This window comes from Adiantum capillus-veneris, chromosome 8 (genome assembly GCF_014529385.1).
Source record: "Adiantum capillus-veneris isolate H3 chromosome 8, ASM1452938v2, whole genome shotgun sequence".
Taxonomy (NCBI): Eukaryota; Viridiplantae; Streptophyta; class Polypodiopsida; order Polypodiales; family Pteridaceae; genus Adiantum; species Adiantum capillus-veneris.
In genome coordinates this window covers 146,027,994-146,172,172 of record NC_140938.1, presented here as the reverse complement: position 1 = coordinate 146,172,172, position 144,179 = coordinate 146,027,994, and the positions used below count along the sequence as shown (strand labels likewise).

Here is a 144,179-nt window from a genome sequence, read left to right as displayed (position 1 = left end):
CTTTTTGGCCTCTCCGCACTCTCAAGCTCTCCTCTCACCGCTTCTACCACTCCAACTCCTACTCTAGGAATCGACTACTACCTAAAACTACCTAAGTCAACCTCGTCTACCTAAGTCGAAGGATCTAGGCCAGACACACGCTTCCTAGACTCCCTCTAAGACCTAGAGAGTCCTCCACCCTCTGATCCTATCTAAATGTAAAGCGAGACTCTTGGCAAGCCAAAAATCCCAATCCTCAAGGATTAGTCTCCGTCACCTACCTAAGGTTTTCGTCCCTGGCAGCGGCGCCAATGTTGGATGGATACGCCGCGACAGACGTCAGCACAGCGAGAACTCACCTAACATGTAATGTCAGCTAAGGACAAAGCTCGACCCGCAGGCATGTGGAAGCAAGCATAAGGTGTTAACCTACACTCGACCGACTCCTAACCAATTCCTATAGAGGTCTCTACCAATTGTCTAAGTCACAGCCTTCAAGAGGCAAGAGAGGAAACTTCCTATAACGCTTTCTAGAGCCGAACACCCATCAAACAATCTCGAAACACCATAGAACTTGAAGGAGACCCTACTAATACCAATAGGTCACTCTCCCTAAGGTCTATGAACCAAAATCCCGACCCAAAACACCCGGTGTAGAAACACGTAGGATGTCTGGCCGAAATCTGCAGGTCTTCGTTTCCGAAATCTAAAGTGCCTAATGTGTAGTTCTACTCAATGTGAGCGCATGGATATGATGCAATGCAAAATCAGACAACGTATGCTCACCCAAACAACCGATGAAGCTCGTAGAAGGAGCTCACAAAGCCGGACCGTACGCGCGCAATGTTGGTATCGGCACGTAGCTCTAGTTGGGGGCAACACGTTGCACTTCTCCACACTCGATTTCGACCACCGGAGCACACATAGCGTCAAGATGAAGCTAACACTCTCTCTCTCGTACACAGTACGCTCACTCACAGACTTCAAACCCGTTTTTAAAATGACAAAAGGTTTTTCATTAGGTCAAAAAGTGGTATATATACCTATCAATGTCTCAAACCCTAAAGTTCCAAAATCAACCATCTACTCAATCTAACTATCAAAACTGGGATACAATTTGGAAACTTCTGTAAGTCCCAATAATTACAAGGTGAAAAATCGGGGATTCCTTAATGAATGAATAATTACAAAAATAATAGTCCTCCGAGTAGTTAGATGCCGTGGGGTGTGTCCAGCTTCTAACAACCACCACCACCAACCCACCCAGGGCTAATGTACTTCAAGAAATTGGAGAATTTCCCAAGTTCAATAGTCTTAACACATTTGTGCTGGATGGTTTTTTGGATAGAATGTACTTTATCTTGCATGCCATGTGATATTTCCTAAGTTAGAGAAGCAGGATGAGAGGTAGTGGGAGAACTTTTTGAACAAGGATAGTGCTGAATTTTTGTGCTGGTTGGTAGAGTTTGTTGATAGAGCCAAAAATGTAGAAGACTTTTGATTTGATGCCAAAATAGACCTACTTGCAAAATGGAACTGCGATATATTGGACAATAGTATGAAGCAAAGAAAAATATTGAATCTCCCAACTTACCGAAGGTGCCCACTTAAGCATGATCCTAAAGGTTGCCAACACAAGAAGCCAAGGGTGAGCAGATGGCTAGATTAGAAATAACAAAGCTAGCCTTGATTGAATCTCTTTACTAACAATGTATAGATCTGTGAAACAAAGAAGTAGGTGACTCCCTTCACTCCACATTTATATAGCTGTAGCTCACAATTCTTGACTCCTTCGACTCTTAACTCCCTTATATACAAAACTAGGTTGATAATTGCGACAATGACTCCTTCAACTCTAATTCCCTTGACTTCCTTATATACAAAATTGGTTTGATAACTGCCATAATGTATTGATTTTGATTTTGGTATCTTCTTGAAGTTGTGTATGGTATTATTGGGTCCATGGAATTTTGGTATCTTCTTGAAGGTGTGATACTATTATTGGGTCCATGGAATTCCTTTAGAATCGCGTACTCAGTGTAAGGATGTGCTAGAAACTACTTTGATAGTGCTAGGATGTGCTTTGACAATACCTTGAAAGTGCTTCAAAAGTGATAGTCATTGCTTCAACACTACTTAGAAAGTGCTGCCCAAGTGTATTGTAAGTGCTAGTTTGTGCTTTGACACTGATTTGAAAGGGATGTCTAAGTGGGCTTAAAATGCTAGAAAGTGATTCAAACTGCTTTGAAGTGCTATCAAAGTGGCTCGAAAATCCTGGTTTTTGTGCTTGACATTTCTTATAGTGTTAGAGTCAGTGCTTCAATACTACTGGCTATTGATTTCCAAGTGCTATGAAGGTGCTTATCACTGATTAGATACTAATTTGAAAGTGCTAAAAACTATTGTTCAAGTGTATTTAAAGTGTTGGAAAGTGAGTGACACCACTCTAAAAGTGCTACTCAATTTAGACATTGCTTTTAAAGTGTTGTCCAAGTGCTTCAACACTGCTGGCTATTGATATCCAAGCGTTGTGAAGGAACTGGTCACTACTTAGATACTAATTTGAAAGTACTAGAAAGTGTTTTTCATTTGTAATGAAAGTTCGTGACATTGCAATGAAAGTGCTAGGCAGTTTAGACACTGCTTTGAAATTGCTATCCAAGTGCTATGAAGAGTTTTGCAATAGGATTTAGATGGAAGTACAATCTAAGGTGGCCACAAACTGTAATCCACCTATGGATGGATCACATTTGACAATTGATATACATTAGGCTCACCTTCCACTGGGCAGGCACATTGGATATCTGATGCATCACACTAGGTGGGAGTGGATGAGAGCAGTGGGCTTGCTGTTCAAAAGAACATAGGTATTGTCTTGCCCATTCACCTTGTCATAGAAGTGTCTCTCAACAAGAAATTAACATCTTTGAATACAATGGTTTCACTCATCCCTTTCAAATTTTATGGTCAAGTGCTTTGTGTTTGTATACTTGAAATGTAGAAGTTCGTGCCTAGATCATCTACATTCACTGCAAAGTTTTGGCCAATCATCAAGGCATCGCTCATGTTGTCATGGTGGCCAGGATACATGGGGCTCCTTGTATCTTGTCATCATTGTGGATAATGCACCATCACTTTCATCGCTAGCTGTGGGTTGTATTTGCAAGTACTCCCACCCCTTCATGTGGTCTTTGCCTGCACATCTCTTCCAATGACCTTTGATGCATGCATGGGAAAATCAAGACAATCATTTTCATCTTCGCGTATACATACCTATTCACTGTATCCATTGACACAATGGAAGTATCAAAACCCTTGATGGGCATGCAATCCCACTCTGTTTCTCTCTTTACATCACCAAGCTTGATGTCCCAGAATATACGATCAACCCTCTTGATTGTTAGTGTGGACACTGTTTCTCTACGGTTGTATTGAGAAATGCGACTACACACAAATATTTATGTAGCAATGTAGTGCTCAAAAGCTTGACATTTAGCCTAGAGATGTTATCACTCTTTTTACCAGGGCAAAATAGAAGCCTTTCAATGCCACAATGTTGGCATTCTTGCTAGGAGACTGTTAAGCTCATTGGAGCTTCAAAAGCTGCTAGGAGGTTGTCCCGTGAATGAAAAGCCACCCACTAATAGACCATTTTAGAGATTGATACCCTTTTGATAGTTTCCTTTTATGATCCTATTTTTTGACACTCTCCCATGTTCTCCATTCACTTCTAAGACCCCCCTAAAAAAGTTGAAACTACATTTGCTAAGGAAGCTTTTGAATGATATGAAAGGTCCTTGCTGGTCAAAGACATAGCTTAGTAAAAAGTTGATAATCATACTTAGGCCTATGTTTCCATGGTATGGGATATTTTCATAGCATCTCTTTACATCAACTCAGAAGACTGAGGTGACTTGTTTAGGTATGTTGAGGATAACCTCATATAGGGAATTGACCACCCACCAAGATTGTAACTTTATATTGAAATATAGGAGAGCTTTTTGATTTAGTAGATGAGCTCTATGCTTTAGATAAGGGATACATGTTTTAAGTATGCATGCCAATAGAAGTGATGCTATAGTAAAACAACAAGTAGACACACATGTAATCCATCTAAAGGCTTTTTTGTGAGCTTTGTATACAGCCATGATAGGGGAGAGGGACAAAGTTTTGTGTTGAATATTTAATCAAGAAAGAGTGAGTGTCCTGTAGAGTGGTGGTTGGATGGAGAATTATCACTAGGTAAGAAATCATTCCTTCTAGCCTCTTCCATGCCTCTTAAATCATAAAGGATGGGCAGATGAATGATGGGCTATTAGCTACTTGAAATCCAACTCCTCCAAAGAAGATTTTTGGTGTGGCCCAAGATCCAAAGGTCAAGGAAGCAAATCGATGACTAGTGCTACCCCCCTTCTATAGTTAGCTCATGTGGAATTGACTATCAACACACTTTTGCCATTGTAGATTTTGAAAAGAAATTGAATTATGAGATAGATTTGGGATGAGCTTCCATGAGGCAAATATAAATGATTTAAGATTGGGAAAAAGACTATGTATATCTAAAACAAAATTTAGGATAATTTACAAGAGTAAACCTGAAGGATCATTCTTACAAGGACGTCTTGAAAAAACTTATCCTAGAGTTTCATTTTGAAACATCAGGTGAAATTAAATTACCTTCATGGTTGAACCAAAATACTCCTATTTGGATATGAGGATGTTACGAGTTTGGGCACCCTCCTGTTGTATGTGGTTAGCATTACAATTTGGATAGCTAGCATATAATGGTTAGTTATGGTTCTATCTTTTTATTTTTACTAATAGTGAGATTGATACTGTGTGGAGTTTTGGGAATTAAGAAGAAGGTGCCAAATAATATGTGTCCACCATTCTTATTTTCACAATGTTTTAGTCTTTTTTGCCAATTAGGTTTCATTGTATATTTCTAGTGAGAACTCACCTTATAAAGGGTCATGCAAGAGTCACCACTCGTGGACTAAAGTGTAAAAGAGGGTCCCCAAATACTTGGAACCTAAAATAGATTTCATAATAAAATTAAATACTCAACTCCACAAGAGGTGTTGTGGAGTTTGGGACCTAGGATTTTAGGCCATTCTTGTGCAAGATTCTTCTCTCTCACTCTTATGCTAAGTGTATTTGCAGAAATCATGTCTACATGTCCTTCTCTTACATGATTTCATTATCAGGTCTAATTTGTGTGTGTGTGTGTGTGTGTGTGTGTGTGTGTGTGTGTGTGTGTGTGTGTGTGTGAGTGTGTGTGGGTGGTGTCCTTGTCTAATTATGTGTACTTGGGTTTTGGGAGAGATGGTGAGAGGTTGATGGTTATGTGTGTGAGAAAAGATTGCATAGTTCTAGCTTCTATTATCCTGATCTCTGAACATGATGCCTGATAATGTGAATACTTTTACTACCAAGTTTCATGACATTTATGAAAGTATTCACTCTACTATTAGGCATTCACAAAAAGAACTTTACACTAAGCATGCTAATAAGCACCACAAAGCACATAAATTTAAGGAAGAGGATTATGTTATTCTTTGAATTGAAAAGAAAAGAATTAAAAATGTTGATATAAATATTGTTGTAAATCTTGGTCCATGTTTTTATGGTCCATTCAAGATTTATGCTGTAATAAATGATGTTTCATTTGAATTAGAATTACCATCACACTAGAGTTTGGCATATTCATAATCCATTCCACATGATCTTTTTAAGATCTTTCGAGGACCCCTACCTACACATCACACATATAAGGATCCATTTATGCTTGTAGATTAAGAAGAGAAACTCATCCCTGAACAAATAATCGATCATGAGACCACCACCACATGCACTAGCACAGTTTACACCCGTTATCTCTTGACTTTTAAAGGCCACCCTAGAGAAGATACTAAATGGATGCTTGGTTTTTTTTCCAAAACATTTTAGATCTTCTCCATACATTTCATCACTCACAGTCCAATTGATTCTCCATTGAGTAACCGAGAACAATTGCTATCCCTGATGGGAGGGATGTTACAAGTTTGTGCACTTTCTTGTTGTATGTGGTTATTGGGATAACTGGCATGTAATGGTTAATTACGGTGTTGTATTTTTATTTTTACTAATAGTGTGATTAATGTTGTGTACAAGAATTGAGGAGAATATGCCAAATAATCTCTCTTGGCCATTTTTATTTGCACAATGTTTTAGCAATTTTTTCCAATAAGGTTTCATTGTATATATCTAGTGAGAAATCACCCTATAAAGCGTCATGCAAGAAGTGATAGCCACCACTCATGGACTAAAGTGTAGAGAGGGGTCTCAAATACTTGGAACCTAAATTAGATTTCATAATAAAATCAAATACTCAATTGCACAAGAGGTGCCGTGGAGCTTGGGGGCTAGGATATTAGACCATTCTTGTGCAAGATTCTCCTCTTTAACTCTTATGCTAAGTATATTTGCAAAAATCATGTCTACATCTCCTTCTCTTACATGCTTTCAATATCAAGTCTATTCTACATGTGTGTGTGTGTGTGTGTGTATGGTGTCCTTGTCTAATTATGTGTAGTTTAATTTTGGAAGAGATGGTGAGAGGTTGATGGTTATCTATGTGAGGAAAGATTGCAGAGTTCTAGCTTTCGTTATCCCAATCTCCCAACAATGAAGCTTCAAAAAAATGGTAGTTTAAGCAAGAGAATTGTACCTTGGATTAGAAAGTGAATGATGGTGATTATATACTAAAACCTTTTCTTGAACACTTGTTCAAGCCATTTGAGTAGATGCAAATACTGGCTACCATGGATATTTGTGTTAACAAGTCCACCACACCCACCTTCGGCATTGTTCCTATCCAAATGGTAACTATTATGCCATTGGAAAATCAACAAGTTTCATCTGGACATTAGTATGATGCTAATGATGAATTAGAGGAGGAAAATCTTGTGAAAACTCATTTTGAGTCTCTCTCCTCAATCTTTGGTCAACATTTTCTCTCCCTTGCCTCTTTTGCATAAAAAAATAGCTCTATTTCTAACTATCATGACCTTGGGGGACTTATGTGGATCTCTCTAGGGTCTAAAAATGCATTGATTCACTTTCAAATAGCCCATCTTTACTTTTCTCTATTTCACATCTTCCATCTTTACACATGCACTCTTTCCATCACACACACACACACACACACACACACACACACACACACACACACACACACACACACACACACACACACACACACACACACACACACACACACACACACACACACACACACACGCACACACACAATCCACTTCTATTAGCCCATATTTGCTTTTCTCTATTTCACACACACACACACACACACACACACACACACACACACACACACACACACACACACAATCCACTTCTATTAGCCCATATTTACTTTTCTCTATTTCACATCTTCCATCTTTACACATGCACTCTTTCCATTACACACACGCATGCACTCTCACACACACACACACGTACGCACACGCGCGCGCGCACACACACACACACACACACACACACACACACACACACACACACACACACACACACACACACACACACACACACACACACACACACACACACACACACACACACACACTTCACTTCTACTAGCATGAAGAAGAAGCTCCACAACTTGGTTATGGCTACTATGTGTACACCTCTATATTCCATACTTCCAACCATAATTCACCTATTTTCTTCTTTTATCTCCCTCATGCCTTAACACCAATGCTCTTATAAATTTTATTATAAAAAGAAAAAAAAGGAGGATAAATCTAGCAAAGAATCAACCCCATCTTATGGAATGGACACATGACATGTAGGAAATGGTGGTGACAATTTATCATTTTGTCAACACCGATACAAAGAAGAGGGTGAATCTTCCAAATTTGGCTAATTTTTTAACCTTATCCATTTTACCAGTTGTAAACTTTCCTTTATTTTTTTGAATGTATAAATCAATACTAACAAGAATTATAACTCTTACTAAGCTACTTACGCCAAACTTGTTAGGCCTATGGTACGACCAGGGAGGGCAGGGCCCTAAAATACTCATGCATGTCAAATGGTCTCTTGTAGGAGAACCAAGGCTCTATAAAAGGAGTATGGATGGGTGGATATGAACATGCAGTAGCACCCTAGACCTTTCATTTGTATTAGAAAACAATTACAAATGAAGTTTGAGTCCACGCGAGCAATCATAATTTTCAGGCTCTTTTTCATAGAACTCATTGTGGAGGCATACTCGTGATCTCAAGAGCTTTTCCAGCAGGTGCCTTGTAACTTAACCCCGCTTTCAAAGCTTTCTTTGCCCTCAAAAACGGGTTCTAAATTGCATAAAGGAAAATACTCTAGGACTCCTCAAGATCTACCAGTTATAATTTTTCTCGTTTTTGCTTATGGTAAAAGCTTCTTTTATAGATTTACATGTTTGACATCCTTTGGAGCTTTCATGTAAAGTGTGTTGCACTTTATTGAGGAAAAAAAACCTCTATGTGTTGAATTCTGCACTCTTGCTCTTGCATGTAAGAAAATACGTTGTGAATTCAAGAACTTTCAAGTTGAGACTTTTGCTTATGCGCATGTAGTTTCTTCACACTCTTGTGGTTTGTTAAATACACATGCCCTCCAAGTGTGTATGCTTATAGCATATCTCAAACTTTGGAATCTACTATGGAATATGCATGAATTGAAGCCTTGCTTCACATAATGACATCTTAAGAATAAGTTTTTATCAAGCTTTCATGTTCATAGACATCTAATGCTTCTACAGACTTTCACATGCCATGCATGATACACAATTACAAAGATAAATCATTTTTATCAAGCTTTCATGTTCATAGACATCTAATGCTTCTACAGACTTTCACATGCCATGCATGATACACAATTACAAAGATAAATCAACCTTTTCAATAAGTAAGAAATAATCAACCTTGTCGAGTTGTATGTTGGAGTGGAAGCATAAAAAGTACCCACAATAAATGCATGTTATAATTGCATTGAAAAAGCATACCTGAGATTGGCCAATGCTAAGAGCAGATGCATAGGATATTCATTATAGAACTTGGATGACATACTGGCATAAGAGGAATCATGCTTGCTTGGAAAGCTTGCTTCAATTAGGAAATATTGTGGTCAAGCCTTGGAAAGGCTTCCCCTTCAAAATCGTTGGGTGACTACCTTATGACCATTTTGAGTGGTTTGCATAAGAATTAAACAAATGCTTTGATAGGCCATTAGCATCATAAGCTAAATGTACTTACCTTTAGCATCACAAATCTTGATCAATGTAGCATGGAAGCTTTAATTGCTTCAACTTTTCCTGGATTCATCATACAAATGGAGATGATGTGTAGAAAGAATTGTTTCTATGCACACAAAGAGCATGCCATGCGTACATAAAAAGATGAAAATGAAAACTCATGTGCTTTGATACACAAATCTACCCGGTACCTCTTCCAAGTTTCAAGAAACTTAGAAAATCGTAAACAAATTGTGTGTATGCAATGCATGAGCATGCACCTTTACAAAATCTCTGCATGAGAGAATAACATATACAAGCACGTCTCATGAAAACAAAAATGCATTCTTATGCTAACAACTTTTCCCGGTTATCTAAGGGGTGTCGGCATGAACCAAGCCACAAGGTTTATATGGTACATATGATTGCTTTAAGTATATTAGAATCCACGCGTATGAGCCATATTCAAAGAAGATTGAAAGATTATATTGAAAGTCACTCTCAAGCAAACATTTACTTCCAAATTTTGAGACAATTGGCCACAAATGGGCAGCAAGGTTATAAAATTTCAAGTTTTTCTTATTTTTTGGTGTTTTTAACCTTTAATTTGGAAGGATCTCCTGTTTTGCAAAGCAAAGTGATTTGAAGGACATAACAAGAAGCAAGGTTTATACCCCATGGTAAGGCATTGCTCGTTGACTTAGGACCAAAAGAAATGGCATGTAAGTTTGGGGAATTGGAATTCTTGTATGACAAGGTCAACTTGTGCTTAAATGTCTCAACTTTAGTTTTGGATAGTGCAAGACACTTAAACATATTGGCTTAAACCATTGAGACCATCATTGTTGCCAAGGGATTATCACTCAATTTTTTTTGAGTTGCATACATGGCATGCCATTAAGGTGTAATTATTTCCACTCAATCAATGTTCATGCTTCCTCTGTAATGCCAAATACTCTATCAAGGACATCATTGTCCACCTAATGCTCAATGTTGATTCAACTTGACTTGGTCTCCACATGCACTAGAATTGTATGCTTCTTTAAGATCTTGTTTGTCTCTAGTGATTTTTATTGATAATTCTTCTACTCAAATTGTTGTAGTAACCTTGTACTCAAAACAAATTGAAGCTATCATTGTGTTTGCTGCATATGATTGCATTGGTGGGCACTCTATATCATTGGCAATATGCACAAGGTGCATGCGCACTACATGTGTTTGCATAAGGTACATGTCCTAAAGGTGCTAATTTGTTTTATAGCAAATAGGCATGGATTTTGGCTATCAAGGGACTAGTTCATTTTCTACATAACTCTTCTACAAGAGTGTCAAGGTAGGAAATTTCTTGTTCAAATTACACTATGCAAGACATATCTTCAGCAAAACCAAAGAATACTGAGTATGACTACTTTCTTTGGGTTTTGCAAATCTTTCTTGTCTTTCAATGGAAGATATGATTGTTTCAAAGATCTAGTTTTAAATATGATTCCAACTTGAGAGGATTTCTTGCTTCTTCTACAATACTAGGTGTGTCTATAGAAGCACATCTTTTGGGTATGTCCTAACTTGTGAATGACATAATCATTTAATTAGTGTTAATGGTCACTTTTTGGCCTCTTTACACTTGGGATTTCAAGGAAAGACTTTCTCAACTACCAAAGGGTAGTAACTAAGTGCATCACAAAAACACTTTGAATTTGGGTATGGTCATGTGACCAATCATGCTAACATAGTCCCATGAACAAACATGTTTTTTAACAACTACTACTACACTGATGGTCTTGGGACCATGCAAACCCTTTGAATTTGGGTATGGTCATGTGACCAATCATGCTAACATAGTCCCACGACCAAGCTTAGTTCCATGTATTTAGATATATTATGGACACTCAACACTTACACATTAAATGTGGTATTGAAGCCACGATCTCTCCCTGGAAACCATGTAATGAGGGCATAGGCCACAAAAACCACTTTGGTATTTATTACTTGATGGTAGCATGCTCTTGGAACTATGCATCATGACATTTATTTGCAATCATTTACCCTTGCAAGGTCTAGAGAGCTAGCTTTATATCTTGATTTTAATTCCCTAATTAGTCCTTAATTAGTTTATGCATTGAAGCATGCTCTTAGGGATATTTATGGTGTTGTAATACCATGTATGGTTTATGGTTTGATGAAAAGAGCCCTATGACCATGATCACTTCATGGATTCAAGCATGGTCATGCGACCAAGTATCATGGCATTGTCTTGCAACTTATGAAGCATGCTAACATAACCCCATGACCAAGCATCCATTTGAAAAATTTGGGCATGATCATGTGACCAAGTATGCTACAATAGTGCCATGAACAACCACCACTACAAGGATGGTCTTGGGACCATGCTCACTTTGTGAATGTAGGCATGCTCATGGACCAAGCATGCATTGAACAACTACTACTACAAGGAAGATCTTGGTACAATGCTCACTTCATGAATTTGGGCATGATCATGTGACCACCCATGCTAATATGGTCCCATGACCAAGGATTTCATAGACAACTATGACTCCAAGGATGGTCTTTGAACCATATTCACTATGTGACTTTGGGCATGCTTGTGTGACCAAGCATGCTAACATAGTCCCATGACCAAGCTCACTTCCATATATTTAGATATAGTATGAACACGCAACACTTAAGCATTTAGGAATGGTATTCATCCATAATCTCTCCTTGAAAACCAAATATTGGTCTTGGAATAAGTATTTGGGACCAAGAATCCACCTTGATATTGACTATGAGTCATGGTAGCATCGTCTTAGATTATGTTCACCACCTAGATCATATGGTATATAAATCAAGCGCCTGAGAACGTGCAGATATACATCTCCTCCTAGATCAAATGGAATATAGAAACATTGGCAAAAATTATAAGCATTACAATATCCTCCCATATCAAAAGATAGCACTAAATTATCTATAGCATCGGTCACATCAATTCCCATACATTTTTGGGCAACATAAAAACCTTTACAACATTAGGTAGCATTGGATACTGTCATATCTCTTGTGCACCCTGCTCAACTAATTTCTAATCATCCATCACGGGTAGGAATATTTGTAATGCAGATTCATCCCCTCTTGCATTATAATTATAGTCATTCATATTTGGATACATCATCCTTTGGAAAAACCCTCTTCATTTGGCTCCCAAGAAACATCATTAACTTTTTTCCTATTTTGCATATACTCAAAATCTAGTAAAGACTCATCAAGAAATTGCATAAGGTTAACATCAGTTACATTTGAATAAGCTATCTCATGCACAAAATTAGATTTCTTGGTACTCTTAGCACCCGTAATAAATAATCCTTCCAAAGCTTCATCCAATCAACACATAAGCTCTGGGTCAACCACTTTAGAGGAATCTTTTACCTTGCACAACTCAAGCTGCAAACTAGGCTTTCAACATGTAACATGCATACTAGCCACATCTATTGTAGATTGCTCTCCAATTTTCTCACCCTCATAATATCTTTGAACTTGCATAGCACAAATTTGAGCATGCATATTGAAAGTAGCATCTACTTACCTATCCATATCATGGATATAATGAATCCAATCATATGTGACACCAAAATATTGTAGTTCATCTTGCACCCCCTTTGAATAGGCATCATCAAGTTCAAGATCAGTCTGCCACATTGTGATCTCTACATCACAAAATCCTGCTAAAGGAGTCTGCACCTCCTCTAAATCATCACCTTGTAGATCTTCAAACACACACTCTTGCACATCCAAGCCCTATAAATCCTCACGTATATCCACACCCTGTAAATTCTTGTACGTATCTAGACCTTAAAAGAACTCGTGTATACAAACCCTGAAATTCCTCATGTGTGCCCAAAATCTTTGAATCTTCATGCATTTTTGGACCTTGTAAGTTTTTAGATTCAACCATTGTTATCAAGCAATCTGCAATTCCAAGATTTGTATAGACAACTCTGACAGCTTCTTCATCATCTTTAACCTGTCATAACTTGTCATTTGCAAGTAATCACTCATCTACAATAGTTTCAAGCTTAACTTGAATTTTCTTGCAAGCCTTTGCATAGGTAGGACACAATCTAGTTCATCTTCATATATACTTGAATCCCAACGTTCTCGGATAACTACAGCTTTAAACTTACTCCAACTATGGATGTTTTGATGCTGAAGCTCATGTACTTGCTCAATAAAATTTGGAATCACAAGCCTATCTAACTTCAGAATCTTGTTTTTCTTTGGTACGAAACTCTAGCTCCTCTTCATAGCACTCCAAATATCCTGGTGGATGGTAGGTATAAAAAATACTCCGCTTATAAAAATCTGAGTGTTTGGCATTTTCAAGAGCCAACTTCTGCAACATCTCTTGCTTCTAGCTTTTTGAATCTTCAAATTCCCTCTTTTCCATTGATAACAATGATACTTTAAATACAATTTTGTGTTATCCTTCTCTTCAAATCCACCTTTTGGAGACCGCTGTAATTCTGAATTCTCGATTTTCAAACTAGTATCCAATTACCTACACTTGGTTTGTATATTGCTACTACAAAATAGTAGCCATTAGCCCTATCATCTATTGCATCTCATTATCTTGGAATGACAAAATGGATAATTCTTTCTACACTAGTCAATTTTGCGTTGTGTTCACCAAAAATGTTGGAGTGCGTGGTTCCTTAGGGTACCGAGAAAGCATTGAGCTTTTGACTATAGATAAGAAATCAATTTAGGCTCAAAACAATTGAAACGAGTGCAAATAGGGATATGTAAAGAATTAATAAGAGTATATAGCACACTTTTCCTTCACTTTGTCTTTCTTCCAATCTTCGCAGATCTCCTTTCTTCCTCTTCCAAAAATCCCTTTTTGATGATAGCTCAAGAGAAAGAGAGAGAGAGAGAGAGAGAGAGAGAGAGAGAGAGAGAGAGAGAGAGAGAGAGAGAGAGAGAGAGAGAGAGAGAGAGATGTAGGGAGGAAAAGATAGAGCGAGAGAGAAAGGGAGAGGGAGAGAGAGATATATAGAGAGAGAGGTGAGAGAAACAAGGAGAGTGAGGAGAGAGATATAGAGGGAGAGAGAGAAGGAGTGTGAGGATATATATATATATATATATGTGTGTGTGTGTGTGTGTGTGTGTGTGTGTGGAGAGAGAGAGAGAGAGAGAGAGAGAGAGTAGGCTTGGAGGTGGAGAGGGAGAGGTGGATAAAGATATATGTTTCTAGTAAATTATCTCTAATGGAAATGGCCTATGAATTTTGAGAATAACGGAATTAAGAGAATTAGAGCGAGCATTTTTGTGAGACTACTTTGAGAACATAGAGGGTGAACTTAATTAGCGGTAGCAACATAACCGTAGTACTTAATTAACTTGGCATGAACAATAATTTTTCAAGAGGGAGACTTTAGAGGATTTGACAACAGTTGAGGACCGGATTTATGTAGAGCCAGGCCCCCCTCCAATAGGCTTTTGTATTATAGATTCTCCCATCAAGAGAGACTTGGTACAATACAATCTTTGTGTTCCTTGTGACCCAGGTAATGCAATGAAGATGGAATCTTCATGCATCATGAGCATAACATAGACTTTGTAAAAAGCATTAACCATCCCTAGCCTTAGTCCCAAGGCCTCAAACACCTTTAGAGGTGGAGAGAGCTAGCAGGGAATGAGGGTAGGGAAGAGGAAGAAGAAACATTCATAGGATAAAGAATTAGTTCCTCACTTATTATCACTCTTCTTGCTTAGCATACATAATAGCATAGTAATGAAGATGGAGAAGATGGCAAGATTAAGCATTGGAGCATGGCTCTTGGTTGGATTTGCATTCCATAGCGAAGAGTGTTGGTGTAGGCTCTCAACTTCTCTACAAGCTAAGAGAAGGATACGTAGCTCTTGAACTTTGTAACTCACACAATATGAGTGAGAGAGAGAGAGAGAGAGAGAGAGAGAGAGAGAGAGAGAGAGAGAGTGGGTGGTAGAGTATACCTCCCAAGCTAGCCCTCTCCTTGCTTTGGTCAACCCTCTCTTCTAGCACTACCTTGCACTTGATTGGACCTCCTCAAGACTGGCTAATCACATGCTTAGTGCATATCAAACAACAAGGGCAGCCTTGGGACAATGTCCCCCTTTCCCATTTGAGAGAGAGGACTTGATAAACGCATAAGCAATTAATTAATTTAACTAAATTATCATTGGACCCATTGGGAGGCCAACCAATAGGATTTAGGCACACTATGAGGGCAACATGAAGAGGAGCTTGACAAGATTCCTATATGCTTTCTTTGTACCAAGCTTTCCTTGAGTGAGGTTGTGTGTGTTGTCTCTCTAGTTCCTACAAAGAGGGCTCACCCCCTCATGAGTAGGGATCTGTTTTGACTTTTGAACACCTTAACCCCTCAAGCACCTTAGTGATGGATCACCTTAGCACCTTAGTCATTAAGCACCTCAAGCACGTGAGTCAGCAAACACGACAAGCAGCTCAAGCACCTTAGTCATGGAGCACCTTAGCAGCATAGTCAACAAGCACGACAAGCACCTCAAGCTTGGGCCGGGTTCCCACCTCAAGATCCCTAGCTTGCCTAAGGTCAAAGTACTTTTAACACTAACCTTTGGAGGTCTTTAATGAAGCTAACCCTAAGGTCTTTATGCTCCATTAACTAGACTTTATCTTTGATAGACCATCTCTCATTTGAACCCCTTTTCCATTGGCCCCGTGTTGAGATAGATCTGTTAGCACATGTCTATATTCTGACCCTTGTTCCCATTTATTCTCCCATATTAAATGATCAGTTTAATATGAGAAAATCATTTGAGTAGGTTAGATATTAGACTTTATGACATTACTTCTCTCTTGAAATCATAGTTGTCCTCGACTATGAGGTAGAAGAGATAAAGCCTTAGTCATTAGTCAATGTTTCTTAGCGGGTAGAGGATCCCTTTTTACCCTATGACATCCTTTCAAGATGGATGACTAATGAGGTAGAAGACATAAATCCTTAGTCATTGTGTCAATGTTTCTTAGCGGTAGAGGATCCCTTTTTACCGTACAACATCACTTCAAGATGGATGACTAATCCATTTGGTGCTTGGGAGGTGTAGTTATCGCAAGCATGTCTGTTCTTTAGTCCATTTTATTCTCCCAAGTAGAGTGACAAATTTTAGTTGGTGTTTGATAGATGTTCTCATCACAAACATTATTCTAAGCACGCATACTACAATTTGTGCACAATAAAAAGAGAATTAGTCTTATAAGACAAAAACATTGATCATTTAAAAGAAACATGTACATTTGCTTACTCTAATGTAGCATTGTAAGCATTGAAAAGGTTCATAATATCCTTAAACTGTGTTCCTTGCATCCATCTAGCATCTTCAAAAGAATAATTTTTGAGCTTAATAAGATACCATTGGATAATCTTACCATGTCGTAGTAACTTGTCTTCATGCCAAAGGATAGCTTCGGGTTGTAGCACCTCTTCTTGGTCTTTGATTTCAGGAGGGTCTTCAATAATTGGTTCACTTGGTGGCTCTCATTTGTATGGCTTAAGTAGTCTCACATGAAAAGAATTGTGTATGAGCCAATGGATGGGCAACTTGGGTTGATAATCCATCTCATTGATTGGGTTCAAGATTTGAAAAGGACCATAGTATCTTTTTACTAGTTTAGCATATTACTTTTGATGGCCGTAGGATTTTTGCCCGTTGTTTGCCTCAATCGAGCCTTGGGAAACTTAAGTAAGACCCAATCATTTTATTTGAATGTTAAGGCCCTTCTGTGCTTGTTAGCAACAACTTTTTAACTTTGTTGAGAGATGGATATAGACTCCTTAATCTTTTGGAAAGATTCTTGTAGGTCACGGCTATACTCATCGGTAGAGAAGATCTTCCCATGTCCTTTAAGTAGCAAGGGACTTTTAGGTCTTCCCTCTATGATTTCAAAAGGTGCTTTTCCCGTAGAAGTATGGCAATATTATTGTACACATACTCTACAAGAGGTAAGTAATTTTTTCATTGTGAGCATTGATCTACTTCTGTAACATAAGACTTTAGTAGATAAAAAATTGTAGGATTGGCTATCTCACTTTGGCCATCCATTTGTGGGTGATAGGTCGAAGAGAAAATCAATCTTGTACCTAAATTTTCAAAGAGACCTTTCCAAAAATACCGGTCATTCTAGGATCTCTATCTGACATGATGGATGTTGGCAATCCATGGTGTTTGATAATCTGGGATATGAAGAGACTTTCCATTTGGTGTCCCTTAATAGTCTTTTTGACAGGAATAAAGTGTGCTTGCTTGCTAAACTTGTCAACTGTTATCCATATTCTCGTATTCCATGGATAGACTTGGATAATCTAAAGATAAAATCCATGGATATACTCTCCCATGGTGAATTAGGAATTGGAAGTTAGAGTAAACTAGGTTGCTTCCCTTGATCATACTTAGTCTTTTGGCATACCACACATCTTAAAACATACTCTTGTATGTCCACTTTCATGGTGGGCCAATAGAAGTACGTCTCTACTCCTCAAAGAGTAGGTTGAATGCCTCTATGCCCCGCATATGGAGGAGCATGGGATTCATACATGACTTTCTCACGAAGGGAGTGGGTAACACATAGCCTATTGCCATGGAGAAGATAACCATCATGCAAGGTGAATGGTTCTTCTTTCTTTCCCAAAGCAAGGGATGACATTAGGTCTTTAAGGTCAGGGTCAATAGCATACTCATCTATCATAGAAGATAGATCATTGTGAGTTGCTATAGACATCACATTAAATTTTGGTCGTCGTGAAAGTGCATCGGCTACTTGATTGTGCTTACCAAAGCAATGTGAGAAATAATGAAAATCCCACTAGATAATTCTTCCATGTGTCTAGGGCATGTAGAACAGCTAAAATCTATTTTTTGTATATGCCAAGACTTGTTCATTGGCATTGAGCCTTCGGATCTCATATGCTATGGCATGCCCTTCTTGAAGCAAGACTGCTCCAAGGCAATCACCACAAGCATCACATTGGACCTCGAATGGATTTGAGAGATTTGGAAGCATAAGGACTGGTTGGGAGGTAAGATTCTCTTTGAGCTTGTCAAAAGAATTTTGCTCCTTAGTAGTCCATAAGTACTTAACGTTGTCGTGCAGCTCTGCTCCCATGCTAAGAAAGATGCCAAAAAAATGTACATCAAGCTTATTTGAAGCTTACTTGATTAATGGTCATTGATCAGGGCTTGTTAACAGGCCAAGTTTAATGATTAATGTATGCCAGATGCGGCTTAAAAGGGCAAATTGATGCCTTAATGATGCTAAAAGGACTATGCTTGAAGTGAGCACATATGGGTACTATGATTTAGAATTACAGTGCTTGAAGTGCTCTACCAGCTTGTCTTTACGGCTTGTCGATTGGAGCTACGGTGAAGAAGTTATGGCAGTATGAAGTTTAAGTCGATTGCAAATCCGTACAGGATTGGGCAAATGTAGCTGAGGGGACATAAATAAAATGAATGCATGGGCCTGAAGTGCTCACTTTGTGGAGCGCGTCAGTCTTTTCAAATCAGTGATTGGATTTACGGTTGCCAAGATATCGGCCGTTAAAGATTCATCGGGGGCCGGTTCCGTACCAGTCTGGTCTGCTCGATCGGTGTGCCATCTGGGAATTTTACAGTCTCAACAGGGTTTGTATGCATTTTATGAAGTCTAAAGGGATTTATAGCTTGGCAGACAGAGTCCGACGTCAGTTGTCGGCACTGCTGAGCTGGGTAATTTTGGCATTTATAGAGTTGTTTGCCAAGGACTGCCGAAGGAAGCTGTGATGCTTGGCAATGCCCTTGTTAGTATGTATTCCAAATGGGGTGTACCGAAGTTGTATTGCTTGGCATTTCGTGGCCGACATGTATGCCCAAATGTGGTGCTCTTACAAAGGCAAGGCCGCCCACTAGTGCCCACCCAATTGAATAACTATGGCCTCCCATGAACTTAAGGACTATGGCCGCCCAAGGTGAGCAGTGGCCGCCCATGAGCTCAAGCGGAGGGGCCACCCAATTAAAGAAAATGCTTTTTCTTAGTGTGTAAAGTAGGGAGAAAAAGAGAGAGAGGGCAACGATGGCGCCGTCGTTGCCCGTCTTCAAAAGCATGAGAATTTTTTTTAATGAGGAAAACAAAAGTAAAAAGAAAGAAGTCATGCAAGATTAGGGAAAAAGAAGAAGAAAAAGGAGAGTGCACCGTGGAGAGAAAAAAAGAAGAAGAAGAAGAAGAAAGAAGCTCGAAGAGAAGAAGGAAAGAAAGAAGAAGAAGAAAGAAAAAAAAAAGAAAGAGAAGAGAAGAAGGAAAGAAAGAAGAAGAAGAAAACAAGAAAAGAAGGAGAAGAGAAAGAAAAGAAGAAGCAGGGGCTTCGAAGGGCAAGCCCGCTCTCTTGCTCTCGTCTTCGGCTACAAACATCACGAAGCAAGGACTCTCTCCCGCTCTCTCTTGTGCTCATGTCAAAGAAACGAAGCAAAGGCTCTCTCGTGTTGAAGAAGCCGGCAAGGGAGAGTTTGATACAGGCTACCTCGCTCTCATGCCTTAGAACCAAGGCAAAGAAAAAATCAAGGATCTCTCGCTCTCGGATTGAAGCAAAAGGGAGGAGGAGTTGCTTGAACAAGGAAGAAGGATACAACTTGAGTAGTCAGTGAATGGAGTCAGGGAGGAGGAAAAACGACTTTCTCTCTCGATCTTGGATCTAAGCAAGCATGAAGTCTCTCTCTCGGTGAGCATAAGATGAGCGGCCATGATTAAGAAGGCAAGGGAAAAATGAGGTTAAGCAAGGAACAGGAGCAGTGCAGAATCTTCAAGGTATTTGAAGCAGTCAGAGCGGCAGAGGAAAATTTCCATCGCCGTCATCAGCTAGAGATTGATTAAACATTTTGTTAAGTCCGGTCTCGTTAACGGCCCGGTTAATCCTGTAAACGGGAGCTTAAACTCCTAGTTAGCAGATGATTCAAGTGATGGTGCTGTTAACAGCTCGCCTTGGCTAAGTATTAAGTTGTACTCAAAGTATTAATCAATTAATTGATGATTACGGCGATTGCTAGAGCTTCCAGTGTCTCTTGTTCTGTCTCTTTCACACCTCTCATAGCCAAAGGCTCGGCGCCTGCTCGGATCACGTTTCGAACACATATCCCTCGACAACGTTCTTCTTTATTAAGTCATGTAATGGTCCTGCTATTTGAGAGAATTTTGCTATGAAGCGTCTATAGTATACACACATATCAATAAAGCTTTTTAGCTCATGTAAATTCCTTGGATTAGGCCATGCTTTTATTACCTCCAACTTTGATGGATCCATACGGGTACCAATAATATGACCTAAGTATTGAACTTCTTGAAGGAAAAATTTTCTTTTCTTTTGATTGATAAAAAGCTTGTTCTTCCTCAATGCTTGAAAAATCACCTGGAGATGTTTCTTGTGTTCTTCCAAGGACTTGGAGTAGATGATGATATCATCAAAGAACACTCCAGTGAATTTGCGGTAGGGTCTAAATATTTTCTCCATTAAACGAATGAACGTGGCTGGTGCATTAGTCAAGCCAAAAGGCATGACTAGATATTCATAAAGACCAACGTTGTACGAAAGGTGGTCTTTAGGATATCTTTCTTCGCTATCCTTATTTGATGATAGCCATGTTTAAGGTCAATCCTACTTAAGTAGGTAGAGCCTTGTAGCTAATTAAAAATATCTTCTACTCAAGGTACAATTTTTTTTTTTTTGAGAGAGATATGGTCTATTGCTCGATACTCCACACACATGCGGTATGTACCATCTTTCTTTTGCACTAAAAGGACTAGAGAACAAAAGGGAGATCAGCTAGGCCTCACCATCGCTTTGTCTACCAATTCTTGTACTTGCTTCATGATCTCCTCTTGTTGATCTTGGGAAACTCAATAAGGGGGCTTGCTAGGTGGTGAGCTTCCTGGTAGGAGTTCAATTTGATGGTCATCATCCCCTCGTTCTGGAGGTAAGTCCATAAGGATATCATCAATGAACACATCTTGGAATCCATTTAGAAAATTAGACAAGTCTAACTCTTCTTGATTCCTACCATTTACATTTGATGAAACATTAGGACCTTTTAGGGACTCTTTGACAAAAAAATATTGTACGCAAAAATTGAGCTTTTTGTTGATTTGTCAAAAGCAAGAGATATTACAAGTGGTATACTACGACTGGACTCACTAGCATCTATATACATGCTCTTTTCCCTGTAGGTGAAGTAGATTCTCCTTTCAAGGAACTTCATGTTGTCAGCCATGTGGTGGAACCATGGTGCCCCTAGGATAACATCCTCATGTTGGAGAGGAGAGGTGAAAAATCTTCTTTGTCGATGTAGCTTTGAACATGAAGCCTCAACTTCCCAATCAAGGGATTAACGGAGGCTTGTTGGCAGTTATAGTATCTCCCATCTTGAAAGCTTGAATGCCCAACTTGGTGGCTGGCTCCATTGATTTGAAGTTGTGAGTAGAGCCATGGTCAAACAAGATGAAGGCATCATAAACCTTACCTTTTCCCAAGCATAGGAGAGAGGTGATCCTTTGCAATGAGCATACTCTTTTGGAGCTTCAGTAGTGGAAGCTCTAGGAGTCTCATTGCAGGCATTTCTCTTGGGGCAAGAATGATAACCATGTCCTTGCTCCCCACACTTAAAACATTTGTGGTCCTTGCAAAAAGCTTTAAGCTCTTCAGGAGAGAGTTTATTTTTTACCTTTGTAAATTCCCTTGGACTAATTATTGTTGTTGTTGTTGAATTGCCTTGGGAAGAATTTTGGTACTGGTTTTATCCTTTGCATCACTTTCGTCTTTGCTTTCCATGGGCTTGACATTCCTTCTAGACCCTTATTGGAAATTGATGCATGAAGCAATCATAGTGTGGTGGGTTACTTTGGTGATATAACCAGGCCGTTGGGAGTTGACGTACTCGGCCATCTCCTTAGGTAGTCCGACACAAAATTGTTGCTTTTGCTCGGCAGAGTCTATCTTTTGAAAAGACAGTAGCCTTAAGATGTAAATCCCAAAACTTTTCCACGTATTTGTGGATAGACTTATGTAGAGAAGCTTCAAACTCCACCGTTTGGTAGGAACTTTGTTCTTTGCATCGCTTGCAAGGAATTGCTTCATGATGGAAACTCGTAGAGTTTTCCATGTATTTGGAGCTTTGCCTTTCCACGAAGGCTAGCCCACCATTGACGAGTAGATTTCTGGAAGTGCATAGCTACATGGTGTAGCTTGGAGGACTTTGTGAAGCCATTGTCTCCAAAGGCCACAGCTGGATGAAGGCCAATACTTTGTTAGTAGAACCAAAGGTGCTATCATAGGTGAGAAAAGAGATACTCTTTCCTCCCTCTTTGAACTTCTTAAACTTTTGGGACCTTTTCCATGTAGGGTAAGATTTGTGCTATCCTCCCTTCTTGTATTCTCTAGGAGAATAGCTATTGGTTTTGTTGGAAGAGGAGGAAGGTGAAGAAGAGGGTGACCTCTTTCTTACCCTTTTCTTCCTTTGTTTCCTCTCTTCCCTTCTGAAGTGACGAGGAGGACTATGGGTTGACCGTTTCCTCTTGGGAAGAGTTGACGATCGTCTAGACCGTCTTTGTGGAGCCACATCTTCATAGGAACCTAGGGATTTGCTTCTTTCTTGTTCTTTGGATTCCTCCTCTCTTATGGAAGAAAGTCTTCTTTTGGGGGTCTCATCAAGAGGCCTCCTAAGCTCTCTCTCCTCTTGGAGAGGATGGGAAATCCCATAAGCATGAAGTTGTTAAGTAACTTCGACTTGCAAAGTAGGGTTGCCCATACCTTGCTGCAACCTAGTAACAAGGTAATTAACAAACATAGGGGCATCATCAGTAGCACCTTCATGTGCAAAATCAAAGTTATCAATGTTCATTCTACTCTCTTGGTTATTGTCAGCCATGCTAATTCTACTTATGTATAGAATTACTTTGTGCTTTGGTACCCTCAAAAATCTTAGTTGCTACTCTTCATTACCTTTAAAAATCAGTTCTCAAGCAGCCACACCCGTGGTTTAGACATTGTAGATTGCAAAGACTAGTAGAGAGGGTCTAACATTTCTCGGTTGATTATGGTTCCTGGTGAGCTTGATCGTAGCCAAGGCTAAGCCAAAGGCAAGCCTTGAGAGGCTCCACTATTAACACTATAGTTCCCAATGGTGTACCTTGAACTAAGTCCTTCTCAACCAAGATAATAGATCCCTGTCCCACTTACCCTATTGCAATAAACATGACCAACCTTTCATGGAAAACTTAATAACCTCTCTTCTTAAGCAAGAAAAGATAAACCAATAGTTTTGATACCAATGTAATGGGAATGGCCTATGAACTTTGAGGATAACGAAATTAAGAGAATTAGAGTGAGCATTTTTGTGAGACTAATTTGAGAAGATAGAGGGTGAACTTAATTCGTGGTAGCAACATAATCATAGTACTTAATTAACTTGGCATGAACAATGCTTTTGCAAGAGAGAGGGTTTAGAGAATTTGACAAAAGTTGAGGACCGGATTTATGTGGAGCCGGTCTCCCTCCAATAGGCTTTTGTATTATATATTCTCCCATCAAGAGAGACTTGGTACAATACAATCTTTGTGTTCCTTGTGACCTAGGTGATGCAATGAAGATGGAAAACTTCATGCATCACAAGCATAACATAGACTTTGTAAAAAGCATTAACCATCCCTAGCCTCAGTCCCAAGGTCTCAAACACCTTCAAAGGTGGAGAGAGCTAGCGAGCTCTTGTACTTTGCAATTCACACAATGAGAGAGAGAGAGAGAGAGAGAGAGAGAGAGAGAGAGAGAGAGAGAGAGAGAGAGAGTGGGAGAGTATACCCCCCAAGCTAGACCCCTCCTTACTTTGGTCGACCCCCTCTTCTAGCACTAGCTTGCAATTGATTGGACCTCCTCAAGCCTCTAGCCAATCACATGCTTAGTGCATATCAAGCAACCAGGGTAGACTTGGGACAAGTGTCTCCCTTTCCCCTTTGAGACGGAGGACTTGATAAATTCATAAATAATTAATTAAATTAACTAAATTATCACCTTGGACCCCTTGGGAGGCCAACCAATAGGATTTAAGCACACTATGATGGCAACATGAAGAGGAGCTTGACAAGGGTCCTAATTTTTTTCTTTGTACCAAGCTTGCCTTGTGTGAGGGTGTACGTGTTCTCTCTCTAGCTCTTACAAAAAGGGCTCACCCCCTCATGAGTAGGGATATGCTTTTGAATTTTGAACACCTTAACCCCTCAAGCACCTTAGTCATGGAGCACCTTAGCACCTTAGTCATTAAGCACCTCAAGCACACCTTAGTCATGGAGCACCTTAGCAGCTTAGTCAGCAAGCACGACAAGCACCTCAAGCTTGGGCCGGGTTCCCACCTTAAGCTCAGCCCTAGCTTGCCTAAGTTCAAAGGAATTTTAACACTAACCTTTGGAGGTCTAATGAAGCTAATCCTAAGGTTTTTAAGCTCCATTAGCTAGCCTTGCTCTTTGACATACCATCTCTAATTTGGACCCCTTTTCCATTGGCCCCATGTTGAGATAGATCTGTAAGCACATGTCTATATTCTAACCCTTGTTCCTGTTTATTCTCCCACATGAAATGATGAGTTTAATATGAGATAATCATTTGGCTAGGTTAGATGTTAGATTTTATGACATTATCTATAAATACACCTTCATATATGTAATAATTTTCAACCAACCACCATACTTGGAGAAATGGCTTCTTCCTCATCTTGAAAGGTTAGTTTGTTTTTGGATACTATTTGTGGTGAGCTAATGTTCTTTGATTGCCCGACAATGTTTGCAATGGTCAACCCTAGAGATTTTGGGGGATGCAATAATAGTGAAATTTTTTCTATCTTGTTTACAAATTAGGGAGACATACAAACCTAGGTGAAAAATGATGTGCCATTTGGGGATTAGATCCAATTCATATTGGACTCATCTCTATCTACGAGATTCCTCTTGGTATGGAACAAGGCTTTAACTAGCAATGTGGGGAATTCAGTCTCCACCGTAACTCCAAATATAGAGTTGGTAGAGCTATCTAACAGTTCATCCAAAGGAAGAATTCCTTATGCTGGTCTAAAAAAAAAAAAAAAAGCACATCATCCTACCTTTGATTGCGAGCCTTATGTGGAAGAAATTTGGCTCAAAGAAGAAAACATGGAGCACAAAATTCTAGGAAGTTTACAAGAGAGACAGTTAATGCAAGTACTCTAAAACACATAGCACTCAATAACCACAAATACACCAAGTTGAGAAACATGATTTCAAGGTGCTCAATTAGGAAAAAGGTGGATGAAGTGCTACAAGAATATAATGTTAATTGTATCTATGAGCTAGAGCTTGTTCCAAATGGTGTCTCCAAAATGATTGGAATGGATATATGATGTTCATTGGTGGGTGAAACCCATATAGGAAAGAATTAAGTATCAGAATATCATCATGTGTAGTAAATGTGGTGGACACGTCATCTGCAACAACAGTACGTGCCCAATTAGACCAATAAATGGGCATCCAAATGAAACATTATGAAAAAGAAAAATGACGATGTCAATTGATTTTGGCGGTATGTTGAGCTCAAAAAATGAGACCCTAAAGTCCTTTCATTGTGAGAAAAGTCTAGTTCTTCTTTGGGAGTGTCATTGCACTATTTATTATGCACTTGCCTAGAAATTGTACCCTTTTACTATTTATTATGTACTTGCCAACACCAACTCGGGTGTCTATTCATCCACCTTGAAACTCAAAACCACCCGTTTGCTAGGGGTGTATTGAGATCCAACGGTCAAGAGAGCTTGTTTCTCATGTGGTCTCTAAATTATTTACAAGTGGCCCAAGACATTCAAAAGCATTTTCTTACAAACATTCTCCAAGTTAAGACACAAAACACCATATATGCTCCTACTTCTTGAGTATGGATCTCTTCCAAAATTGAGGTTATGGGCATGGAATTGGTTGTGGACTACATGATAAAGATGCGTCAAAAACCCTCACATAGACTTTCTACAATTGCATGGGAAGCAAGAAATAAAGTTCAAAAGTTGCATAAAAGCAAGATCTTGAGCACGGGATGGATGCAAGACATAAAGAAGTGGTTTGAGATATGTTATGCATTACAATTCCTACATGATGCCTCAATAGACTCCCAAGTGGATGAAGCTTTTATACAAATCCAATGTATTACGGCTTGGGAGGAATCTGGTGGTTATGCTTCATACATTACACCACCCATATTTCCCCCAACTAAAAAACCATGTTCTTCGGTGAAAGAGGAAACCATGCTCACCCTTACATGATTGAACCTATCCTCTTGTCAGCAATATGCACTATCACATCCATTCGTCTTAGATCCCACTCCCTTTGATGCAAGACATGGCATTGAGGCAATGGAGAAGATTCAAATTGATTGTGCACATTATGCTCACTGCAAGTTCAAGATTTTGAGTACCACACACTACAAGAGTGCTCAACTTTTGGTCACATTTGAACTTGCTTCCCCTCACATTTTTAGCCACCATGACTTAGACCTACACAATTTCCTCTCCCAATCACAGTGTGGGATCTCCATTGCAACTCTTGTCACCAATTTTGCAGCATCGAGAATCACTCATCAGCCACACACATACTACATCACATGTAACTTTGGTCCCATAGGCCATACTTTGACCTTTGAGTACGATAATAAAATAAATCTATCTATCTCCCTCTCCCTCTCCCTCTCCCTCCCTCCCTCCCTCTCTCTCTCTCTCTCTCTCTCTCTCTCTCTCTCTCTCTCTCTCTCTCTCTCTCTCTCTCTCTCTCTCTCTCTCTCTCTCTCTCTCTCCCCCTCCATTGTGCTGTGCCTTGCATCATTTACAACACAACATATGATCTTGAGAGGATGAGAATGAGAGCAAGAGATTGGTTTTACACTATTTACAAGGCAAATTCCAACATGCAATCCTCATAGATAGATAGATTTCAATTGCCAACATGCGATCCAGAGAGAGAGAGAGAGAGAGAGAGAGAGAGAGAGAGAGAGAGAGAGAGAGAGAGAGAGAGAGAGAGAGAGAGAGAGAGAGAGAGAGAGAGAGAGAGAGAGAGAGAGAGAGAGAGAGAGAGAGAGAGAGAGAGAGAGAGAGAGAGAGAGAGACACCAATGCTTTGGTGTAGAATGTTCTTCACGGAATGTTACATCTTATAGGCATGTTGCAATGCTGATGCTAAAGTAGTTGTACTGCTTGGGTCGACATGTATGCCAAATGTGGTGTTCTTGAGGAGGTTCCTCTCAGGAATTGCCTCCCTTGGTATGTACTAATTGCAGGATATTCCCTAAAGGGCCAAGAATCTCTAGACTATTTCTAGTGGATGACAAGGGAGGGCGTCTCTCCAAATGCAGTCACCTATGCTTGCATCTTGATGTCATGTGGCATTAAGAAAGATGCTAATATGGTCATAATAATTCAAAATGATATGGCTAGTTTGGGCAGTTGAAAAGAAACCCTGTGTTGTGAAATTCCTTGCATGCCTTGTATGCCAAATGTGGTGTACATCAAAACACACACAAAGTGCTTGAGGAGGCTTGTCTTTGCCTTCTCCTTACACACATTGCTTGTAGGTCCACTGGAGAAACAAATTGAGCTTGAAAATGCTTTGGCTATGGCAAGGAAGCTCTAGGATTGAGAGATACCCCTCCCTAGGGGTCTATGCACAAAATATACAGTTTACACCTTTATACGATTTTCTATACATCAGAGTTGCGGAAGCGTTTGCATAGGGGAGGAGTTCTCATCGACCAACCAAGCATCATGGAGTTTAGGCCATGAGCTGGACTGCATTGCGGGAAGAGAGAGAGAGAGAATACAGTGGAGGGTGAAATAGAGTGCACAGAGACATGAGAGAATATGCACATCAATCAGACATTGTTATCGCTTTCTTGAATGGTGATATATTTGAGGAAGTTTTTGTAAACGTAGCCTCATAGTTTTGTCAAGGACAAGAAGATAAAGTGTGCAAATGTAGGAAATCTTTGTAGGGGTTGAAGAAATATTCTCATGCTTGGTATGAGAAAGATGATACTCATTGGGTTAAACAGAGCTTTTGTAACAGTCCAACTGAAATCACTTTGTATGTTAAGCGTGAGGGTAATGTATTTCTCATTGTCCTTCTATATGTAGATGATTTGTTGATTACTAGTCCGAATGAGACACACATTGCTGGATTCAAGGCTGATTTCAATGCTACTTTCAAGATGAAAAACTTGGGGATTTTGCATCATTATTTGGGCATATATTTTAACCAGTGCATTAATGGTATTGTCTTGTGTCAAACAAGCTACATAGAGACAATTACTATGTAAGTTTGGACTTGAGGACTGCGAACCTCTTGCTACTCCAATGGAAATAGGTTTGAAATTGAGTCTTTATGATGCGGGTCCAAATGTGATACATATTGTTGAATTCAAGGTTTTCAATGCTACTTTCAAGATGAAAGATTTGGGGCTTTGGCATCAATATTTGAGAATACAATTTAAGCAGTGCAATAATGGTATTGCCTTGTCTCAAACAAGCTACATAGAGACATTACTATGTACGTTTGGACTTGAGAACTGCAAACCTATTGCTACTCCAATGGAAACAAGTTTGAAATTGAGTCTTCATGATGCTGGTGATCTTGCAATGTCACTCTTTATCAAACTGTTGTTGAATGTCTTATTATGTACGCAATACGAGGTCAGATAGTTAGTTTGTAGTCACATGCTAGCAAATTTATGGATAGCCCACGGCCTAAGCATTGGCAAGCTTTCAAGATGATTTTTTGCTACTTGAGTGGCTTTTTACATCCTAGCTTGTTTTATCGCAAGGGGAGATCATTGCCACCAAATTTACATGCCTTTTTGGACTCAGATTGGACTGGTTGCTATGACATGTGAGTATCCACAAGTGGTTATTATTTCATGCTCAACAGTTCATGCATATCATGGTTGAGCAAGAAGAAACCTAATGTGGCCACTCCCAATTGTGAAGCCGAGTACAGGGAGGTCTTCATAGCTACAATTGAGTGTGTATGGCTCAGACGCCTTATGGATGATTTAAGTGTTCGACATGACACTGCCAACATCATCTACATTGATATTCAAAATGCATCGGTGGTTGAAACCTAGTTTTTCATGCTCGCACAAAGCACATTGAGATGCACTATCACTATGCCAGAGAGAGACTCTCAACAGGAGAGATCAGATTGGCTTATGTATCGACATACAACAACCTTGCAAATCTCTTCACAAGGTCATTCATTGCCTTGTGAGAAGTTTGAAGCTTTCCGTAAAGATTTGGGCTTCCTCCCCTTTGTGGATTGATCATATCCTCAAGAACATGGCACTTCCCTATACACTATATGCTAGCTCTCGTTCAACACATCACTCCAAGGGGGGATTTGTTTTTTATGCATTGATTGAGTATGCATACATAGAGCCACATTAAAAGTCCTTGCATAAGGCACCACTTTAACGCCCATGCATAGCACAATGCTGATAGCTCAATGTCATCCAGAAGGACTCCAACTAGGAGTGGGGAGGCCTTGTAAATGCGGACCTATTGAACATATTGGAAAAAGGTCATTGTTTTATCAATTTTCATGCTATAAATTGTGGTTGATTGCGAGTAGTGCACTTTTTTTTTGAGATTTATGGCCTAAGAAGAAGACATGATCCAAATATAGAGATAAATGTCATAGATGATTCCCTAGATGAGAGTATTTATGTACATAAGAGTGCTTTCTACTAAGAATACTAAAGAAAAGTGGAGTAATCCAGCAAAAGAAGGTTTTTTCTTAAAGAATTAGGCTTTTTTGACTTTGTAAATCCACCAAGTTCTCTACTTAACCTACTCCTAGTCAAAACAACAAGAAGGTAGTGGAAAGTGTTCACTAACACCAGTTTTTCTTGTTTTTGTTATGAAATGAGTGTCAACTTTCACACTTTGACATAGTCCAACTTGTCAACCACTCAAAACTAATCTGTATATACCTAAAAGGTCCTAAAAAAGCACGACTACTCCTCGTCCTCAACTATGCAATTTCTATAAGTTGTTTTTCTCTAGGTAAACGTAGAGGAAGTGATGGACAATGATATCCAAATGCGAGACTTTCTCTAGTTTAGGTCACCTCATCCCCAGAAACGACACCAAAGGTAAGTTGACGGGTTTCCATGCCCCACTCTATCTTATTGTAGAGATAGTGAAAACTAATACATACCATGGGATGAAGTCAACGTTAGTGCATGGAGGCTATAAAAGGTTCTCAATCTCTTAGAAAAACACACACTCAATTCCTATCTACTCAATGCAACATGTTAGATGGCAAAAGCCAATCGTCACATCAAGAAGAAAATCTTGAAAATTCACCAAGCTACCGAGCTCTAAACATCACCAAACTTACAGGTTGAATAAACAAACTCTAAGTGCACATGCCTAGGGTCCCAAATCCACATCTTGGTCACTTGAAAAAATAAAAATGATTATTATCTACGAGGAAAATTTAGCCTAGTCTGTTTTGGCTCACACTTAGAATCTTAGCGATATTTCCCTAATACCTCTCTTATGCTTAAAATGCAATTTGATGGCCATTAGAAAGAGGGTTAGCAACAAGAAACTCATGGAATCATCAGAGAGAACGTAGAATTTTGCGTAGAGCTTTCACATGTGAACACGTAGATGACACTCCGAAACGGACAATCCACGAGGGAGATTTGAGCACAAGAAGGAAGAAGGAGAGTACAAAGTACTCAAAGATAGAACGTATATCCATTATCTAAACCTTATGAGGCGTTTACAAAAGTTGGCTTTTATACCTTAGCTAAGGTTTTAAAACGTCAAACTTGGCTCAAACATAGAGTAGAAAGGGATTGGAGATCATAGATGGGTAATACTTAATTACAAGTTGGAAGCTCATAGCCCTAATTATCGATTTTACAATTCCATAAAAATGATTAAAAGTATAGAATTTGGAAATGACGGGTTTTACATTAAAAAATGAGTTGAATTTACAATTTGTGAGCTCAAAGTAGAGCTGCTTTGTTAGCATGCTGCAAATACTCTATTAGACCACTACCTTTCACAATTCTTTGCTATGCTCACCTAGAATGTTTACACTAGCACCTCCATTCGGAATGACTCCTCATAGTGTCTCCCATTTCTTCTTACTTTATAGTCAATTTGGATAACGTGCATCTCATCATCCTTGATCTTAGATGAATCAATTACCATTGCATCCGGATCCTTTTTCCTTTTCTTCTTTATAAACTTTGTCGCTTCTAAATTTTTTTTGCACACTTTTACATAGATTTTGTCCCTCATTTCTAGAACTTCTATTTGAACTTTATTAAACTTATTCAAGAGGGATAGAAAGCATGCAAACACTAGAGCTGTCTCAAGAAATATATATCCACAAGGTCTTGCAATGTTTAAATATGGAGGGGGAAAAGCTTCATTGAGTACCTCAATGTAGGCATGTGCAAAATTTAGCAAGAATGATGCTCCCAAATTTGATGCTAAGAAAGCAAAAATGGCAAAGGTGCCATATTCTTCAGCTGTTGGTAGTCTTATGTGCATCATGGTAACCACAAGACCAGACATTGCCTTTGCATTGGGAGTCCACACAACATGAATGAAACTGGGAACCTAAAATTATTTGAGCTATAATCAATCGTATTCACCAAAAGTGGATTTGTAAGCAATTAGGGAAACTTTTCTCCACACAACATGAATGAGACTAGGAAACTAAACTTACACAAGTGGATAAGCAATCATATTCTTATGAAAAGTGAATTCCTATTTAAAGTGTTTCTATTATGGCTAATAAGAGTGAGAGCATGCTCAAATTCATGGTCTTCCCCGTGCTCACAAGAAGCAAAACTAATTCTACTTCAAACTCGAACCTTCTGCCCAATAAGGTTTTGATTGTCCTTCACTAGACAATGTCGACTTTTCAAAGGCATCAATGCATTACATGTATGGTAACAGAATGTAACTCGAGGTCCATTAATAAGGTCTTTGTATGACAATGAGGACCAAAGCTCAAGGACGCTCTTCAAACATGGTTACTACTTTGTTGGTGCTTTCTTCTTCAAAGAATACCAGTGTAAGAAACGGGCTTCTCAGGTTTGGTGATGGGTCCCTCAATGCATCTTTCATTCAAAGCCTCAATATCCACCTTGCTCTTTTTGTGGCCAAGACAAGTTTGAGTGATGTGTGCTTGAACTTGGAGGATGCTACCTTGCATTGGCAATTGAATTTCCTTTGGATTGATTAGTGATCGAAGGGTGTCTCTTGCAGACTTGAGTCGATGCATGTTGATTGTCATCTCTCTAGAGTGTCTATTCGAAAGGCCCTTCTAGAGTGAGTAAAAAATCTCAATGTCTTGCAAACATTCAACCGCATCTTTTTCTTGGTTTAATTCATCATAAGAATCATTTTCCATTATGTCCATGAGCCCTATCCATGAGGGGAAGAACAAAGATTTAAGTTTAAAAAATACCAAGTAGCTATCAAATGAATAAAATATAGGTGCTTGCATCCAACGCTCCAATCCTTGGAATCACAATAGCTGGCTTGCAAGGTAACATATACCACTTGTTTAGGGTATTTGAGCTCTATATTTTGAGCTGTAACATCATTTCATTGACAACCACTAAGCATGATTGGTCGAGCATATACCTTTGCAAAATTTTCTATATTTTCACAGCTTGGTGGTACGGTCTCAGGAAGAATCTTGAAGTCCAAATCTGCTTGAGTCAAACTTGTGAACATGCATACCATTCCACAAAACACATGGCATACATTTGTTGATAGATGACTTTAATGATACCTATTTTTTGCTTTTGAAAAAAGAATCTAAGAATCGCCCACATATGCATGTTTTAGGTCCATAATAGAGCGATTGATGTGTAATTCCAATCTTCAAGAATAAGAGAGACTACATAAAAGTTGGACTATCTTTTGAAATGTGAGAAGCCTCTACTATGCTTTCTTGGCATAGAAACAACACAAAATAATGTGACATGCAATTTGGTGGCGTGGCCCTTCTACTAGCGTTTCCCAACAATGTGGATCTTTATATATCACATTCAAGAACACTTCTAGTCCTTGTTGTGACATGTCAATGACGAGTTCAGTAAGTCGAATGCATCCCATTCTTGAAAACATTATGCGGAGTTTCACCTCTAAGGCAATAACATCACGATGTGTCCCTGCATCCATTGTGCATAACATGAACCATAATGGGATACCTTGGAGAAGTTGGTTTGATAGTATTGCTGCAAATAAGGGAAGACCAAACACAATGGTTTTGAACACGCTATCAATTCCCATGAATTGTCAAGGGAGAATCGCATAGCCATATGTAGCATTCAATTATTTTTGTAGAATCCAATTTTGTCCTTTGGGTTTTGTGCGGTTGGATTATAAAGCTAGAAATAGACTGCCTACAAACATATTAAATGTCAATAGAATATAGACATCGTGGGAGAAGACGTGGTAGGTTTGCAACCTTTCTTTTTGTTTTTGCAAAGCTGCAACCTCATTGTACATGGTTGTCCAATCATAATTAAGGACCCTTCCTGGATGCAAAGCCTTGATTAAAAAAGCAATGACATCTAGTTCAATAATGGCAAAAGAAGATCTTGTTGAGGATACCTTGAATGCATTTTTGGTATGAAAACTTTTGGACCTTCAAAATCATAAAGAATCAAAAGGCGAGATTTTGAGGAGGCCCATGTGGTAAAGCTCCACCTATGGGTGAAAGCATGTTAACTTGACACTTTTTCTAATATTTAGCAATTTTAGCTGAGCACAATTTGAAACAATTGGGCGACCAATAAATTTTTACAAATAATACCAAAATTTGTCAAACTTTGTACATTTGGATTCCTTGTCTTAAGAGCTTTCTAGTGATATGACATGGATCTTGGAGATCTAGCTCATGTAAGTGTGTAAGTTAGCAAATTCAAATTGTGCTAATTTGCAATATCCGGGACAGCTTTTTGTGCATGTTAACACACTTTCACTATCAAGCGTGACCATAGATTCAGTTGTACGATGGTGGCGGAGGGATTCCCCAATTGCTACCCCATTGAGGCTCCACAATACTAGCACGACTATGCAAACAGACTCTACCGTATCCCTAGACAACCGCGGATACTGGAAGACCCACTCCTTGATGTAACAACTTTCTTTGTCAACAGTAGTGGAGAGAACTATTTGTTGCTCGCAGCATGGCTACTCCACCAACCGTAATGCAGATGGTGGAGAAATCTATCAACTACTTGCAGCATGGCCTATTCCATAGATCGTACATCATGGCCATTGCACATATCATATAGGTATGTAGATGGTGGGAAGAACTATTTGCTACTTGCATCATGGTTGACTCCACATATCATGCAACATGGACGTGGCTGATCCAGAAATCATGTAGTTATGCAAATGGTTGAGACAGTTATCAACTACTTGCTGCATGACCGACTCCATAGGCCAGACGTATGCAAAGGGATTGCCTCATCTATGATATAGTCACCCTTTCTCCATTTATTGTGAAATGCCCTTCAATAGAGGTCCAATAGAGGGACTACCCATAAAGGAGACTATGCACATCCCTCCTCTCTATTTGACATGCCATGAAACCGAGGGGATCAAGAATGGAGAATGGAAAAGAGTCAAATCAGGGCACGTGGACTGTCAAATTGTTCCATCAATAATTGGTATAAATTTGAATGAGTGACGGTGCTAATAAATGAGGATAGAATAATAAACATCTCTTTTTGAAGTCAAAGCTAAAAAGTGGAACAATTAAGTTCTTAAATGAGGGAGTATGCCCACATTAAGATCAATTGGGGATAAAGTGTAAAGAATTAAGAAACCAAACTATATACATTCAAAACTAGTAAATTCGAGCTACAATGTGAATTTGAGTGGACTGAAGTGTGCTTTTTCCCTCCTCTCCTCTTATTGATCCCTCAACTGAATACCTATTCTCTTTTTCCCCTCTTCCCTCTACTCTTCTCTTATTGTATTTCGAAATGGATGACAAGGATGATGGATTTAACATCCAAGAAAGCTCCTCTAGTAGCTCAAGTGAAGAAGAAGACGGTGCACACAAACATACACAAGCTAAATGGGACCCGATAATTCCAATGTTGAGTATTCCATGTTAGTGAATGTAACTCGACATATATCTTCTAGGTATCTTGCCCTTGCAATTGACTACATTTGTGATAGAGGTGGGAAAGTTCAGAGAAGAAAAGAATTAGAATATTAGAGAAATGCGGTTGTCCATTCAAAGAGCAAGTGCAAAGCTTTGATGGTAAAGTTGAAGCTACTATACACATTTACCCAAACCATGATGGTCATGTCCCGAATAGTAGGAGTGATCTCTGTTATTTGCTAGTACACCCATCTATTATGGAATGTTGGGCAGAGGATTTGTTTGATATTAGTTGCTCTTGTCATGTTGCAAAAATGTCACTATCCAAAGAAAGGTATCAATTGGAGAGATCTACCATGCTTGATCAAATCACCTTCACCTCACCATCTCCACCCTTTCTTCCTTTGTTGCCTCCATTTTTCCTTCAGGGCTCTCATTGATCCCATTGTGAGCTCTTCTTTGATGGCCTCTTTATCAACTTCCTCTATCTTCCTATCCTCATGAGGTGACTGATTTCTTAGTGATGCTACCTCAACCTTGAGACAATCTATTTCCTTATGCATTTGCCACCTCCTTTTGCCATTCTTCCTTTTCCGCTTCCATTATTCCATCTCTTCATCCACTTTACCGAACTTCGCAAAAAGGTCACTTTCCGATAACATCGATGTTGCTATTAATTCTCTTCTTGTTGTGGATCATGGCAAGGAGCCTTGGTATCAAACTCTTTGGAGGCCATTGTGATTTTTGAGATGTCCCTGTGGGCTATGTAGCCCCATACATGGTGTTCTTTGAGGAGAGATGTGTCACAGGGATATGTAGCTCCATCCATGGTGTTATTTGCAAAGGGGTGTGGATTTGTTAATTTTTTTGTTAATTGGGGGGCGGGGGGATGTCAAAGTTTGTGATGCGGAAGCGTACACGAGCGGGGAAAATACGAGAGAGAGAGAGAGAGAGAGAGAGAGAGAGAGAGAGAGAGAGAGAGAGAGAGAGAGAGAGAGAGAGAGAGAGAGACTTTGAACCAACTAACCTTGGCAATGAATTGATGATATACAATGGGGGCTGAAGGTTGTATAGATAGCAACCTCAGTAAATACCTAGACTTTGACAAATAAGTAAAATAAATACCTAAAATCTATACCTTCATAAGTTCAGAATAGTTTGAACTCACGAATTATAAGAGGGAATAAAGCACTCATAAAACTATAAAAACAAGGGACACAAGAAAAAAACAAACTAAATCACTTTATTTGCTACGAAACAAAACTAGATAAAACAAAACATTATTAACTTAGAAATATTTTTAGAAAAGACATGCACAAAATAAGTTGACACAGCTTACTTGGCTAAAACTTCAAACAAGTACTGAACTTTAAACAAAAAAGTTTAAGATATTTGAAAAAATTAACAGAAAAAGTTCACACAACAACTTCTAAAGGAACAAATTCTTAAGTCCTAAACATAAGCGAAATATGAAATTGAAAAATGAATACTAGTAGTAACTACTACAAACCTATGAAGAACATAGAGACAGGCATCTCTCCTGTGTCAAATATGTGTTGCAAACCTGAAAGCATAACGGGACTGAGAGCGTCCCAAAACCTCCAAAAGAACTATCTAGTCAACCTGTCCGCTCCAGGATAGGTGTAGCCGGGCTATAGTGTCACTTTCACAGGACACAGTTAGTACAGTTGGTCCAGGCTGGTTCACACTGGACGGACCCTCTGGACCCTCTAGCCTAGGACTGACACGTGGCAGGGTACCGACGGTGGTCTAGTGGACCTCGTGGCCAGGTCACCACATGGCTGACATTTATGAGCCGTTGGTGGCTCTTTATGGTGGTACATAGGAGTGGTAGCGGTTGGTCATTGGATTATCTTCTTCACCTTTGGTCCAGCATCGTGCTAGAGAGCAGAGAGTCTTACACAGAGCACTTCTGAGCCTCGACACCCCATTTTGTACCTGTGAGTCCTCGGCTGGAGCTGAGTGTGCTGCCACGCCAGAGTCTGTACATGGTCCTTTGAGCTAGTCGAGTCCATATGTTCTGGTCTACTGCTGTGTCTCTGTTGTTATCCATTGTTTCTGTGTTTCATTCTGTTTGAGAGAGTTTCTATTTGTTGAGTGAGATTGTCTCGCACATTGCACTGAGTGACACCCACATTGTAGAGAGCACGGCACATTATCCGCGCTACAGGTGCTCTCATTTTGGCGATCACGGTGGGACCTCAACTGAAGTCTCACTCTGTAGTGTAGCTGGGTTCTTCGCTTCACTCTCTCGCCCTGGTCCAACCTGCCCCTTCGACCCTGGTCTAGTCCTCCTCGTCCCTGGTCCAGCTGGTCTAGTCACTCGCCTGGTCTAGTAGAGTCTAGACCAGTCTAGTCTTCAGCCAGTTCAAGGTTTTATTGCCCAAAGCTTGGATTGGTTTGGAGGTCACTGTATGACACATACCAGGAGGTCAGTTGAGCGTCAAAGCCCACTACTGAGCCCTCTGAAGTACTATCACAGAAGACGACCTTTGACACCTTGTAGAAATCCTTCAACCTCATCACCTATACCTCCACATATCACATCACCCATTCCTTCATTAGGTTCCCCATCTTCACGATCATCTTCTCCAGAAAAGGTCTCACCCGTTCCTTCGTCATCAGGTTCCCCATCTTTGCGATCACCTTCTCCGAAAAAGCTCTCTCCTATTCTGCTATAGCAAGCTATTGTGCAACAGACTCAGCAAGTAATCATGGAGCCACTAGCTAGTGTTTTGGCCAAGGTGAACATCAAGTTCCCTACCTTCAAAGGGCTGTCTTCAGAAGATGCTGACGACCATGCAAGAAGATTTGTATCTCTCTGTAGGGGACGTGGGCTGAACAGAGAAGATGCTTACTTGGTACTATTTCCATCCACCCTGGATGGCCTAGCAGATAAATGGTACAACCAATTTGAAGAGAACCATTTTGCAACTTGGGCAGCCTTAAGACAGCAGTTCTGTGCAGCTTTCAGGCCGGGTGACTACCAGGAGAAGGTGTTGGATGAGTTGGCCAACATGGTGCTCAAACCTGAGGATACTTTTGCGGAGCTTATGACTAAAACTAAGTCACTGGTGGCCAAGCTTCCCCAACAACCCGGTGAATTCATGGTTAAAAAGTGGGTGGAGAAGGCGCTTCCCAAAACTTCTCAGCAAAAACTCCGAGAGAGTCTCTGGCCCGACGCCACTCTCGACGAGTTTATCGCAGTTGCTACTAGAATAGAGGGAGCTAGGAATCTCTTCAACAAATCTCCTCAAATAGATACTCCCTCTGTGTTCTCGGAAGGTAGTCCTACTGATCCTTTAACTTCTTTACGCAGGGAACTGGAAGCCCTAAAGTTACAGCGAGCTCTTCAAGAGGAGAGGTCCTTCTCTCTTAGACAAGAGAAGCCTCCACATCACGAGGCATTGGAACAAATTAAGCGCGAGCTAGAAGAGCTCAAGTGTCAGCAAGAGACTAAGGCTACGGTTTGGTGTAGCTCGTGCCGCTCTTCAAGGCACCCTCCACAGGAATGCCCCCTTCGGGTTTACTGCCACTTCTGTGAAAAATCTGGACATGAGGATAAGGATTGTTACTACCTCAAGGGATTGCGACAAATACAGCAAAGCCTTGGTCCTTCTCTTCAGCAAGGACTAGCACCTGCATCCAACATGGTTTCTACCTGTGGCCATCCACAGCATATGCCACCTTTGCTGACAGCCCCTCCTATGCAAGGTATGCAGAGCACTTTTCCCTCTCAGAGCTTTTATCATACCCATGCCCCCTCACCACCTCACAGCTTCTATGCCTCCACCTCCAACTCCATGGAGCAAGGACCACCTCGTCCTTCGACTCGTCTAGTGAATCGGCCCATTTTGTGCTACAGATGCGGGGAGTATGGTCATTACCAAAGCAAATTCCCTTTGCCAGATGGGTCTCCTCCTTGCCGTCATTGCCCTGATATGAAGGATCACTACAGTAAGGATTGCCCTAAAATTTGTGCATCTACGGCTTCGAGCCCAAGTCAAAGCCAGACTGAATTTGCCTTTCCCAAGCTCAATTGGATAGCAGTTAGCACTGTTTCTCAGCCGCCCCCTTCTACCCACGTAGTTACCCCTCAAAATAAGTCGCTGCAGTTGGCAAAGGAGCCATCAGGCGTCCTCACCCGGGCCCAGAGAGCTGCTCTTGGTCTTAGCATTCCATCAATTTCAACTTCCCCACACAATCTCACACCAATAGATACCCTACCTGCAGTTGTTAACAAGCCATCCCCCAGTGCCATCAAAGAATCCCAATCTTTGCTCTCCGATATCGATGAAGCTTTCTTGGAAGCAGTTTTCGATCTACAGAAGATCAAGGGACCAGAGGAACAACAAGTAGAAAAAAAGAAGCTTACAGCAGAGACAGTCTTGAAAAACACTTTCCAACAAGTGTCCCTCTATGACATGCTGCGACTAGATGCAAAGTTTAGAAGTGACACCCTTGCAGTTATTCAGTCACTTTACCCTGGAGCCGGTCCTAGTGGCGGGCACCTCCCAGTGCGACCATCAGTGTCCTATATGATATCCAACCCCGCTGCTCCACTCACTGATTATAAAAGCCCTCGCCTCACAGTGTCCGTTTTGGGTCGGCAATTCTCAGGAGTGATAGTGGATAGTGGATCTGGCATCAACCTGATACCCGAGTTCACTGTGTTAGCTCTAGGTCTACAGCCTACTCGCCCTGCTCCCTTCACAGTTACATTGGCCGATCAACGAACAGTCTACCCAGTGGGCATAGTGGACAATGTGCCTCTGCAGGTACAAGACTTTACTTTTAACTTGGATTTTGTTGTGGTTCGTCTTCCCCAGGTTGAGGGCGGATTTCCTTTGCTCATTGGAAGACCATGGCTGCGACACACTAAAGCACTTCATGATTGGGGAAACGATGCAATGTGGATACATGATTCTGGATCCTCGATGCAACCCATTCTCTTAGAAGGTGGTATGGATCCTGTGGTGCAGCAAGTTTCTTTGTCAATGGAAACCAACCCTGCACAGGAACAGCCTACTACACCTGAAGGGGCAGATGAAGATCTACTGGAGTGGTTGGAGGCTACCAAATCTATGCCTTGTTATGGAGTCTCTATTCACTCTTTGCCTGAAAAAACACCCTCTTCAAATGATTCCACAGTAGCTAAATCTAATGTGCCACCTGAGCCTATGAAGCAGCATAAAAGCAGTAAGAAATCTCCTCTACAAGAGTCCACCCCCCCTCAAACATCAATCCCTTTGGTGTTTGCTTCTCCGACCAGAACAAAGCTCTTCTCTGTGTCTAGCAACAACCCTTTACAGAGCCAGTCCTGCAAGATGAATTCCAAGATCATGATGGCTGTCTCGCTCATGATAGCTGTGTGCTCTTTATTTGCACCTATCTACCCCTATCCCCTCAATCCTATACACAATCAGAATGCCCACATCCCCTACCCACCCCCTCATCCCCTCTCGCCCCTACCTACTCTCTCCCACTCGCCCCTACCCTCCCCCTCTCGCCCCTACCCACCCTCTCCCTCCCCCTCTCGCCCCTACCTACTCTCTCCCACTCGCCCCTACCCTCCCCCTCTCGCCCCTACCCACCCTCTCCCTCCCCCTCTCGCCCCTACCCTCCCCCTCTCGCCCCTACCTACCCTCTCCCACTCGCCCCTACCAACCCTCTCCCTCCCCCTATCGACCCTACCTACTCTCTCCCACTCGCCCCTACCCTCCCTCTCTCGCCCCTACCTACCCTCCCCCTCTCGCCCCTACCCTCCCCCTCTCGCCCCTACCTACCCTCTCCCACTCGCCCCTACCAACCCTCTCCCTCCCCCTATCGACCCTACCTACTCTCTCCCACTCGCCCCTACCCTCCCTCTCTCGCCCCTACCCACCCCCTCTCGCCCCTACCTACCCTCTCCCACTCGCCCCTACCCCCCCTCTCCCTCCCCCTCTCACCCCTACCCTCCCCCTCTCGCCCCTACCTACCCTCTCCCACTCGCCCCTACCCACCCTCTCGCCCCTACCTACCCTCTCCCACTCGCCCCTACCCACCCTCTCCCTCTCCCTCTCGCCCCTACCCTCCCCCTCTCTACCTCTCGCCCATACCCTCTTCCACTCGCCCCTACCCTCCCCCTCTCTCCCTCTCGCCCCTACCCCCTCCCCCTCACCCCTCGCCCCTACCCTCCCCCTACCCACCCCACTTGCCCCTACCCTCCCCCTCTCGCCCCTACCCACCCCCACCTTCCCTCTCGCCCCTACCCTCCCCCTACCCACCCCACTCGCCCCTACCCTCCCCCTCTCGCCCCTACCCACTCCCTCATTCCCTCTCGCCCCTATCTAGCAACCTACCCCTCTCTCCCCTACCCAGTTCCCCTCGCCCATACCCCCTCACTTCCCCTCTCACCACTACCCACCCCTCACTCCCCCTAAACCCTATCTAGCCCTCTCAAGTTCAGCTTTCATTCTGTCATCATCATGGAGCTTAACCCTATTTGCGGTGTTACTCGGGTTTATGGTCATCCCTCTTTTCGAGAAGAGTGTTGTTGCAAAAAGAGTGGCAAGGGTCATCTGCAACTACAAGCATGGCCCAGGCTTTACAATCATACATACTGGGTTCCTGCCTAGTTAGAGGCTTAAGGCGATTGCAAGCAGTGCAGTATTTTTAACTCCACTTTTGAAGTCTGTAAGGTCATGGGCCTAACACCTGCTTCAGAAAGATGTACGGATGCAGTACCTAGTGGTTTTCGTTCTAGTGGTTTTCCTTCATAGTTTTTTTAGTATTCCTCACCGAGACGGTGAGCAGTCTTGCGGCGGGCAACCTGTAGCCGGGCTACAGTGTCACTTTCACAGGACACAGTTAGTACAGCTGGTCCAGGCTGGTTCACACTGGACGGACCCTCTGGACCCTCTGGCCTAGGACTGACACGTGGCAGGGTACCGACGGTGGTCTAGTGGACCTCGTGGCCAGGTCACCATATGGCTGACATTTATGAGCCGTTGGTGGCTCTTTATGGTGGTACATAGGAGTGGTAGCGGTTGGTCATCGGATTATCTTCTTCACCTTTGGTCCAGCATCGTGCTAGAGAGCAGAGAGTCTTACACAGAGCACTTCTGAGCCTCGACACCCCATTTTGTACTTGTGAGTCCTCGGCTAGAGCTGAGTGTGCTGCCACGCCAGAGTCTGTACATGGTCCTTTGAGCTAGTCGAGTCCATATGTTCTGGTCTACTGCTGTGTCTCTGTTGTTATCCATTGTTTCTGTGTTTCATTCTGTTTGAGAGAGTTTCTATTTGTTGAGTGAGATTGTCTCGCACATTGCACTGAGTGACACCCACACTGTAGAGAGCACGACACATTATCCGCGCTACAATAGGAGACACTGTCAAGGCCAACCACTGCATCATGCATCTCCAACATAGAGAAAGAAATACCTAAAAGCCAAACTAAATAGGGAGGTTCACTTGAGATGCTAAAACTCTAACACCCTGTTTGCAGCTCATAATGGACATCAATAGTGAGACCAAGTCGATAAAGACGCTACCATGGACACCCGAGTAGATGTACACTCCACAAGATACACCTCGGATTTGCTTCCCTTAACTTTGCTCCTTAGAAGAATACCATCTTGAGCATCGGTTGCCTTTAAAAAAATTCAATTGTAGACCACACTACGTTCAAAAATCCCCATTCATGTACTGTGAACACATCACATCCAAAATACTTTTTAGGCAATGAACTTTGCAACACATCTTGTCCATAATCTGGCCAACAACAATGGATTGGTGCACTCATCCATAATGTTTTAGATACGTCTGATTGGTTCCCTGCCGGATGCACGTGTCATTGGGTTCAAACACCGGTAATCTGAACTCCAATACAAGGATCCAAATTAATTCTATAGAGCACTGTTTGCCCCTCTCTACGACTCACAAGCCTCTCTCTAGTTGAAGCTAGTGGCGACACTTGCCGTTTGACTAGAAATTTGATGTTGAGGCCACTATGGAAGCCGCCACGTGTGCCATGCCGACCTCCTCTGTCAAATCTCCATTACCACAATCTCCGTCCACCTTGCCTTTGTCTTTGTCTATCTATGAGTTCTTGCTTTTGCCTTTGGCTTCAAACTCCCGAGCCAAATAAAGTGTCATGTCCCATTTATAATGGGTGTCTGACCTTGTGGGGACGGAGACAACGAATTGAGTACTAGTACTGCCATTCTTGTCAAGCTTGTCTTTGCCGTTGTCCTTTAGTGAACTTATTTATTTGCTTTTGGCTTCAAAACCCCGAGCCAAACAAATCGATGACTGACTTAAGAACTACGATTGAGCATAGGCCGCTAACTAGACGTCGGTTGATGATCTTTCCATAGCCATGTGTTGGTTTTGGTTTGCCTTTGCTTCTTGAGACCGCCTCTAGAACAATCTTCTGCCAAGCGGGAGACTTGCTTAGAGTCTGTCACATAAAACTGCCCGCAAGACTAGCCATTTGCTAGGCATCTCAATATGCATACAAAAACTAGTTGTAGAGGGTCTTAATTCCATACAACGTTTCAAAACACTGTGGGAATTTGCATCTTAGAAGCCTCAATTCCCTAGCATACCAAAATGCTATGGAAAAATGCACTCGAATCCTTCTATTGACCGGCATATCAAAACGTCGTCGTTGAAGCCCACATAGTCTAAGTCTGTGGCCAATATTTCAAAACACTCATAAAACAATGTAGCCTCCTCGCCAAGCTTTTCAAGACACTGATTTGAGACTATACCGATGGAGCCTTCACCTATAGGTTAAAAACACCACAAAAAACGATGCCTCTTGAGTGCTACAAAAAATGATGTCGTTTTTGAAGTTAATCAACTAGCGACCGGCTTCTCCACAAGCTTCTTTTCTTCAAGCCAATTCCCTCCCATGATCAAGGAGCACGAGGCTCTTATACCATGTCAAAGTCAACATGCGGACGCGTACACGAGTGGGGAGAATACACGAGAGAGAGAGAGAGAGAGAGAGAGAGAGAGAGAGAGAGAGAGAGAGAGAGACTCTGAACCAACCTTGGCAATGAATTGATGATATACAATGGTGGCTGAGGGTTGCTTATACAACAACCTCAATAAATTGCCCTACCTAGACTTTGACAAATAAGTAAACTAATACCTAAAAGCCAAATTGAATAATGACATCACATTGGGCAGTTCACTTGAGATGCTAAAACTATAATTGGGGGGTGGGGCGGGGGGGGTTGGCACGCAAGTTTACATGTTCCTCCTCCTTGGACTATGGGTTCATGATTATGCAAATGGCATTTGGAGAATGCATAAGCCTTTGTCTCGGAGGAGAAAACACCCTAGTATATGGAGCAACGACATGCTTTCAAAATTTTGGTCGTTTCTATGGCGCCTTGCTTGTAGTTCTTTTGGTTAGGTCTTTTCTAGGGAGGCACTATGTGCAATCCTCTCTCAGTTACATTTGTGGTGCATTTGTTGAAAAGATTACTCGTCTTCTGGAATTGTACTGCCTCTTACAGTTTGTTGGATCGTATTGTAGATCTTCTTTGAGCTCATTTCCCTTCTCTTTTGAAAAACATTTTTGGCCGTTTGGCTCGTGCTCTCAAATATAATACAAAGCTTGTTTTTATTGGCTCTGGAAATGGGCCTAAACAGGTCTATTTTTTGTGAGTCACTGATTCAGACCTTTTCCTTTTTTATACAATCTTGCATCAGTCTCTTTATGATTGTTTGTGTCTACAGGAGATTGGCCCATCATTGTATGCCCTTTTCTTAGAGGTGTTTTGAATATGCCTTTGTTCAATATGACCTTGGGCATTTCTTGTGTATGAAAAACTCTCAGTTTTCCTCATTTTGAGGTTTCCCACTAGTAATTCAAAAGTGATTTACCAAGGGAAAAAATGTGTATGTGTGTGTTAGTGCTACAACCAATGCCCTGTATAACTACATCACTGTGAATGGTTATTGAACCCTCACCCACAATTAACATGATAGAAAGTGAACAAGCATGATACCATCATTGCACAATCCTTTCAAAACATTGTGCCATTTAAAGGTCCATGAAGGAAAAAGCAAGATCCACTATGAAGTATAAGTAAGTAAAAACATTGAACAAGAGATTCATGAACCCCAATGGCCATCATTAATGACTTAATATTGTGAAATCCCCACTAATGTCATCAGTCCCCAACAAAATGGGATTGGGCCCTTACCATCACAATATGGGAGGCAACTTCTACCATCTGTATATGTGCATGAGCGCTGGCATGCATGTGTGTGCTTGTGTTTTTGGTTTTGGTCTCTATTTCGGGTTCTCTATATGCAAAATGAGCCGCAAGCTGTACGTGAAACACAAAATTTTCCATCTCCTATATCATAGTTTGGAGGACACTTGTAGTCTTGCTTGAAGAGACTCTAAGACAGCATCCAAGAACTCCTCTGTGCTGAGATACTGGCCTCTTGTCACCCTAAAAACGGCAGTCAATTCCACATGAATGGACCAAAAGATAAAGAGAAAATACATAGAGAAAGCTACTGCAAGAACCTTACTTGGGTCCATGACTGAGTATTGCTAGGTCCTTCGTCATTTTTCCTGATTCAACTGTCTCAACACAAGCAGCCTCCAACTTGAGTGCAAAATCGAGCAGCCTTTCATTATCATCAAGCTTTGCCCTGCACACCCACAGTATCTCAGCTCTGCCTTTTATTGAGGAAGTTGGAAGGTTTCAAATTGAGCCCTCAAGAGACCTCTAATACACATTTTGACGGTGAAGGTTATTGAACAAAAGGTAACCTTTTCAAATCCTCACTGTGCTCAACTGTGCAACAACATAGAGACATTGCCAATGCACTCTTAACTCATTTGTGTATAAAGACATGCAACATAACCATTCTGGCGCATATGCAAAGACATACAAGTTGTTCAGGCTATTTTGTATTCAAGAATGATATTTTTAAGTACCTATGCCCAAGACCACGCGTCCAAGCAAAGATTGATGCGATACTGTTGGTACTGGTTTCCCCTCCCTTTTGATATACGCGAAAATGCCGAGTGACTGTACCATGTGCAGCTTCAGCTTCGATTGTTTTACCATCAGGGCACATCTACAAGTTAATAAGGGCACACAATCACACACGACACGGCCCAGCCCAGATGGTACAACTTGCAACTGAATGATTCAGTTCTTATGTAACAAACTCTCTCTCTCTCTCTCTCTCTCTCTCTCTCTCTCTCTCTCTCTCTCTCTCTCTGAGAATAGCCATTTCATTTTATTTTGTACCCTGACATTGTATCAGATTCATCAGGATTGTACCAGTTTGGTTTCATAGTTCATGTTGGCTTTCATTGACTATTCAGAGAGGGCTTTGGACCGTTGGCTAGAGTCATGAGATATCAAGATCAGAGATGCCTTGGGTTGTTTTTGCTAGGGCTGCGCAGACACAGGGAGAGTCTCTTGAGGAGACCCGGCAGTGGGAGACATTCGCAGAGGGAGATCACTGACCTCTTTAGAGCAGGGACTCAGCAGCCCAATGAGCATGACGCACAGCAGACTTCAGATCCCACTTATACCAGAGGTATATTAGCCACTGGGCTCGGGAGAGCTAGATGCCCACGTCTACGAGGGCGACCAAGACATCCACGGAGGCTCCATCAGAGGATGAGGACTATTCTAGCATGATATGGGAGACGCCCAGTACGACTATTTACAGAGGCCGACATCGACCATGGTCTTCAACGACCGATGCAATACTTTCTTGGACAACGCCCGATGCTGGGCATCCTCGGGCAGTGGCGATGATGATGATAATTTTTACTCTGACGGTTTTAATCTTTTAGTTTTAGTCTTACACTTTACTTCATTTTATTTTTGTACCCAGACATTGGATTAGATCCACAAGGATTGTATCAATTTGGTCTAATAGGTCATTTTGGCCTTTTGAAGATGTTTAATATAACAATTCATTTCATTTCATTTGAATGGCACGAGAAGTTTAGAGCAGCCTCTCTCTCTCTCTCTCTCTCTCTCTCTCTCTCTCTCAAGGGTGGCGAAGGGCGAGGGGCGAAGGGCGAGTGGCGAGCAGGCAGTCCAGGACGAGGGGCCAGGGTGAGCAGTCAGCCCAGGACGAGGACCGCTTGTGGTCGGACTGAGGACGAGGACGAGGACGAGGGGCAAGCAGGCAGTCCAGGACGAGGGGCGAGAGGCGAGCAGTCAGTCCACGACGAGGACCGCTTGTGGTTGGACTGAGGACGAGGACGAGGGGCGAGCAGGCAGCCCAGGACGAGGGACGAGTGGTGAGCAGGCAGCTCAGGACGAGGGGCGCAGCTCAGGACGAGGAGCGAGCAGTCAGCCCAGGACGAGCAGGCATTCTCTCTCTCCTACAACGAGCGAGAAGACAGGAGCCTCTCACGCTGTAGACACAGCAGCGCATCATCCCTTCCCTACAAACACGGTCGCTTCACGTGCTGGTCTCTCTCTCTCTCGGGGCGAAGGACGAGCTGAGCTAAGGACGAAGGGCGAAGTGCGAAGGGCGAGCTGCTAGACCTGGGCTTGGTGACGAGTATGAGGCCAACCAGGGCGAAGGCGAGACCTCTGCTGGTGAGGGCCTTGGCTCAGAGCTTACTTTGTTCTTCTCTCTCTCTCTCTCTCTCGGATGGACCAACCAGCCGAGGATGTTTATGCAAGTGGCTTCACCACCCCACAAAAAATGAAAGCAACATTCAAGCGGAGGAACAGAGATAGTATACTCTCGCCAAGCTCTCTACGGGCAGGGAAAACAGTCAGAGTCCAAGATGATTTAATGATAGAGAGGGTTCAAGTGATGATTAAATCTGAGCTCAGCTTTATGAGAGATGACATCAGGAAAGAGATGTACGCAAACGCAGAGAGTTATAAAAATTCTATGTATGCAGATATGAGGAAAGAATTGGATAATGCGATGCTTCGAAAACATGATGAGATGTATCTATCTGTGAAAGGAGAGATGTAGGCTCTAATGCAGGCATAAGTAAATGTAATGGAATGTATTATGCAGAAAAAGTTGGATGAGGCAATTGTAAGCTTCGCATCTTGGAAAACCAATGTGGAAAAGTGCATGAAGGAAAAAGATGCAGTGATTGAAGAGCTTAAAGGGGAACTTGCAGCTTGCAAAATTATGCCCAAAACAGAGGGGGAAAATCAGCCCTCGATGTTAAAGGAGCTCAAAGATATTAAGGAGCAGGTGAAAACTCTGCGCGAAGGGGAAGAACAAAACTCGAAAGAGGCTTCCTCATGGGCGGAGCGCCTTTGTAAAACACAGGAGAAAGTTGACGAAGCAGAAAAATGGATTGAAGGTGCAAAGAAAGGGAAGGGCCGGATGCTAGAAGCCGCACAGACTTCTACCATCATCAATATGACCATTGAGGAGGAGCAGAAGAGGAGGACTAGAGCCCTCCATGTGCATATTACTGGTATCAAAGACACTGAAAATGTAGAAGACCAAGTGAAGGAACTCTTGCAGCGCATGGGCATCCCGGAACCTATGCACACAGGTGCTTGGAGAGTAGGAAAGAAGGGAGTGGATGGGAAGGGAAACGTCAAAGAGAGAGCACTTATTTTGCGTTTCCCGACTTTGGACACAAGGAAGGAATTCCTGAAGAAGAGACCAGCACTTAAGACAACTGGAATATTTATGGGGGATGACCTTACTTTAGCACAAATAGCACATATGCAAGAGTTGATGCCAGAGATCAAGGCAGCAAGGGAGAAGGGGAAAATTGCCTTTTATAGAGGAGGGAAAGTAGTGGTTTTGGAAAGACGCACAACATGACGGTGCGAGACATATGGGACCACACTCCGGATGGCGGCCTGGAATTGCAATGGATCATATAGGCTGGATGTGGGTGCTTTTGAGGATAGCTTCAGAGATAGAGACATTGTCTTTTACTCAGAGACACATCAGAAATCTGGACAGTTGATGCCAAGTGTGACTGGTTATTTATGGGAAACTGCTTGTCGGCCAGACCCTAGATCCCAGCATGGGAGTCGAGGTTTAGGAGGGGTAGCAGTCTTATTCAAAGAGGAGTTGCAGCCGCTATTACAGATTGTCCGGAGAGATGACCAGGCGAGATACATGTGGGTGAGACTGAGAGTTGAGACAAGCAGATTCTTATACATTGCTATATGTTACTTTCCCCCTAGCACATCAGTCTATACCTCACCTAGAGGGCAATCCCCTTTCTCTATACTTGATGATGACATATGGGAGTTCTCTAGAGATGGAGATATCATTCTCTTGGGAGACTTTAATGCCAGGACGGCCAACTCCCAAACGGTATTTTATGATACCTCGGAGGAGATGCTTAGAGAGATGGATATATCGGGGATGGGGCTTGATAGACACTCACAGGATAGAGAGCACACAGAGTATGGGAGATATCTCATGGAGATGACTACTACGCATGGTTTGGCCATACTTAATGGTCTAGAGTTTTTTCCTTCGTCTGGGGGATTCACATGCTTTCCACACAGACATGGAGCCAGTACAGTGGACTATGTCATGACTTCACCGAGCTTCATCTCTAATATTCAAGATCTCAGTGTGGGTCCTAGGCCTGTTGGAGTAGCAGTGGACCATGCTCTCCTGACTTTTTCAGTCTCTTTCCAGTATAGTGCCTCTCAGACACCACGGAGGATTGCACACACACGGTATACTTTTACACCAGAGACGGACTCAGTTTATGTGGAAGAGATTTACAGACGGATGTGGACAGCCGAGCCTGTATATACCGTGGAGGAGATCCCCACTTTATTGACGGAGATCTTGCATGGGGCAGCAGCAGAGGCATACCCACACACTCAACCAGATCAGAGAAGACGTTCTGGGAACATGCCTCAGAATAGTTGGTATGATGAGGAGTGCAGAGAGATGAGAGTTCAGATTCAAAGCGAGCTTATACTTGGAGTCATTACATATAGACAGTCTCGGATTGCCCTTCGGCGTTTAGTGCGATGGAAGAAGCGGGCCTTCTTAGCCCAGATGGAACATGATTTGTATCAGCTCTTTTTGAGTCGAGATTCAGGTGAGGCCTGGCGTCTCTTCCATGAGCACTCACCTCCTCCAGTGATTACTTCTCTCGAGATTTGGGGTCAGTATGCAGCATCATTATATACAATACCTGGGCAACCACCATTACCAGACCCTCTAGAGCCATGTCCAGCCACTAGTACCTTCTTTACCACTGAGATGGTGAAGGACGCCATTAACAGGATGAGGACTAGGCGAGCATATGATCATGATGGTTTGGTGGCAGAGCACTTGATACATGCTAGAGATTTTCTGTCAGAGGTTCTTGCACGGTTGTTTAACCGTGTCATGTGTGAGGGACTACCCGAGTCTTGGAGGTTATCTACAATTGTACCTCTCTTCAAGGCAGGGAACCCCACGGTGCAAGGGAACTACCGAACTATTATGATAGGGCACACATTGGCACGGTTGTATGCATCCATTCTTGAACAGCAACTGAGTAAATGGGCAGAAAGTGAGGGCATACGAGTAGCAGGACAGGCTGGATTCAGGAGGGGTTTCTCCACTTTGGACCATATTCTTACACTCAGAGCCATTATTGAGGAGGATCGGGCACATGGGAGACGGATGTATTGTTGCTTTGTGGACTTCCGCAAAGCATTTGACACAATGCCGAGGGCAAGATTGATGCACAGGTTACTACAATTGGGAGTACCCGCAGAGATCATATGGGGGATCATGGCTTTATACGGCTCAGTGACTGGCCAGGTATGCACCCTTGAGGGGATTTCTGACATTGTTCATTCCACTATTGGAGTGAAACAGGGGTGTCCTTTGTCCCCTACACTTTTTGGTATGTATGTAGATGAGGTCTCTGACTACATTGACAGAGAGGGTGACAGAGGCGCTCAACTAGTAGGGACATGGATCCCTCTATTATTATATGCTGATGATATTGTGTTAATATCAGAGTCGCAGGCATGCAGAGACAGTTGGATACATTGCACAACTTTGCAGAGGATAGTGGACTGTCTGTGAACCTTGGTAAAACCAAGGTTATGGTGTTTAACACCACATCACAGTGGGTCAAGAGATCGGCACCTACACTCGTATATGGTCAGGACACTGTGGAGTACGCAGATGAATATACATATCTGGGGGTGGTATTCACGGGACCGAGGTTTACTCTGAGGAGAGCAGCAGAGACTAGACTGTCCAAAGCCTATGCGGCCTTGGGAGGGCTAGAGAGGATGTGTTCGCAGGTTCAATTTCAAGAACCACGAACAAAGCTATGGCTCTTTGATACTTTGGTTGCTTCAGCTATGCTTTATGGGGTCCACGTTTGGGGACCATCTGTGAATCATGACAGTTGGAGGAACATGGAAAGACCCTTGGTATTTATGATATCCCGGATGATTAGAGCCAAGGCCTCCGTACCACATGCGATTATTCGAGCGGAGGTAGCCGCCCCTCCTATAGAGATCGAGGCTCTTACCAGATCAGTGTCCTTTATGCACAATCTATGGGATACACATAGAGGCAGATATTCTAGATTGGCTCTTGAGTCCTCTAGACAGTTAGCGATGCAGGGAGACGCATCATGTTGGTATGCGCAAATGACCTCATGGTTTCAGAGGCATGGTCTCAACATGGATAGATTGCCTCCTTTTCAGTATTCCCTGGATGCACCCTCCCTGCCAGTCACTCAGACGGAGATCACTAGACTCATTCGTCAGGATCTTATACAGTTGGACACCAGGAGGACATGGGTAGAGCCGATGCAGGAGTTGGGCACGAAGATGGCTTTCTACAAAGAGCATCTTCTCCAACTTTCGGGAGATGGGTTTGTGACTCGTCCGAGCTACATGGACACTCATTTGTCTCATGGTCTACAATGTGCTATTGGTCAAATTCGCACATCCTCACACCAGCTGGAGATTGAGACGGTAGATTCAGAGGGATACCACCGGAGTCTAGGATATGCCAACTATGCGGTAGAGAGCCAGAGACAGAGCTACACTACATATGCCACTGCACTGTGTATTATGAGATACGAGGGCGCTTCCATTGCTTATTCAGGGAGGGTTTTGGACCCCTGGCTAGAGTCATGAGGTACCAGGATCAGAGATGCCTTGGCTTATATCTACTTGAGTTACACCGACATAGAGATAGTCTATTGATAAGACATGGAGTACGACAGTCACAGAGACAGATCACAGACTTCTTTGGATCGAGGGAGCCAGGAGACCAACCACCAGCACAGGGTGGTACCCGCATTCATACCAGAGGCACCCTCATTGACAGGGCGACTGAGCTAGGGAGATCGAGACAACCACAACCGAGACACAGGAGCACACTCCATCGGCGGAGACTCCAGCAGAGGATCAGAGGCATTCTAGCACGACACCCAGATTGGCATTGAGGGCCTATGCTACATTTTCACATTTCACATTCATTTTCACATTTCACACTTCATTTTCAGTTTTCATTTTTACTTTCAGTACTTTTTGTCCTTGTACTTCAGACATTGTATTAGACTCACCACTTTGTATCTGATGGTCTCATAGGTCATTTTGGCCTTTTAAAGACGTTAATATATCATTTCATTTCATTTCTCTCTCTCTCTCTCTCTCTCTCTCTCTCTCTCTCTCTTCTCTCTCTCTCTCTCTCTCTCTCTCTCTCTCGCCATTTCCCTCTTGAATAACAGGTCTTGAGTTCAACTCTTCTTTAAGGTCTCTTGGGATAGTTTCCTACGACGTTAAAATACTCTTCTTCTCTCTCTCTCTCTCTCTCTCTCTCTCTCTCTCTCTCTCTCTCTCTCTCTCTCTCTCTCTCTCTCTCTCTCATAGTTACATGGGACGGCGGTTCGGGGTCGGGACGGCAAAAGTCAGGAAACGGGGACGGGGGTCGGAACGGCAAAAAAAAAAGAGAGTTTTTTTGGCATTTTTTGACCTACACACATGCCACACACATAGAGCATCACTTTGACCATAAATTTACACTAAATAGACCAAAGAACACGAGTCATATAGGCTGAAATGTGCTAATAAACATCGATGATCGATGGATACAAAATGAGAAGTGCATGCCACAAGGGCTCAAGAGTCAAAAAGCCTAAAGGACTTAGGACAAGCCTGAGGCCTCAAGGATAACAAAAAGTACAAAGGGCTATGTAGTAGGTAGAGTCGTAGACTCAAGAGTCTAGACTCGAGAGTCGAGTGATCAATGATCATCAAACTCAAGAAATGCTCACCTACTGAATCTCCACATCGTCGTCGTAGTCGAGGTCGTCAGTGACGTATGAGGGCTCCAGCTCGGGAGGCTCGCATTGAGGCTCGAAATCCTCCTCTAGCTCCTCCAAAAGAGTATTGGCCATAGATGGATTCTCTTGTGCCATCTCCCACTCAGTGAAAGGATCTGCCTTGTGTGTGACGCTCTTGGCAAGCATGCGCAAGTTAGCGCTCACAAACACCAAATCATTGGCCCTCTGAACCCCAAGGCGATTCCTCTTCTTAGAGGCAATGTGGCTGTACACACTCCATAGTTGCTCCAAGAAACTAGTGGTACATGCTTGGCTAAGGACACGAACAGCCAAGCGCTGCAAATGTGGGCCATCTCCTCCATAGTCCTCCCACCACAAAACCGAGCCAATCTTGTTGCGATCAAGCTGTGCATCTACACATCCATAGGAGCCCTTCTTTTGCCTGTAGTTGAGTAGCTCGTCTCTAATCTTGCGCCTAATGTCGCTGCTAGGCTCAAGGCACTCCAATGCAAGCCGCCATCCTTTGCTCACCTCCTTGTCGGTCTCTTTGCGTCTTCCTTGAAACTCAGGGTCAAGCACATAAGCTGCCGCATGAAGTAAAGAGTAGTATCCATTCCACCTCGACTCACACAAGCCATGAATCTCCGCATACTGAACAGGGTCAGGCACAAGCTTCTCAAGTGCCTCTATCATTCGATCCATGGCTTCGTAGACTTTGCCAATACATGGCTGCAAGCCATCCACCACTCAAAGTAGGTGTAGAATAGGCTTGACCATGGCGTCAAGAGTCTTCACCTCCTCCCACCAAGCGGCGTCGTCGGCCCATTCTCGGCATTTCAATCCTACTGCTGATGTAGACTCCGGCATGGCCTGGAACTCATCACTGAGAAAGAGGCCCCTTAAGGCTCCGCCATATGTAGACAAGCGGCCTAGCATAAGCCAATTGAATGCAAATCTTGTCTCTGAATATTTGAGCAAAGACAAGTGGCTCCTCTTTGAGAATTCATGGCGCACTTTTTGATGGTTGAGCACAAAGGAGACAATTCGAGAGGCGTCACCAATGGTGGGTGAAATCCATGACAAGTTCCCTATGTCCTTGGGAGGTTATTGAGGCAATGCGCCATGCAAAATGTGACATGGATGCTGGGATACATGCCCTCAATGATAGCTCCGGCTGCCCTATTTGATGCCTCTCCATCTGCAACCATACAAAGGACATTCTCCGGGCCGGTGATCTCTATGGTGCTTGTCCACTCCGCAGCAAGCATCTCGGCGGCCTTGCCACTATCGGATGCATCATGTGACTCCACGAAGTACATCTCCCCCCGAGAGTAGGCCACCACCCCGTGGATGGACCGCTTGCGGGTGTCGCTCCATCCATCTACAAGAAGAGAGACGCCATTGGTCTCCCACAAATCCTTTGTTGCTTGGGCCGCTTGCTCCACGGCAAGCTTCTCTTTGTCAAGGAGGGTGGTGCGAAGCCTCTCCGATGAAGGTGGCACATAAGAGGAGCCATATTCCCCTATTTTCGTAACCATGGTTCGAAAGTATGGAGACCTATCCACACAAAATAGAGCATGTTGCGTTAGTATGGAGAGTCGAGAAATTATAACCCATTATGAATACAAAATGGAAGATTGCAATGTGCATATGCCAAGGGAAACTCACCGCGAAGCATGGAAGGCAATGTGGTCGTGGAAGAAGAATCGGGCAACCGACCTATCCACCTCTTCATTCAATTTAGGATTCCAATTTTCGTTGAGAGTGGTTTGGCGATGCGGAAGGGAAGAGGACGGTGTAGATCCATGGCTCTTGAAGGTTCGAGAGATGTCGTCAAGGTTGGCTTCCCTTTGCTCTCGCGGTGTCGCCGTGGCGGAGGGATCAACGGCAACAAAACGGCCCCTCTTGGCCGCTTCCGCAACCTCATACACCGTGAGCTTCTCAAGAAGATCCAACCTCTTCTCGGGAGCTACATGAGGGCAAAACTTCACCTCGTGACCGGGTTCATGAAGAAGATGGGCTCGCACTTTGTTTGAACCACCCGATCTCTTGTATGGACATAGCTTGCACGTCCATGGTCTTGCACCGCCACCTTTGCCACGCGAGCTAAAGTCGACTTCATCCCACCACGACCACGCACGGCGGGCCTCCTTCGAGAAGAAGCGGCTTGAGAAGTGGAGTTGGCTTGAGATGACATGATGGTGGAGAGACTCGAGAGAGTAGAGCTTAGAAGTTAGAAGGGTTAGAGGAGAGCTTGTGTGGAGAGAGAGTAAAGGAGAGCTTCAAAGTGGGTAGACGAGGAAGAGGAGAGCTTCAAAGTTCAAACTTGAGCCTTGAGCTTGAGGGAAATGGAATGAGCTTGAGCCTTGAGCTTGAGGGAAATGGAACGAGCATTGAGCATTGAGACTATGAGTATTAAGAGGCCCAAGGGAGCCTTTTATAGCCTCCCAAGGGCCAAGGCTTAAAAAATATGGCAGTTGGGGCTGCACAGAGCCGTTGCAAACGGTCAAAAACGGCCATTTTTTTGAATCTGTTCCGGTCCGACCCCGGCTGACTCCTGCCGTCCCCGTCCGGTCCGTCCGACCCCGGTCCGTTCCCCCTGCGACCCGCCCGTCCGGCCCGTTTTCCGTCCGTCCCTCGGCGTTCCCAGCCGTTCCCGGCCCGATTACGGCCGTCCCCCGGCCCTAGGGCCCGTCCCCCCCCGTCCCCTGTAACTATGCTCTCTCTCTCTCTTTGCCCACCCATTATACCATTGTATCAGCTTTCTCCCCCCCCCGCCCTCCCTCCCTCTTTTTTAGTTGTACTCAATCATTGTACTAGATTCACCACTTGTAACTTTTTTGGTCTCATAGGTCACTTTGGCCTTCTGTAGACGTTAATGTATCATTTCATTTCTCTCTCTCTCTCTCTCTCTCTCTCTCTCTCTCTCTCTCTCTCTCTGTGTGTGATAGTTTCCTACAACGTTAAAACTCTCTTCTTCTTCTTCTTCTTCTTCTGTCTCTCTCTCTCTCTCTCTCTCTCTCTCCCTCTCCGGGAGAGGGTGGCCTTGTGGGGGGTCGTTAAGACATAGCCTTGCCCCACAACAAGCATCAGCTCCAGCAATGCCACAACGGACTCTTCATTGCACCGTTGCCCTGCAGCCTTGCCGCTTGAGAAGGCTAACGCTGCTTCATTGCCCGGCTGCCCTGCAACCCCGCCACTCAAGATGGGTGCCCACGTAGCTGTGGGTTTTTACTGGTAGCATGGGTGCCCGCACGAGTAGAATCTCTGCAGACTCCTCAAGTTTACAACCTTAAGCCAACAAGTAAGGGTGCTTTCCCACCCTTCAAGAGGATGATGTCTACACCAATATCCCGCACCCGCAAGTCTTTTCTTGCGGTGGCAGCTGAGCCAAAGGACCCTGCCGCCCATCAAGATGCGAGGATTGCAGCCCTAGAGGCCCGGATTCAAGACCTCATCGAGGAGAACACTCCACTCAAGCAACCCTTGTGCAAGCTTGAGGAAGCGAAAGAAGAAGAGAGCCAGGCCCTACTTGCGAAAGCAAACTTGGTCGAAGACTCGCTCACTGAAACAGTCAAAGCAGCCCAAAAAGAAGTCCACAGCAACACATAAAAAGATTGACAACAAAATTCGGGCAGCATTACAAGAAAACCAGCTACAGGAATACCGTGGCCTCAAGGTCAGGATTGGGGAGCTCGACTCACCATGGTGCACAGATGAGGACACTCTTGAAGAAGCAATCTCCAAGCTCAATGATATACTCCAACCAGGGAATATCAAGCCAGAGAACCTCTCTCGGATCAATGACACGCATAGAAAGGTACCACCCGAGCATTGTATCCTCACTCTCAAGGACAAGGAAGAGCGGTGGAAGCTACTATGCAAGTCTCGTCTCCTCAACGGAAAAAAGTTTTGGATTGCCAAAGAATTGACTCCAAATCAACTCAAGGCCAAAGCAAGTGAGCTCAAGAAGAGTCACGAAGCCTGCAAACAAGGTAAATGGGCAGTCTACTGAGGTGGTAAAGCCGTCATCCGAGAGTTCCGAACTCCCAAACTGGCTCCCCCTCCACCCGACCCCCCTTAGATTTTGTCCCTTTTCTCTTCCATTACCTTCTTGATAGACCCTCAGTCCTTAACTCATATGTACCTATGCTTATTCCTAAAGCAACCGTTGTAATGTTTTGTCTTCGGTCCCATGGGTCATATCTGATCCCCATGGATGATAAGTCAATCTCTCTCTCTCTCTCTCTCTCTCTCTCTCTCTCTCTCTCTCTCTCTACACACACACACACACTAATCTATCTGTGTGTGTGTGTGTGTGTGTGTGTGTGTGTGTGTGTGTGTGTGTGTGTGTGTCTTTATTTGCATGTAAGCATGTACATACATGTGCGTGCACACAAATTCCTATGCTTATGTATGCATGAATGAGTGAGTGGTATGTTGAGAGCTAGTTTAGTGAGGCCTTAGGAAAGTTGTTTTGATCAGAGAGATGTGCATCTTGGCACTTTCCCTTGACTTTTGTGGTGAATGACGATTGGGTCCCTCCTACCTCTTTAACGGTATGGCTGTGCCATAGGTCTGCATATTTTTTTGGGGTATATACACATTAGGAAATGCTAGAGTGGATGCGGAAGATTTTGGAGGCATAGTCTAGGGGTCACAGTCCTTTGGCTTTTGTGAGCTGCTACAGGAGGCCTTTACAGAGGATACTATATATCAGTCACATAGCTGGCTCTGGACATCGCCTTGGTTTTCGCTACATCGCCCCAGCGGACAGAGCTTTTGGCAGATTTGTGAAGGCTTATCAGCCAGAGAGCTTCATTATTACTTCTTGATTAGAGTATCTTTATCCATCGATGTATCATGTGGTTCGTTTGCGATTTTTCCCCATGATCTTATTGTATAGCTTTCTGGGTTTTTCCCATATCTCTTGTATATGGACCTATGGTCAATTTTATGTAATGCAAAGTCACAAGCCCCACTTTTTGCGCACACACACACAGAGAGAGAGAGAGAGAGAGAGAGAGAGAGAGAGAGAGAGAGAGAGAGAGTACTAGGACAGATGTCATTAAACCCAACGATCCAAACCCTGAAAAACAAACAAGCACAAAATAAGTTCCATCCGAATTTGTAGCTCGAATTTGAGAATCAAATCTTACAAATAGATACAACCTTGTGCCAAAAAGTCACTCTGAACGTCACCATCATAGTTTTTACAGGCCCAAACATAACCTCCTTCGCTCTTTACAGCATAAGCAACCATATCATCAATGAGTCTATGCTCATACCTGTAGCAATTCAGTAGAAAATATAATGCTGATGTTAATTATTAGATAAACCATTCAAATCAGAATCAAGATCTGAAAGCACCATATGCCAGCTTCTTCAAATTTGGATTTCCACTCTGATTCATAGACTTCTTGAAATATGTCCTTGAATCTGTAGCAAAAGTAATACAGAGCAGTTAAATACTTTCTTTTGGCATGACGAGCAAAAACTGAGAACTTGAAAGCTAGTGGGAAAAGAAGTTGCAATAGAAAAAATGAATCATGCCTTCCATCATATTTTTTCAGGATGGTATTCTTTGTGCTCAAATAAAGAGGCCATTTCTTTTGACACGCCATTGACATTGAGGATTGAGCGAAAGCTCTGATTGACTGCAAAGAATCATCACTACTTAGAAAATCTCTCTCTCTCTCTCTCTCTCTCTCTCTCTCTCTCTCTCTCTCTCCCCCCCCCCCCCCCCCCCCCCTGCCCCGGAAGCATTTCAGAAAGAGAATTGCAGAGACTGTGTCTAGTGTGGAATAGACATGTACACTTGAAGTGGGAACACCTAAGCGCAAGAAACATGTATGCATAATGTGGAAACACCCATATCCATGGTATGCACAGATGTCATCATGGTTCCAGATACATGGCTTCAACATGGACAAATTAGCTCCCTTCCAGTACTCCCTTGAAAGTTGATGCACCATCGTTGTCTCTTCCACGGGTGGAGATTACATCATTCACCAAAACCTCACCCAGCTGGACACCAGGAGGACATGGATAGAGCCGATGCAGGAGTTGGGCACGAAGATGGCTTTCTATAGAGAGCATCTTCTCCAACTCACACAGGATGGGTTTGTGATTCGACCCAACTATATAGATACACATCTCTCTCATGGGTTACGGTGTGCCATTGGTTAGATACGGACATCCTTACACCAGCTTGAGATCGAGACTGGTAGGTTCAAAGGGATACCCCAGCAGCCAGCAGAATATGCTGAAATGGAGATGCATCATATATGTCAGTGCACAATGTATTACAAGATACGAGGCCGCTTCCACTGTCTATTCAGAGAAGGCTTCGGACCTTTCTCCAGAGTCATGAGCTATCAGGACCAGAGATGTCTTAGCCTATATCTACTTGAGTTACAGAGACACAGAGACAGTTTACTGAAGAGATTTGCAGAGAGAGAATCCCAAAGACAGATTACTGATTTCTTCACACCAGGCACCGGACAGATAGAGGAGCAGCCACCACTGCAAAGCTCAGCTCATACTCACACCCGCGGTAGCCTTATTGACTGAGCATTGGAGCTACGGAGATCGAGACGCCTAGGACTGAGGAGAGGAGTTTCACAGCATCGACAGAGACTACAGCAGAGGATTCGAGCAATACTGGCTCGACATCCAGAGTGCAGATGAGGATGGATTCACCACCCACTATATCACCCTCTCATTTTGGGCACCCATATTTACCCCACATAGTTCCAGCTAGCACTTTGAGATTCATAGTATCTCTTCTATGTACCTCTCTTTTGTACCTAGACATGGTATCAGATTTTCACCAGTTTGTAACGGATTGGTCTCATAGGTCATTTATGATTTTGGCCTTTTGAAGACGTTAATATATCACTTCATTTCATTTCCTCGTCGGCTAGATCTTTAAGGTCTCTTGGGATAGTTTCCTACGACGTTAAAACTCTCTTCTTCTTGGGTGTGTGCGTGTGTGCTAATAAAAAGAGGAAAATGGTATAACCTTTCTATCACCCAAGTGTGGTAGATTGGTTATGCCATTTCCCTCTTGAATAACAGGCCTTGAGTTCAACTCCTCGTCGGCTAGATATTTAAGGTCTCTTGGGATAGTTTCCTACGACGTTAAAACTCTCGTCTTCTTCTTCTTCTTCTCTTCTCTCTCTCTCTCTCTCTCTCTCTCTCTCTCTCTCTCTCTCTCTCTCTCTCTCTCTACTACCAGCCCCCCCCTTCGTGCCACCCGCCAACCCTTCGCGCTTATTCTACCCCCCCCCCCCTCGTTTGAGCTCCACGCCATGGTCTCACTCCATTGGGTTGCCCATTTACATGGTCTCCCTCCATTGGGCTACCCATTGACATATACCCCACAGTTCTAGCTAGCACTTTAAAATTCATAGTATCTCTTCTATGTACTTCTCCTTTGTACCCAGACATGGTATCAGATTCACCGGTTTGTAACGGATTGGTCTCATAGGTCATTTATGATTTTGGCCTTTTAAAGACGTTAATATATCACTTCATTTCATTTCATCATCATCTCTCTCTCTCTCTCTCTCTCTCTCTCCTACTGCTGCCAGCCCCCCCCCCCCCCCCCCCCCTTTGCGCCACCCCCGCCAGCCCCTCACGCTTATTCCAACCCCCCCCCCCCCCCCCCCCCCCCCCTTTGAGCTGCCTCCCGCTTCCACGCCATGGTCTCTCTCCATTGGGCTACCCATTGACACCTTTCACATGGACTCCCCAGTGGCTAAAGCCCGCCTCCCTCTCAACAGAAGTTCTCGATCACCAACAAGCGAATATCAACACTTGAGGCTGAAGTGAAGGAGTGGAAGAAAGAGATGGATGCAACCTTTCTTCGAAAGATGGAGGAATGTAAAGAGGAGAAGAGGAACCTATGTGAAAGATTTCTTGCGTCGAAGAGCAAGTGGCTTCACAAGAAACCACAATCCAAACTCTCCAAGGTGAACTTCTTGCAGCAAAAAGTGGGCGGCTCGAAGAAGGCGAAATTTAGCCATCCATGATGGAAGAATTGAATACCATGAGAGAAGAAATACGGGTTATCAAGGAAGATGAGGAGCAGAAGTCATCGTCTGCGGTCATCTCCGCAACACAAAAGAAAGTAGAGGAGGCCAAAAAATGGATTGAGGTCGCCAAGAAAGGGAAAGGTAAGGAAGCTCCTTGTACACCCACTCTTATTAACATGACCCTTGAAGAGGAACAAAGGAGGATGCGGGCTCTACATGTGAGGGTAACCGGCCTAAAGGACATAAACAATGTGGAAAAAGACGTCACAAGCCTCACGTCCATAATTTAATGGGGGTGGACTAGCCTTCACACAGAAAGGCATGGAGGGTGGGCAAGAAGAGTGATGGCCCGGGAGAATCTTCAAAAGGGAGAGCTCTCATACTACGCTTCCCCTCCTTGGAAGAGAAGAAGGAATTCTTGAAAAAGATGCTTACTCCCAAGAAGACACGTATTTTCCTCGGTGATGATCTCACTCTCTCACAGCTTGCGCATATGAGAGAGGTAATGCCAGAGATTGCGGCGGCAAGGAAGAAGGGAACGATGGCCTTTTACAGAGACGGTCGGGTGGTGATTGTAGAGCGGCGCTCTACATGACGGTGTGAGACCTATGGGACCACACTGAAGATGGCTACTTGGAATTGTAATGGATCTATGAAGTTGGACATTGGTGCCTTTGAGGACAGTTTTAGAGACATGGACATTGTTTTTTTTTTCTCAAAGACTCATTAGGCCCTTGGACAACTTATGCCACATGTGGTGGGATACACATGGGAGAGAGCCCACAGGACAATCGCGAGATTTGAGCATGGGAGTAGAGGTTCAAGAATGCAGCAGTGCTATTTAGGAAGGAGTTACAACCACTACTACATATTGTACGGAGAGATGATCATGCTAGATACATGTGGGTGAGGCTGAGAGCTGACACAGGCCGATTTCTGCACATTGCCATATGTTACTTCCCCCCCAATATGTCAGTATATGCTGCATCCAGAGGACAGTCGCCTTTCTCTATACTAGATGATATATAGGAGTTTTCTAGGGATGGTGATATCCTCCTCCTAGGGGCCTTCAATGCCCAAACGGGCAACTCTCAGGCAGTCTTCTACGACACTTCAGATGAGATGCTTAGAGAGCTGGATGTGGGTGAGTTGGGGCTTGACAGATGCTCACATGACACTCACATGACAGAGAGCAAACGGAGATACCTCCCAGAGATGACGACTACACATGGGTTAGCCATACTTAATGGCTTATAGCGATTTCCCTGTGTAGCCGGTTTACATGGTTTCCACACATACATGGGGCTAGTACACTGGACTATGTTATGGCACAGCCGAGCTTTATTCCATGTATTCAGGATTTCATAGTGGGAGCCAAACAAGTGGGCGTAGCAGTGGATCATGCTCTTTTGACATTGTCCGTTTCATTTCAGTATAGTACAACCCAGACATAAGGAGGTAGGTCACATACCCGTTACACATTTACACCAGAGACTGACTCGGTTTATATAAAGGAGATCTATAGCCATCTATGCACAGCTGGTCCTGGCCTCTTAGTGGAGAAGTGCACCACTTTGCTAACTGAGACACTGCATGGTGCAGCATCAGAGGAATACCCACACACTCAGCTGGGTCGGAGGCGGCATTCTGCGAGCATGCCCCAAAATAGTTGGTATGATGAGGAGTGCAGAGAGATGACAGCCCAACTTCAGAGGGATCTCCTTTTAGGAGTCATCGCTTACACACACTCTCGGATTTTTTCCCAGCGCCTTGTGCGACAAAAGAAACGAGCTTACTTGGCCCAGATGGAGCGAGACTTGTATCAATTGTTCTTGAGTAGAGACTCAAGGAGAGGCATGGCGATTCTTTCATGAGCACTCCCCTCCCCCAGTGATTACTTCCCTTGATGTGTGGGGTTAGTATGCGTCATCGTTATATACGGTTCTTGGACATGACCCCCTTCCAAATCCTACAGAGCGATGTCCACCTACCAGCACCTTCTTTACCACTGAGATAGTAAAGAGAGCCATTGACAGGATGAGGACCAGTAGGGCATATGATCATGATGGTCTAGTAGAAGAGCACTTTATACATGCTAGAGATATGCCTATCTTCAAGGCAGGTGATCCTACGAGCCTGGGAATTACCGTACTATCATGGTTGGGCACACATTGGCACGGTTGTATGCATCCATTCTTGACCAGCAATTGAGTAATTGGGCAGAGGATGAGCACTTACGGGCAAAGGGCAAGGCCGGTTTCAGGAGGGGTTTCTCTACTCTTGATCATATTCTGACACTTAGAGACATTATTGAGGAGGGCAGGTCACATGGGAGACGGATTTATTGTAGCTTTGTGGATTTCCGCAAAGTATTTGGCATGGTACCAAGAGCTCGATTGATGTGCAAACTGCACGAGATAGGGGTGGCCATAGTGTTAATTTGGGGGATGATGGCTCTATACAGATCAATGATGAGACATGTACGCACCCTGGAGGGGATATCTAATTTAGTTCACTCCACCATTGGGGTGAAACAGGGTTGCCCATTGTCTCCTACTCTATTTGGTATGTATGTTGATGTTTGATTACATTGACAGAGAGGGTGATAGAGGTGCCCACCTGGCAGGGACGTGGATCCCATTGTTGTTATATGATGATGATATTGTGTTGATGTCTGACACACCAGAGGGTACGAATCGACATGTGGATGCATTCACAGTTTTGCAGAGGATAGTGGATTGTCTGTAAATCTTGGTAAAACCAAGGTTATGGTGTTTAAAACCACACTACAATGGATCAAGAGATCAGCACCGACTTTCACATATGGTGAGGAGATTGTAGAGTATATAGATGCATACACTTACCTTGAGGTTGTCTTCATTGGGCCGTGGTTTTCTTTGGGGAGCAGCAAAGACTAGACTGACTAGAGCTTTTGCGGCCTTGGGAGGCTTGGAGAGGATGTGTTCGCAGGTTCAATTCCAAGGACCTCGAACAACGTTATGGCTCTATGATACTTTAGTAGCCTCAACTATGTTGTATGGGGTGCAGATATGGGGACGTTCTATAGGTCAGGATGGTTGGAGACGTATGAATAGGCCCTTGGTATCTATGATCTCTCGACTGATCAAAGCCAAGGCCTCCGTACCCCACACTATCATTCGAGCAGAGCTAGCTGCCCCTCCTCTGGAGATTGAGGCTCTTACCAGATCAGTGTCCTTTGTGCACAGCTTGTGGGATACTACTAGAGATAGATACGCTAGACTGGCCCTTGAGTCTTCCAGACAATTAGCTCTTTAGGGGGACACTTCATGCTGGTATGCATAGATGACATCATGGTTCCAGACGAATGGCTTCACCATGGATAGGCTGCCCCCTTCCCAGTACTCTCTTCAGGCACCCTCGATGTCTGTTACACGGGTGGAGATTACTAGCCTCATTCGTCACGACCTGATCCAGTTGGATACCAAGAGGACATGGATAGAGCCGCCACAGGAGTTGGGCACGAAGATGGCTTTCTATATAGAGTATCTTCTCCACCTCACAGGAGATGGGTTTGTGATTCAACCCAACTACATGGACAGACATATGTCTCAAGGTTTGCGGTGTGCCATTGGTCAGATATGCACATTCTCACATCAGTTGGAGATTGAGACTCATAGATTCAGAGGGATACCAGCAGAGAGCAGGATATGCCGCCTATGCCAGCTAGAGCCAGAGACACAGCTACATTACATATGTCATTGCACAGTAAACTATCAGATACGGGGCCATTTCCACAGCTTATTCAAAGAGGGTTTCGGTCCTTTCTCTAGGGTCATGAGTTATGAGGATCAAAGATGTCTTGGGCTATATCTATTTGAGTTACACAAATATAGAGACACTTTACTGGGGAGAGATAGAGAGAGACAACCCCAGAGACAGATTACAGATTTCTTTTCACTAGATATGGGACAGCCAGAGGAGCAGCCATAACTGCAGAGCTCGGCCCACACTCATTCGACCACTACCGGCACTCTCATCGACCGGGCACTGGAGCTACAGAGATCCAGACGGCCACGATTGAGGAGAGGGGATACACAACATCGACAGAGACTATAGCAGAGGATTCGAGCCATAATCTCTCGACATCTAGAGTGCAAATGAGGATGGATTCTAGTAGTAGTATCTTTGTTCTAGTTCTTCCTTTTGTACCCAGACATGGTATTAAATTGACTATTTTGCGACAGATTGGTCTCATAGGTCATTTTGGCCTTTTGAAGACGTTAATATAACATTTCATTTCATTTCATCTCTCTCTCTCTCTCTCTCTCTCTCTCTCTCTCTCTCTCTCTCTCTCTCTCTCTCTCTCTCTCTCTCTCTCTCTCTCTCTCTCTCTCTCTCTCTCTCTCTCTCTCAAAAAAAAAATAAATGATTCGGGCTAAGGCCTCAGTGCCACAAGAGATTATTCGAGCCGAGCTAGTTGCCCCCCCTCTCGTGGTCCAAGCACTTACTAGATCAATGTCCTTCATGCATAGTTATGGGACCTCCCCAGAGACAAATATGCTTGACTAGACCTTGAGTCATCCCAACGGCTAGCGCTACAGGGGGATACAACATGTTGGTATGGGCAGATGACATCATGGTTTCAATCACATGGTTTCAGCATGGATAGACTACCTCCGTTCCAGTACTCCTCGGATGCATCCTCTCTATCTCGCACACGTCATGATCTGATTCAGCTAGATACCAAGAGCACATGGATAAAACTGACACACAAGTTAGGCACGAAGATGGCTTTCTATAGAGAGTATTTTTTCCAGCTACCAGAGGATGGATCTCTGATCAAACCGGCCTACATGGGCACTCGTTTATCCCATGGGATACAATGTGCTAATGGTCAGATGCACACATCATTGCATCAGTTAGAGATGGAGATTGGCACATTTAGGAGAGTACCACCAAAGGCTAGGATTTGCCAGTTGTGTCATATAGAGCCAAAGACACAGTTACATCACATTTGTCATTGTCCGGTATACTATGACTACGAGGCGGATTTCATTGTCTATTCAGAGAGGGCTTTGGACCGTTGGCTAGAGTCATGAGATATCACGATCAGAGATGCCTTGTGTTGTTTTTGCTAGAGCTGTGCAGACACGAGGAGAGTCTCTTGAGGAGATAAAGCAGTGGAGACATTCACAGAGGGACATCACTGACTTCTTTAGAGCAGGGACTCGGCAGTCAGATTGTTGGGGGTAAAGGCCCCCTATGGCCCCCTTTCTTGTATAGTGTACACATACTTCTACTTAAAACTCATTTATAAGTGAGCACACATTTTTTATTAAGTGTCCGGCCACTTTGGGCGGACAACTTATAAGTGTACTTAAATAAAACAAAGAACCCTCAAAAAGTAGAATCGTGGGTTTCTTACACTCTCTCTCTCTCTCTCTCTCTCTCTCTCTCTCTCTCTCTCTCTCTCTCTCTCTATCTGCTGCGCATCCTACTTCCTGCAGTGTGTGCCCATCTCCTCCTGCTCTCACACACTCCTTCAACAAACTGGTATCAGAGCAAGGCTACGTGCCTTGGGCGAATCTCTCGCGCGTAGGAAGGAGTTTCTCTCCTGCGCAGATTTTCTCTCTCTAGAAACAGCAGCGCAGCAGCTTTCTCTCTCTTCTCCAAGTACGGTACGTCGACCACCGTTGCTTACACGTTGAAAACAGGGAATTACAGGTCCAAAACAGGTGTTTTTGGACTGGTTTTGGCTAAAAACAGGCCATTTTCTGCATATTCAGGTGTAAAAACAACAAAAACAGGTTTACAGGTTGTCACAGGGCACTTTGGAAACCCAATTTCACGTTTGGAATTGGGGTTTTCTACCACTTTGCTGAAATTTGTCAAATTTCAGCAATTATTCGCGACAAAACTTGGGGCTTTTGCTAATTTCAGCAAAAACTACCAAGTTTACTCCTTACAGGTGCAGTTGGCAAAGCTACAGTGGAGAATTGAGCAGTGAGAATTTGGGGTTTTTGCTGAATTTTGAAAAATTTGGCAAAATTTCACTTATGTACTTACATTTGTGGTCAATTTGAGCAGAGAGATTGAGGCTTGTGGAGCCTACAGGTGTTTATTCAATTATTTGAGCAACTTTCACCTCTCATGTGTATTGCCAAATGTACTGTATGTGGTGAAACTGTGGCATGTACAACATTGGGGTCATTGCAAATGCATTTGGTGATGTATACTTGATGTGAGGTTGTTCTATGCGTTGAGTTTGATATGCTCAATATGTCATCTGCTGAAAATTTTACTTTTGAAGTAAATTACAGCATTATATTTGCTCTTGCAGACACTTTTACAGTGTATATTTGCATTTGCTTTTGCGGTACAGTGATTGTACTTCTTGGCTGAAAATTATCAGTTTTTGTTTTGCCTCATTATGGCTGACACTTCGTCATCCTCGGACTCTAAGAGCCTCTTTGAGATCCGTAGGTTTGATGGTACAGGTTTTGATTTGTGGAAGGATCGCATACAAGGCATTCTTTTCTTGAAAGAGTGCGATGATGCATTGTTTGCAAGTAAGCCAGAGGGTATGTCAGATACAGATTGGACTAAGCTTAACAGGAAAGCCATTACTTACATCAAGATGGCTGTGACTGATGATATCCTTGTTGACATCAAGGGACTTGACACAGCTATGGCTGTGTGGGATAAGCTTAAAGCTACTTATGAGAATACGACTCCTGTAAATCAGGTCCATCTCATGAGGAAGCTTGTAAGCTTAGAGCTTGATGAGTCCAAATCTGTCTCTGATCACTTGAATGCCTTTGGTGGCATTTTGAGTCAGTTGAGTGATTCAGGTTTGCAGGCTTTTGAGGATGATAAGCTCAAGGCTATCTTTCTACTTATGACACTGCTAGAGTCTTGGGAAGCATTGGTTGTTTCTTTGAGTAACAACTCCAACTTGACCTATGATGGTGTGCGTGGTTCTATCCTCAATGAGGAGATTAGACGCAAGTCAAGTGGGAGTGGCAATGGATCAGCCTATAATGTACGTGGATGCAATGAAAAAAGGCAAAATGTTGCAAATAAGCAAAGAAATCGTAGCAAAAGCAAGGAAAAACAGCAAGACATCACTTGCTATCAATGCGGAAGAAAGGGGCATAAAAAGCCCGATTGCAGGTATTTTAAGAAAGAGCAGGAGCGCAAGAAGCAAATGAATGCAAAAGGCAAGAAAAATGACAAAGAGGGCAGCTCTACCCCTAAGGAAAGTGAGCGTGAAAAGGCAAATGTGATCTCTAGTGTTGTCATTAAAGAGATTGATGAAAATGAAGACACTAGTGATCTTTATGTTGGATCTTTAAATCCACATGTCATGACTGTTGAGGATACGCATATCACTAAGCATGATGTGATAGATGCTTTGCTTTCTACTCATGATGGCCTGTCACAATCTTGGATTGTTGACAGTGGTGCCTCTTTTCATGTAACTCCTTCTTTGGAGTATTTTGCCTCATACACTGCAGGAAACCTTGGAAAAGTGTATTTGAGCAATAACTATGCTTGTGACATTGAGGGAGTTGGCACCATACACCTGGCACTTGATAATGGCCAGGAACTCACTCTTCATGATGTTAGATATGTGCCTGGTATCAAGAAGAGTTTGCTTTCAGTTGGGCAGTTGGATAGCACAGGCTTCTTCACTACATTTGGTGGTGGCATGTGGAAAATCCAAAAGGGATCTATGCTTGTGACTAGAGGCAGTAAGAAGGGTACTTTATACTATCTGCATTGCAAGGCATTACCTTGTCGTTTTGTTGAAATTGCAGAAGTGCAATCACACATGGAGCTTTGGCATAGGCATCTTGGACATATGAGTCATAAGGGACTGCAGACTCTTTCCTCCCTTGGTAGGATTGATGTAAAAAGCTCTAAACTTGATTTTTGTGATGATTGTGTACTTGGGAAGCATGTAAAAGCTTCTTACTCTCATGGAGCCTCTAAAAAGGTTAGTATTTTGGATCTTGTACATTCTCGTGTATGCACAATGCCAATAAAAACTCATGGTGGTTCTCGTTACTTTGTGTCTTTCATTGATGATTGTTCACGTAAACTATGGGTTTATTTGCTCAAGGACAAGAGTGAGGTTTTAAATGCTTTTAAAAAGTTTTATGCCTTTGTTTGTACTCAAAAGGGTTTGAAACTTAAAAGCATACGTACAGATAATGGGGGGGAGTATGTTTCTAAAGATTTTAATGTTTTTTGTGATGAGAATGGGATTAAAAGGGAGCCCACTGCTCCTTATAATCCATCTTCAAATGGTGTGGCTGAGCGTATGAATCGCACGTTATGTGAGAAGATTTGGTGCATGCTGTCTACAGCTAATCTCTCGCAATTGTTTTGGGGAGAGACACTTAAAACCGCGGTGCATATATGCAACTGATCTCCACACTGTGCACTTGATGGTGGCATCCCTGAAGAGGTTTGGTCTGGCAAACCGGCTTCATATAACCACTTGAAAGTCTTTGGTTGTGAATGCTATGTATATGTGCCTCTTGACTTGAGGACCAAACTCGATATGAAATCCTTGAAAGGCATCTTCTTGGTTATGGAGATGAAGGTGAAATGAGATATAGAGTTTGGATTCCGGGGTCACATAAGGTAATTCGCAGCCGGGATGTGGTATTTAATGAACCTAAGCTGCTGAAAAATGCCACATCCAGTGACTTTGATAAGAAAAAGGTGAAATTTCAGCATGATCAGTCACTTTCACAACCATTTTCTAGTGAAAATTCAGCTCCTTTTGATGCTGGTCATGAGGGTCAGCGTGTTATCGTTGAGCCAGATGATAATGGACAGCAAGGGGATGCTGAAATTCAGCCCGAGGGTCAAAATCAGCATGCTGAAAATCAATTACAGCAGGGTATATAAATGCTGAAAATCAGTCTCTAATTGATGGGGTTAATGTTCCGCATGATGTAGAACCCTTGCCGGTTAATGTAGATCATTGGGTGAGGCAGTCTACACATGTAAGAAGACAACCACAGAGGTTTCAGCCCTCTTTGGATTGTGTCTTGTTGGGAGAGCCTCTTACATACAAAGAGGCCCAGTCATGTGAAGATAAGAGTAAGTGGGAGCTTGCTATGAAATCTGAGATGCAATCATTGTATGCAAATAATACATGGGAGCTTGTGCCTTTGCCCAAAGGAAGGAAAGCTATTCCTAACAAGTGGGTTTATAAGGTCAAATGTGTTGATAACAAACCCAAGTACAACGCACGTCTAGTTGCTAAGGGTTATGCACAGAAGGAAGGCATTGATTTCCAGGAGATTTTTTCACCTGTGGTGAAGATGTCCACTCTCCGTGTGCTGTTTTCTTTATGTGCTATCTTGGATTTGGAGCTGGATCAAATGGATATGATCACTGCTTTCATACATGGTGACTTGGATGAGGAGCTGTATATGAAGCATCCTGAGGGCTTTGTCATTCCAGGGAAAGAGCATTTGGTATGCAAATTGAAATGTAGCTTGTATGGGTTGAAACAATCCCCTAGACAGTGGTACAAGAAGTTTGATACTTTTATGCTCAACCATGGGTTCAAACGCAGTCATGCAGATCACTGTCTTTACACTAAAAAGGCTGAGGATGGAAGACTTATTGTGTTAGTCCTTTATGTGGATGATATGCTACTTGCAGGAAAGCATAGAGAGACATTAGATGCATTGAAGAAAAAGCTGAATTCAGCCTTTTCTATGAAGGATTTGGGTGCAACTGAAAATATTTTGGGCATGCGCATTAAGCGAGATAGAAAGAAGCGATTGTTGTTTCTCTCACAGGACAAGTACATCAAGTAGGTACTTGAACGTTTTCATATGGCTGATGCTAAGCCTCTTGATGTGCCTTTACCGCCACACACAAAGCTTAGCAAGCTTGATTGCCCAAAAGATGATGCTGCCAAACAAGTCATGAAAGGGATTCCTTATGCATCCGCCTGTGGTTCTTTGATGTATGCCATGGTTGCTACACGTCCATACATTGCTCATGCAATGGGAGTTGTTAGCCGGTTTATGTCCAACCCTGGCAAACCACACTGGGAGGCAGTGAAATGCATCTTTAGATGTTTGAAAGGTACACAAGACATATGTATATGCTATGGTGGGAGTACACTTGCGCTGCGGGGTTATTGTGATTCGGACATGGCAGGTGATCTTGACACTAGGAAATCTACCAGTGGGTATGTCTTCACACTTGCTGGAGGTGCTATTTCTTGGTGTTCAAGGTTGCAAAAGATTGTCGCACTGAGCACTACAGAGGCTGAATATATTTCAGCCACAGAGGCTTCTAAGGAAGCCATATGGCTTGGCAGGTTGGTCAGGGATTTTGGTCTTCCTGCACATGCTCCAGTGCTTGGTTGTGATAGTCAGAGTGCTGTATGCCTGGCTAAGAATGCCATGTTTCATGCTCGTACCAAACACATAGATGTGCGGTACCACTTTATACAAGTCTTGGATGATGGTCTTGTCTCATTGACAAAGATCAAAACACAAGACAACCTTGCAGATGTCCTCACTAAAAGTCTTGCAAAGTCTCAACATGAGCATTGCATACGCTTAGTGGGAGTTGCTTAAAGGTACCACATTGGGCCTTTAAGTGGGAGGTTGTTGGGGGTAAAGGCCCCCTGTGGCCCCCTTTCTTGTATAGTGTACACATACTTATACTTAAAACTCACTTATAAGTGAGTACACACATTTTTTATTAAGTGTCCGGCCACTTTGGGCGGACAACTTATAAGTGTACTTAAATAAAACAAAGAACCCTCAAAAAGTAGAATCGTGGGTTTCTTACGCTTGAGCTCTCTCTCTCTCTCTCTCTCTCGCTTTCAATCTGCTGCGCATCCTACTTCCTGCAGTGTGTGCCCATCTCCTCCTGCTCTCACACACTCCCTGCGCTCAACACAGATGAGTAAGCTTCATAGCACACTTCACAGCCCACCTATACCAGAGGTATATTAGTTGATAGCGCCATTGAGCTCGGAGAGCTAGATGCCCACGTCTACGAGGGCGACCACGACATCGACGGAGGCTCCATCAAACGATCAGGACTATTCTAGCATGACATGGGAGACATCCAGTACAACTATTTGCAGAGGCGGACATTGACGATGCTCTTCAATGATCAATGCAATACTTTCTCGGACAACGCCCAATGCCGGGCATCCTCGGGCATTGATGGTGATGATAATGATGATGATTGTAGTTTTTCACTTTACTTCATTGTTATTTTGTACCTACGCATTGTATTCGATCCACCAAGATTGTATCGGTTTGGTCTCATAGGCCATTTTCGCCTTTTGAAGATGTTTAATATAACGTTTCATTTCTCCTACCCCACAACTCCCCCCTCCCTCTGCCCTTTCTCCCTCCCTTTGAGCTACCCCCTCCCTCCTCCTTCGCGCCGCACCCCTCTGCTCGCCCACCCGTTTCCTTGCTCTCCCGCTTTCTCCATTGCCCGTCCCCTCCCTTTCCTACACGCAGTTCACCCTGCTCTCCCCTCCGCTGCCTCCCCACCCTCTCGCTGCCCTCCCACCCGCCCTCTCCACTGCCCGGCACTCTCACCCCCGCGCCCCCCGCCCCCCCAACCCTCCCCCCTCCCCCTTGAGAGACTTTGTTGTGACTTGGCTCGCCAGTGACATTCCTATGACATTGCTCTCCGGTGCTCTCTCAAAAGTTTCGTCTTCATTCGACGACTCCTCTTCACAGCAGCGGACACAGATGAAGGCTCATGCTCCACCCCAGAGGGACTCTAACGAGGCCCCCTCGCCCGACTCTGTAGAGCCCACCATCTGACTTGCTCTCTTGCCAACAACGCAAGCGAGCCTTGCAGCAGAGGTGGGGCCACCTTCGTCATCTACAAGATCATCGGCACCCCACCTAACAGAGGGGAGTGCGTAATCTCCCCCAGGCCGGCCTTTTAGTAGAGGTAGGAAAGATCATTGATGTTCAGCTTCTCATGCGCAGCTATTATCAGATTGAGTTTGAGACATCCGAGATGGAATCAAAGGTCATTGCGATGAGCCCCTGGGTCATCCGAGCAGCCATAGCTCATTTTCAACAGTGTTGCCATGGCTTCGATCCGGCTACCAATGTTCTTGTCGAGGAGGCAGACCTACTCCTTTCAATCTGCTTCTGTAGCCTGAGGAGAGAGCACCTCCCGCTACTTTCCATGATAGGCTCCAAGATTGGGACTGTCTTGGAGACACCTCGCACAACAACTTCTATCGTTGCCAAGGCAGCAAGAATGCTTACAATACACGTTCTAGTTCGAGACACCCATACCCTCCCGAAGGTTGTTTTACTACCTCCGGTGAGTGGTGGTTTTCTCCATCAAAATGTGGAGTACTCGGGCCTCCCGAATAAGTGCTTCATTTGTCGACAAATAGGCCATCTTGCAAAAGACTGTCCACGGAGGAAGCCCCGACCCACGACACACACCAAGCTTACTAAGGCCAGTCAAGCTCAGCAAGCATAGACACACGAACCACAGGCGGGTTCCTCCTTCGAGACTAGTGCCTAGGTGGAGGAGGGATGGCAGCAGGCTCGTGGTCGACGTCGCCAGGGCCCTCCACACTAGTTCGGTGCCCCTAGTGATCGGATTGCACTAGGACAGTAGCAGTGGGTTCACACAGAGAACCGTTTCGACCCCTTACAACAGGACGATCTCACGGATGCCCCTTCCACCTTAGCTTCGCCTCCGAGAGCCCCTCCTCCTCCCGCTCCACCTACCGTCCCTACCCCTCACCTCGATCACCACCACCTCCTCCCATCCCCCGGTTACCGTCCCTCCCATCCCACCCCCTAGCCCCCTTGCTCCGTTGCTTACTCCCTCTCCTACCTCACAGCCGGCCAAGGGAACAAGACCTTCCTCGGCAACTAGGAGGTCTCTTGGCAGTGCTTTTGCCATGAGTTGCCCGGTCAAGAGGAGAGCCATTCCTACGGACGGTCTTGTTGGTGATGTCACCCTTTGCAGCAGTCCCTCATAGACTGACCAGTTTCGACATCCGCCGCCGATGGGACTTGTTCGCTTATTACGACTTCACACGATTCCTCAATGATTCTTATCCCGACCTTGAGGCGGCTTGCTTCAGAGTCCACGTACTGTTTCTAACAGCTAAAGGGGCAGAAACCTTGGACACAACGGTTGGTTTTTCCTTCCCATTATGTGGCATGGATCAGACAAAGAGGCCTTTGGATTCAATGATGGACTGGCTTCAGGTGCATGCTCTCAAGTTCTCTCACCACACAGGGAGACTTGGGTTAGGTGCAGCGGAATGGTTGTTGCGCTTTGCTCAAGATGAGTGCTCCGAACTATGCTCAAGGTTCCTTTTAGTTCTTATGGAAGGAAGAGCCTTCCGTTCTTAATGGAAAGTGCTATGATCACAAACAAAGTGAATGGACACTGTGCGTCCAAGTGTATGAGACTGAGAGATAGAGAGAGAAGAGAGATACGACACACAAGACGTTGTAAAACCCTCCTCCGAAGGCCCCAATCTCGTCGGCCAGAGTGGTCTACTTTTGATTGCACAAAGTGGTACAATGGGTATGCAATGGACTGATGCAATTTGGGACTATGCCGATGACGACGACGACGACGACTTTAGGGCTGAAATCTGTGGTCTTCTATCTGCTGAATTTCGGGGCTGTTTCGGTGGCTGAAAATGACTGTTTTGGCTGCGTTTGCGAGGGCTAAAAATGGGGGTCTTCTGTATGAGGCTAAGGCTGAATCTGCTACTGGGGGGAATGCTGAAAACGCTGAGCTTTCTGCTACGGAATGGGCTGGAAACCAAAACGCTGGCAAATCTGGGTATTGCTAGCAAAAACGCTAGGCAATCTCGAACTGCTGCTGAAATCCAAAAACGCTATGGCTGAGGTTGATCAAAACGCTGAGCTAATGGAATACAAAAACGCTAGGCCACTGGAATGCCGACGATGATGCTTGGGAGTAGAAATGCTAGATGCAAGAGAAGCTTCTGCGATCTGGAACTGTTGAAAACACCAGGGCAGAATGGGGTCTTGCTGGTGATGGAAACGCTAGGCTTTGGTGAGTGCTAAGGGGGTGCTTGATGAGTTCTTGATGGTTCCTGCTGAGAAGGTGCCTGTTGAGTGGGGAGCTCCTGCTGCCTCTTCTGCCGAAAGTGCTAACTTGGGTTTGCTTATATGTTAACTTAGCAAAATTGCCCTACCTACTTTTGTTGGAAAGTCACTTAAAAATAATAAGTGAAAAATGTCAAAAATAGAAAAAATAGGCTAAATACACTGAAAAAATCCCGTAACTGATTCTAATGCATTCTGATGGGATTTCTGATGATCATGTTGTGTGCAACCAGAGGATATGCATCTACACTAAGTGACTGGGCATGCACGGTCTATGAATAGACTCACAAAAGTGCCAGATCACTTCTAATCTAGACTTGACTGGACTGACTGAACCCTAATCATGTTGTAGCTTGTCCACGGACACATAGGGTTGGATGTGTCACGTGACATCCCCTCCTTTTCAAAGTGAGGTACTGGTACCGAACTGTATGGCGTCGAGAGAGATCGCCAATAGCATCCGGAATTCTGGAAGGGACTCTTCGCCGGCCCATTCTGATGTGTGGGTCGTGCGGTACTTGAACTTCATAAAGATCTGCAACGCTTGCTTCTTTGGGCCGCGCCGAAAGCGAAACAAAATCTTCTAAATCTCCTTCCTTGCTTCAACTTCGTCTAGAGACCTGCTTCTTCGATCTTCAAGAATCTCCATGGCTGAAAATTCCTGAAACCACTTCCAACACAAAACCATGAACATATCCATTCCATGTAAAGTGAGTGGAAAAATTCTTGTCTTTCTCAAAGACTGTGCATGCAATGTAGATGAACAAATAGACGGAGTGTCAAACCGTTCATCACATACACGCAAACAATGAGATCGAATCTTACCATTCTTTTGATCTAAAGCAATCAACTATGGTAGAACACAATGGAAATGCCCATGCTTGGTGCTCAGACTTTTTGTGCTTGTTCTACGAATGTGTCATGCCAAGGAAGAGACATGGAATGTGACTTCCTTGAATGCATACTTTTCAGCTTTTCATGAAAAATCCGCATGCATTCGTGCTCATCCATGAGAGAAATGTGCTCAACATACAATATGTCATGCCTAGGAAAAGGGATCACATAACGACACTGACTAAAATATAGGAAACGATCACGAATGAAACACTCGAACAATGCGTGCGTATCAATCATGCGAACACATAATACTTCTTGTGAGGGTTCTTGAGACCGAAGCTCGAGAGCCAAGATCGCTTCTTCGTGATTGATCGAATCTGCAACGAGGTTAGCTTCGCTAGAAAAAGCATCCACTAACACATCATCCTTGTGAACAATCACATCTTCTTCATGCAACTTATCATGCTTGTGAGAAATCACATCTTGATCATGAAAATCATCATGCTTGTCTTTATCATCCAAATCATCATGCTTATCATTGTCAATCAAATTATCATGCTTCTCATAATCATGCAAATTCTGTGTGTCATGCTATGGAGAAAAAGAGATTGAGAGAGTCTCCTTTTCTTGAATCCTTTCAATCTTGTCCTGCATATTAGCAATGAGAGATGGAGAATAAACAATGTCCTCTCCATGAATGACAATAGGAGAATCACTGTTGGCATTGAGAGTTAATGTTAGCCGCAAAATTCATGAGAGCGTCATTCTCACGAAACCATCGAATGCCCAAAATCATATCACATCTTGAGAGAGGAGAAACAACAAATCTTCTAGTGAAGGCAGCTTGTTGAATTCCAAACAACACATCAAGGCACTCCTCCGTGATGAGAGCGTCCATATCGGGACGAAAGCCAGAGACCTCGATAGGAGATCTCGGACTAACTTCGAGGCGGGCTCTCTCAACAAGAGAGGGACTGATCACATCATGCATACTACCTAGGTCAAACAATATGTCAAAACGTTGCCCCGACGTACGACCATAACATTTAATGAGAGAATCATCAATGGGAGGGTCACGAGAAACGTGGGGCACACTCGTGTTATCATTCATTACATTGACAGAGGAGGTGGGTTCTGTGGATTCTTTAGATTCATTCGATTCAAGCTTAGGACATGTTCTTTTTATGTGACCCTTAATGTGACAATGAAAGCAACGACCTTCCTTAGAATAAGTGCTTTGCTCTTCCGACGTGATGTATCCTCCTACAATTCCTTGTGCTACCTTTTCATCTGGAGCAAGCTTAGGTTTAGCAATTGTGTTAGCCTTACCTTTAGATTCATTGGCAGAATTATTTTCTGAGAGACTGCTAGAAGAATGGTTAGAAGAGTTACCATTCTTACCATTCTGAGGGTTCTGAGAAGTTTGCAAGGTACTTGTGGAAGTCTTGTTCTCCTTGGGCTTTCCCATGTTGTGCTTCATCTCCTGTGCGAGAGCAATCGCTACCGCCTTGTTGAGATCGATTGGATCGAGAACCTCGACATCGTACTTGATATACTCGTCCAATCCAAAGAGAAAAGCCTCTTTGCGCTCATCATCCGATTTTTGTAATTGAGTGCCTAGCTGCAAAATACGATTAGAAAAAGACATGACTGGCATACCATTTTGCTCGAGAGAGCGCCAATCATCCTTTAATCGTGCGAGGTACTGAGGTGGCATAAACTGCGCCTTGAGCTTGTCTTCGAAATCAGCCCAATTGAAGGAAAGGGGCGTGAATTCGTCGGCTTCCTCTAGGTGCACGGCTAGTTGTGCCTCTTGCCATGAGTGGTACCAATTGATGGCATCACCGGCAAGGTACATAGCTACCGTCAAAACTTTGCTATTTCCTGTCTTCTTAGTTGTCGCAAAATAAGCATTAAACTGATGCAACCAAGAATGAATAACCGTAGCATCCTTCTTACCATCATACTTACTGAAGGTCAACTTCTATGTGACTGGATGGTTGGAATCCGCGTCGTGGCTTGCGCCACTTGATGAACTCCCACGATCTTTGGGTGGTTCAGTCTTCAAGGCTAGCACTTGTCGAAGCAATTCTTGAGTGCGTAGCTCTCTTTGAGCTTCACGCTCGATCTCCAAAGCCACTCTTTGAGCTTCACGCTCGGTCTCGAAAGCCAATCTTTGAGCTACACGCTCGGCCTCCAAGGCCGCGCTTCTTGCCGCCTCTTCCACCTTTCTTTGTTGTTTTCTTTCTTTGCGTTCGTTGCGCTCGCGTTCTAAAGCAAGGCGATTGTCTTCTTGTTGTGCGGCAAGTCTTGCGTATCTTTCGTCGCGCTCACGGTCCTTAGCAAGGCGATTTGCTTCTTGCTCGCGGTCCCCAGCAAGGCGATTTGCTTCTTGTTTGTCCATCATGGCCATCATCTACTTGACCATCATCTCATTAAGAGTTAGTACAACTTGTGGCGTAGATGGCGAAGATGGAGGGTCAAAAAAGTCTCCTGGTGGTGAAAATTCTTCGTCGCCTCTCTCATGCTCATCACCTGTATGCGAAGCATCCATTCCGCTTCGGGTGACGACCATGCACTATGATATTTGGTTCTTAAGTTCACGAGGAACTTGGGTTCTTGAGGGTCTTGGGTTCTTGGGTTCTTGAGGATCTTGAGGTTCTTGAGATTTTCTTTTGCTTGCAAATCGCGTTTGAAAAGGATCTTCTCTTCACCCGAGTTCTACTCTTTTCCGCGGGCGCACCCCTTGGCGGCCTTGCGCTCACACCAAGGTTGCTTTTTCCCACCTCACGTCGATTGGCCGGCCGCTAAGTGCACGGTCTGCTCTCAATGAGTGAAAAGAGACACAAGGGGACGTTGGACAAGCCCTTCTTTCCTGGGATTCCTATCACTCTTCAAAAAACACGACTAGAAATCAATACGCCCAAGCGAACTTGGGTTCGTGCGACCTCAACAAGCAAAAAAAAATTATGTGGTTCTTTCCTTGAGAGATACAGAACACTGCCAAAGCTCTAATACCAATGTTAGGTGCAACGGAATGATTGTTGCGCTTTGCTCAAGATGAGTGCTCCGAACTATGCTCAAGGTTCCTTTTAGTTCTTATGGAAGGGAGAGCCTTCCGTTCTTAATGGAAAGTGCTATGATCACAAACAAAGTGAATGGACACTCTGTGTGCAAGTGTATGAGACTGAGAGATAGAGAGAGAAGAGAGATACAACACCAGAGACGTTGTAAAACCCTCCTCCGAAGGCCCCACTCTTGTCGGCGAGAGTGGTCTACTTTTGATTGCACAAAGTGGTACAATGTGTATGCAATGGACTGATGCAACTTGGGACTATGCCGATGACGACGACGGGGATGACGACGACGACTTTAGGGCTGAAATCTGTGGTCTTCTATCTGCTGAATTTCGGGGCTGTTTCGGTGGCTGAAAATGACTTTTGGCTGCGTTTTCGAGGGCTGAAAATGGGGGTCTTCTGTATGAGGCTAAGGCTGAATCTGCTACTGTGGGGAATGCTGAAAACGCTGAGCTTTCTACTGCGGAATGGGCTGGAAACCAAAACGCTGGCAGATCTGGGTATTGCTAGCAAAAACGCTAGGCAATCTGGAACTGCTGCTGAAATCCAAAAACGCTATGGCTGAGGTTGACCAAAACGCTGAGCTAATGGAATCCAAAAACGTTAGGCCACTGGAATGCTGGCGATAATGCTTGGGAGTAGAAACGCTAGATGCAAGAGAAGCTTCTGCGATCTAGAACTGCTGAACACGCCGGGCAGGATGGGGTCTTGCTGGTGATGGAAACGCTAGGCTTTGGTGAGTGCTGAGGGGGTGCTTGATGAGTTCTTGATGGTTCCTGCTGATAAGGTGCTTGTTGAGCAGGGAGCTCCTGCTGCCTCTTCTGCCAGAAGGTGCTAACTTGGGTTTGTTTATATATTAACTTAGCAAAATTGCCCTACCTACTTTTGTTGGAAAGTCACTTAAAAATAATAAGTGAAAAATGTCAAAAAGAGGGAAAATAGGCTAAATGCACTCAAAAAATCCCCTAACTGATTCTAATGGATTCTGATGGGATTTCTCATGATCATGCTGTGTGCAACCAGAGGATATGCATCTACACTAAGTGACTGGGCATGCACAGTCTACGAATAGACTCACAAAAGTACCAGATCACTTTTAATCTAGACTTGACTGGACTGACTAAACCCTGATCATGCTGTAGCTTGTCCACGGACACATAGGGTTGGATGTGTCACGTGACATTGTAATACACTTTTTTGTTGACACGCACAGTAACCGTGCTATGTATATGTACATGAGGACTCCTAGACAAAGAATACAATCCCACAAACTGCATGCTCTTCCAGGGCCTGGGTTGGACAATCACTACAATCACGACTATCTCGAGGTCACTCGGATGGGTAGTAAACTTGGATGCGAATTACTCCCCATCCAAGCCGGCCTCGAAGATAACAAGATTGGTTGTTGTTGAAGCATCGGTCTTTTCCCACTGTACCCATGAGGATTGTCTCATGGAATGTACATGGATTAGGTGGACCTCAATTTCTGCTTCAGAGGGGTCGCTCCTCACGTGACATACTTATGCTTCAAGAGCACCATCTTTGTGAGAGCCGCATTCGGCGTTGTGGTCAGATTTTGCATGGCCGCTATGAGACCTTTTGGTCAACTGCTTTTGGGCCTAGAGGCATCCAAGGAGATGTATGCATGACTATTGCGGACTCATGGCAGCAGGCCATTGTGGGCAGAGGTATCATTGTGCCAGGTAGGGCACAGTGGGTTGATATACAGGTTCACGATAGCCTCGTGGGCTTCCTGAACATCTATGCACCCAACCATGCGAGTGCATGGGCTGAGTTTTAGTCACACATTGTGGAGTCTCTGCCTCATGCAGAGTAGTGGTGTATTGGGGTGGCTTTGAAACCGGCCCGTAGGGCGGTAGATGTCACAAGACAGACACCACGTGCCAATATAAAAGAACAAACTAAACAGACTTTTTGCACTTCATTAACAATTGAACTGAGAGAGAGAGAGAGAGAGAGAGAGAGAGAGAGAGAGAGAGAGAGAGAGAGAGAGAGAGAGACGACACGCAACACGAAGTGGCGGAATTTGACCCCAGAGAGTATTGGCCCCAAACCTGGCCCCCCTTTCGGTATTTCTTTATATTGCATCAACACAGTACAAGCCGGTACTCGAGACTCTGCACCTTCTCTAGGAAGCATGCCAGAGAATGAGCCCTAACCTCATATTTAAAGGCCCTTCGCCTAAAACGCAATTACAATGAAATGCCTTCAAACTCAAAAGCAGCTGGTCCAAAAGCAAAGCCAAAAAGCTGCCAGCGCAATTTACGAAAATCCGTACAGCCTGCCACGTCATCAACTAGCACAAAACGCGGAACTCCATACAACCTACAACGTCATCATGCGAGCGCAATTTTCGGAAATCTGTTGTACAGCTACTTCTTCTGTTGCTTCTGCTTCTTCTAGGGTTTAGGCCCCTCGGCCAACAACTCTGTTCTTCAGTAGGTTGACACGTCAGCTGTTTGTTACATCTCCCCTTCTTGAAAGAGAATAATCGTCCGCGATTACAGCATATCTGCAAAACAACTCAAGTTAGCTCAAAAAAATTATGAGGGTCATTTCGAGGGACATTCCGAGGGATCAAGGAAATAGCTTCTCCTTTCGATTGTTTTGATCAAGGAAATAGCTTCTCCTTTCGCCCAGATCGGAACTCTTGATAATCCGGCGTAGTAAAATTAGCCATCACACCCAGACCGTACTGATCTTCCACGGGTGTCTTGATGCACTAAAATTACATACCCAGGCAATCTCATCCAATTACGAATATTCAGTAGTTGGCACATCACAATGCAACACAAATGCTCACATATGCATGTTACAAGACATAGAAACATAAAGCCGCCGATGAACACTCCCCCCGCATAACCTAACAAGGTCCGGGCCGGGATATTCAATGAGACTTTGTTGTGACTTGGCTAGCCAATGACATTCCTGTGACATTGCTCTCCGGTGCTCTCTCAAAAGTTTCGTCTTCATTCGACGACTCCTCTTCACAGCAGCGGACACAGATGAAGGCTCATGCTCCACCCCAGAGGGACTGTAACGAGGCCCCCTCGCCCGACTCTATATAGCCCACCAACTAACTTGCTCTCTTGCCCATCACGCAAGCGAGCCTTGCAGCAGAGGTGGAGCGCCTCCAGGCCACCTTCGTCATCCACAAGATCATCGGCACCCCACCTAACAGACGGGAGGTGCGTAATCTCTCCCAAGCCTGCCTTTTAGTAGAGGTAGGAAAGATCATCGATGTTCAGCTTCTCAGGCGCAACATCAGATTGAGTTTGAGACATCCGAAATGGAATCAAAGGTCATTGCGATGAGCCCCCGGGTCATCCGAGCAGCCATAGCTCATTTTCGATAGTGGTGCCATGGCTTCGATCCGATATTCTTGTCGAGGAGGCAGACCTACTCCTTTCAATCTACTTCTGTAGCCTGAGGAGAGAGTACCTCCCGCTACTTTCCATGATAGGCTCCGAGATTGGGACTGTCTTGGAGACACCTCGCACAACAGCTTCTATCGTTGCCAAGGCAGCAAGAATACTTACATACACGTTCTAGTTCGAGACACCCCTACCCTCCCGAAGGTTGTTTTACTGCCTCCGGTGAGTGGTGGTTTGCCCCATCAAAATGTGGAGTACTAGGGCCTCCCGAATAAGTGCTTCATTTGTCAACAGATAGGCCATCTTGTGAAAGACTGTCCACGGAGGAAGCCCCGACCCACGACACACACCAAGCTAACTAAGGCCAGTCAAGCTCAACAAGCATAGACACACGAACCACAGGCGGGTTCCTCCTATGAGACTGGTGCCTAGGCAGAGGAGGGATGGCAGCAGGCTCGTGGTCGACGTCGCCAGGGCCCTCCACACCAATTCGGTGCCCCTAGTGATCGGATTGCACCAAGACAGTAGCAGTGGGTTCCCACAGAGAACCGTTTCGACCCTTACAACAGGACGAGCCCACGAATACCCCTTCCACCTTGGCTTCGCCTCCAAGAGCCCCTCTTCCTCCCGCTCCGCCTACCGTTCCTACCCCTCGCCTCCATCACCACCACCTCTTCCCATCCCCTGGTTACCTTCCCTCCTATCCCACCCCCTAGGCCCCTTGCTCCGTTGCTTACTCCCTCTCCTACCTCACAGCCGGCCAAGGGAACAGGACCTTCCTCGGCAACTAGGAGGTCTCTTGGCAGTGCTTTTGCCATGAGCCGCCCGGTTAAGAGGAGAGCCATTCCTACAGACGGCCTTGTTGGTGCATACGTCACCCTTTGTAACAGTCCCTCGTAGACTGACCAGTTTCGACATCCGCCACCGATGGGACTTCTTCTCTTATTACGACTTCACATGATTCCTCAATGATTCTTATCCCGACCTTGAGGCGGCTTGCTTCAGAGTCCACGTACTGTTTCTAACAACTAAAGGGGCAGAAACCCTGGACACAACGGTTGGTTTTTACTTCCCATTATGTGGCAGGGATCGGACTGAGAGGCCTTTGGGTCAATGATGGACTGGCTTCAAGTGCAGGCTCTCAAGTTCTCTCACCACACAGGAGACTTGGGGGTGATAGATTTGATACAGATGTTGTGGCTGTTGGCCAAGTTTTCTGTGACACCACAGGATACAGCAGGATGTAGACACATTGTGGTACACTTTTTTGTTCACACGCAGAGTACACCCTGCTATGTATATGTACATGAGGATACAACAGGATGTAGACACATTGTGATACACTTTTTTGTTGACACACAGAGTACACCGTGCTATGTATATGTACATGAGGACTCCTAGACAAAGAATACAATCCCACAAACTGCATGCTCTTCCTGGGCCTGGGTTGGACAATCACTACAATCACGACTATCTCGAGGTCACTCGGATGGGTAGTAAACTTGGATGTGAATTACTCCCCATCCAAGCCGGCCTCGAAGATAACAAGATTGGTTGTTGTTGAAGCATCGGTCTTTTCCCACTGTACCCATGAGGATTGTCTCATGGAATGTACATGGATTAGGTGGACCTCAATTTCTGCTTCAGAGGGGTCGCTCCTCACGTGACATACTTATGCTTCAAGAGCACCATCTTTCTGAGAGCCGCATTCGTCGTTATGATCAGATTTTGCGTGGCCGCTATGAGACCTTTTGGTCAACTTCTTTTGGGCATGGAGGCATTCAAGGAGGTGTATGCATGACTATTGAGGACTCATGGCAGCAAGCCATTGTGGGCAGAGGTATGATTGTGCCAGGTAGGGCACAGTGGGTTGATATGCAGGTTCACGATAGCCTCGTGGGCTTCCTGAACATCTATGCACCCAACCATGCGAGTGCACGGGCTGAGTTTTAGTCACACATTGTGGAGTCTCTGCCTCATGCAGAGTAGTGGTGTATTGGGGGGGCTTTGAAACCGGCCCGTAGGGCGGTAGATGTCACAAGAAAGACACCACGTGCCAATATAAAAGAACAAACTAAACAGACTTTTTGCACTTCATTAACAATTGAACTGAGAGAGAGAGAGAGACGACACGCAACACGGAGTGGCGGAATTCAACCCCAGAGAGTGTTGGCCCCAAACCTGGCCCCCCTTTCGGTATTTCTTTATATTGCATCAACACAGTACAAGCCGGTACTCGAGATTCTCTAGGAAGCATGCCAGAGAATGAGCCCTAACCTCATATTTAAAGGCCCTTGGCCTAAAAAGCAATTACAATGAAAAGCCTTCAAACTTAAAAGCATCTGGTCCAAAAGCAAAGCCAAAAAGCTGCCAGCGCAATTTACGGAAATCCGTACAACTTGCCACGTCATCAGCCAGCACAAAACGCAGAACTCCGTACAGCCTACAACGTCATCATGCGAGCGCAATTTTCGGAAATCTGTTGTACAACTGCTTCTTCTGTTGCTTCTGCTTCTTCTAGGGTTTAGGCCCCTCGGCCGATAGCTCCGTTCTTCAGTAGGTTGACACGTCAGCTGTTTGTTACATCTCCCCTTCTTGAAAGAGAGTAATCGTCCGCGATTACAGCATATCTGCAAAACAACTCAAGTTAGCTCAAAAAAATAATTCCGAGGGTCATTCTGAGAGACAATGAGTTTGCTCTTTTTGTTAAGGCGTTAGCTTCTCCTTTCGGTTGTTTTGATCAAGGAGTTAGCTTCTACTTTCGGCTGTTTTGATCAAGGAGTTAGCTTCTCCTTTCGTCCAGATCGGAACTCTTGATATTCCGGCATAGTAAAATTAGCCATCACACCCAGACCGTACTGATCTTCCACGGGTGTCTTGATGCACTAAAATTACATACCCAGGCAATCTCATCCAATTAGGAATATTCAGTAGTTGGCACATCACAATGCAACACAAATGTGCACATATGCATGTTTCAAGACAGAAACATAAACCCGTAGATGAACACTCCTCCCGCATAACCTAACAAGGTCCGGGCTGGGAGATATTCAACCACTCCCTCATCACTCCTCCGTATAACCTAAAAAGGTCCGAGCTGGGAGATATAGAGGCCTTTTACAACCAAACGCCCCCCAGACCGCAACCTGTGTCATTTGGAGGTGCTAAGAGTAACCACTGCTCAGACTTCTTAATACTCCTCTTGCATAACATCCAGGTCCTGGCCAGGAGTCACAACAACAATACTCCCCCGGTAAAATAACCACGAGGGTCCAGGCCATGAGTAAAAACAACACTTTCCAATCATTCAATACTCCCCCCACAAATAACCACAAGGGTCCGGGCCATGAGTATGAACAAGCATTCTCAAACATTATTTCTCAGTATTCCACCCGGGAGTAAAATAAGCAATCAATGAAACCAGTATCAAAACCAGAGTCAAACATTACAAATCAGCACCAAAACAGGTTAAAACAAATACCGCCATTTCAAACAAATTTCAAACAGGATCACAAAACAAGTTCTTAAATAGATTTCAAACTAAAAAAGCAATCTCGACATCAATCGAGCTCGAAAAGTTGATTGACTTTCCATTCTGGAACTTGCACCAAAAATTAGGGTTAGGTTCATCCCATAGGGTCGTAGCCGAGCACAGCATGGTCCATCAGCTCTTGGACAAACAGTGTTTCTTTGGCAGCGATGGTAATCCCAAGATAGTAGTCGCACTGGATCTCCAAGGTCATTTGCTCGTGAAGAGACATCTATTGGGAGATGTCGAGAAACTTCAAGTTATAATCTGTTAGGCTTTCCATAGCAAGCATTTCAGGATACCCCTCTCTCCCAGAAGTTGCACTCCGAAGGAAGATGTCAGAAACCATATAACTTCGGGTAAAAATTTTCTCGAAAGCTTGCCAAGGCCTTGGAGTGTGCTGCTTGGTAATTGTAGACATCAACATCTGCATGGCACTGTCTCTGAGAAAAACAACAGCTCAAAACAAATCTTGGATCCTTCCTTGCAAGTGATCTTAATGGCTTATGCCCTGGCCCGTGTAAGACATGAGCGGTGAAGACGGGAGCGCGCCCGATGCGCGATGAAGTAAGGGTGGGAGTGGCTAATAAGTCCGGGTTGGCGGGCGAAGATACCTCGAATAAATTCCAAAAGTCTCTTGTTTGCTATGTCTACTCTTTCGTGGGACCGGTACCACTGTCAGAAGACAGGCACCACGTGCCAATATAAAAGAACAGACTGAACAGACTTTTAGCACTTCATTAACAATTGAATTGAGAGAGAGAGAGACGACACGCGACACGGAGTGGCGGAATTCCACCTTAGGGAGTATTGGCCCCAAACCTTGGCGCCCCTTTCGGTATTTCTTTATATTGCATCAACACAGTATAAGCCGGTACTCGAGACTCTGCACCTTCTCCAGGAAGCATGCCAGAGAATGAGCCCTAACCTCATATTTAAAGACCCTTGGCCTAAAAAGAAATTACAGTGAAAAGCCTTCAAACTCAAAAGCATCTGGTCCAAAAGCAAAGCCAAAAAGCTGCCAACGTAATTTACGGAAATCCGTACAGCCTGACACGTCATCAGCCAGCACAAAACACGTACAGTCTCCCACGTCATCATGCCAGCGCAATTTTCAGAAATCTGCTGCACAGCTGCTTCTTCTGTTGCTTCTGCTTCTTCTAGGGTTTAGGCCCCTCGGCCGACAGCTCCGTTCTTCAGTAGGTTGGCACGTCAGATGTTTGTTACAGTAGACTTGGGCTTTCACCCGAAACTTTACTTTAGACTTTAGGGCACAAAGAAACTTTGCAAATAAAACCTGCAATGGGAATTGACACTTCAAACATACACGGCTTGGAAGCTAGAGCGCTACCAAGCAGACACCGACACCTGTCAGCCCCAGAGATTGGCGCCCCTTCCGATATTTCTTTATTCTTATTGCGAATAGACGACCCGAACACTTTCACCTATCGCTCACCAAGCTGTCCAAACCTGTCCATGGCTGTAATTGTAGGCTTTAGACCCAATTTCGCCAACATAATGGTGTAAAACCCTCTGTAGGTTGAAAGTGCATGTCAAGGACACTTTCCCTTGCGGTTAGGAAGCTTTCGAGTGAGCTGCAAGTCGATTTCAGCCAGCTGTAATTCCCTGTTTTGTCACTGTAAGGTGCCCAAAGCCCTGTTTACGCATCCCAAGGCTTTCCCAAGGCTCCCCTGGCATTGCCCTACAGTTTAGGTGCGAAACCCTAAATTTGCAGAGCGAGCACGCCTACGCGTGTCTTAAGTGCTCCCGCGTGCAATGGGACAATTTCCCTTCGAAACGGACGAATTTTCACGCGAGAAGACTCTGTTTTCACAACTCTTTGTGATGGAACTGTGCGTACCTGTGGGGGATTAGCAATTAGCGAATCCGGTTCTTGTGGAGAAGGCCCTTGCCTTGGCAAGCGCGCATAGAAGCCCCAGAACTATACATGGTCATCTGCGAAGCCCAACTAGTGGGGCATTACCATATGTGCAAAGGGGAGAGAGAGATGCACGAGAGCAAATCATTGCGCTACATAGAGCAAGGAAGAAGGCAAGCTTTCCATTAAAGCTTCATCACCTGCACCAACTACTCACACACATTCTGTAGTCACTTAATGAGCCAAAATCAGCCTCCCCTCTTAAAATGGGCGCCCCCTCTTGCTGATGCTTCTGGCAAATCGCTCTGGAGCCGCCATGTGTCCAGTTTGCCTCTTTAGAGTTAATTCCTAGTACCATAGACACCCTTTTACTGCTCCGATTCCAGTGTCGGTCGGCCCGACCAACTCATGGCGACGAGGCCTTCCCGTCTGCCGTTGAAACTCTCCGCCATCGGCTGTTTCACACTGGCCACACAATGTCCGGCCATTAGTGACTTCAAAAAGAGGATCCGAAAAATTACATAAAAATCATCGGCAAGAAACCAACAACTAAGGTTAGCAGTTGACACGTCCTCGTGACAATAATTAGCAGTTGCCACGTCCTCGTGACAGACTTCAACATGTTGGAGGACCCCTCAGATAGAATTGGAGGCAGCCATGCTGTTGTGCACAGGGCTGAGTTCGCAGCCTACGAGTGCTTATGTATGACCTTGAGGATTGCAGATGTTTGGCAGCATGCAGGCTTTGTGTGTCACAAGACGGGCACCACGTGCCAATAGAAAAGAACAGACTGAACAGACTTTTAGCACTTCAATAACAACTGTTCAATAACAACTGAACTGAGAGAGAATTTCAAGATATAATCTACTAGGGTTTCCATGGCAAGCATTTCAGGATACCCCACCCTACCAGAAGTTGCACTCCGAAGGAAGATGTCAGAAACCATATAACTTCGAGTAAATTTTTTTTTTCTTGAAAGCTTGCCAAGTACTTGGAGTATACTGCTTGGTAACTGTAGACATCAACATCTGCATGGCACTGCTTCTGAGAAAAACAATGACTTGAAACAAATCTGGATCCTTCTCTTGCAAAAGATCTTGATTGGCTTATGCCCTATAAGACATGAGCAGTGAAGACGGGAGCGCGCCCAATGCGCGATGAAGTAAGGGTGGGAGTGGCTGATACCTCAAATATAATTCAATTCCAATAGCTCTGCCTACTCTTTTGTAGGACCGATATGCTTTTAGAAAAGCACACGCCTGATGCTCTGATACCACTGTCACAAGACGGGCACCCCGTGCCAATAGAAAAGAACAGATTGATTAGACTTTTAGCACTTCAATAACAACTGAACTGAGAGAGAGAGAGACGCCACGCGACACGGAGTGGCGGAATTCCACCCCAGAGATTATTGGCCCCAAACCTTGGCGTCCCTATTACTGCTGATTCGCAAAGTACAACAGCCAAGGAGCACCTCCTCTGCAATCTGCGCGCTGAAGAGTGCCAGAGAGGGCCCCCAAGGCTCATATTAAAGGCCCAGAGCCTAAAAGCATCAAATATGAAAAGCTGACCCCAAAAAATCACTTTCCTAAAATTTCGAGATTTCCCTAAAAATCCGCCGCGAATTCCGCAACGTCCGTATAGGTGCCACATCATCATATTTTGATGTGCAAAGTCTTTTGGTGTGTTCTGCTTTATTTTCAATGCCTTCATGTCACTTGGGCCCCATCAGACGGGGTCCCATAAGTTCGTGGGAACTCTTCTTTAAAAATAGGCCACTCGTCAAGACTTTGTAAGTCTGTAAAACTTCTTCTTCTTCTGCTGCTGCTTCTTCGTAGGGTTTCTGATTTTAGGGTTAGGGTTTCGGGAAAAATTAGGGTTTTCTAATTTTAGGGTTAGGGTTTCAACAAAATTAGGGTTTCTGATTTTAGGGTTAGGGTTTCGGGCAGAATTAGGGTTAGGGTTTCAACAGAATTAGGGTTTCGACACGTCAGCAGTTTGTTACATTGTGCCACTCCCAGACAGCCTAGCTTTCTCTCGTTCTGACTGCAGAGTAGGGGGTGTGAATCTATCTCGGATAGATCACTTCTATGCCAATGACCTCATCTGTGACATGGTGTCAGAGTGTGTAGCGGAAGGAAGGAGAGAGAGAGAGAGAGAGAGAGATGGCAGGAGACACATGGTAGAAAGGCTGGCAACCCAATAACTCCAGATGGCTACATGGTGTGAGACAAGACAATGAGAAAGAGGGTGCCCCCCCTCCTATTTATAGGAGAATAAGGGCTCGTTGGGCAATAATCCTCAATATAGCCCAATGACCTAAGAATATGACCCTCCAATATAAATGGGGGGATATGTGACCAAAATAGGTCTAAAGTGGGAGCTGAACAACCCTAAGTGTGTTTGAGTTCCTGTCCAGCACGTGTAGGGGTGGCCAACTCACAACCAAGGGCTAGTGCACGTGATGTGTGTGAAGCCTGTAGACAGTGTGCGAAGCATCTCAAGATGAAGAATCTAACCCCCCCCCCCCGCCCAACAACAGATGCGGAGAAGCTGTCGAGGAGAATGCAACACACCTGGTAAATCTGGAGAAGATGTAAATCCCGGGAGAAAAGGATGAGAAGTGCCAGCCAAACAACACGACAATCCGTACAACACTAATGTGATGATCCGATCAAGTTGCACAAGGAAGCTGATGGAGTGGCAAGCTACGGAATAAGTCGCTGAAGAGGATTTATATGAGAAAGTAACCTAAGATGAGCGTCCAATAGCCCATCGGTGATGATCACCACTGGGATGGAGGAACCGAGTGTAGCAGCAGGAGACAAGACATGGAGACCCCCCCTTGAAGAGGAACACTCTGACCACAAGGAGAGGAAACTGCTGAGGTGGAAACCGGTAGCATATCCAAGTCAAAGAAGCTCGAGTAGAAGAGGGAGGAAGAGCAAGAAGAAGAGGCTCAATAGGGAAGGCATCGTCCACCATAGTAGACAAGATGACAGGATAAGCAATCCATCCATGTAGAGACCGCAGTATCTGCAATCTTCCGGGAGACGTCTCAAGGGTATATATAAGCTGCAATATGATCTGTCGTTCCATGATGGCAGACACACAATATCGGACAAAAGAGTCAGAGGAGATCTGAAAAGTCAACCTATGGAGCACATCCACCACCAGGGTCTGGACAAAATATCCAAGAGAGTCTGCAAGTGCAATTCGTGAAGTCAACCTGTGGGAGCACATCCACCACCGGGGTCTGGACAAAATATCCAAGAGAGAGCCTGCAAGTGCAAGTTGTGAAGTCAACCTGTGGGAGCACATCCACCACCGAGGTCTGGACAAAATATCCAAGAGAGAGTCTGCAAGCGCAAGTCGTGAAGACACGCCACATAAGGAGAACTCCCCCCCGGGCAGACAATGGAATGTGGTGAGTTAAAGGACGGCTGAGAGGATGCATCAGGAAGAATGACCGGTATTGTAGAAGTCATAGCCTCGGAGTAGACCAACAAAGCAAGGAACATCCATGAGGTCTTCACCGTGTAAGTAGTGCATAGGTACATCCAAACTGCAAGTGGAGGAGCCACAGGACCAAGCAGAAGCGAGGAAGAGGCTCTACCAAGTAGAGGCAAGGCAAAAGAGCCACCATGGAGCAATGTGCCGGAAAAGACCCTGTACGCATCCAAATGCCAAAGGATACTCATATCTAGGAGAACATGTCCAAAAGAAGTGTCTGACGTGCCAAGAGGCACGGGTCTATCGTATAGAGAACCAATGAAGGAGGTGGATAGGGCAATCCCAAATAGAGAGACTACAGTCGAGGGAGAGGGAGGGAGGGAGGGTTACTAAGGGAGAAGTAGCAGTGGAAAATACAAGCCACGTCCACATAAGTACCTGTACCAATCCAATCCCCTGCATCTTCCGGAGGACAAAAGAACCTCGAGGAGGGAAGATCTGTAATGTCGAGGGAGATCTGTCAATTGTGCCAGAACCTATATCTGAGTCCACGTCTCAATGTCGAACGAAAAGGAGCAAAGGTGAGAAGAGGATCTGAATAACCATGCCGGATAGAATGCCAAATGACCGCGAAGTAGGGTGTAAGTGACGGGAGAGGCAAGGGAAACCCAAAGGGATGCTGAAGGGGCAAAGTAGAGGTGTTGTCCAAAACCCGAAAACGCAGCAAAAGCGAGCTGGAAACACCGCGAGAACGCTAGGGTTTGAGCAAAACACCAGGTGATGGAATCACCGGATGCTAAGAGTGTAAGGAAAGGGCTGCAAATACACCAAAACAGGCTGAAAATCAGCAAGGGATAAGTCGGAGAATCGCCGGCAAAGTCACAGGAATGATCAGCTTCCAAGCGGGAAGCCCAAGGGGCAAGGAGCAAGGCTCCAGCTGTCCAAGATCGGCGAGGAAAGGCTGAAGTAGAAGAACGTTGGTCTAAAACTGCTGGTTGTCCTGCTGCCAAAAACGTTAGTGCAACTGGGCTGCTGTCCTGCCCGAAAATGCAAGAGCATAGGGCTGAAAAACGCAGATCCTGCTGGTTGAAAAAAGCTGGAGTAGATGATGGCCCTCCTGCAACAAAAACGCTAGGCCAATGGCGGCTAAAAAACGCTGGTGCAGAGGAGGGGCTGCAAGATGGCGATCAGGTAGGGGGAGGGAGGGTGCTAGTAGAGGGAGTAGAAGAGGGTGCAAATTCCAAAACGCTGGGGCTGAAGCAAAAACACAAGGTCCCAAAAAAAAAACTCTAGTAGATCTGAGCAGGTCTTCACGATGGAATCTCCGCAGCCTCCTCCCAAGTGTAGGCGATGGCAGATCCAAGCCTAGAGCTCTAATACCATGTCAGAGTGTGCAGCGGAAGGTGAGAGAGAAAGAGACAATGGCGAGAGAGAGAGAGAGAGAGAGAGAGAGAGAGAGAGAGAGAGAGAGAGAGACAGGAGACAGATGGTGGAAAGGTTGGCAGCCCAATAACTCCAGATGGCTACATGGTGTGAGACAAGACAATAAGAAAGAGGGTGTCCCCCCTCCTATATATAGGAGAATAGGGGCTGGTCGGGCAATAATCCTCAATATAGCCCAATGACCTGAAAATATGACCCTCCAATATAAATGGGGGAATATGTGACCAAAATAGGTCTAAAGTGGGAAATGTGTTGAGCAACCCTAAGTGTGCCTGAGATGCTTGTCCAATAGGTGTATGGGTGGCCTCCCACAACCAAGGGCCAGTGCACGTGATGTGTGTGAAGCCTGTAGACAGTGTGCGAAGCAGCTGGAGATGAAGAATCTAACACATGGGAGGATCTATATGCATTTGGGCAGGGAATCATACGCCAATGATTCTTACTTTGGAAGACAGATAGGGGAGTGGGAGCACCTTATTGCGCATCTCCGACAGGATTTTACAAAGTTGCTACTGACTTTTACCGTGATCTGCTGTAAGGTGCAGTGGAAGTGAATGTTGAACTTTGCTCAAGATGAGTGCTCCGAACTGTGCTCAAGGTTTCCTTTTACTTGCGAAAGGGAGAGCCTTCTGTTCCTTTAGTGAGAGAGTGCAATGGACACAAACGAAGTGGTGAACGCTGTGAATGAAGGTGCATGAGTCTGAGAGATAGAGAGAGAAGAATACAACACCAGAATAGTGTCAAACCCTCCTCCGAAGGCCCCACTCTCTATGGCGAGAGCGGTCTACTATTGATTGCACAAATCTCTCCAATGCTTTGGACTTGCCGACGATGTCGACGACGATGAGGACGACGACAAAATCTGAAAATGCTAATGGCTGAAATCTGCAAATCTTTATCTGCTGAATTCTGACTCTATGTCGGTGAGATGTGGATGGCGACGATGCGACGACAACACGCTGAAAACGCAAATGCTGAAATCTGTGTTTTCCGGGCTGAAACTGCAAACTAAGCTGGATCTGACCGTGCGGCGAGTGTCTGCTGCGGGAAGGTGAGATCTGCGAGAATCGGGGTTCAACTGCGGAATCTGACTGCTAAAAACTGAAAACGCTGATGCCTATGAGGGTCTTGTCGCGAAGAATCTGCAAAACGCTAGGGCTGATTCCTATCCTGCTGTGGAAACACTAGTGATCTGCTGTGTCTGCCAATGCTGGGGCTGATCTGCAATGCACAAAAGCTAGGCTTGGAGATGGCTGAAAAAACGCTAGGTCTACAAGTTTGCAAAACGCTATGTTTGCTCTGGGGAGGAGGGGGGGGGGATCTTACTGAGAAGGTGCCTGTTGAACCTTGGTTACTACTGCCTCTTCTGCCAGATTGTGCTAGCGCTAGGTTTCCTTATATACATGCTTGGCTAATTTGCCCTACCCAATTCCCAACAAAAGTCACTTAAAAATAATAAGTGAAAATTGGCTAAAATAGGGAAAATAGGTCTATGCACTGTAAAAATGCCCCTGATGGGTTCTGAAATGGAAATCTGATGATCATGCTGTGTGCAACCAGAGGATATGCATTTACTTCAAGTGTGGACATGCACGGTTTGCGAACAGAGTCACAAAAGTGCCAGATCACTTCCTAAGCTAACTGAATTGAACACATGTCATGAAGTAGCTTGTCCACGTACACATTGAGTTAGATGTGCACGTGACATCGAAGTCGTGGGTTCTTGTCGTGGGTTCTTAAGTTCACGAGGAACTTGGGTTCTTTTGGGTCTTGGTTCTTGGATTCTTGAGGTTCTTGAGTCTTGAGGTGCTTGAGGTTCTTCTTTAGCTTGCAATTTGTGTTACAGAAGGATCTTCTCTTTACCCGAGGTCTTCTCTTTCCCACGGGCTCACCTCTTGGCGGCCTTGCGCTCACACCAGGGTTGCTTTTTCCCACCTCACGTCGATTGGCTGGCCGCTAAGTGCACAGTCCGCTCTCAATGAGTGAAAAGAGAAACAAGGGGAGGCTGGACAAGCCCTTCTTTCTTGGGTTTCCTGTCACGCTTCAAAACCATGATTAGGAATCGACACGCCCAAGTGGACTTGGGTTACGTGCGACCCCAACAGCAAAAACAAATCTTGTGGTTCTTTCCTTGAGTGATACAGAACACTGCCAAAGCTCTGATACCAATGTAAGGTGCAGCGGAAGTGAATGTTGAACTTTGCTCAAGATGAGTGCTCCGAACGATGCTCAAGGTTTCCTTTTACTTGTAGAAGGGAGAGCCTTCCGTTCCTTTAGTGAGAGAGTGCAATAGACACAAACAAAGTGGTGAACACTGTGAATGAAGGTGCATGAGACTGAGAGATAGAGAGAGAAGAATACGACACCAAAATGTTGTCAAACCCTCCTCCGAAGGCCCCACTCTCTATGGCGGGAGCGGTCTACTATTGATTGCACAAATCTCTACAATGCTTTGGACTTGCCGACAATGTCGACGACGATGAGGACGACGACAAGACGGGCTGAAATCTGAAAATGCTAATGGCTGAAATTTGTAAATCTTTATCTGCTGAATTCTGACTCTATGTCGGTGACGATGCGACGACGACGCGCTGAAAACGCAGATGCTGAAATCTGCGTTTTCTGGGCTGAAACTGCAAACTACGCTGGATCTGACCGTGCGGCGAGGATCTGCTGCGGGAAGGTGAGATCTGCGAGAATCGGGGGTTCTACTGCAAAATCTGACTGCTGAAAACTGAAAACGCCGATGCCTATGAGGGTCTTGTCGCGAAGAATCTGCAAAACGCTAGGATGTTCTGCAAATGCAAAAACACTAGGGTTGATTCCTGTCCTGCTGTGGAAACGCTATTGATCTGCTGTGTCTGCCAATGCCGGGGCTGATCTGTAATGCAAAAACGCCAGGCTTGGAGATGGCTGAAAAAACGCTAGGTCTACAAGTTTGCAAAACGCTAGGTTTGCGGGGGGGGGATCTTGCTGAGAAGGTGCATGTTGAACCTTGGTTACTGCTGCCTCTTCTGCCAAATTGTGCTAGCGCTAGGTTTCCTTATATACATGCTTGGCTAATTTGCCCTACCCAGTTCCCAACAAAAGTCACTTAAAAATAATAAGTGAAAATTGGCTAAAGGGAAAATAGGTCTATGCACTGTAAAAATGCTCCTGATGAGTTCTGATGGAAATCTGATGATCATGATGTGTGCAACCAGAGGATATGCATTTACTCTAAGTGTCTGGACATGCACGGTCTGCGAACACTCACAAAAGTGCCAGATCACTGCTTGTCCACGTACACATAGGGTTAGATGTGCACGTGACATCTGCTTTCAACTGAGCCTCAATTAGAGCGTCAGGATGCATGCAGAGAGCAGGTTTAGGTGAAGATGCCTTGCCTATTAATTGAGGAGATGCCTCAGAGACTTGAGCTGCTTCTCCAATTGGAGGAGCTTCACAAGGCCCTCAGGGCACTTCCCCGAGGTAGCTGCTTAGGGGAGGATGGTTCGACTACCAATTTCTTCTTGAAGTATTGGGAGCTACTTGATCAGGATCTTTGCAGTGCTTACCAGCACATTCTGTACATTGGAGAGATGCCTGACACCATGAGCGAAGGTCTGATTTACCTTATCCCCGAGAAGGGAGGCTCCTTGGATGGGATTCGGCAGTGGTGGCCCATCGCCATTCTCAACTCGGCCTACAAAATCTTAGCCAAGGCTCTAAGTTTGAGAATTCAGCCACTACTTGAGAGCATTATGCATGAGAAACAGACAGGTTTTGTCAAGGAACGCAGTATCCTTGACAACATCTTCACCTTTTGGGAGGCTTCTGTCCTCGCATGTCTCCAAGGAAAGGATCTTGTGATACTCCTCCTTGATTTTAAGAAGGCGTACGACAGAGTTGACTGGGATTTCTTGGAGGGAACTCTGCGGAGGATGGGGTTTTAGACGCTTGGGTTAGAGGAGTGTCAACTCTCTACAGATGTGTGCATAGTCGGGTGCTTTTGACAGGGGGAAGTGGGGAACGCTTCATGCTCACGCACTCGATTAGATAGGGTTGCCCTCTTGCCCCTTTCCTGTTTCTAGTCTATGATGAAGCGATGACCGGATTTTTGACTTCCCAGGAGGTTGGTTTGCGTGGTTTAGAGCTCCCTATTAGGGGAGACGAGCTGCTAGACGCTGAGTTTGCTGACGACTCAGGCATGTACTTGGATGGCCAGGAGGCCAATCTGCACAGGTGTGAGTAGGCTCTAGAGGTGTTTTGTTGTGCTTCGGGAGAATTGATCAACTTGAGGAAGACAGTGGCTTTCTGGGTTGGCAGTGCTCCTACGCCCGATCGGTCACCTGGAGAGGGCTTTAGGTGTGTCACGATTGTGACTTGTTACACTCTTCTTAATTCATTACAGATGCAAACGCGAAGTGTGACTAACCCGGGAGGACTCCTGTTCTCGAGTGGTCACAACCCTTCGCTCAAAAGTCATACCTCTTCACCAATAGCCACACTCCTTCGACAACTAGTCATGCCCCTTCGACCAATGGTTGCGGCTCTTCATCTAATGGATGTGTCCATTCGCCTAAAGACATGTCTATTCGCCTAAAGGATGTGTCTCTTCATGAAGGGTCATACTTTTCATATGTACATGTTCGTCTCCTATATAAGGAGCCCTTGTATCACACATTCAATCAATCAACACAGAGTCTTCTGAGTCTTGTTTCTGAGTTCAGTTCAAGTTTCTTAAGTCTTAATCATGAGTTTAAGTAATTAATGAAGGATTAGCAACTAGAATCCTTACAGTGATATCAGAGAAAAATTTTCCGGGACCCGACGGGTTTTGAGCCTCTCACCCTCGCCGCTACCCACCCTCTTATCTCTCCTAGAGTTGTATGGCAGCAGGCAAACGGTGGACCTCCCACTCCACCGTCCTGGATTATGCACAATTTTCAATGGACCGCACATGTGATATGAGTGCTCCAAGAAGCCAAACCCTTCAAATCCTCGCCAAAATTCTCATATGGAGACCACAATTTCAGAACCTGCCCACAACCAACCTCCTATCCCAGACAAAGGCAAGCAAGCAGCGATCCTTGGCCATTATTGGTTATTTTAGTATGATTCAATCATCAGTTTCAGAGATCACTCTATTCGACTCTTTCACAAGCAACAGGAAGTAGAGCTTCGTGGTCTCTTCAGTACCAAACCCATTATATTAGTCTTTGCTTTACAAGTCAAACACCTAGTTCGAAAACGTGATTGTGCTACTGCCTTAATCATGTTGTGAGATGTCAAACCCAATGCAGAAGAGTCATGTGAAGGAAAATCTAAATCCTCGTCAAAACTTGCTTACTTGCAACAACCCTTCTTTCAACCCCATCTGGACTTATTTCTCGACGAGCTACCAACCGGCGTTCTGTGGATCATCCCATAGATTTGATCCCCGGCCAACCTCTACCAATTCGAGCTCCTTATCGAGTTTCATACTCAAAATCTCAAGAGATATAGCGGCAGCTAGAAGATTTGCTAGATAAAGGTCATATTCGCCCAAGCAAAAGTCCCTTTGGAGCTCCTATCTTGTTGGTCAAGAAAAAGGATGTGTGTATGCGTCTCTGCATCAACTATCGTGCTTTGAATAGGATGACAATCAAAAACAAGTTTCCCTTGCCTCGCATCGACGAGTTATTTGATCAGTTATTGGGTGCAAAGATCTACTCCAAAATTGATCTAAAGTCAGAGTATCACCAAATTTGCATTCGCATTGGTGATGAGTACAAGACAACTTTTCGCACAAAGTATGGTCACTATGAGTTTTTGGTCTTACCATTCGGGGTAACCAATGTCCCGGCCTCTTTCATGACATTGATGGATGAAATCTTCGCTCCTTACTTGGACAAGTTTGTGATCATATATTTGGATAATATTCTTGTTTTCAGTAGAACGATGGCTGATCACAAAGAACATTTGCATATTGTCTTCCAAATTCTGCAAACCAATGTGCTATACATCAACAAAAAGAAAAGTGGTTTTCTCAAGAATCACGTGGAATACCTTGGTCATATTATTTCTGCTAGTGGCGTTGCAGTAGATCCCAAGAAGATACAGGTCATTGTGGATTGGCCTTTACCGCTCATTATCTCAGATATGCGTTCTTTTTTGGGACTTGCCAATTTCTATCATACCAGGATGCACCAATCTCGGATATTACACCTCCTTTGACTGAGCTTACCAAGCAAGATAAGTTTCAATGGTCTGAAGAAGCAGAACAATCATTCAAAGCTCTTAAACATGCCTTGATAACAACTCCAGTCTTGGCTAATGCAGATCCCACTCAACCTTTTCAAGTAATGACAGATGCGTCAGATTGTGCTTCTAGAGGTGTTCTTATGTAGAATGAGCATGTCATTGCTTTTGACAACCGCAAATTTTCAACCATTCAAATGAGATACCCAATTTATGACAAGAAATTCTTGGCCATTGTTCATGCTTACCGCGCGTGGAAATACTATCGTCTTGGCGCAGATTCCGTTGTTTAGACAGATCATTGGTCATCATTAACATACATTTTTACTCAACCAATGATGAATCCTCGTCAAGGATGATGGATTGAGTTCTTGGCAAATTTTCATATGATTATTCAATACGTGCCAGCCTTGCAAATGCAGTTGCAAATGTCTTAAGCCGCATGCCTCGCGCTACCAACTTTGCCATTTCTAGCATGTAGATGGAAATACCTGCTTGTTTCAAGCATGAGTATTTGACAGATAGGGATTTTGGAGACGCGTTTCAAGCTCTTGAATCCTCTACTCCTACTCCTGCAGAGATGAATATGCTTGCAGCTTATACCATTGTTGATGACTTGCTCTATTACATTGATCGCATTTGTGTTCCTCACAATACGCCATTGCAGAAGATTTTGATTCAAGAACATCATGAAGTCCCTTTTGCTGCTCACCCAGGCATCAACAAGACATACACATTGTTGTCAGCAATATATTTTTGGCCACAGATGTAGCAAGATGTTATCAAGTTTGTTAAAGCTTGTCATTCTTGTCAAACAATGAAGGCTTCTCGACAACTTCCTAAGGTTTACTTCAACCTTTACCTGTACCTCAAGAAAGATGAGAAAGTATCAGCATGTATTTTATCACTACTTTGCCTCGTTCCCAAAAGGGCAATGCACAGATTCTTGTAGTGGTTGATCGGTTTTCAAAGATGGCACATTTTATTCCTTGCAAGAAGGCTGCTTCAGCCCCAAACGTTGTGCAATTGTTTGTGCAACACATTTTCAAATTACATGGGTTGCCAAAGTCTATTGTTTCAGATAGAGATCCAAAATTCACTGGACATTTTGGACATCTCTCTTCAAATCTCTTGGTACAAATTTGTTATTAAGCTCAACATACCATCCTCAAACTGATGGTCAGATAGAAAGAGTGAATCAAATTTTGGAAGCAATGCTTCGACATTACGTACAAATTCGAGTGGGGTCATGGGAAGAATATTTGACACTTGTAGAGTTCGCATACAATAACTCTATTCATTCAGTAACTGGCATGACTCCAATCAAGCAGCATATGGGCATGTTCCTCTTGTACCTACAAACTTTGGTCTTCAAAAAAAGTAGCTCTAGCAGATCAGATGGTTCAAGAAATGCAAGATGTACTTATTCAAGTACGTGACAAGTTGGTTCATGTCCAACAAAAGTACCAAAAACAAGCCAATACGCATCGACGACATGCGGATTTCCAAGAAGGAGATTTGGTCTTGTTATATGTAGCACCTCATCACTACAAAACTGTGAAATCGATCTTTCTTAAGTTACGTCCTCACTTCTATGGACCTTTCGAAATAATCAAGAACTATTCAGTTGTCAGTTACAAGTTGAAGCTTCCACTCTCATGTAGAAAACTTCATCCAACACTACACATTTCTTGGCTCAAACAGTATATACAAGGAGATTCGTCTATTCTAGACTTATCTTCTTATGTGCCAGAAATTGAAGATGAAACACATTATTCTTATTCCAGAAAAGATTCTTGATGTTCGTCAAAAAGAGACAAGACGAAAGATCACAACATAATTTCTTGTTAAGTGGATGGATCTTGATGAGTTGTATTCTACTTGGCAAATGGATGAAGACATGCAGCAGTACCCTAACCTTCTTCAAGAGTTATTTTACAAGCGGATGACTTTCATTTGAACACGGGTTTTTATTTAAATGGGAGGGACGATTGTGACTTGTTACACTCTTCTTAATTCATTACAGATGCAGACGAGAAGTGTGACCCGGGAGGACTCCTCTTCTCGAATAGTCACAACCCTTCGCTCAAAAGTCATACCTCTTTACCAACAGCCACACTCCTTCGACGACTAGTCATGCCCCCTCGACCAATGGTTGCGGCTCTTCATCGAATGTATGTGTCCATTCGCCTAAATACATATCTATTCACCTAAAGGATGTCTCCTCGTGAAGGGTCATACCTTTTCATAGGTACCTATTCGTCTCCTATATAAGGAGCCCTTGTATCACACATTCTGTCACAAAAATACAGAAGCGAAAACTGACTGTTAAATGCAATTTATATCATAGTTACCAGGAACGGGAAACCGGAACGGGAACGCGGAACAAAATGCCATTCCCTGCTACGGGTACTCACGTTTGAAACAAGGAACGGGAATTCGGAACGGGAACTTGGAATGGGAACGGGGAACAGAGACCTGAAAACAGCCATTCCCTATTACTATGATTTATATACTCAAGAGACTTTGGAGAGAAAGAGAGAAAGCTTAACACATCATTGGGGACCAGAAGATGGGTTGGTCCCCCCCATAAAGAGAATATCTTTATTACTAAGGGAGAATTCTTTACAAGCACAGGAACAGGGCGAAAGCCCGTCCCCTATTCTTTCTTGTCCTTCTTCTTCTTCTGACTGAGAGAGTAGAAGAACTACTCTCCTGACTACTAAGAGGATCTTTCCTCTTCTGTGAGATTTTGGGAAGCTCTCGTAGATGAGAGTCTATTTTCCACAAAACTCATCGGAAGCTCTCAAAAACGAGAGTCTATCTTCCGCTAACTATGTCTCTTAGGACAAAATCATTCCTACAGTCAACCCACGAAGGAAACATGCAAAACACACGCACACACGCTTGCTGTAATTTTCTGCACATAACCAGAAATTGTTACCTGAGCGCGTTCCAATGCCGAAACGGAGGTCCTTTTCGCGACGGAATCGCTCCAAACTTTGTGTGTGTGTATAGTAGGTAGAGAGGAATAGTTTCCTACTAAATCTTTGCTGAAATTCACCCTAATACAGGTGATTAGGGACTGAAAACAAAGAATTTGCAGCAGCTAGTAGAGAGAGAAAAAGAGTTTTCTACTACTTTACGCGATGAAACTTCTCCCACAACTGCCTATGACCATGAGAGGCCTTGTTCTAGGTGATGGGTGCACAGAGGCTCCACATACACCACAAGGTGCTGCTTTCAAGCTTCAATGGAGAGCTTCACTGCGTAGAGGACGTTCAACTTAGGGGGGGTAGTGCACTACCAACCTGGCAAGAGGGGGAGGGACTGCTCTCTTATAGCCTCCCAGAAGAGGGGCCGCTAGCATGAAGAGAGAGAGAGAGAGAGATTGCATGGGAAAGTGTGCCAAGTGGCACACTTACTTTAAAATTTAAAAACCATTCAACTTTGGACTTTAAAATCCCTATGCTAGTTAATGTAATGTGCAATTAAATGCACAACTTCACACATAGATGCAACCAATTAAATTGTTAGCTGCTCCCCACCGCAATGCCGTACCGACACTGCTCTGGCATTACCTGTTCGCACTTGTCCGGCCATTTGGTCCAGCGCAAATCATTTAAGAATACTTTAACTAACTTATCCTAAGGCCGTAAAATAATCAGGCCTTAGGGTTATTATTGTAAGGACCCCATCTCACTCCTGTGCTTGCACTAGCGCGCGTAATTTTCTGAGCCTGAAATCTGAGGTTACTATCTACCCCTTCATTGAAGACCCGATTTCCCAATCCCTAGGGCTTCAGGGTATTTTCTGCTAGGGTCTCCCTGAGGTGCACTGGCCAAACTTGGGCGCACCTGAGGCCCCAGAACTGCTAAATCTATTCTGATGTCACACAACTAATTAGATAATTCTTTTCTCGTAAATAAATTAATTATTTACAAAGTCTGACTTAGTTACATCCCTCTTGCTTCTAAACAGTTGACCTCAACTGTAGAGCGTCAACATAACTGTGCAAGATGTCTGGGTAGTCCTTAAGATCGGACTCAGTCATCCACTTTGCATCTAAAGGAGAGTAATTCTTGAACTTGACTAAATACTTTCGATGTAGACTCCCCGACTTGAGTTGTCTCTCCGAGTGGTGTATTATCTATTCAAATTGAAGGATTTCCTCAGTCTCTTCGACTTCTGGAAGATCTTCTTGTACTAGCGCCACTGGAGGAGGTCCAACATATGGTCGGAGAAGACTGACATGAAAAGCATTATGGATGCGCCAGTTAGAAGGCAAATCCAATCTGAAAGTCACGTCATTGACTGAGTAGATACTTAAGCTTTTCGAAAGCTTGTTTTTGTCCAAACCCCCAATAGAATGGAATCCGCTTCTTTGTCAGGTCATGAAGGGGACCTGCTATCGCGGCAAACGCTCGAATGAAACGTCGATAATAAGAACAGAGGCCAAGGAAACTTCGTACATCATGTACTGTAGTTGGCGTAGGCCATTCTACAACTGCTTGAATCTTATCAGGGTCCATTCTTACCTGTTTGTGAGATACTATATGGCCCAAATAGTGGATTGCTTTTAGAAAGAACTCACTCTTCTTAGCATTCACAAATAATTTGTGTTTGCGTAATTCTTCAAACACTAAGGCGAGATGCTTATAGTGTTTGTCTTCCGTCTCTGAGAAGATTAAGACGTCATCAAAGAAACGCCTGTGAAGATTCTATATGAGTGGAAGATTCTATACATCATTCTATTGAATGTGGCTGGTGCATTAGTGAGTCCAAAAGGCATCACTGAGAATTCATACAACCCGAAGGTTGTTCTAAATGAAGTCTTATGCACATCCTGAGGAGCTATGCGGATTTGATGATAACCGCTCTTCAAGTCTATACGACTAAAGACACTTGCTCCTTGTAACTTGTCAAGAATGTCGTCAATCCGAGGGATTGGAAATCGATTCTTGATTGTGATCTTGTTTAGAGATCTATAGTCTATGCACATACGGAATGTGCCATCCTTTTTCTGTACTAGCAAGACAGGTGAACAATATGGAGAAGTACTAGGCCTTATTAAGCCCTTCTCCAAAAGTTCGTTAACCAGATTGAGAATTTCCTCTTGCTGCATTAGACTAACTCGATAAGGGGGCTGATTTGGAGGAGAACTTCCTGGGATCAAATCAATTGTATGATCCTCAGGTCGCGAAGATGGGAGTTCATTTGGAACTTCATCTGCAAAACAATCTTTATAACTTTCTAATAACTTAAGTCTTTTTTGCTCTAAAGAGGAAGAAAGTTGTCAAACAGACACATCTCTCTCTCTTGCAAAAATCAAGTACGCTGAAACACACTTTTTCATTTCTTTCTTGATGGCAATGTGATTGGCGATAGGAATACGCCAATCACCTGCATCTGCAAGAACAAGATACTCCTTTCCTTTATGAGCAAAAGATAAGGTTTTCTGAACATAGTTAGGAATGGGATGCATCTTGTAGTGCCAAGGCATTCCCAAGATAACATCGCATCCTTCAAGTGAAGCTAGTAAGAAAGAATCTTGATCTTTGTAGTCGTCGACCTTTACATTCAACTTCCCTATGATTGGAGTAGAGTTTGAGTTTTGCCCTTTGAAAGCAGATTGTGCTTGAATAGAAACTCCAAAACGATTGGGCTGTAAGTTCAGGTCATCAGCTAGCTTTGTAGAGATGAAGTTGTCTGTACTACCAGGGTCAAACAAAATAAGAGCCCGTTGGTTGTTGATACTACCCCATGCTTTGAGAAGAGCTCTTTCTTTTCCATCCTTGGTTGTATTTCCCTGTACATCTGGGACTGCATTGGAAGAGGGTGGTTGTGGAGGTTTGGTAGGACAGTCACCCTTCACATGACCAACTTGTCCACACTTGAAGCATCTTCCTTCACTAATGTAGGTTCGCAACTCAGCAGGAAAGAGATATCTCCCTTTCTTGGGCTGATTTGGCTTTGCTTCTGCTTCGGAGGCGGTTCTTTTCTTCTTTTGCGAAGAAGAAGTAGAGGTGGGCTGCTCATGGAGAGCCTTCTGCTTGGCATGGTAAGTGCTTTGCTCCATCTTCCTGGGAGTACCCTTGTCATGTATTCCATCAGCTATGCGGGCTGATTCCATAAGTATCTGCAAGTTACCTCAAGGATAAAGCTTCATAGCCTTTTGTAAGGCTTCATGCAATCCTGCTTCAAAATTGCGCATCTTTTCCGAATGGAGTGACTTTCAAGAGAACGTCCCAAAACCTATCCACATAGCGTGGAACAGTTTCGTTCTCTGACTGTGAAAGTCGATCCCATTCTTTCTTTACCTCTTTCTCATAGTCTGGAGGAAGAAACTGTGCGTAGAACTCCTTCTTGAAAGCAGTCCAATCTTGGGGTTTGCGATCTTCCAGGATAAGGGTTAACCACCAACTGTTGGCGGTGCCTTTCAGGTACATACTGACATGGCAAAGCTTGGATCTTTCTTTAAAATTCCCTTCAGCAAATGCAACTTCGAATTGGCGGATGAAAGCCAAAGCTTTGTCATTATCACGCCGTCCATTGTAAGTGTCAAATTTCACATCTTTGTCTCCCGACTTGAATGTTTTCTGCCTGTGGTGCTTCTTCTTATGGTGCTCCTTCTTTCTATGCTTAGACTCCTTATGGACAGGAGTCTTTTCCCTTGAATGCACTTCTTGCTGTGACGGATCGTCAAGAAACATGTCTTCCGGAGCAACGATGTCATCCAGATCCTTCATGAAAGAGAACTGAGGGGAATCAAGGGGATCCTGCTCTTGAACCTTTGGGTTAAACCGCACATGACGTTCTGGAGGTTTCCTGTGCCTCTCATGCATGCGGGAGGTTCCAATCAAAGGATCTTTCCTTGGTTCTGGCGCCTTTGGATTTTGCGGGATTTCTCCCGACCCCATCGGCATTTTCTCCTTCCCTTTCTCAAGAGTATGGAGAATCTTTTGGACTTCTAGATGGGAGAGAGCTTTTTGCAACTCTTCCACCTGCTGTTGAAGGAGAGAACTCTATCTCGCGTCCTCCCATTTCTGCAGTCTGCCAAGAGTCGTCAATCCCTTAAGGAAGAGAGAGACGACCTTGCTCTGATACCACTGTCACAAAAACACGGAAGCCAAAACTAACTGTTAAATGCAATTTATATACTCGAGAGACTTTGGAGAGAAAGAGAGAAATCTTGACACATCATTGGGGACCAGAAGATGGGCTGGTCCCCCCCCATAAAGAGAATATCTTATTACTAAGGGAGAATTCTTTACAAGCACAGGGACGGGGCGAAAGCCCGTCCTCTATTCTTTCTTGCCCTTCTTCCTCTTCTGGCTGAGAGAGTAGAAGAACTGCTCTCCTGACTACTAAGAGGATCTTTCCTCTTCTGTGAGATTTTGAAAAGCTCTCGTAGATGAGAGTCTATTTTCCACAACTCATCGGAAGCTCTCAAAAACGAGAGTCTATCTTCCGCTAACTATGTCTCTTCGGACAAAATCATTCCTGCAGTCAACCCACGAAGGAAACATGCAAAACACACGCACACACGCTTGCTGTAATTTTCTGCACATAACCAGAAATTGTTACCTGAGCGCGTTCCAATGCCGAAACAGAGGTCCTTTTCGCGACGGAATCGCTCCAAACTTTGTGTGTGTGTATAGTAGGTAGAGAGGAATAGTTTCCTACTAAATCTTTGCTGAAATTCACCCTAATACAGGTGATTAGGGGCCGAAAACAAAGAATTTGCAGCAGCTAGTAGAGAGAGAAAAAGAGTTTTCTACTACTTTACGCGATGAAACTTCTCCCACAGCTGCCTATGACCATGAGAGGCCTTGTTCTAGGTGATGGGTGCACAAAGGCTCCACATACACCACAAGGTGCTGCTTTCAAGCTTCAATGGAGAGCTTCACTGCGTAGAGGACGTTCAACTTAGGGGGGGTAGTGCACTGCCAACCTGGCAAGAGGCGGAGGGGCTGCTCTCTTATAGCCTCCCAGAAGAGGGGACGCTAGCATGAAGAGAGAGAGAGAGAGAGAGAGAGAGAGAGAGAGAGAGAGAGAGATTGCATGGGAAAGTGTGCCAAGTGGCACACTTACTTTAAAATTTAAAAACCATTCAACTTTTGACTTTAAAAATCCTATGCTAGTTAATGAAATGTGCAATTAAATGTACAACTGCACACAGATGCAACCAATTAAATTGTTAGCTACTTCCCAACGTAATTGTGTACCGACACTGCTCTGGCATTACCTATTCGCACTTGTCCGGCCATTTGGTCCAGTGCAAATCATTTAAGAATACTTTAACTAACTTATCCTAAAGCCGTAAAATAATCAGGCCTTAGGGTTATTATTGTAAGGACCCCATCTCATTCCTGTGCTTGCACTAGCGTGCGTAATTTTCTGAGCCTAAAATCTGAGGCTACTATCTACCCCTTCATTGAAGACCCGATTTCCCAATCCCTAGGGCTTCAGGGTATTTTCTGCTAGGGTCTCCCTGAGGTGCACTGGCCCAAACTTGGGCGCACCTGAGGCCCCAGAGCTGCTAAATCTATTCTGATGTGCACACAACTAATTAGATAATTCTTTTCTCGTAAATAAATTAATTATTTACAAAGTGTGACTTAGTTACACATTCAATCAATCAACACAGAGTCTTCTGAATCTTGTTCCTGAGTTCAGTTCAAGTTTCTTAAGTCTTAATCATGAGTTTAAGTAATTAATAAAGGTATAGCAACTAGAATCCCCAGAGCAGCAGTTTGCTCCTCTCCTCCTGTTCATTAGGAGGAAACTATGAACAGGAGGAAACTGCTACATTGGAGCACGGCACGACTCTCTTTGGCAGGGAGGGTTGTAGTAGCCAACCAGGCATAGTTACCCGGAACGCGGAACGGGAACGGCGATGGGATCCCTGCGGAACGGGGGAACGGCTAGGGGTCTGGAACGGAAACGGCGCGGAACGGGAGGTATAAAAAACACCCAAATAGTGCATTTTTAGCTCCTTGTGTTTAAATACAAGGAGTATTAGAGTGCTTTGACTCTAATACTCACAAAAAACTCGTTTTGAAGACCATTCAACCTTGCTATGACTAGATGATGATGTGAGAGAGAGAGAGAGAGAGAGAGAGGGAGAGGGAGAGATTTGAGAGAGTGGGAAGGAGAGGAAGAGAGCTTGAAGGCGTGAAGCCTTGAGCCTTGAGAGAGTGAGTCTTGAGAGGGAGAGAGCTTGAGCCTTGAGGATTAGCTTGTGGAGAGAAAAGGGGACGGGGGTGCATTTTATGAGTCCTTGAGGCCTTGCACACTTCAAAACAAAGCCCAAACATTTACTTCAATTTTTGCCAAATTTGTTTGTAGCCGTTGGCCGTTCCAGGGGCGTTCCGGAACGTTCCGGAACGGCCGTTCCGGTTTGCACTGGCCACCCGGAACGTCAAACGTTCCGGGACGTCTCGGAACGTTTGGGAAGGGAACTGCCCCCCAGAACGCCGGAACGGGGGCTAGGGGGCGTTCCCCGGTAACTCTGCAACCAGGTTCTTTTGGCTATTACATGATACATCACGTCTTGCTGGATTTTTTCAAGCTCCTGCATTAGGCTGCTGGAGAGGCTGATCGCGAACTTTATGCGGTTACGGCGTGACACCCAGTCAGTCCGGGCCAAAGTGTCCTCGCAAGTCATTACTTTACCATGTTCTCAGGGAGGGCTGGGGATCATCGACCCCGCACGGCAGAGTAGAGCCCTCCTTGGGAAGCTTGTGGTCAAAGGATTTCTTCAAGGGGGAGGCCTGGTAGGAGTTGTCCCTTCACCAGATTTGTGCTCGAGTCCCGTATACGGACGGCCCTTGAAGTCCGTCCACCGAGCGGATTGTTACAAACTTAGGCACCCCGGTCCCCAAGTGGGAAATCTGGCATAACATACGGGAGAATCACTGAAAAATACTTCACAACTTTATCACACTTTAAGCTTGAGTCGATATGGCCCGGCGTAGTTCCATGCTCAGAGGTATTGTCCCCAAAATCTAGCGTCCCTTTCGGTATTTATTTTTATATTAATGCTTGAGCAAAGTACAACACCCGAGGGACCTCTGCTCTCAAACTCTATGTCCAAATGCTCTACAGAGTGAGGCCCCAAGGGTCTATTTATTCTTACAAGGGATGCCCCAAAAGCAGTTAAACTCAAAAGCAGAGTCTCCAAAAGCATCTGGTCCCAAAAACTGCCACCAAGCAATCAGCACAAATTGCGGAAATCTGTAGAGCAACCACATCAGCATGTCAGTGCATAATGCGGAAATCCGTACTACTACCACGTGGCACCTATCAGCGTGAATGGCGGGTCTGTCATACAACCTACCACGCCATCTGTCCGTACAGCTATCCAGATCACCTCTCCGTACAGATGTCCACGTATTCCTGCCACATCATCAATTTGCGACATATCCCCCTCTTGAAAGAATTGTCACCGCCCTTGATTACGCCTGTAAATCAGTTCACTAGACACTAACTCTAAGTACCGACGGACTAGACGACACAAATGTAACACTTGTACAAAAACGACACTCACATCACATTCAGATCATCACATAGAATCCATTCTGATCTAGGACCATTATTCCTAGCAACGTATTTAGCAATCGCATCTAGATCCACACTAGACCTCATTGATGTCGGATTAACTAATCCCATATTGCGATCATGTCCATAGATTTCTTGAGACCGAAATGCTACAGTCATTTCGTCAATCATTCCATCTGCACTCAAACACTATCATGTGTGAGTAATCATTTCCAGGAATTCCAATCCATCAATCAGACACTTAGTTCATACTGAACAAAGTGTTTCAATCATTCCGTTCTAGTTGTGTGGCCATCTCATCCCTCGAGAACTCTTGATGCGCCGCCGCTCACAACAGTTCCATTCAATCATTCATCATGATCATTATCATTCAAGATTCATGATCGTGGTCGGGTTCATTTTGGAGCGGTTGTTGCTCCCAATTTGTCATCATCATCGATTTCACTTGTTATCTGCACACAAATAGCAAGTTCTTCCATTAAAAAATTCATTTCATAAATCGAAATCATTTTCGGAAATTCCTATTTCAAAGTTCTTCATTCACACACTTAGTTCATACTAACACAGTGTTTCGATCATTTAGTCTAGTCATCTCATCCGCCAAAAGTCTTGATGCACCTAGATCCCTGTGTAGCCATCCCATCCTACAAAAACTTGATGCGCTCACCACAACATCCAATCATCTCATTCATATGGGAATCTTGATGTACTAGAATCATTCATCGTCATCACTCATTCAAATTTCAAACAAAATTCATGAGTATTATCTTGAATCGATGGATTCATTTCTGAGCTGCCGTCGCTCCCGATTGCTTTCAGATGCAAATTCCTTGCCATGTCATCCTCGATTTCACTTGCAAAACAGGTAAAATTTCAAGCAACTGGTTCACCTGGTTGGCTCCATGCTTCCAATGCTTTCATAAGCATGCTCCTCGCTCCTAGTAGTTATCTGCACACAAATAACAAGAGCTTCCAAAAACATTAATTCCACACATTCTGAATTTTTTTGCAAAAACCCTAATTTTCCAAAGTTGTTGGATATGAGATTTGTTCATGTCAATGCGTAGAGCTTGTTGAGAGGATCAATTTTGCTTTCTATCGCATATCCAAATTCTCAACCGGTGAAGAGATTATTAAAGGTCTTCTAGCAAACTTCCTTGCCGAAAACTTGCCCTATTCTTCATTTTGTTCTTCAATTCCGGAGCCGGATTTCAACTTTTTTTTGCCTAGCCACCAAGAGATGTTATCTCTATCAGATTCTTCGTGAAAATCCATGTGTACTCTTGGGTTTTTGATGGCTTATGCCCTGTAAGACAGAGTGATAAAGACGGGCGAGTGTGTGATGAAGTAAGGGTGGGAGTTGCTAATAAGTCCGGGGTCAAGTCACGAAGATTCTTCAATAACAATTACCAAAGTGTCCAAGTGCACTGTCTGCTCTTTGATAGGACCGGTATGCTTTGAGAAAAGCACACACCTGATGCTTTGATACCACTAATACATGCTTGGGCACCCAAAGTAGGAGATCTGGCACGATACACGAGAGAATCACTACAAATTGAGTCGACATGGCCCGGCATAGTTCGGTGCCTAGAGATATTCGCCCCAAAATCTGGCGCCGTTTTCGATATTTATTTTTATATTAATGCCTGAGCAAGTACAACACTCGAGGGACCTTTGCTCTCAGACTCTATGTCCAGAAGCTCTGTAGAGTGAGGCCCCAAGGGTCTATTTATTCTACAAGGGATGCCCCAAAAGCAATTAAACTCAAAAGCAAATTGTCCCAACAGCATCTGGTCCCAAAAATTGCCACAAAGCAATCAGCGCAATTTGTGAAATCTATACAGAAGCCACGTCAACATGTGAGCGCATGGACTCTGACATCCAAGGCCTTTCTTCACCTTGGTTCACGGCGTGCCTAGATGGCACTACCGGCCACCAGTGTGGCTCTTTTCTCCTCCCATCTCCTGATCTCGCCCTCATTGTACATACTTCGTTTTCTCACTGGGAGAGTCTCCCCATATTTCTGATGTAGCCCTCTCTCGCAAAGGTGGTTTTGTAGCCGTTGGGCAATTTTATTAACTAATGGAAGGATCTTTTTCTTGGAAAAAAAACACGTGCACATAGCTCTGTGTGCCACGTGGCCATGCTTCATCGACTTCTGGAGCTAGATTTCCACCTTTCCCTAGATAGGAGTGTCTAGATCCTAGGAGGATAAGTACCGGCATTTTCGTGAGCCTGTTCGCACGACCTGCAGGTCTGAACGAGTCCATTAGATTAGGTTTTCCAGTTTTGGAACCCTCTTGCATGAAGGGATTGTACAAGAGTTTTGCCAGATGTTGTTACATTGTGGTGGGCATCTGGCATGAAGTTCATGTAGTTTTAAGTTAGTGGAATCCAATGAGCCATTCCCCACATCAATCGGATTCCTGAATCGGCAGCTGTGCGACAATTTCACCCAAAAACTTAGCCCTAGTCAAACTTTATAACCAATAAACCTCACCTTTAAAGGGAGCATCCAACCTAGCGTTTGATCACAAGTGGAGATAGCACTAAGGGCAGCCAACATTTTGGAGCATTCAGCCTTAGCGTTTTCTGCAGCCAGCCATCAGCCTTGACATTCGCAGCAGAGATCAGCCAGCGCTTGCAAATTTCAGCCCTATCGCCACCCCATCCTTCAAGATCAGCCCTAGCGATTTCAGATTTTAGTCCTTCCCTCGCCGGACGGCGCGGATTTGCACTCGCTAGCCATCTCCATTACGGTCCGGTACTTTGGTAGCCCATCGAGCCTCTCCTTGGCCATTCCCTCGCCAACATCAAGTGCTCCCATTGCTGTCCATCATCGGCATCGTCAAGATCTGCGTTTTCAGCCCTTTATTCCTCTCATAGCGGGAGCGCCCATATCTACCCCTTGGTGGCCATCCGCAATCCCATATCGAGAAGGATCCAAAGGTGCATCCAATCAGCCCCAGAGGTGCCTTGTCTTGAGGAGTTACCGCAGCAACATTCCCCATTCGGAGGTGAAATTGCTCCTCATCGTGGATTCCAAGATCCCCACTGTTTAGTCACCACTGTCTCACTTAATCAATTTCAATTGTTATAAAGATCCTCCCCCCCCCCCCCCCCCCCCCCCCCCCCGGCAAAACATTCCATACGTCATGTCAACAACATGCTCCAAAAACACATAAAGAATCTTTATCGGGAGGGGGGTCAGACCCGTACTTTTTTTGTACTTCCATACCCGTAAGTGTTTGCCATATGGGAAAACTACCATTGGGACCCGATCGGTGCGTTGCCTCCCCTCTCTCTCTATCTCTCCACATCTCTACCCCATCTCTCTGACTCTCTCTTTCAAGTAACTAAAAAGAACCTCAATAATGCAAGGAAAGAACAAAGGACTATGAAAGTTTGATTGCTCAATTCTACCTATTCTCTCAATTCCGCTGCATCTAACAAGCTGCTATTCTAATTGACAACATACCGTTGAGGAAACAATTAGAAATGCAGATATGCAAAGTAAAAGTGGGATTTTCTAGCTGGTGGAGCCAAAGCTGTCCATAGGTTAACATGCGTTATGGCTGGTAAAGGCCAACATGGATTTGTGGCTGGTAGGGCAGATGCAGTATACAAGTCATGGTGGATTTCTCTCCACCCACCTTGTCACCACTCTTCTCTTACCATTCGCCCCACGCCCCACCCTTCCCACTTGCCCCTGACCTCCTTACGTCTAAGTCTAACCGACTCACACCTCACCTCCCAACCCCTTGCCCCTCACACCTTGCAGTAGGCTTTACCCACTTGCCCCTTGCCCCTCACCTCCCAACCCCCGTCCCTCCTCCACTATGTCTTCACCCCTCGCCCTCCTTTCTAGCCCCAACCCCTCGCTTCTCATCCCTCGCCCATGGAGTCCTCACCCCTCGTCGTCCCCTCTAGCCCCAATCCCTCGCTTCTCCCTCACCCTCCATCCATCCCCTTCCAAAGTTGTACGGACCGGCCCTTCCCTCAGCTGTGGGAGCACTGCCATCACTTATATATGATGGAAAGATAACAAGAAGGGCTTATTTACTTCTTTGTAATAAGAAATATAACTAAGTATATCATAACTACAAATAAATAAGCACAAACACAAAAAAATAAAGCTTTTATCAGAAGACCCTCCCAATTTTTTTAAGGACGTCATAAAATTGGAAAAAAGCAGTCTCTCTCACAAAAAACCCCAAAAACCCAGTCAATGATTTGTTAAAATCTCTATGTTAACGTCACATACTTAGGTCATATTGTCAATACCTCATCTGTATTATACATGGCTAATCCAACACCACCAGCACCGGTGAAATTGAAAACTTCTTGCTCGATTGGTTCACCACCTTTTTCTGAAACTGTTTAAAACAAAGTAACGGCCCAATATAAAACTAGTGAAAACTGTTACAGAAACGAACGTCTACAGTTGCAAATTAACCTTGATGCACACATTAGATTTCTAATTTCATGGAGAGAATTGTAAAGCAGGTTTGCATGCATCCAACGGAAATATGCAGTACAAACATGCACAAATGTGAATTTTCAAATTGTGCACCTCACAAGAGTAGTTTCTTTTAGAAACCAGCCCTATGTATAAGAAGCCAGCCTGTCAGTTGTAACCAGATTGTGCTCCGAACAAGAGAGAGGTGTGCCCCTCTTTGCTTGTGTGCACAAGTCTTTTGAAGTTTCGAGCTCTTTTAAGTTCATGTTTGAAGTCTATTGTTAGTTCATCACCTATTCTTGAGAGGCCAGCTGGTTTCGATGATTTACCAAACAGACCCTCACTGACAATAGCAAACCTCATCCAATTTTTTTGTTTGCATGTGAAATAATTTTCAGAAAATTAGTATGGCATATATGGAGAGGTCCACTTACCAAAGACGAGTTTTAGCTTTCCTGGACCCTTGATAACTGTATCAGTGGAGCGATATTGATCTCCATAAGCATGTCTTCCAATGCATATTGGTTTTGTCCATCCTAACAAAGCATTATATCCACAACATCATCATCAAACTTACAAGTATCAAAGAACTAATCTTAAAACACTGCAGTTTTCTCACCTGGAATCAACCTTGGAACATTTTTGCAGATTATAGGTTCGCGAAATACAGTTCCTTGATAACATAGAAAAAGAGCCACAAAATTAAAATTTTCTACCCAAAAATTTACTAGAAGCTTCTGATTAAAATAGAGGTAACAAATTAAGTAAAGGAAAAATAATGTTAGAGCTGCTACCATTTAGAATGTTGCGAATGGTCCCATTAGGGCTTTTCCACATAGCTTGAAGATGAAATTCTTTTACACGATCCTCGTCTAAGGAAGAATAGCCAGAAACAGATTTTCTCAATATCATCCTTCAAACAGCAAAGCCATACAAAATTCAATCTGCCTACCAGGGGTGATAGTTGCACACTTTACAGCTACATTATACCTGTAACAAAAGTTCAAACTAGCTGAGATAACAGTGAAGCTAAAACAGAACAACAAAATTGTGAGTTTAAAATTTTGAATGAGGACTATGCCTTTTAGAAAAGTCTAGAAAAGTACACATGCACATCATGCCAGCACGTCAGATTAGCACCATGTACTTACTGAAGAGTAGCCTTTGCACTTTCAACTGTTACAGAATCACTTGTAGCATCTCGGTTGAGGATCCCAAGGTCATAATATTTCAGATCAATATCCACAAAAGGAAGTATCAACTGTTTAAACAAAGATCTAAAAGTTATTTAAAAATCCCAATACATTACTTCTCCATGTCAGTTTTTTTCGAGGGAAAAAATTTCAGTACTTCTTGAAAAAATTGCGGCAATCGAGTTTTGTAGAAATTTAAATGATTGTAATTAAGTCGAAGATCTGAAAGATGAGCCCTAATTAAGTATGAGGTTAACACTAAATTTCGTGCTGATGAACTTTTAAGAATTTCTTTCAAATTGTGAGCATATTCAACAGGTTCACCTCACCAACAAGACATTTAGCGCCTTATATTTTATGAAGACTTATCCTTAAGATCTTCAAAGTGGGCTACAATAATCAAATTTTTACAAAGAGGTGCCGTGCGCTTCTCTAGAAAAACTGTGTTGAAATTTCCATTAAAGAAAGAGCGAACATGACTTTCGAGCTTGGACCCATCTTTATAAAAAAATTGTCGGGTTCACACCTTGTCTTTAATCATGTGCCAAATGACTCGAGCCATCTCATCTCCTGAGGTTGGAAAACAAAACAAACAAAAACTTTAGCTGGTATCATCCTAACTGCATCCACCAAACGTAAAGATGCCTCGAAAGTTCCTTCAAATAAAATTTCTTAAAGCTTCAACACAAACTAATGTGCACCAAAATAAACACCTTAAAAACACGAAAACAGGACAAAATACTTGAGAAAAATCCTGCTCACACAAAATGCATGAAACCCATGGTTTGTTTCTGGAAACCACCAAGTATGCGTTAGCAATCATTCAATCAATCACCTTACAGTCCATATTGAAGGCATACATCATAGCTGGTGAAACCTTAGCCAACCATGGCAGAGGCTCTCATATTCTTTCCCACAACACTCTTCGATAGAGCAGCCTTGCATACCCTCTAGCTTATTTATCCCCTCCTAAATGCAGCTGTGTAGGCATCTCGGTTTTTCCTAGGAGTGGCTTATAGTGAGTGAAGGTGAACTCATGTGGCTGTGCATGGCCGGAAGTGAGGTATATCTCTCATCTATGGTCATGGATACCATCATGTAGTGCCCAGCTTGGTGGGCTGGCAGTTGTTGGCTGTACTCATTACAGGCCACCTAATGGTGGGATTATTTCGTTTATTTTCCCTCGAAGTGGGTCTGACATGGGGTGGTAGGGCACCCTGCCCACCCACCCATGGCTGGGTTGCCCTTGTAGAGCGTTAATGGTCTCTCTCTTACTGCAGGGACTCTTCATTCCCTGTCCATCCATGCATAACATCCTCCTCCCTCAATTTGGTACCAGATTGAGCTAGCTAGTCTCTTCCATGTCATGGTTGTACTCCCCTACACAAATAGTTTCACACCCATTAATAGTAGAGCTCCATCCCCTTCATCTTCCATACACGCACACACCCCTCGAGTGCAATCCACATCAATCTATTCAATTTTAAAGCATGTTTATTTTCAGCACTTTTGTCCTCATCTCAGGATACTCGGAGGATTCTGTCTAATAGACCAACTTCAGCCTCTAGAAGACGCTTGTTACTTTGTACTTTTGTCCTTTCCTCTAGATGGAGGACACACACACGTATATTTGATTTGTTTCATAGGCTGAATTCATCCTCTCATAGACATAAAAAGATCTCTCTCTCTCTCTCTCTCTCTCTCTCTCTCTCTCTCTCTCTCTCTCTCTCTCTCTCTCTCTCTCTCTCTCTCTCTCTCTCTCTCTCTCTCTACTTTCTCGACGTTCAGAGTGTAACAAACTGCTGACATGTCAAAGCCTAAAGAATGGAGCCAACTTACAGATGTGGCCGAGGAGCCTAAAACCCTAAGAAGAACAAGTAACACAAGAAGTGTCACAAAGTGATGACGTGGTTGCCCGAGAGCAGAAAACCCTAACCCTAATTTCTGCCAGAAACCCTAACTGCTGAAACCCTAATTCCAAAAACCCTAACTGTTGAAACCCTAATTCCAAAAACCCTAACTGCTGAAACCCTAATTCTGAAAACCCTAACCCTAAAACCTGCAAACCCTAATTCTGGAAACCCTAACCCTAAAACTGCAACAGCGTGGCTGATTTCCGAAAATTGTGCTGGCATGATGACGTGGCACGCTGTACGGATTTCCGTGATTTATGCTGGCAGCTTTTGGAATTGCTTTTTGGACCAGAAGCTTTTGAGTTTGAAAGCTTTTCATGTAAACTGCTTTTTAGGCCAAGGGCCTTTAAATATGAGGCTAGGGCTCATTCTCTGGCATGCTTCCTAGAGAAGGTGCAGAGTCTAAAGTACCGGCTTGTACTTTGATGATGCAATATAAAGAAATACCGAAAGGGGCGCCAAGGTTTGGGGCCAATACTCTCTAGGGTGGAATTCCGCCACTCCGTGTCGCGTGTCGTCTCTCTCTCTCTCTCTCTCTCTCTCTCTCTCTCTCTCAGTTCAGTTGTTATTGAAGTGCTAAAAGCCTGTTCAGTCTGTTCTTTTCTATCTCTCTCTCTCTCTCTCTCTCTCTCTCTCTCTCTCTCTCTCTCTCTCTCTCTCTCTCTCTCTCTCTCTCTCTCTCTTTTATTCAGAGAGGGTTTTGGTCCTCTATCTAGGGTCATGAGTTATGAGGATCAGAGATGTCTTGGACTATATCTACTTGAGTTACACAGGTATAGAGACACTTTACTGGGGAGAGCTAGAGAGAGGCAGTCCCAGAGACACATTACAGATTTCTTTTCACTAGATATGGGACAGCCAGAGGAGCAGCCACCACTGCAGAGCTCGTCCCACACTCATTCGACCACTACTGGCACTCTCATCGACCGAGCATTGGAGCTACAGAGATACAGACGACCGCGACTGAGGAGAGGAGCTACACAGCATCGACGGAGACTACAACAGAAGATTCGAGCCATACTCTCTCGACATCCAGAGTGCAGATGAGGATGGATCCTCACCATTTCTTCCATCTTTGTTTCACACACTGTTACATCCAGTTTACCGGGTACCTATTGTATCAGCTGCTACACCCACGTAGTTTTAGATTGTAGTAGTAGTAGTATTTTGTTCCACTTCTAGTTCTTTTCTAGTTCTTTTGTACCCAGACATGGTATTAGATTCACTATTTTGTAACTGATTGGTCTCATAGGTCATTTTGGCCTTTTGAAGACGTTAATATAACATTTCATTTCGTTTCATTTCTCTCTCTCTCAGTTCAGTTGTTATTGAAGTGCTAAAAGCCTGTTCAGTCTGTTCTTTTCTATTGGCACGTGGTGCGTGCCTTGTGACAGTGGTATCAGAGCATCAGGCGTGTGCTTTTCTGAAAGCATACCGGTCCTACAAAAGAGCAGACAGAGCTACTGGAATTTTATTTGAGGGATCATTGGAATTTTATTTGAGAGATCTTGTTAGCCACTCCCACCCTTACTTCATCGCGCATCGGGTGCTCTCCTAGCTTCACCGCTCATGTCTTACAGGGCATAAGCCATTAAGATCACTTGCAAAAGAAGGATCCAAGATTTGTTTCAAGTCACTGTTTTAGGCAGTGCCATGCAGATGTTGATGTCTACAACTACCAAGCAGCATACTCCAAGTACCTTGCCAAGCTTTCAAGAAAATTTTTTCCCGAAGTTATATGGATTCTGACATCTTCCTTCAGAGTGCAACTTCTGGCAGAGTGGGGTATCCTGAAATGCTTGCTATGGAAACCCTAGCAGATTATAACTTGAAGTTTCTCGACATCTCTCAGTAGATGTCTCTTCACGATCAGATGACCTTGGAGGTTCGGTGTGATTGCTATCTCTTGGGACTACCATCGCCGCTAAAGAAACATTGTTTGCCCAAGAGTTGATGGACCATGCTATGCTCGGCTACGACCTCATGGAAAGAACCTAACCCTAATTTTTGGAGCAGGTTTCAAGATGAAAAGTCAGTCGACTTTTCGAGCTCGATTAATGTCGAGATTGCTTTTTAAGTTTGAGTTCTGTTTGATCTTGTTTGGTGATCCTGTTTGGAATCTGTTTGAAATGGATGGTATCTGTTTTGAACCTGTTTTGGTGCCAATTTGAAATGTTTGACTCTGGTTTCAATACTCGTTTCATTGATTGGTGATTTTACTCCCGGGTGGAGAAGTGAGAAATACTGTTTTGGTATTGTTTGAACTTCGGAACGACGCAGGCCGATGCCTGGGGAGGGTTTCGTTGTATGCTAGAAAACCTCCGAACGACACAGGCCAATGCCTGGGGAGCGTTTGGTTGTATGCTTGAACCTCCGAGCGACGCAAACTGCGGTCTGGGGAGCGTTTGGTTGTCCAGCCCACTGAGCTCATGGCCCGGACCTTTTTAGGTTATTTGCGGGGGGAGTGACGAGGTAGTCGTTGAGTAGCTTCATACCGCAGACCGTTTGTCTCGGGGGAGTGCTCAGCGGCGCTATTTGTTGTGTCTTGTAACATGCATATGTAAGCATTTGTGTTGCATTGTGATGTGCCAATTACTAAATATTCCTAATTGGATGAGATTACCTGGGTATGTAATTTTAGTGCATCAAGACACCCGTGGAAGATCAGTACGGTCTGGGTGTGATGGCTAATTTTACTACGCCGGAATATCAAGAGTTCCGATCTGGACGAAAGGAGAAGCTAACTCCTTGATCAAAAGAGCAGAAAGGAGAAGCTAACTCCTTGATCAAAACAGTCGAAAGGAGAAGCTAACTCCTTGATCAAAAGAGCAAATTGATTGTCCCTCGGAAATTTTTGAGCTAACTTGAGTTGTTTTGCAAATATGCTGTAATCGAGGACGATTACTCTCTTTCAAGAAGGGGAGATGTAACAAACTGCTGACGTGTCAAAGCCTAAAGAATGGAGCCAACTTACAGATGTGGCCGAGGAGCCTAAAACCCTAAGAAGAACAAGTAACACAAGAAGTGTCACAAAGTGATGACGTGGTTGCCCGAGAGCAGAAAACCCTAACCCTAATTTCTACCAAAAACCCTAACTGCTGAAACCCTAATTCCAAAAACCCTAACCCTAAAACCTACAAACCCTAATTCTGGAAACCTAACCCTAAAACTGCAACAACGGGGCTGATTTTCGAAAATTGCGCTGGCATGATGACGTGGCAGGCTGTACAAATTTCCGTGATTTATGCTGGCAGCTTTTGGCATTGCTTTTTGGACCAGAAGCTTTTGAGTTTGAAAGCTTTTCATGTAAACTACTTTTTGGACCAGAAGCTTTTGAGTTTGAAAGCTTTTCATGTAAACTGCTTTTTAGGCCAAGGGCCTTTAAATATGAGGCTAGGGCTCATTCTCTAGCATGCTTCTTGGAGAAGGTGCAGAGTCTGTAGTACCAGCTTGTACTTTGATGATGCAATATAAAGAAATACCGAAAGGGGCGCCAAGGTTTGGGGCCAATACTCTCTGGGGTGGAATTCCGCCACTCCGTGTCGCGTGTCGTCTCTCTCTCTCTCTCAGTTCACTTGTTATTGAAGTGCTCAAAGCCTGTTCAATCTGTTCTTTTCTATTGGCACATGGTGCCCGCCTTGTGACACAAAGTGCAGATGAGGATGGATCTCTACCATATCCATATCCCCCCCCCCCCTCTTCTCTCATTGTACTACACATTGTACTGGGCACCTTTTGTATTAGCTGGCACATCCATACAGTCCTAGCTTGTAGTAGTAGTATTTTTGTTTCAGTTCTTTTTTATTCCAGACATGGTATGAGATTCACTATGTTGTAAAAGCTTGGTCTCATAGGTCATTTTGGCCTTTTGAAGACGTTAATATATCATTTCATTTCATCGCTCTCTCTCTCTCTCTCTCTCTCTCTCTCTCTCTCTCTCTCTCTCTCTCTCTCTCTCTCTCTCTCTCTCTCTCTCTCTCTCTCTCTCTCTCTCGCGCGCGCCCGCTGCAAGCTCGCTGCCTCTGCTCGCGCGCTCTGCACCCCCCGCCCCCGCCCGCTGCCTCTGCACCCCCGCTCCCACGCGCTGCTCTCATCGGAAGCTCCCGCGCTGCCGTGCTCTTCGCACGCTGCTATGCCCGCCTGCAGCCCCGCCGGATGCCCCCCCCCACCCCCCCTTCTTCTACGCGTAGCATGTCTCCCCCTCTACTACGCGTAGCGTGTCCCCTTTTTTCTTTTAAGCGTAGGATGACCTTCTTCTACGCGTAGGAAGTCATTTAAAATTTATTTATTTATTTATTTTTATTTTTTTCCGCCCCACCCCCCCCCCTCCCTCTCTCCCGTCTGTAACTATTGCTATCCCTCCCTCGCCATACCGCCTCGTGCTCCACCCGCCGCACCCGCCACTAGTGTGGGTGCACACGTACACCTACTGACTCCCTTGCGGACGACCCCCCCACTCGCCCAGCTGCCGCGCCCGCTGCTAGGGTGGGTGCACACGTACATCTAACTCCCTTGCGGACGGCGATCAAGCATGAGGACGATGAAAGATAAAGCCGACACTCTGGAGGATGCCATTCAAAAATGCAAAGAGGAAATGACGGAGACCATTACCAAAATGAACCGCAATCTCTGGGGCACAATAAACATGCTCGAAGGACGCGTGCTGATCCAAGAGAGCAAGATAAGCACGCTGGAAGAACGAGTGACGACCCAAGAGGAAGATATCGCGTAACTCAAGAAAGATCTCGCCGAAGCACGATCAAGAAACACACTGGAAGAGGGTGAACTGCAACCCTCAGTAATCGAAGAAATCAACACGATCAAGGAACAAGTACGGGCCATCAAAGAGGGAGAAGAGCACCACAAAGAAATGATGACTTCTTGGGTGGATGTTCTTACCAAAACTCAACAGAAGGCGGACAAAGCCGAGAAATGGATCAAGGTGGCCAAGAAAGGAAAAGGCAAGGAGATAACGCCCACGTCCACACCCAACAACATCATTAATCAGACACTAGAGGAGGAGCAGAGGAGAAGGGTGCGCGCTTTACATGTGAGAATTTGCGGTCTTAAAGACAAAGGCAATGTGGACGAAGAAGTAAAAGAACTCACAGCCTTGATGGGGATTCATGAGTCGACGCACACAAGGGCATGGAGAGTGGGCAACATAAAGAAAAATGGAAGCAGTGGAGAAACCTCAAAAGAAAGAGCACTCATCCTCCGTTTTCCCTCCATGGAAGCAAAGAAGTCATTCTTGAAGAAAAGACCAACTCTTAAAGAGACTGGCATCTTTCTCAGGGATGATCTCACCCTCTCGCAGATCGCTCATATGCAGGAAGTAATGCCGGAGATTAGAGCGGCAAGGGGAAAAGGCAAGATCGCTTTTTACAGAGACGGAAAAGTGGTGATACTAGAGCGACGCTCCACATGACAGTGCGAGACTTATGGGACCACACTCAAAGTAACTGCATGGAACTGCAATGGATCTATACGTCTTGATGTGGGTGCTTTTGAGGATAGCTTTACTAGAAGAGACATCATCTTTTACTCTGAGACACACCGGACCCCTGGGCAATCCATGCCTCACATCAGCGGATACAGGTGGGAGACAGCCTATAGACTGGAGACACGCTCAGAGCAGAGAGGGCGGGGCTCGGGAGGAGTGGCAGTGTTATTTAGAGAGGATCTGCAGCCACTGATACATATAGCCCGCAAGGACGAGCAGGCTAGGTACATGTGGGTGAGACTGAAAGCAAAGACAGACAGATACCTCTATCTAGCTATTTGCTACTTTCCCCCGAGTACATCAGTTTATGCATTACCCAGAGGACAGTCCCCTTTCTCTATTTTGGATGATGACATATGGGAGTTCTCTAGGGACAGTGACATTATCATCCTAGGGGACTTCAATGCTAGGACTGCCCATCACCAGGCAGTGTTTTATGATACTTCAGAGGAGATGCTAAGAGAGCTAGATGTTGTAGAGACGGGCCTTTCCAGACTATCACACGATATGGAATATACTGAGTATGGGCGACACCTGATAGACATGGGCACTGCACATGGATTGGCCATCTTGAACGGCCTACAGAGATTTCCTGCTGCGGGAGGATTTACATGCTTCCCACACAGACATGGAGCCAGCACAGTGGACTATGTCATGGCACAGCCGAATCACATCTCCAGTATCCAGGATTCACAGTTGGGCCCAGACCGGTCGGGGTGGCAGTGGATCATGCTCTGGTGTCAATGACCATCTCCTTCCAGTTCAGTGTAGCACACAGGCCACGAGTAGCAGCCCCTACTCGCTACACATTCACACGGGAGACGGATTCTGTATACATGGGCGGAATCTACAGACGCCTATGCACTGAGGACCCTAGGCGACCTCTGGAGGAGCTAACTACTATACTGACACAGACATTACATGAGGCAGCAGCAGAAGCCTACCCACACACCCAACCTGAGCAGAGCCGCCGATCGGGGAGCATGCCTCAGAACAGCCGGTACGATGAGGAGTGCCGCCAGACTAGAGCCAGACTTCAGAGGGAGGTGCTATTGGGGGACATCACTCACAGACAGTCACAAATTGACTTCTTGGTGCGGCGAAAGAAGAGGGCTTTTTTGGCTCGACTCGAGCAGGATCTATATCAGCTATTCTTGAGTCAGGACTCGCGTGAGGCGTGGCGGCTCTTTCATGAGCACTCCCCCCCCCCCCCCCTGCTATTTCCTCCACAAAGACATGGGGTCAGTACGCATCATCTTTGTACACAGTACCTGGACAGCCGGCCCTCCCCAACCCCCCCGATCCATGCCCACATGCATGTGTCTTTTTCAACGCTGAGATGGTGAAGAAAGCTATTGACAGGATGAAGACTGGGAGAGCATATGATCATGATGGCCTAGTCGCTGAGCATTTCATGCATGCCAAAGACCTACTAGCAGAGCTTCTAGCAGTTATGTTTAACCGGGCCATGTGTGAGGGCCTACCGGACACTTGGAGCCTATCTACGATCGTACCTATCTTCAAATCAGGAGACCCCATGGAGCCTGGGAATTATCGCACTATTATGATTGGGCACACACTGGCACGGTTGTATGCATCCATTCTTGAGCACCGGAGTAGATGGGCAGAGATACGTGCAACTGGGCAGGCAGGATTCAGGAGAGGCTTCTCTACTCTTGACCATATCCTAACACTCAGGGCCATCATCGAGGAAGGCAGATCTCATAGGAGACGGATCTATTGTAGCTTTGTGGACTTCCGCAAAGCTTTCGACACGGTACCCAGAGCTAGACTGATGCGCAGATTACAGGAAATGGGAGTACCCACAGAACTCATTTGGGGGATCATGGCATTGTACAGATCAGTAGTAGGGCATGTACGCACCCCGGAGAGACTTTCTACACCGTTTCACTCCACTATTGGGGTGAAGCAGGGCTGCCCGCTCTCCCCTACTCTTTTCGGTATGTATGTGGATAAGGTTTCTAACTACATTGGCAGCGATGGGGATAAAGGTGCTCAGTTGGCAGGGACATGGATTCCACTTTTGTTATACGCTGATGACATAGTGTTGATCTCTGAATCCCCAGAGGAATGCAACGTCAATTGGATGCTTTACATACATTTGCCCACGAAAGTGCTTTGTCTGTCAACCTGGGTAAAACCAAGGTTATGGTGTTTAACACCACCCCACAGTGGATCCGGAGGTCAGCACCTACATTCACATACGGCCAGGAGACTGTGGAGTACACAGACGCTTACACTTACCTTGGACTGGTGTTTAGCGGACCTGCATTCTCACTCAGAAGAGCAGCAAAGACCAGACTTACTAGAGCCCACGCAGCATTGGGTAGATTGGAGAGGATGTGTTCGCAGGTTCAGTTTCAGGAGCCCCGGACGAAGCTCTGGCTCTTTGACACCTTGGTGGCTTCAGCAATGCTCTATGGAACCGAGATATGGGGACCTTCACTGGATCACCACGGGAGGCCGGGTCGCTCAGACGGCTGGGGGAACATGGAGAAACCTCTAGTCTCTATGATCTCGCCGCTCATTAGAGCCAAGGCATCAGTACCACGGGCCATTATCCGAGCAGAGCTAGCGGCCCCCCCACTTGTGGTGGAGGCGCTCACCAGATCAGTCTCCTTCATAAACCGCACATGGGAACTTCCTAGAGACAGATATACTCGCATAGCACTTGAATCCTCTCGACAGTTAGCCATACAAGGAGATACAACATGCTGGTATGGGGAGATGACATCATGGTTTCAGGCACATGGGTTCAGCATAGACAGGCTGCCACCATTCCATTACTCATTGGATGCACCATCTCTCACTCTTACACAGTCAGAGATCACCAAGCTCATCCGCCAAGACCTGACCCAGCTAGACACCAGGAGGACATGGATACAACCAGCACAGGAATTGGGCACAAAGATGGCTTTCTACAGAGACCACCTTCTCCATCTTACGGAAGATGGTTTTGTGGCGAGACCCAGATACACGGATACCCACTTGTCTCATGGGATACGATGTGCTATTGGCCAGTTACGCACATCTTCTCACCAGTTGCGGATTGAGACTGGGAGATATAGCGGAGTACCAACAGAGGACAGGACATGCCCCTTGTGTAACACAGAACCTGAGATAGAGCTACACTATACATGCCGCTGCCCCGCCTACTACGAGATACGAGGTCGCTTCCACTGCCTGTTCTTAGAGGGTTTTGGACCACTCTCAAGAGTCATGGGATACGAAGATCAGAGATGTCTGGGTTTGTTCTTGCTCGAGCTGCGCAGACACGGAGATAGCCTGATGAATGGCGAGGCTAGCCAGTCTCAAAGACGGATCACAGACTTCTTCAAAGCAGACACGAGACAGCCGCAAGAGCCATTCCCACAGCAAAGCTCCCCCTCGTCTCACACCAGAGGCACACTGATTGACCGAGCGATTGAACTAGGGAAATCCAGGCGCCCGCAACTGCGAAGAACTACACGGCATCGACGGGTTCTACGACAGAAAATTCGGAGCACGCTGGCCAGGCATGCATGACGCCCGGTCAGACTACTAACCATGGAAGAAATTGATGAGATTCGCCAACGACCGATGTTAGATCTCTTGTGATTCAGCCATCCCAACAAGCCGCACAATTTTTTCGCTCAGTTTTCTGCTTGGCTCACATCGACCAACTTAGGACCCCATAGTAGATATCTTTGTTTTGTACTGTTGTTAGGTTATTTTGTTACTCTGACTTTGTATCAGAGTAACCACTTTGTAACTTTCGGGTCTCATAGGTCATTATGGCCTTTTGAAGACGTTAATATAACACTTCATTTTCATTTCATTTCTCTCTCTCATACTTTAGTAGCCTCAGCTATGTTGTATGGGGTGCAAATATGGGGACTGTCACAAAGTGATGACGTGGCGGACAACGGAAACCCTAATTTCTGCCAGAAACCCTAATTTCCGGAAATCGCAGAGGCTTTTTTTATTATTAAAAAATATATATATTGAAAATTATAAGCGACGCGAATTTTGCTTTTTTTAATTAAAAAAAAGAGAAAAGACTCTAAGAGAGAGAGAGAACTGATGCTTTTTATTTTAAAAGCTTTTGGGGCTCTGCTTTTGGGCATCCCTTGTAATCTTTAAATTAGTGGTGAGGGCCTCACTTCTCAGAGCATCTGGACGCAAAGTCTGAGAGTGAAACCCTAACCGCTCTCTTGTACTTTGATAATTGATTAATACAAAAAGAAATACCGAAAGGGACGCCAGTCTTTGGGGTCAATATCTCTAGGCACGGAACTCCGCCGGGCCAGTGCAAATCTATTGTGATCTGTGAATTGTTTTGAAGTGGTTATTTGGTGCTGTCGCGGTTGATTCTTGACTTGGAGTGTCCAAGTCTGATACAGTGGTATCAGAGCACGGCCGATTTCTCTTCTACGGGAAATCCGATCCCCGAATTTTTTTCCGCGGCACCAATGGCTTCAAGCAATGATCAGTCGACTCCCTCTGCATCTGGAGATGCGGGCTGAGATCACAACGAAGATTCAGACAGAGAGTATGGCCCGCCTCGGCCTACTCAAGCGGAGCAACGAGAGATGGAGCGTCGTCAATTGATTGGCGATGCAACAAAGATGATGCTCAATTTTGCCAAGGACCCGAAGATGGCAAAATATATGAACCAGACCTCTTTGGAAGAGGTACAAATGGAGTGGCACAGAACCACAACACCACTCCCGAAACCCGCTCTCAAGAAACCTTCTGCCTCCAAGAAATATACGGAGAAGGAACTGGAGAACGTGGTTGATGCACGGATTGCTCAGCTTTTCGACGTGCAAAAGAAAGGCAAAAAGCAGAAGAAAGGCACTGACTTCCCGGGATATTTGGGTCGTCAGTCGACTTTTGACAAGGCAAAGAAACAGAAGAAGCGTGTTCAATTTGAAGACCTACCCAGTTCTTCTTCTTCTTCTTCTTCTGATAGTTCTTCTAGCTCCTCGAATTCGAGCGAAGAAGACAGAAAAGGTAAAAAGCGAAGCAAGAAACAAAGCTTCGGAAAGGGCAAGAAAAAAGGAAAAGAAGGCTACATCTCGCCCAAAGACTGACAGTTCTATTGAGGACTTGTCTATAGACAGCTCAGATTCTGATCATGGAAACTTTTATGCGAACAAGAAGAATTTCTACAAAGCCAACCAGTATGACTTTCTCGAAGATGAAAGCAAGAAAGTCCGAGAGTTTAAGGAAGGTGGCCACTCGATCAAGTTTGATACTTTTCAGGATACTCAGATGCTTCGAAGGCTTTGTCTTTTTTACAGCAGTTTGACATTGCTTTCGCGGGAGGAAGCTATTCAGAGTACTCCAAGATTCGGAGAGCTGCCTCTTACTTTAAGAGGAATGCTCATACTTGGTGGTCCACGCTTCTTTTAAACAAGACTACGCTAGTTACATGGCTGAAATTTAAGAAGCTTTTTATTTCTTCTTGGTTGACGCAAGAATATGAACGAGATGTACGAGCTGCTTGGAACCATCTTTGGATGACCAAGAAAGATACAATCAATGCTTATTGTGAAAGATTCTGGAGCTCTTTTCTACCCACCTCTTCATTCAAGAAGATCTCGTTCAGAGAACAGATCGAGCGGTTTACCTTGGGTCTACCTACAGAGATCCGAGATCACTGCTTGGAACAGAAGTCAGCTTCTATTCAAGAGTTGATGAGTCATGCGAAGCAGGGCTTTGCCATTCACTCTGGCAGTCTGACTTACCCCACCGATGAGAAAATGACACAATGAGCCGAACAGACTTCTGGGAATGAAAGTAGAAAGAAAAAAAGAGCAACCCAGAGAAAAAGGATGCACGACGCAAGCTCACTCCTGAGGAGAGAGCTCGCTTCATTGGAGAGGGGAAGTGCTTTGGATGCGGGGAACATGGACATATCTCCGCGAAGTGCCCTAATAAGGCACAAAAAGAACAGAATGATAAAGACGACGACAGGCCTGAGAGTTCGAGAGCAGCTGAGGAACGTGGCAGAAAAGGCAGATAGAAAAGCAGAACTGGTACCACATGGCGTAGGACTTGCACCGAATCTAATGAATGAAAGTACAAACTTTGCCGCTTTTGGGGCAAAGTGAAGGATCAGGAAGCTCTTTTGAAGGAGCCAAGGCCAACTTCTTTTCACTTGGAATTGGCGGCTCGATTTGGAATTACGCCTGACAGACCGACGCCACAGGCGGAGGTAGTTCGACTGGCACCCGGATGGGATGTTGCCATTACACCGAGCATTGGCAAACTTTGTTTGCAATGACAGGGGTGTTCAGGGCACACGAGTGACGTTCTACTCAGGATCCCTTGGTACCACAAGAACTACGTCGTGGTTGACTAGCAGGCCGAGAAAGCGACTTTGATAAATGAAGGGCTTAGAGATTGTACTTGATGAACTTCAATTTCTTACTCATTCTTTTGGAAGAGAACTGAACGATGGATAAAGGTTGAATATGTTTTGACCTGATCAAAAGAACGCCAAGATTTTTCTCCACACTCATGCCGATTGCTTTTCAGAGGGCCTGAAGATCAGACCATTGATCTGATACCCTGAAGCACGCCACCGAATCGGCCACCTTACCGTGTGAGCCGAGTACAGAATGAAAAGATTATGAACCCAGTGAAAGACCTCTTGGAAAAGGGTCTTGTCCAGCCTAGTACTTCACCGTATTGCTCTTCAGTGTTGTTGGTTTTGAAGAAAGACGGATCTTGGAGAATGTGCATCGATTATAGCACTCTCAACGAAATCACCATCAAAGAACAGATTTCCGATTCCTAGGATCGATGATATACTCAACAGGTTACAGGGATCCTCGTGCTTTAGCAGGATTGACTTGAAGAGTGGATATCATCAGATCAGGATAGCGCCAGGAGATGTCTACAAGACAGCTTTTTGGGCGACTTTTGGGTTATTTGAGTTTTTGGTGATGCCTTTTGGCTTAACCAATGCTCCTGCGACATTTAACCGGATTATGGACAGGATTTTTCGAGAGTACAGGCTATTTGTTGGCACTTTCTTTGACGACATCATTGTTTTCTCCAAGAATGAGGCAGAACACAGAGATCATGTGCTTCAAGTCTTTCAGGCATTACGAGATCACACATTAGTGATTAATGCAAAGAAAAGTGAATTTTCCCTACTAGAGATACACTTTTTGGGACACATTGTGTCAGCAGAGCACGAGTGCAAATGGACCCGGCCAAGATAGAGACTATCCGTGATTGGCCCGATTTGAGGAATGTCCATGAAGTTAGAAGCTTCTTGGGACTGTGTTCGTACTACAGGCGGTTCATACGAAAGTTTACAGAGGTTGCTTCCCCTTTGCATACCTTGACACAGAAAGGAGTACCTTTTTCGTGGGGACCCACAGAGGTGACTGCCTTTCGGACATTGAAAGAGAAATTGACTACGGGACCTATTTTGACTTTGCCGGACTTGCAGAAGTCATTTGAAGTATACTGTGATGCTTGTGGTCGTAGTCTGGGTGCGGTCTTGATGCAAGAAGGCCATGTCATAGCTTACGAGAGCCGTTTGTTCTCTAGGCCGGAGATGACAGCACAGATTTATGAGAAAGAGCTTTTGGTGGTTATCCATGCTCTTACTCGGTGGCGGCATTACCTACTCGGAGCGGATTTTACTGTCTTTACAGACCATCAGAGTTTGTGCTACTTCTTGTCACAGAAGCAGCTTTCGGAAAAGCAGATGCGGTGGGCGAACATCTTGTCACAGTTCCACTTCCAGATTGTCCATGTGCAGGGACAGAAGAATGTGGTGGCAGATGCTTTGTCTCGGAAACCGTTGGTTCTGTTGGCTGTTTCCGCGATACATCATAGGAGCTTCGAGGATATGGTCGATCAGTATGCCACAAATACAGATTTTGCAGATATTTTCACACGGATACGGGATGGGGAGACAGTAGCTGGATACTCCCTTCGGAAGGCTACTTGATGAAAAAGACTATGTTGTGCGTTACACGGCCGTTGAGGGATAAGGTTATGACTGAATGCCACTGTCCACTTTTTACCGGTCACCGCGGCATTGCTACCACCATGAAAGGGGTAGAGAGATACTTCTTTGGGCCGAGACTCAAAAAGGATGTGGAAGAGTTTGTGCGCAGTTGCTTGGTATGCCAGAAGGTCAAGTTTGACAGGCATAAGGCACAGGGATTGTTATAGCCTTTACCCATACCCACCCACCCCTGGGAAAGTATTGCAATGGATTTCATTTTTTGATCTCTCGAGAACACAGAATGATCACAATGATTTTCCGATTACATGGCACGTGTGAGACGATTGTCTCCGATAGAGACCCCAGATTTATGAGTTTGTTTTGGAAGGCAATTTTGGAGAACATTGGCACGCGGTTGCAGTTCTCGTCATCGTTCCACTTGCAGACTGACGGGCAATTTGAGATTGCCAATTCAGTGATTTTAGATTTATTGAAGTCATGTATCTCGGATCAAAAGACTCAATGGGAAAAGAACTTACCTTTGGTGGGATTTGCCTACAATAACACGATACACTCTTCGACGGGGAAGACGCCATGTGAGATTGTTGAAAGTGCTGCGAAGGTTCCATCCTTCCTGAGCACGAAAGATTAGATACTTGAAGCGGATGAATATTCGCGAGATTTGGATATGGCTATTGTCAAGGTTCGCGAGACTTTGCAGGAGTCTCAAGAACGACAGAAAAAGGCAGCGGATCACCATCGTCGCGACTTCAAATTGAAGGAGGATGATTGGGTGCTCTTACTTTTGAGAAGGCACGACTATGAAAGAAAAAGGGAAAGGAGAGGCTTTTTTCCAAAGCTTAGTATGCAATACTACGGACCTTTCCAGATCACTAACAAGATAAATGATGTCTCCTTCCGATTGAAACTGCCAGATACTTGGAGGATTCACAATGCATTGCATGTGAGTCTCTTGAAACCTGTTAAGGGTGATGTGCCTCATGATGGGGAGCCTGATGAGCAACCCGAAGTGGAAGAAAACGAGGAGATCCTTGTTCCTGAGCAGATTTTGGCACATAATGATACGAAGAAAGGTAAAGTCCGAAAGAGTTCTTGGTTAAGTTCAAGAACTTTCCTGCATTTGATGCGAAGTGGATGGAGGAGGAGGACCTAGCAGATACTCCTCGGATTGTGAAACTTTACCTCGATGTTTTGGTTTAGTATAGTCTACTCCAAACGGAACCCAGAAACTCAGCTTGGCCGAAGATCTGATGCAGTGGGATGCATAAGAGGGGAGTTACTCCGCTCCTTTGTCAACAAATGCCTCGATTTTGATACTAAAGTCACTGATGTCTCTTTGAGCTTCAGGGATACTTAGAGCTGACAGTATTCTGCTGGATGACTTTATGAAATGGAATTCCTGATAATGATACTGATTTGTGCTTGACTTCTTGTGAGTGCAGGAATTGATAGCCGAAATGACTGCAGCATTTTGGTCTGATCGATCTCGAATAGACATGGTTGCAATAGGGGTTAGTCAATCGGACATCGATGAGGTCCCGATTGGACCTAGATGTGATTGCTAGCTACATTGCCGATAAATCATGGTCTAAGATCCGAATGAATGTTGAATGTCATGTGATGTCCTGTGATGTATGGTGATGTCCTGTGATGTGACTGTCGATTTCGTACATGTGCTAGATGTGTGTTCCTAGTACGTAGGTACTAACAGTCAGTGTCTGCTAAGACAGTTTATGGCTTTTGTCGGTTTTGCAGGCGTAATCGCGGTCGATTACAATGCTTTCAAGAGGGGGGTATGTCACAAAGTGATGACGTGGCGGACAGCAAAAACCCTAATTTCTGCCAGAAACCCTAATTTCCGGAAATCGCGGAGGCTTTTTTTTTTTTTTTTTTTTTTTTTAAATGATGAGCGACGCGAATTTTGCTTTTTTTTAATTAAAAAAAAGAGAAAAGACTCTAAGAGAGAGAGAGAACTGATGCTTTTTATTTTAAAAGCTTTTGGGGCTCTGCTTTTGGGCATCCCTTGTAATCTTTAAATTAGTGGTGAGGGCCTCACTTCTCAGAGCATATGGACGCAGAGTCTGAGAGTGAAACCCTAACCGCTCTCTTGTACTTTGATGATTGATTAATACAAAAAGAAATACCGAAAGGGGCGCCAGTCTTTGGGGCCAATATCTCTCGGCACAGAACTCCGTCGGGCCAGTGCAAATCTATTGTGATCTGTGAATTGTTTTGAAGTGGTTATTTGGTGCTGTCGCGGTTGATTCTTGACTTGGAGTGTCCAAGTCTGTTACAGGGACCTTCTGTAGGCCAGGATGATTGGAGACGTATGGATTTTTAAGGTCTCTTGGGATGGTTTCTCACGATGTTAAAATAATCTTCTTCACGGGTGTGTGTGTGTGTGTGCGCACGCACGCGCGCGCGTGCGCGAATAGGAGGAAAATGGTAAAACCATTCTATCACCCAAGTGTGGTAGATTGGTTATGCCATTTCTCTCTTGAATAACACGTCTTGAGTTCACCTCTCCTCCTCTGATAGGTCTTTAAGGTCTCTTGGGATAGTTTCCCACGACGTTAAAATACCTTTCTTCACGGGTGTGTGTGTGGGCGTGTGTGTGGGTGCTAATACAAGGAGCAAAATGGTACAACCTCTCTATCACCCAAGTGTGGTAGATTGGTTATTGCGATTTTCCTCTTGAGTAAGAGGTCTTGAGTTCAACTCTCTTTGTCAGATAGATCTTTAAGGTCTCTTGGGATAAGTTCCCACGACGTTAAAGTGATCTTCTTCTTCCCCCCCCCCCTCTCTCTCTCTCTCTCTCTCTCTCTCTCTCTCTCTCTCTCTCTCTCTCTCTCTCGTGCAGACATGGGGACCTTCTGTAGGCCAGGTATGTTGGAGACGTATGGAGAGGCCCTTGGTATCTATGATCTCTCGATTGATAAGAGCCAAGGCCTCCGTACCCCACGCCATCCTTTGAGCAGAGCTAGCTGCCCCTCCTATGGAGATTGAGGCTCTTACCAGATCAGTCTCCTGTGTGCACAGCTTGTGGGATACTACTAGAGACAAATATGCTAGACTCGCCCTTGAGTCTTCCAGACAGTTAGCTCTTCACGGGGACATTTCATGCTGGTATGCACAGATGACATGGTAGCGAGAGCTTGATTGATGAACAGACTGCAGCAGATGGGGGTGCTCATAGTGTTGATTTGGGGGATTATGGCTCTATACAAAGCAGTGATGGGGCATGTACGCACTCCGGAGGGGATATCTGATTTAGTTCACTCCACCATTGGGGTGAAACACGGTTGACCATTGTCTCCTACTCTATTTGGTATGTATGCTGATGAGGTGTCTTGGGTGCAGACATGGGGTCCTTCTGTAGGCCAGGATGGTTGGAGACGTATGGAGAAGCCCTTGGTATCTATGATCTCTCGACTGATCAGAGCCAAGGCCTCCATACCCCACGCTATCATTCGAGCAGAGCTAGCTGCCCCTCCCATGGGGATTGACGCGCTTACCAAATCAATCTCCTTTGTGTACAGCTTGTGGGATACTACTAGAGACAGATATGCTAGACTGGTCCTTGAGTCTTCCAAACATTTAGCTCTTCAGGGGGACACTTATGCTGGTATGCACAGATGACATGGTACCGAGAGCTCGATTGATGGGCAGACTGCAGGAGATGGGGGTGCCCATAGTGTTGATTTGGGGGATTATGGCTCTATACAAATCAGCGATGGGACATGTACACACTCTGGAGGGGATATCTGATTTAGTTCACTCGACCATTGGGGTGAAACAAGTTGCCCATTGTCTCCTACTCTATTTGGTATGTATGTTGATGAGGTATCTAATTACATTGACAAAGAGGGTGATAGAGGTGCCCAGCTCAAAGGGACGTGGATCCCATTGTTGTTATATGCTGATGATATTGTGCTGATCTCTGACTCACCAGAGGGTATGCAGCGACAGTTCGATGCATTACAAAAATTTGTAGAGGATAGTGGATTAGTTGGTTCATCTCATTCCGTTTAGCAGAAAAAAATTCAACTGGTAGATGACCCACCTTGGCATAGGTCTGCATCTTCGTGTGTTATCCATGTACCCAAAGGTGTACATAAGTTTCAATAACCCTGGGAAATTACCTTCCCTTTGTAAGATCCTTAGAGCGAAGACGTTCAACCTGACGATCCCTTGGCTCGATCTTAGAGCAAAACCCACTCATTAAATAAAGTAGGATTTCAATCTTTGGATTCCTCTAGCACAAGCCGTAGTCGTCGCTCGTTCCTTCCCTCGTAAAGAGAGTGTTCATTCACTTGTGCGAAAAGCACTACCATGTCCTCCCTTACCAGGTAGGGGGTGTTGGTTCATAAGGTACTCAAGCTTAGTAAAAGCTTTTCTTGGTTGAAATCTCGGAATGGTTCCTTTCTTTCTGTCGTCCTACCCACAATAGCAGGTAATTTGTTGGTGAACTACCGGATACGAGATCAATAGTTGACCTTCCGGATCTTTGAGCAAACCAATCCATCGCATAAAGCAATGTTTCAACTCAATTCTACTCTCATAAACACTCGAGAGTGATTGTTCTAGTTAGACACATGCATATCTCGTACATAAAAGCAATACGCAGTTTATGAATTCCTCAAAGATTTAACTTTGATCAAACCTGCCCTCTCACTTGAAGTTTGAGGGTCGTCTATTCAAAAACTCAGGAGTTAGATTGAATTCCCTTACTCCAAACTTTCTCCGGATAGCAACGTATCGTTCGAGGAGAGGTAACAAAAATTCATTGTTTCTGTGTTCAATGGTTGCCGTCCCACTGCGAGGATTAGATTCTATGTACATTGAATGTATACTTTCAGCTTGTATTGCTGAGTCCACGGTTCCACCATCTGCTGCAAAGTATCTTGCGGATGCGTTTAAAAAAATTCGGGCAAAAGTCCTTCGTTAAATTTCTTCATCTTTCCTTCCTCAAAGAGGATCAAGAGTGGAGCTACCTTGGCAAGAATGAACCACTACTTGCTTTGACTCACTCGTGTTCCTATTGGGCAAACCGATCCCAATCATCTTTGATGCCTTCCTCAAAGCGTAGAGGAAAAAAATTTGTCGAAAAATTCAGCCTTGAATTGAATCCAAGCCTTGTTGTAAATTCCTTGCATAGCTTTGGTATACCACCAAGTACTTGCAATCCCCTTGAGGTGTTTGGTCACATGCCTCATCTTCGACGCTTCTCATAAATTGCCGTTTGCAAAGGCAACTTCAAACTGTCGAATAAAAGCAATAGCTTTCGGGACATCTTCTCTTTCTTCACAAGTATCAAACTTGACCGGAGTGTTCCTAGGTCTACAGACCTCCTTCATATCCTTCCCGAAATAACGGAATTTCGTGGTGTATTGATGTTCATGGATATCCGCTCCTTGGATTCTCTAGGTTCTTGAGCATCATGCTCGTCGCCTTCTCAGAGAATCCCAAGTCTTGTGTCCACTTCTTGCAGAGAGAAAAATTTTCCCAACTCTGCGAGCTTTTTCCTGCAGGACTTAGGCTTACTTCTCTGATGGCTTGTCATGGCTTCTTCCTGTATCTTCCCAGAGTCGTCCTCCTTTACAGAGAAAGAGAGGAGATCATGCTCTGATACCACTGTCACAAACGGGAGCGCATAACAATATAAAATATACTCAGATAAATAGAATTTATCACTTAATACTGAAGCCAAAGGATATAGAGAGAAATAAATAGAGAGAGAGAGAGAGAGTGAGAAGATCGACATAGTACTGGGGACCAGAAGATGGGTTGGTCCCCCTCCTTAAAGAGAATCCTTTATTAGGGAGAATCTTTTTACAAGCACAAGAACCGGAGAAAACCCCTCCGTTCTAATTCTCTGACTCGATGGTCGTTCCTTCCTGTAAGGGAAATCCGAGAGACGAGCTCTCAATCCTTTTTCCGTCTGTACTCGGAGTCGAGACTGCAGACAATTTCCGAATTCCGTTCCCGAAATTCCCAAGCATAGGCCGAAGCCTTCTCGCTTCTCCTTCACGATTTGCGCAGGAAAAGCGACTTCCGTGCTTCGTAGTCTCGCGATCTCTTCCATTATCTAGCGGCAGAGTCTTCTCTTGCTGACGTTGGTAACTCCTCCTTCAGTGAGGACATGTGGTGCTTTTAAAGCTCCTTGGCAACGGCACGAATAGCTGCTCGCGTAGAGATCGCGGCCTTTTTTTTTTTTTTGTTGTTCTACCCGAAATAGGGAGAGAGAAATCACTGGCTGGTTTTGTTGCTTTATTTTCTAAGTGGCTGCCCACTTATTAAGTGGACAGCCGGCATATTTTAAAATTGGTTTGAACCTGCCCAAAAACTCAATAAAACCTTATAAGTTAAAAACAATGCCTTTCACAACACTTCCCAGGCGTCCCTGGATGCAACCACATGCACGAATGCAATGCAAACATAGATTTCCTCGCGGGAAAGCGTCTGCTCTTCCCGGAAAACTCGTTCAAATTTTCCACTTTCTAAGAAAAGCTTCTCAGAACCCATCTTTATTCTTGTGCTTGCGTCTTTACGCGTATTCCTCTTTTCCAGTTCGGATTTCCTCTCGACTATGAATATCCCCTTTCCGATGCACCCGTCACCCGCCTTGTGACGCATCAAGAATACCCATCACCTACTCCTTTCCTACCAAACTTATGGTACAATCTCCTTCACGATGCTCTATGTCACCCATCCTATGACGCATCAGAGATGTCCGTTCCTGGATGGTCGGATACTTCTTCCCAATGCTCCCTGTCACCCATCCAATGTGACGCATCAGAAGTACCCATTCTTGGTGGCCTTACAGATATTCCCATTCACAGTGCTCCCGTCATTACTTTGAATGACGCACTAGGAATACTCTGTACTCGGATGTCTCCAGTGAGAAAAACCCTCTCACTTAAAATTCCAATAATTCATTTAGAATTATTTTTCCTTGGTGTTCCAAGCAAGAAAACCCTCTCACTTATAAATCCAATAATTCATTTAGAATTATTTTTCTGTCAAATAAAGCCAATTTAGCAACATAGGAGCTCTGATCAATTGGAGGAATACAGTAGCTTTGTGGGTTGGCAATGCTCACGCTTAATTGGTCGCCAGGTGAGGGTTTCAGGTGGATTCTCCCAGAGACTCCAGTTCGTTACTTGGGTTTTCAGGTCGGCATAAACTTGTCCCCAGAGCAGCAGACTGCTCCCCTCCTCCTGTCCATTAGGAGGAAGTTGTTGCATTGGAGTTTGGCATGGCTCTCTTTGGCAGGCAGAGTTGTAATGGCCAACCAGGTGTGGTGCATCACATCTTGCTAGATCTTCTCGAGCTCTTTTATCAGCCAGCTAGAGAGGCTGATCAGGAATTTTCTTTGGTCAAGGCGCGACACCCAGTTAGCCCGGGCCAAAGTAGCCTGGTAGGTCATCACCTTACCATGTTCTCAAGGGGGGCTAGGGATCATCGACCCAGCACAGCACAACAGAGCCCTTCTTGGGAAGTTTGTGGTCAGAGGACTGCTTCCAAGGGAGGAGCCCTGGGAGAGTTGTTACTTCACCAGCTTCAAGCTTGAGTCCCTCATGCAAGAGGCCCTTGGAGCCCTTCCATCGGGTGGACTTTTAAAGAGATGCACAGAGTTGGTCCAAGCAGGAGGTTAGAGGATCGGTTTGCTGCAAGTTGCTTAGGTCTTGAGAGCAGTTGAGGAGTGGCCTGGAGCAACATCACCCCAAAATCACCGAAATTCGTACAGCCTTTGTAATAGGGTATCAGAGATCATGAATCGATAGCTTCTGTTGGATTCCAGAGTCAATTACATGTAATTTCTTATTGCTTTTACCCATAAATTGTGTTCCCAATCATGTCCGTCTCTCTCAAATTACTCTCTATACACTCTTATTAATCCTTAAATTCTCCCTATCTGCACTGGATTCCCTTGGTTTGAGGCTACACTGACTATCTATCTATAGCCAAAAGCCGGTGCTTTCCCAATCGACCCTGGAGAACCGTGCACTCCGACACCGTGCCGCCACATCATCAATCCGTCAATATGATAAGCAACTACCATGGCACCACTTTGGTGACACCGGAAGATTTTGTTTAGTCAAGCTCTATGGTACTTCGTTCAACGGAGCAATTGAAACTACTACTTTGCCACCTAGATGTTTGGTACACTCAAAAGCCATGGTAGTTCATAGGACCGCCCTTCGATTTGCATAAGGCAACAAAGCAATAATCTTTGATACCATCATTACCACTTTGGACTAGCGGTTGAAAGAATATCATGAACAACTAGAATCTCAACACTTGAATCAACTTTAGCACTTCAAACAACTTGAACAACTGAACTAACAAAAGAGAGTTCAAAGAAGAGAACATGGTGGAGCAGATGCTCCTACACAACAGAATCAGAGGCTCTGAACTACCACTCAGCACCTCAAGTCGGGTTTATCTTTATAGACTTGGCAGCCAATACAAAAATGAGAACAAGTGTTTCTCCAAGTTGACACCTATCCGCAATTACTCCAAGAAATCTACTTCCACTTGTGTGTCTAGAGTAGACCCTCAAGGCTCCTTACAAAGCCTACATGGCTGCCCATGAATAGAAATCACACAAAACAGCGTACACAACACACCCAAAAAATAAAATTAAAAATTGTGATCATTCAAAAAATAAAGTACACATAAGTAAGATTTTGTAAGCATGTAAGAGGTAGAGAGTGGTCAAAGCAAATATCATTTTAGAGAGAGAAAGCCCTCTGAACTAGAGAGAAACTCTGGCAGAATTTTTACTGTGAGAAAATCAGCAGGTCTCGCAGAGAGCAAAAATGCGAGAGAGAGAAAACTATCAAGATAGAAAATCAGCACTCTCTAGAGAGAGGAAACAATTTAAAGCAAGAAAATCAATGTGTGGCATAGGAGGAGATTAGCTCTGACATAGAGTTTGGTATGGACCAATTTTCCACAGGAAGAGTGTTGTGAGTCCCATGTTTACTTTTTGACAGGCATTTTACCAATTTTTGGGTAATTTGCCTGTTTTTTTACCAAAACAAAATGAGCTGCCCTTCAAAAGTTTACCAAAAATATATAAATTGAATTTTAACAAGCAAAGGTGTCTCCCTGTGACCATCCAGACGGAAGCACAGATCGGTTGCGTCTTTAACCTAGATGTAAAAACCTAACTCTAAAACCGTCACACTTTGTAGAGCATGTAATGTACTATGTGAGTTCAAGTGAATGGTAATGTCACTACATTTCTTACATTTTTCAAAAAAAGAAGGTTTATTTCTGTACTATGCATGAATTTATATTATGGTCTTTTTCTTCCAAAATTTTCAAGAGCACACATATAGTTGTATTTTGATTCTAGTGTGAATCTTAAAGTTTTGGGGTAGCATCCCTTCTCGGTTCAAGTATCCTTCTTAGTATGGGAGTGAAGTAGTGGGTCCTGAGTTCCGTGTATCCTTGAGTAAACTAGTGGGGTAATGACCGGGGGCATCAAACATAGTGAGCCCTACGGATTGGTTCACATACTTCGTCTACGCTAGCCCTATCAATGCACTTGTAAATGACAGCATTATGAAATCGCATGTGAGAATCATCAAAATCCCACCCACTTGCAAAAACTATGGGATTGTGAATCCTTCCGACTTCAACATGATTCTAACTCCTGTCATCTTAAAAAGCAAGCTTCTACACAAGTGTAAACTATGTAAAATGCATCAGCACATCCCTGCCAAGATATATTGGAAAGCTTATTGTCATATATGATGTTTGAAGAGCAGATTAACAAGATTTAGAGAAAGTTCTGGTGGGTACCGTCCATTTCAACGATGGGGTTGTCGACGTGAATTTTGTGGAAAGCCATGGAAGCTGTATGGATGGCTGACGAGGAAGGGAGCGCAGGGCAACAGAAAGCTGCACTTGATGCCGACCGCTGGGTGGAGCGAGGGCTGGAGAAAGCTAGCCTGCAGGTTGCCAAGGAAGGAGCTTTTACGATCAAAGGCAAAAAGCAGAAAGCTTGAGGGGAAACTCGTAGCATCATTTCTCAGAATCCACGGACCGGGAAGGTTGTCGAATGCATGAAATTAAATATTCTTATAGTCATGGCCCACGTCTGCACTTGGTTATCGTACTGGAGAATTGAGGGTGGCAAGCTGAGATCAACTCAGAAATTCAGAATTGTGCCGCATGGATTGGCTGGGATCAATGCTTAAGGCGCCCTGAGGTTAGGGGGCATCAGATTTTATTTTATTTTTGGGAAAATTACCGAACTACTTTGACAGCTGAACACATAATTTCTCATGAATTAGTTAGCAAAGAAAAGGTATTTTTCTCTAAGAATAATGAAAACAATTCATCGTCAAAGCCTACATAACTAGCTCAAATTTTGGTTAATTTTAACATCTTACAATGATAGACAATCAATCGTCTTATGAAAAGATACAAAAAGAATTGTCTTTGGAAATGTTTAGTCTCCTATTCAAGGTATTTTGGGATTTTGGACAAAATACAGGGGGTACTTTGGGAATTTCCACAAATTAGAGAGGTATTTTGGTAATTTTTTCTTATTTTGATGGTTTGTTTGTTTGTTTTTTTTTTTTTTTTTTGGGGGGGGGGGGGGGGGGGGGGGGGGGGGGTTCCCTTTCATCAGCCAATGGGAGTGCCACATGGATAATTTAAGGGTCGTCAATCCCTTGATCTGCCCATGTCACGTATGGTTGAAAGTGGTCTTTTTGCTCATTGGACATAGGCAACCTTTTGCCAATGTCACTTATGGTCGAAAGTGGAGTCCTTTTGCTCATTGGATTTGACCACTTTATAAGACGAGGTAAGTAGACATCATATTCTTTATCAAGTGTTCGTGAAGTGTAACCTTAGGCTGGGTTGCTTGCGTCCGAGCGTCCATTCCATCCGACAACCTTAAGTGAAAACCAAACTTTTAGCATTTATAGAGGGCATTAGACTTCCTAGTAATTGTCTATAAAAGGTTGAAGCTAGAGGAGAACCAAACATGACATGCTGCAAAATTAACCACAGAGAGTTTCACTATTAGAAGCTCTACATACGGAAGCATAGAGTTGTTTTGAGATGGAATGAGAGTGATGGTGTCACAAAAGGTGTACTTTTGTGTGAGAAAATTTGCAACAATGCTTGGTTGAGGAGATAGACCACACGTTTAGTATGTGGGCATATGTTTGGAGGGCAAGTCTATGTGGTTGAGTTGTCAAGTTGGTTGGGTGGTCTTGTTGTTTTTTTTTTTTGGGGGGGGGGGGGGGGGGGGGGGAAGTGATGCACTATAGGATGGGTTCACCTTGTTGGATAACATCAATGATGACATGGCAAGGGTGGGAAACACACGTGGTCCATGCAGGCTGTGTGCATTGTCATTCTAAATGCCTTCTTATATGTTTTTTGGCTAATGGCATGAGGATAGCGCTTTTGTGGTTCTAGGGTGACATTATCTCCCTTCCTATCAATAGCAAACAACGATGCCTTCTCTTGTTGCTGTTCGAAATAGCGGTGGAGTGTTTGGTGAGAGTTGCATGCCACCTTTTCTTCCTTTTTCCTTTGCTACACTAGTTATGTGGGCAGAGATGCAAACCACCATGATTTGCCCTTGCAATAAGAGAGAGCTTGGTTGCTTGTAACATAAAGCTTTGAAGTGGCCTAGCACGGCCATGCAGTGTAATGGATGGCCTATGAACTTTGAGAATAGTGGAATTAGGAGAATTAAAGAGAGCATTTTTGTGATGCTACTTTGAGAACATAGAGGGTGAACTTAATTGATGGTAGCAACATAATCATAGTACTTAATTAACTTGGCATGAACAATATTTTTGCAAGAGAGAGAGCTTAGAGAACTTGACAACAATTGAGGACCGGATTTATGTGGAGTCGGTCCCCCCTCCAATAGGCTTTTGTATTATAGGTTCTCCCATCAAGAGAGACTTGGTACAATACAATCTTTGTGTTCCTTGTGACGTAGGTGATGCAATGAAGATGGAAAGCTTCATGCATCACGAGCATAACATAGACTTTGTAAAAAGCATTAACTATCGCCAGCCTCAGTCATGTTACCATATACATGTGGTAGTGATGTGTGTAAACACACTTAGGACCGTTGGGCCACTTTATCCCTCTTTAGGAGGTTTTTCCCCCCGTGCATTGTAAATACTCCCATCACTCTAGGGCTATCTATCTTTCCATTGCACACTAAGTAATACACTTTCCATTGTGTGCCTTGAGCTTCCTTCGTTTTCTCCAAGATGTGTGTGTTTTCCTGCAACCCTAATTCCAACAATTGGTATCATAGTAGATTGTGTCCTCCCTCGCTTAATCGCCAACAGCTCGAGCACACGCCTGCTCACTTTCTCCAATTTCAGTGAGCTTCGGCGAGCATTCGCAGGTCGACAAAATTTTGGGAGAACTCATAATGCTTATCTACTCAGATTTCTGATTCGGGCTCATTTCGGCCTCTGTTTCCACTAAAGACAGTACTGCACATGCTATTTCATCATTTTGTGCAAATTTTTTGTCGGTGCCGTTTTTTGCATAACAGGTCCCTTATAGTCTTCTACGGTTTGTGCTATATAGCGCATGTTGTTCCCGCTTCGTTTCTCCTCTTTTTGGGTAGTTTTCACATCAGATGCAACACTTACCATGGCTGACAACAACACAAATGTGTTCAAGATGTTTGCTGTTGATGACAGATTGGATGGGGACAATTACCCTACGTGGGCTTACATGAAGCAACATGTTCTTGTGTCAAAAGGCATCT

The 144,179-nt window shown here is 44.3% G+C and overlaps 1 protein-coding gene and 2 pseudogenes across 2 annotated transcripts; 2 read left to right on the top strand and 1 right to left on the bottom strand.

Moving 5' to 3' along the window:
• Positions 1–45,564: 45,564 nt before the first annotated feature.
• On the bottom strand, positions 45,565–141,620 carry LOC147453124 (isocitrate dehydrogenase [NADP]-like). Of its 2 annotated transcripts, none has more exons than XM_086518607.1 (15): positions 141,218–141,620; positions 116,513–116,556; positions 115,945–116,054; positions 115,746–115,783; positions 115,588–115,665; positions 115,413–115,466; positions 115,228–115,329; positions 114,619–114,710; positions 59,328–59,431; positions 59,145–59,213; positions 58,947–59,062; positions 58,829–58,863; positions 46,470–46,563; positions 46,058–46,180; positions 45,565–45,975 (listed from the first exon to the last, which is right to left on the bottom strand). In XM_086518607.1, exons 1-14 carry the CDS (start codon positions 141,441–141,443, stop codon positions 46,092–46,094), a joined length of 1,251 nt encoding a protein of 416 aa, XP_086374733.1. In that variant the 5' UTR covers positions 141,444–141,620; the 3' UTR covers positions 45,565–45,975; positions 46,058–46,091. The 2 variants fall into 2 exon arrangements, with proteins under 2 accessions (XP_086374733.1, XP_086374732.1); XM_086518606.1 differs by having other exon boundaries at positions 46,470–46,612; positions 141,218–141,616.
• LOC147453126 (uncharacterized) lies at positions 49,346–60,599 on the top strand (annotated as a pseudogene).
• Positions 65,321–65,911, top strand: LOC147453125 (uncharacterized; annotated as a pseudogene).
• Positions 141,621–144,179: the final 2,559 nt, after the last annotated feature.

Excerpts from the sequence above, each read along its gene's own strand:
- LOC147453124 (XM_086518606.1), bottom strand. The coding sequence starts at position 141,443 with ATGATGCTACGAGTTTCCCCTCAAGCTTTCTGCTTTTTGCCTTTGATC. Across the intron at positions 59,063-59,144 it reads TTTGAAGAAGCTGGCATATG|GTATGAGCATAGACTCATTG; the intron begins GTGCTTTCAGAT and ends GAATTGCTACAG. Across the intron at positions 46,181-46,469 it reads ACGCGTGGTCTTGGGCATAG|GGCAAAGCTTGATGATAATG; the intron begins GTACTTAAAAAT and ends GTGGGTGTGCAG.